The sequence below is a fragment of the Exophiala mesophila genome, assembly GCF_000836275.1.
Source record: "Exophiala mesophila strain CBS 40295 unplaced genomic scaffold supercont1.1, whole genome shotgun sequence".
Taxonomy (NCBI): domain Eukaryota; kingdom Fungi; phylum Ascomycota; class Eurotiomycetes; order Chaetothyriales; family Herpotrichiellaceae; genus Exophiala; species Exophiala mesophila.
In genome coordinates, this window is record NW_015622504.1 from 1,792,001 (window position 1) to 1,918,005 (window position 126,005).

Sequence of the window (126,005 nt, forward strand, 5' to 3'; positions counted from 1 at the left end):
CGCGTGGAATTGTACAGATGCAAGATCGGTGGAGCGGTGGATATTGGACCCCATTTTCTCCAAGCAAAGACTATGGACGATCGAACGACGGGATGATATACGGGTCCCCAAGCGACGTGCCGACCCTTTTTTACTTTTCTTATTCACGAGATACACGACTTTTCGAAGATACCCATTTTGTCAGATTTACTCATTCTGTCGGGGCATTGAGGGATCTCTGGTTTTGGAGGATCCCATCATCGAGTTGGCACTGTATCGACTACCTCGCTAATACTGATTACACGAATGACCGTTCTCCTTGGGACATACCATGGACGGGCTGAGATGGGTACGTCGAGTGGCCGAGTTCATTCCTCATTTTTCGTCATCGATTTGTCGCGCCTTAGGTTGGCTCGACGGCGATCTCAGTTTGGAAGGCTTACGGAGCGTTTACTTGATCCAGACTGGCCTGGGCAGGGCAATAGGTGGCCGCGTGGTATCAGGAACCTGATCGCACCATGCATGCAGGAACGCGCTTGACCAGATTTGAGGTGTTTCGGTCCAAACCAATTGAAGGTACTTGTGCCTGGTCGACCTAGACCCGGATGGACTGGACACGAGTACTGCGCCGTTGGCCTGCAGTCTACTGCACGAGGCTGGGCTGTTCTTGGGGCAGTGTCTCAAGGGAGAACGTCATCTGACCATAGCAATGTAGTGACATGAAATCTGATATGATTGGCTGCCAGAGACTTTCGGCGTATACCGTAGGTGTTAGAGGTGCATGGCGCTAGTACCTCGCATGGCACAGCATTTCGGCACAGTATGCGGTGGGAAAGAAAGTTCTTTTCGTGGCTCTAGAATAGGATGCGATCGACCAGGTGATATGGAAATAGAACACAGGTCAGGTACGCTGATCAAGACGAGGGGCCACGTCAGCGAGAATGAAAATCGAGACCCCTGGCAGCCCTGGGTTGACTCGGCGGCGGTACCTGGATCAGGACCATTCAGAGACTGAGGGCAGCATTTGGGGGACGGGGGTCCAACGGTAAATTGGTAATCGATGGGACGATCGTGAAGTCGACGACGGTCATGGCAGCATAAGGCTTGGTATCATGGTACGTAGGCGTACACGCGTGGTAGTAGGTAAGGTATCTATCTCCCTATTGGTAGTGAAAGCTGGCTCTTTTTCCCGGCTCTGGCACCCGAGGAACCCTGGGATGGATAGTCTTGGCTGCAGATGGGCCCCCAATTGTCCCCAATATGTTTCTCGCCAGTCGCGAGTGATGCTGTAGTAGCCACAGTAGCGTCACGGTCTGGGTTATGTAGGTACCAATGGTGGAATCAAGACAAGAAATGCACCAAGGTCGGAATACGGCAAGTCACCAGACGAGTGCCCAGCATATCTTCGCCTCCTGAAAAGAGAGCTCCAATCACGGGGTCGCCGCTGCGTCGTGTCTACAATATCCTCGATTGCGTGGCACAATTGGACTACTCACTAGCGCTTGTACACTTCGATTCGGTTTACCAAACAGTAATTGATTACAGTAGCAAAAGCAAAAAGGAAGGTAGTGTAAATGTCAGCCACAGGAAGTCTCGACCATCGCCTGCCGCCACATCGATGCGGTCAAGTGTGGGAACTGTAAGGAAGTATGGGATTTGCGATCAGAGGAGAGTTGAAACCATGCGCAGCTACCTACCCACGCTATCAGACCTTTTTTCTTCGTATGGTGAAAACCACGCAAACCAAAGCACGACGAAGAAACCCACGTACCCACGAGAATCCCTTACCACCACGAGGCAGCCACCGCACATCACCGCCTGGATAAGCTCCAAGACACGTTGTCCACGCCGCGTCTTGGGACAATGTCGATTCTCAAGGGTCCTGATCCTGGCGCCGTCGATCATTTTCTCACCTAGCGTTTATTGCCAGCTTCCAATTGTCGCCTCGGCCAAATCTCATCTTAGGCAGAAATCTCCTTTTCTTTTCTCCGATAAACAGCCACGTACGACAATACGATCATTCTAACCACATAGGAACTCCGATGTCGAACTACAGGACACTACTTTCAGTGCCGATCTTATGGGATTGGTGCTGCCAACTTTCGAGCCAAGGTTACAGTCCAGTAGATCTGACACGCGAGGTATGAGGTGCATCTGCCATGACGTCACGGGACGATCATCTTTTTTTTCCCTCCACATCTTTTGTCCGCCGAGCATTTCAGCCACAGTTGTCTACGCCATACTCCACTGTCCATGAGCCATGCGCCACAGCGCCACAGTTCAGGGTCAAACGCCACCCCCGTCCTCCTTCATTCATCCTTTCTCTCGAGAGAGACCTCAGGGTTCATCTCGAGGACAATGGAATGCACATAGTATGCCTATTCTTTGTATTGTGTGTCAAACAGACCATCTTTGAGATATGGAGGGGCTTCATGAACGTATCTCTCCAGTAGAGTCAGTCCATTCGATAGACATATCATATGCCCTTGCCAAAGATCTACCATTGTTTTTTCCAGGATTACAGTCTTTCTGAAGAAAGAGCCATCTATCATGGTTTTGTGAGACTTTGTTTGAATTCTCACTACCTGCCTGCTTTCAGTGACCTGGCGTGCCTGGACAAGTACTCAAGGAGACTTTTTGTGCCTTGTCCCAACCCTTCTCACAACAATGCATCAATCACTATTCACAACAATGAGAAGCCCGCTCGTCTTGACAAAGACACATGAATCAGTCATTATTAACAGCGAGCTCATTCATCCAGTCCCATGCTCTATAATACACGATGAAAGCCCAAGGATTCCTCCTTTCCTCTACCATTCATCTCCCTCATTCACACGGCAACTGTTGTGGTAAGTATCACCAGTAAAAGTCCACTACATACAACCTACGCAGGTAACAAATACAATCCAACAACATGCCGTGCCACTACACTGTCTTGGGCGTGTCCAAGACATCCAGCAACGATGAGATCAAAGCCGCATATCGAGCCTTGATTTTGACCGCGCATCCTGATAAAGGTGGGGACCAGGCCAAATTCCAGGAGATCCAAGCTGCTTGGGAAACCCTGCGAGATCCAACTAAGCGTCAAGAATATGATCGAGCGCAGGAGAGACAGGCACAACAGGATACAGAGGGAGGCCAGGCCAGTCGTCATCGTCCCCACACCCACACTTATACTCGTACTTACCGCCACGATCGCAAGCACCACGACCATCCATCGCGGGGGAGACGAGAACACCCTGACGCCGGCGGCGAGAAGCCGCGATCCAAGGAGGACGACGTCCATGTCAAGACTAAGACCAAAACTCAGACCTCGCCGAGGACTCATCAGAGACAAGCCAAAGATGACTTTTGGGCAAAAGATGACTTCTGGCGACCAGAATCATCCACTCAGCCAGGTGTGCGCGTCTCTCGACATGAATTCTACTATGAGTTTGGCTCTTCCAAGGACAAGGCTCATGGCACCCGCGGCGGACAAGACCAGCCTCAGGCCACCAGACAAGGCGAAGCCCGATGCAGCCCAGTTGTAACAGAAGAGCGAAACAAGCAACCCGACCGTGTTCCCGAAGCCGATAAATCTCCATCTTCAAATCCCTACAAAGTTCTCATCGATGAACTCGAGAATATCCGTTCCGAAGCCAACACTCGACTTGAGGGATTCGACAAAGGAATGGAGAAGATGAAGGAGGCAGTGCCAAAGCGCACATTCCACGATCGTGATCTACAGCTTCTAAACCATGTCCACAACCATCTCGAGAAGACAGTGTCGTCTCTGACGGAAGCAATTGCAGCTTTCTACAGTCCTGAAGCCCAGCCGGGGAGGAGCACCAATCAAATCCGCAACTACGAGAAGGTAAAATATCGTGCTAAGTGCGACAAGGCTTTCGTTTACGATTGTGGTCAACTCTGCGTGAAAGTCCATAAGGCGGGCATGGAGCTGGCAGATCGGGCCGCGAAACTTGCTATTTTGCAGTTGAAGCCTGAGGAGGAGATCGTACTTCTCGATATCGCCGTTGCAAAGTTGCACTCGTTCCTCATGGCTAACCTGGGCCCACTCACTTACAGCAAGTATCGCTAGTACCACTATCAGCAGCAGGAAAGCAGGATTCAGCTGAGATTGCAATCCCTCTCTGCGATCAGAGATATTCCACATGGCTCGGCGAAAGGTTTGGAATGGTTAGTTAAGCGCCCCCCTCCTGTCCCCTCTCCCTCAAGCCCCTAAAAAAGGTAAGTAACACACCAAAAAAAAGAGATGAATCCCCCAACCTTGGTCTATTCCCATGTCCTAGTAAGAGACACGAGTTTGTGATCGTAGTTCCTCGAAGATGCATAAATCAGTAAGTATACAGCGACACAGGGATTGCCCTGCTAAGGAGCTGAAAGACTAGCGAGGTACCTACAGCTGATCCCTTATCCTGGTGAAGCACACCACTGTGCTACCTTCAATGTAACCACTTTTGTTCGTCTCCATGGGTATGTACGTACAACCATCCCTATCACCATGATCATTACTCACCAAGGAATCCCTTCTGGCCTTCAACTCGAAATCACTCTGTGACCAGGCTACTTAGGTCATCGTGACCTGACCACTTCATATCTATTTAGAATCAAGAGTTGTTGCTGGTCTGATGTGCCCATACAAGTGTCCGTCGAGACGAAAGTACCTAATTTCTAATTTATCAATCATTACGCCCTACGCAAAATGCTCCTTGTAGCACATCATAGCAACACCATGTAATAAAGTATGTACTGTCTCACACAGTGGAATACAAAGTCGCAAAACAGATGAGCCATGGAGGGCACATTTAGATACTATCCATATTGCAACTGCTAGGTACCTAAACTATCAAAACAGAACGACTTTCAAGCCAAACAAAAATTTGATGCTTGCTCGCCCGAGGAGCTCAACATAAGATGTTATACATTTTCAGAGTATTGATTGTTTTCGGTGCGCAAACGTTGAAATCGAGTTTCCGAAATACAGAACAAATGACGGTGATAGTGAGAAGCACAAAGGTAGGGAAAAACAGTAATACTTAACAATGTAGACGCTCCACACAGACATCACACCCGCCCACACCAGCGCCTAATCACCCCACACTAAACGCATGGATCATATCCCCTTGCAAACAGGGGAAAAGGGGTATTATTTCAGAAAGCCTCCTCATCAATACTATTACACGTCAGATGGAACAGATCCGGACAGGCCCCCCCCCCCCCCCCCCCCCCCGGATCTCATCTGTAGTCTCGCTTATGACACGAAGAAAAAGTCTGTTAAGCATCAGGTCTGTGACTCCGATTGCTGGGAATAAGACATAAGACAAAGGAAAATGTATGATTGTCGAGCAATGGAATCCCTAAGGTCAGGGAATTCAAGAGGATGATGATCCGTCCGACTCGGACTCGGCGAGCAGAGCGTTATACGCCTCTTCCCAACCGGCTTCGACCATGATCTCAGCGGCAGTTCTGCCGTTGTCGTCCTTGACTTGAAGATTGATACCACCTCCCTGCTCGTCAAGAAGGCGAAGGATTTTGGCATTGCCGCTTTCGACAGCCTGCAGGACCGAATTCCACCCGCGGTACATCTTGTTAATGTCGACGCCTCGGGACAGCAGGAATTCAATGGTGTCGGTATCGCCGCCTTTGTATCTTCGGATGGACTTGACGATGGGAAGATGTTCTCCCGGAGCGTTGATGTCGGCCCCGGCTTCGTCGATCAAATATCGAACAATCTCTTTACGATCCTCACGAATGGCCGTGGTCAGTGGGGAGAAGACGCCTCCATTCTTGTCCTCGACGCTAATGCCCGCCTTTAAGAGCATCTTGATGCTGTCGAGTTGGTTGGCAACGACGGCCATTTCCATCACACCCTTGACGGAACGAGGGTTATGCAGGGCAGGAAGAAGCTTCTTCAGTATTTCGGGTTGTCTCACTGCCATGCAGATGGGCCAATCTTTGCCTCGAATGGAGGGGTCGGCGCCGTTTGCGAGAAGCAGGTCGATCATTTCTATACGCTCTTCTTGAATAGCAGTTGTCAGAGCAGTGTGGCCATCCGAGGTCCGATCGTTGGGGTTTGCACCCTTCTCTAGGAGGTACACTAGGGCGTCACGGTTGTTGTGCGCGACAGCTTTCTCGAGAATACCCTTGGGTTTGTGAATGTCTGCGCCAGCAGCAATGATCTGAGGGAGCAAGTGCGTCCGATTGTGAGTTACACACTTCCAGGCTGGATGCTCGGAGGCCATGAAGTTAGGGTCGGCTCCTCTTGACAATAGCAGCGTTACCAGCTCACTACGGTCGTCTCGAATCGCAGAACAGAGTGGGGTGTAGATCCCATCTTTGCGCGTGTTTGGATCCACACCGGCATCAAGCAAGATGCGGATAGACTCTATATTATTGACGCTGGTGGCGAGTTCCAAACAGCCGGGTGCCCTTTTCGTCTTGGCCCCATGGCTCAACAACAGTTGCAGTATTTTGGCGTTATATGTCGATGGCCAGATGGGGTGTTTTGGTCCAGGGAGATTGGGGTCGGCTTTGTTTGCGAGGAGAAGCTCAATCAGGTCCAATCGCTTAGCCTGAATAGCCTCGAATAGAGGACTGACGCCCTCTGTACTTTTACCGTTTGGATCGCTCCCATAGTTGAGAAGCAACTCCACCATCTGCTTAGACGATGTCTTGCTGATAGTCTTCAGGAGAAGAGTGGAGCCATCGGCGGTCACAAGATTGGCATCTCCACCGTAGGTGAGGAACAACTTCACTAATTCAAGCTTGTTGTCCGTGACGGCGGAGGCCAATGGAGACTCTGCGTCAGGGCCGGCAGGAAGATTGGGATCTGCACCATACTTGATGAGGAATCGAGCGCTGTCGACAAAAGAGAGCTCAGTTGCTGAATACAGAGGTGTGAGGCGATTTTTGTCCAAGCCATTTGCATCAGCGCCGAACAACAGGAGCAGACGAACACTTTCGAGATCCCTGTTGACCACAGCCTCTCGAAGCAAGTTGATCTCCGGGTTCTCGGGTGGCACACCGCAGTCGAGAAGCTGTTCAATCATCTTGTGTTTTCGTTGTTGTACAGCGCTGACCAAGGATGAGCGCAATGCCGTCGAGTTTGCACCAGATGTTTGCTTTGGAGTCCACCTTTCAGCCGACGTAGAGTCTGCCTTGATGGTTGTGCCTTGACTGGAATGTTTATCATCGAGTTGAATCTCGTGAATCATCTCTTCAATTTGCGAGAACGAGTCCATATCTTGGACTGTCACTTGGTCCTCGGGAATCACCTCTTCATTGGCATGCACCCCTCCCTTGGAGAGAGAGTGTTCTCTTGCCGTTGACTGCGAGAGTTTACTGGATCGAGTGCTCGGCGCCGGCCTCAAGCTATGACGGTCAGACTGCGAGGTGAGAGTAGCAGTCGTAGGGACGGTTGATGGAGCGACTGAACTTTCTTCGGGCCTGTCGGGATCCTGTTTGGGGAAGAGGCTGTACGTTGTGATTCTTTCGGTCGCAGGAAGTGACGGAAGTGGTGGCAGCCGATCCGGGATTTCAGACACCTGGGCCTCTCGAGTTTGTGCATGATCCGGCAACGAATCCTGGGCTGTGGACAGCGAATGGATTCTGGTGTTATTCATGCGATCAAGAGCCGCAGCCAGGCCGGTGTAGCCAATGCCTGCAGAAGCATCGACCCTGTCATCTCCTAAAGACCACCGGAAGACAAGGGCACTCATGCGAAGAGCTTCGCGACTCTTCTCGAGCGAGTCTCTCATTTTATGGATGTCGGTGTCGACAAACATCATGTGCCAGCTTTTTGAGAGCTTGCCAAAGCCCTTCTTTCTCTCGTAGTCGAGGAATTTGGCTAAAAGCTGATTCAAGACCAAAAACTCGTCATTGGTTTGGCGGAACTTTTTGTCGAGCTCTTGGACCATGTCGGCGGGCAGTCGATTCTGGGTGCGGGTGGACTCCAAGAGGCCCGCCTCAATAGACCACAAGATTCGAGAGACCTCCAGAAACTCGGTAGCGAGCTCACGAAAGCCATGAGGTTGATGTTTCGCTGTGCTCATGTACTCGAGCATACGTACAGAGATGCCATTGCCCGAGACTGTCGCTCGAGAGCAAAGGTCAAGAAGGCTTTCTTTGCCTCGTTTAGGAGCCATGGCAGTGATCGTGTTAGACAGAGACCGCGAGCAGGGGATCAGTTATGTTTGGCGAGCTTCGCGAGCGCCAGGCAGGAATCTGGACTTTAAGAAGGAGAACAAGAAGCACTCCCAGAGGTGACACAGGCCTTTCGACCCCTCGAGCCGCGGCCTAAGCACTTCGAGTTCATCCCAATCCCGACAGAGGTTGAAGTCCAAGGATAATCCCCATCGCATCCCGTGTGTTAAGGCAATTCCTAGTGGCGGGACGTTGCATGGGGCTTCTGGGTCCATGCAAGCACTGCCGGGGGCGGCTGGTGGCTAGAACTAAGATGTACGTACTCAGCCTGGGTCTCGATGTTGGTTGCTGACTGTTGATCATGGTAGCTATCCCGGGATGGCATATCGGGTTGTGCGTTCGGTGCAATACAAGGCCGAAAGAAAACCCTGGTAGACACTTAAGTTGCCCAGAACCCCCTTGACCGTTACGTTGACCGAGTGCTGTGGCATTGGCGGTAGCGGGGACAGAGGCTGGTTGGACCTGAAATAGATGAAATTGTACATATGTAACAACGACACTGTGTGGTACAATGGCTCTGAACGGGGGAAGTAGAGAGGTGGAGTCGTTTCCACTAAGGACCCGACTACCTCCATATCTGGGAGCAACAGTATCCAGACCAAAAGTATTCGTCAAATCGGGGTTCAAGCCGAGATGCCCGCTGGGCTTGTTGTGCTTGCCAAGTACTCCGTAGTTTGGCCAGCTGTGTTAAAACATCAGACTAAAGAAGTGTGGTCGTGCCCTTGTCTCCTATGAAAACTGGTCGCTAGCGAGGACTTACAAGGCAGAACAAGTTGGAATAGCGTGCATGACAGCCACAGTCGGACTGTCGATGGCCAAATGTCTTCAGATGTTCCCCGTATCAAGACCCACATGGGGCGCGGTGGCATGGTGCTGCATGGAAACGATGTGTTGATTCTGAAAGTTGGGACTGAGGGTGTGAGAGTTACCACAGGCAACGTTAATCGTGAAGATCTTCGCTTCGCACGAATGAAGCGAGCGCCAGCCATCCGAGGCTTGAGTGACGAGCTGTCGCCACGAAGTTCCTATGCGGAGTCTCCTGTTCTATGCACGTGTAGCAATGGCCCAATTCGTCACAAGCGAGGGGTTGTGTCAAGCAACGAGGGTAAACCTTGTCAGTCTGTTTGGGCAAGTGGACAACGACATGCACCGTCCTACAGGCCGGGAGTGCTCGAGCGAAACTCCAGGAAGGAGAGGTTATTTGGTATGGCGAGGCCCACCTCTCGTTTCATTTTGATAGCAGACTGTAAGTCTGGGTAAGAAGCAGCTGGAACAAAAATAGCCCCATACGCCCAAGGATCATGATCCTGCGGGAGAGCTGTGCAAGGCAATCCAATAATGGCCAGATTCGTACATCGTGCCAACCTTGCATGATCCAAGGAGCTCTAAGTACAGTCAAAGCCGAGGGTAGCCAGGTGGAGATCCTCCACTCAGGAGCCGTGACGAGGAGCTTCACTATTTTCAGCGACAATGAGATAACGGCCTTCAATACAGTCTGTTAGTCTCGCCTGAAGTATCACCTAGTGTTTCGGAGAGGGGCAAAAACACGGTGCCGGTCGAAAATCCACGGCAACGAGATCGTGCAAGGTGGTACAGGAGCGACGTCTACCAGAACGTGGTTGATGAATCGCAAGGCGGCAAGTTCCCAATATGACCTTGGTCGGTTTGACTTATATTTTGCTGGAGACCCTAGTCTCACGTTCTCGACCAAAGACGGCAAGGATCGAAAGTCAGAATGACCAAAACTTCTTCAACAAGTCTCGCCAAGGTTGAGTTTGACAGCGGCACGTATCGTTGGTTGACAAGGCACGCACCAGGACCCAAGGTTAATGGTCATAGCAACTCCATGGACACCCACGACACCTCTACCACAAAGTGATTTGACTAATTTGACGATCACGATCGAGATCGAATCGACCAGATCCAGACACCTGGTATGCTTCGAGTGGAACAAGTGGGAATTGACTCAAACAGGCATGGATGCCCAATGGTCGTGAGAAAGCCACAAAGCGACTCCGGTCGTGGGAAAGCAGGCAGATTCGCCGTTGAAGGGTCCACTAGCGAGTCGGGGGATACCTACGTAAAAGGGAAACTCTATTGCTGGAGGAAGGCGAAATGACGGGTGGCTGCAAACTATTGACCACACAGTGGGAACGACTTGCTTTCTCGCTGATCTGGCTTGAGAAGGTGCTGAATGGATGGGAATACTGGTCGTATTGGGAGAAGTGTGGTCCAGGTGAATCAACCTAGATGAATGGAATTGATGGCTGTCATATGGCTGTGAATGTGAATGTGATTGTGCACGTGTTGTCGTACAAGGCTTCAAAACCTGCCACGCTACTGCAGACCTGTTCAGTTAGAGGACCTAGGGATCTGCAGGCTGAGGCCGGGGAAGTGAACAGGGAGTCGATGCAGCGGCGCCAGGAACCCCTAGTTTAGATGGGCCTAAGATGCCCATGAGGGACCCAGACGTCTGGGTGCCCCACCTTAGAAGAGAAACTTCGTACGCGTCCGCCGTACTTGGTGCCCCTTGGACTCGGGCTGAAGAATTCCAGAACCAGATACCGAAGCGAGACGCCACATGGGTTGCAGAGTTTAGTGCTGAGATCGAGGTATGATGGGCCATCGTTATTATGGGAGGACAGCACAGTCTTGACGGGCTTGCAGCCACTACAGACAGAGTGCAGAAGATTCATGCAAGGGCGACGATCGCAAAAGTGTATTTGTCCCGGGCAAACAGGACCCTTGCGGGACCAAGGCGAGCGAGAAGGCCAAAATGCGTGGCCCTGGGATTTGCTTGATATGTCCCCAGGGTCCATCGGTGAAGAGTTGACTTGAAAAGGCCTGGCCAGAATTGAAATGTACTCCGTAGTCTGTACTCCGTGTGTCTGTAGAGAGATCTTCGTCATGATTGGAAGCCAAGAGGATTGGAGTCGGAAATTACTCCGTAAAGGGGGTTTAATGGTTTGGTGGAGGGGTAGAAGACTGGCCAAGTCATGCTGCTATTAATCCCTTTAGACGATGTGGTGAATGATTGCACACTGCTGGGCGTCTCTCACTCACGTCCACTCCGTGTTCGCAGTTTTCTCGAGCAAAAGATGCCGACAGGGGTGTGGGGAGTGCCTATACGGGTGCTGTACTCGTGGTGTGGGAACACACGAAATTCTAGGCTAAAAGTAGAATGGCAGCAGCCCAGCCGCGTGGTTGGCAGCCAGTCTGAAGCGGAACCCAAGCCAGGAGTGGATGGGCCGAGCGGACTACTGTGATACTAAAATGGGGCCTTGGGCATCCAAACTCGAGATTGACGGCGAAATTGTCTGATTCGAGGCCTGAGAGGAAATTCTTGTCATCGAGAATGACAGGATCATGCTTGTAGTTGTGAGTAGAAGATCAGGGATTCTTTGTTTCCCGCAAAGGGGGCTGCGTGTAGGTCCGGGGCCGATCCAGGATTTACGTAGATAGCTGAAGCTTCCAGAGGAAACAGAGTGCAGCTCCGTGGAGACACCGATTGAGGGAGATGGTTGTGCCCGGAATCTATTGCGTGCGAGTTGATTAGTAGTGACTTGCAAACGGGCAGGGGCAGAGAGGCCAACTTAAGACGCGGCTTCGGGCTTCTCTGTGATAGGGTCGCTTGCCTACTTTGTGAAAAGGATGCATGATGATCGGTCCAAAGGGATGATCGAAGTGACAGTCTGAGAGAAGAAAGTCTGAGAGAACTGCGTGGTCCGTTGGCCACCAAGATGAGAACTTGGACAGCAGGCAGTTACCATCAATTACAAGGGGCAACTGCCTTCCCACTTTCCTCACTGCACTTCCCCAGTGTTCAGATGGCAGGTGCGAAGGATGGAAGCGAATGCCTGCCATACTATTTAAGTAGTACATGCTTGCATCTCAACCCACGTGACTTATTTGCCGACATCATAGTCCATGTGGTACACCAGACCTCAAATGCTTCCTTCTGCCCTGTGACTGGCTTGGATGAGAATGCGACCTCGAATGGGTTGTCCATGATGCCCCTCGACCCTTCGATGGCTGTTGAAGATGACGAGGGAGGTCGCCTGTGCCCCTAACTGGACTGATATCATCGATTCTCCATCATCATGGAGCCAAGGATAGGGCACGCTGCTGGGACCATGATGTTCCTTTTCATGTACAACGTTGGTGAAAAGTCTCTCCAGGAATTACAGCATTCCTGTTATCTTAGTACCGTGTCACATCACATCAAGCATCTCTGACCATGCCTCCCAATTTCATGAAGGAGCAGACAGATACTTCCGAGAAATCCAAGTAAACGGCATAGGGATGGTGTATTTCAAGCAATTCAAATTGATGCATATGCTGCTGTGACTTGTTGCCAAGATCTATTCAAACATTTATACACTCCGGATCGTGTCGAATGAGCTTTGTCCTTATCTCATACATGAATCATACATAGGTAACATTCATCAACCATGGGGCATATCATAAGCAAAAATCGTCATCGAGGTGTGAATGACCTCGATCGTAGCGAGCCAGCATCGCCGGGTTCGCTTCAAATCCAGCCTCCTTCGCTCTTGCCGGGGTAAAGAGGACTTTGTGTTCTTACTGTTGCATGCAATGGACTTTGCGTTCTTACTGTTGGATGCAACGGACTTTGCGTCCGCGAAATCGAGTAGACGGAACTCTGCATCCTTGGCACAGAGTACACCGAGCTCTGTACGCGGGAGTAAAACGAGCTGTTCTGGCTTTTCAGCTCGTCAATCATGTGTTGCAACACCATCTCCGTTCGACCGGGGTCGTGCGGAGGCACGTTGTTCATCATGTAGTAGCTGTCAATGTCGATTGACGACATGTCGGCTTCGTGATATGTGTCGGCGACCTGAGGTAGCGTTGGCTCCCGTACGGGTGCACTATGCGTATACACCGGCAGTGGCTCTTCCAGCCGACCTGGCGGGAGAGATGCGGCAAGCGGTGATGGTTTGTTTGAAGATGGGTGGGGTGGAAAAGGAAACTGTCTGCGTGAGTTGACTTCCTCCTCGTATTTGTGCCGTTGGATCATGACAGTAGGTGAGGGCATGTCGAGGGCAGAAAATTCCATTGCTGGAAGAAAGCGCTTATCGCGTGAGAGTGATGCAGGACGTCGATAATGATGGTCCTGTTTCCGGACAGGACGGAACCGAGACGTCGTTCGTCGTGGAAGGGCTGGCAAGGTCTTTTGGGTCTTTTGTTCCTCATCCACTGTGCTTGTCGAGTCAAAACTCCGGACCTCTCGAATGGTCACAGAAGCTTCTTTCTTCTCTGCAAACCAAGATTGGCCTTGTGGCAGCCCAAGTTCGTGTCCAAAGTCTTTACTCTCCGACGTCTTGTCCACAGCCGACGTCCTCAGTCCTGATCCGAATGCCCATAATTCCCACATCATTCGGCCCAGTGAGGGCAGACAAGCAGTGATGAGACTCAGGTTCATAATGACCTGGACCCATGTTTGGTAGGGAACAATGTCCCAAGTCAAGTCTTCTGAGCCCAATACTGAGTGCAGATGCAGGGTTTGAAAAACAGTGACCACAGGTACACTAATCCGAGCGCCAAACAATATGCACACAAAGATCTTTTTGTCTCGAGATGTTTTCAATTTGCAAACCATGAGAATGGGGAGAATGAGTGTGAGGATGTCGACCAGAATATTTGCTGAGATAAAGCCGGTGAAGAAGGCCTGCTACGATGTCGCCACGTTAGCTTGACTGGTCTCACGATGGCATCAGCTGCATAGGGCATGGTACACTCACGCGATTGATGCATCGGTCAGCAGTCACATTCCATGGCTCTGGAAGAGCACACTGAAAGCCTTGGATGGCTAATGCGGCAATCGAATATAAGACAATGAAACCAAATAGGACATTGCATCCTATCCGGACGGGGAGTTGCGGTTCGACGCTCTTTATGAGGAGGAGGATGACGACTTGATCAAGAGAGAGGACTAATTGGAAGGCGAGATTGCTGCCATAGATGAGCTGCAGACATGATTAGCCTACAAGCAGAGCTTTCCTCGAAGCAAGCAGTACCTTTTGGAAGAGGGAAATTTGGTCATCGGTCAAGTCCTCGGTGTGTCTTCCGAGGCCGTCCAATAATGCAATACGAACGAGGGCACTCTGAGCGAGTAGAAAGACCTGCGAAAGAATCAGCTTTGGACTATGCAGCTTTTGCAACGATTCGACTTACCAGAGAAATCGGCAGGAGGATATCGGTGGCTTCGAAGACTTGGGCAATCCGATGTCTTGCAACGGCTCGAAGGGCAACGATAACGAGCGAGACCCCCGCAAAAGCAACGGTCAGGACCTCAAGGGCAGAGCCGCGATAGTTAGACATTCCTGCATCTGACCCTCACCATCACCTCACTCGAAACGGCGTGTGTATATTCCAAACATCAACGACGACGACCACAAACAAGCTGCATTCGCAAAGGACATGAGGTAGACGTGAACAGGCCACCCACCGACGTATATGAAAAATCGGGATTCCCATTCCCGCCGTGAGGTATGGGGCCAACGCGAGAAGCAGAGGAGTCGTCGCGTGCCTTGCCCAAGGCGTCATGTCACTGGTTGCCAAAGCGCTCGGTGGCATGCGCACTGACGAAAAGTCGCGATTAAAGCCGTGTAGCAGTGCAGCGGACAACGGCGATGAGTGGCGGAGCTGGTCGAGAATTGGGTCACATCCAGGAGGAGAATCTTCATGAGAAGGTCTGGCAGCCTTGAACCTGTCACAAAGACTTGATCCAGTGCTGACAGCTGGAGGATCAGAGACAGGGGCATCCGATATGGATTGACTTGAAGCACAGAGGCATGAACAAGTGCATCGCCTCAAGGAATTGGCCAACCGTGATAACGAAATAGCTCTACATATCAGCGGCGCATCATTGTGCTCTTCAAGACACACAGGACAGTTAAAGAACAGTATTGATGAGGCTTACCACGCGTGCCACGATATCTTGGACCTACCTCTGTGGAGGTTCGCGTGCCCCGAAGACCTTCTGAAGCCACGGGCAGGACTCTTCTATGGGCCTGGAAATGCCGAATGAGGCGAGTTGAAACGCCGACAACTCTGGCAGAGTCGTCATCGCGGGCTAAGAGCACTCCAGACTTGCCCTTGAGAGCTTCTCAGGAGCCGGTTGACGTGTTGACAGGTGGAATGTCATCGATGATTTTGGGTTTTCCAGCCTGCGAGTTCTTGGTGGACAAACTGGCGGCGATGGAGGTCTTGGCGTCTCTACAGGGGCCGAGGGAAGGAGCCTGAGGGGCAGACTTTGACGGTTCTAGAAGGCAAGAGGGCCGAGAGACCACCTAGAACTGGAAACCAGAGGCAGGCACAAGTACCTTTTTTCTCCTTCTTCGCGCGTGAAGCACCCGCAGTCCCACCTGGACCTGGCTCTTGGGTACCCGAGACACGGTACCAGAAACCCCTCGGCCGTGCCTGGGAGGTCAAAGGGTCTATAAGTACGGAGTACCTAGGCTAGGGGCTCGAGGCGGCTTGGCCTGGGGGGCCGAGGGGCCGAGGGGGCTACACGCGCTGCCCCGTGATCTCGGCCATGGCCTTCGAGAAATTCAACCCAACTGAAAATCAATACCTTACATGCTCCAAGTAACGTTCTACCTTTGCTGAAAACAAGACGATGACCAAGGGATGAGGTTCAGCTCACTATTCTCAATCCTCGTCGCTTTCAGCGTGTGTCACCGACTTTAGTCTGTCCAGGGTGACCGATATGGCAGCTCCATCGTCGTCATTTTCCAATCCGGAGGGCTGGGGGTGCCCAATGCGCCTGGTCTTCCGCCGCTGACAGCCTGATCAAATCTCGAGCCGTGCACTTGTCGCGACGACACGCCCCTCGCCCTTCTAAGCAAGATCCCAACCTCTCCAGCGTAATGTAGTGCGATGGCGACCCCTTACGAAAGTGACGTCGTCAAGCATGATGGCGAGTGTTACAAAACACCAAAATCACAGCATAAACAAGATAAGAACACTGGTGCACATCGAGCCGTAGGTATATCATTTCTGATATCTATGAAATAGCCACTACTCTTCCGTGATCAATCCATGACTGGAGAGGCATAGGAGACGCATAGCAGACGCTCGATAGAGATTGAATCGGCAAGTTAAGACTAACAGATCGGATGAGATTTGCCGTGCTTCCCTTGTAATGAATGTTTTTCCTTCTTGTAGTGTTCACTGTGTCTGGGGGCGTTGTTGCGGGCGGCCACCCTGCCCTGTTTCGTGTGCTTCATCACATGCCTGCTCGTCGTAGTTAGCCTATGTGTCAATGGAATAGTCAAGGAATGACACTTACTCTTGATACTTTTCCATCGATTTGCGATCCATCTCTCCTAGTGTCTGAACCGCCAACTTGATATCTGTCACCAGGGCATCACACCGTTGTTTGCTAAAGTCCTCACGGACGACCACACGCATCATCTTCAACTTCTCACTGTGTGGGGCCATAGTGTAGGCTGGCACGACCCAACCGCGCTCTCTCAGTTGATGGGCAATGGCAAATTCATCATAGAAGTGGCCAGCGTCTGGGTTCAGGCGGAAGGCGACCACGGGCAGCGAGCGACCACCACCTGGAGACATGATGACGAAACCAAGGGCTTTCAGTTGTGCCGCCAGGTAGTCAGACGTGCGGGTGAGGTTGAGCATGATGCTGCGATAACCACGCTTCCCTAGTCGGATCATCTGGTAATATTGCCCAATGACGTGACTGGCACCTTTGGAGAAATTCAGGGTAAATGAGGCTTGGTCGGCTCCCAGGTAATTGATGTTGAAGACCAACTCTTTGGGTAGGTATTCGGGAGATCTCCAGATGGTCCAGCCAACACCGGGATAAACCAATCCGTACTTATGACCTGAAACATTGATACTGACGACCTTTTCCAGTCTGAAGTCCCACAAGAGGTTAGGATTCACAAAAGGGGCTACAAAGCCACCCGAGGCTGCATCGACGTGAATGGGGCAGTCGATATTTTTCTCCACAAGAAGATTATTGATGGCCTCTGTGTCTTCATATTCGCCGGTGTAGGTCAAGCCAAGGATGGTGCAGATACCGATAGTATTCTCGTCGATCAAGGAAATTGCTTCCTCCGGATCAATGACGTAGCGGTCATCGGTGCAGTAGACATACTTCTCCTCGACATCGAAATATCGAGCCGCCTTTTCCCAGCAGACCTGGACCGCGCTGTTCATGATGATATTGGGTCGTGAAAAATCTTTGCCTTCAGCCTTGCGCTTGTTGGCCCACCTCTTTTTCATCGCCAAAACGGACAGCATAATGGCTTCACTGGAACCTATGGTTGATGTACCCATGGCATTTTCTCCGTCTTCCGAAATCGGTGCGTTGAACAAACGGGCAATCATGTTGACACACCGGTTCTGGATTTCAGCTGTCTGGGGGTACTCTTCGTAATCAATAAAGTTCTTGGAGAAGGCATCGGTCATAAGTTTTTCGGCTTCATCTTCCTAGAAATAAAGTCAGCATTTTCAGTGGCTTCACCAACAGGTCCAACTGGCGAACGTACCATGAATGTAGTCACAAAACTTGCTAGGCTAAGAACTAATTGTCAGAATGAGCCTTTTGAAAGGTGTGGAGGTACTGACTTGAGCATGGGATTCCCATCCAGACTCAGTTCATCCTTGATCATACGGTAAGCAATCTCCTTTGGCATCTCTTTTTCCGGCATTTCCTTAGACGGTAGGTCTTGTGCGGCGAATCGAGATCCGTAGACGGATGTGGAGAACTCATCCTCACCGGGGGCTTCTAGAGAAATGTGTTCGAGGCCAGGAACCACAGACTGACGACGCAGTGGATGGTCAAATGGCTTACCAGGATAAGCATCCTGCTCAACGCTTGCCAAGTGGACCATGTTTACTGGTGAAGGCCTCGCGGAAATGGCACACTGAAGTTGTGGGAGCGAGGGCTTAGGGAGTGGGAAGAGGAGAAGAGAGGAGTGGATAAGTAGAGCTCCAGCACGACGTGGGACGTGGATCGAAGCTTTATACCGCTCGGAAGACCCTGCACGATGCGTTCATTAGAAAATCACAAGATAAACACGAGCTTCTGGCAAAACAGTGTGGCAGTGACAGAACGATGCCGTGGAGGGCTGGTCCACCGACCACAAGGGATTGGCTGACACATCGGTCCGGATCGAAAAGGTGACGAGGCCTGCAGGATACATGAATGGGCTCTGGTGGAAGGCGAATGGCAATCCAGATCGGGCATGCAACAGGGAAAGCAAAAAGTGAGCTGATGATGTTAGCAAAAGTCTAGGACAACGTGAGTGTGTTGCAGAGCGTTGCTGGACTGCGGGAGCGGCGAACGTTGCATTGCGGGGGAAATGGTAGGCCGAGGGGCTAGCTCCCATGCCACGGCCCGCGTGGGCTTGACCATTCAAGGGACTATTGAGACGCACGGTTATTCCACACAAGCATGGCAGCCTTGGTACCATTGGGCCTCTACCTGGATCTCACAGGTGGAACACGCGTGGACATGGCATGCTGTTGTCTCAAATTAAGTTGCGCAGGGATGGGTGCTGGGCAGGTACAGCATACCAAACCCTCCTTGTTTCCTCGTTTGGGATATCGCTTTAGTGTCAGGCACATGCGACTTACCTGATCGTCTGTAAAACGATCAAGATATCATGGACGTTCTCTGTAGCTAGCTATGCCTTGCGTCTCTATGTCTCAGGTATCTCTCCCTGAAAGCCAACAGGGCGCTTGGCAGTGGCGCTATGGGCGTCCTGGGGGCGAGATAGGTGTGGATAGCACCTAAGGTTCGATATAATTAGGCATGAAGGCACCTGCTATGGCGCTGTAAAAAGCTCGGTAGTGGCAATAGTGCCCCTGCCCTATCGAAGCCCTTGGCCATTGACTATTGATTCACTCACATTACTAAAAGTGGGTAATAAGACTTCATCAACCACCAACACCAAGCTCCAGTGCATGTGGTGTGGCATCCTCATTGACTAAAACAGGCTCTTCGGTTCTCTTCAATAATGATTCACGAGAACTATCTGACTTTCTGTACAACCACAGGTAGGTAGGTAAGATACTCAAACTGTTGGATGTACTACATGTCGATAGCAACTTCCTTTTTGTCAGGGAAAGAAGCTCCTTCCACGCTGGGAAATGTCATTGAGACTAGGCTCCAGTGCCAGTTTTTCCTTGTCCCCAGATGTTTCCTCTCCAGCTTTTGTCAACTGGTGATTCCCAACATCCACGGGTAAGCCAATTCTGAAGAATTCAAAACTTTTCTGGTGAAAGGGGCTCTTTGATGCTTTCCGTCCCAAAATTTCATTCATTGCAGCTCTCACTTCATATTCCAAGTTCAATTCCACAGTCTCCACAAATACTGTGACGTGATCATGTCTTTTCGCCATCCTCACGACATTACAATTGTCAGGCATGCTTTATTCCAACATCTCCCTTTTCTGACAAAGAAGACTACAAGATGACGCCAGCTAACTACTCAATTGAAGGTCGTTGATCAGGCACATGTCTTGACCTGTCAAGATCGTCCTCGTGCTCTTCCCAAGACCCGTCCCCTCGGGCGTCAGAGGTCACAAGGTATTAAAGATGATGTTTTCTAGCCAACGCTTGAGATACTCAGTCATCAAATATGGCCTCATGATCAACTCTAAACCAGCACGTCAAATCTTCAGAATTCGGAACCCAGAGTCTCTTGGTTATTCTCCTTCTTCCTAGACGATGGGGCAACCTTTCACGAAAGACGTGACAAGTCGACTTAACCCAACCTTGTTCACTGTACACTATCAACTCGAAATCATGACGCGGTGATTCGAGTATCAAATACATCTGCCTTTGTTTCTATGCAAATGATGGCCTCCAGTACTCAAAGTATGCTACGGTTCTTTGTCTTTTGGACATGCCTATTTCGCTGTGCGATGTTGGTTCGTTTAGTCCTCGCCCAGCCTGCGTCTTAATCGTTATGATTTTGGTGGCAATTGCGACTCATTTTCTACATCGTTTGACATCCGCTCATGCCCCATTTATCGCCCCTACACAAAGATTCAAAGCTTTGATTTGGCCGTGACTTCTCCTTAGGAATTGACAAATACTTTTGTCATCTGGCGATTCATCTTGATATGTCAACACACGTGTTGCTGCTTATGACCTTTCCAAGTCATGCCCGCCAACATGTGTATCCAGGAATCTAGGTGCACCATCAAGGTATATCAATACCTGTTCCATCGATGCTCTGACATGAAACCAAACTCAGCCTATTTCGCCTGTTCTCACTTGTGGCTATCAACTCTCACAGGCTGCGCACATCTCTAGGCCAGCGTCCCAGTTCGAACAGATTATCATGACACCCCAACTTGAAAACCCGAATGCGCTAGCATTTCCAGGAACTGTGGTGGTATTATCTCTCGGTATGCCAACACGAAGCTTGCTATAAATCAAGAAAGTGAGAACTGACTATAGTCCACAGACGGTGGTGGAGTCCGAGGTTATTCGTCCCTTTTGATTCTCAAACACCTTTTACGCAAGGTCACTGAAGAAGTCCTACGAAGAAATGTCATATCCATGCATGAGGATGTGCTTGAGCCACAAGAAATATTTGACTTTGCTGCAGGCACAAGCACTGGAGGGTCAGTCTGAGCATCCGTTTTGTAATGCCATTACCTGATGAGAAACAGTCTAATAGCACTGATGCTTTCCAAGCTTGGAATGAGTCTCGATGACTGTCTGGATCAATATCAGATGCTCTCTCGGCAGATCTTTGTCAAGAAGCGTTCTTTGTGTGAGCGACTCTTTGGCTCGGATATTTCCAAGTACTCTGGGAACCGACTTCAGACAAGCATCGAGGCATTACTGCGGCTTCGAGGCTATCCCCACAATATGAAACTACAAGACAATCAGCATCAGATCAAGATGCATGGGTACGTTTGTCCGGTCCTTCTTCTTGGCTTCAGTCTATGGATTTCATCGCTGAGGATTTGTTGCAAGATCTGTCCTATGTCATGAGCGACCTAGTCTCGGGCTTAGGTTCTTTTGCACCCAGGAGTGCCGTCGACCAGACTTTGAGGATAACCTAGACAGTGACATTGAGCTCCGCCATGCAGCGTGTGCCACATCTGCGGCACCATCGTACTTCAAGCCAGTGGTGGTGCAGAATCGACGATTTGTGGATGGGGGTTATGGGCAAACCAACAATCCTTCGTGGGAAGCATGGCGACATTATCGACATAAACACCATCTAGCACAGAACCAACCCATGATCATCATCAACCTTGGAACAGGCACCCCTGGCCCAGAGTCTTCCACAACCAATACCAAAAGACCACTCTGGACCCATTTCTTGCCCAACGCCCTAGTCCAGGCCTTTGGACTGGTGGCGGACCTAACCAAGCTAGCAACCGAATCGGAAAGCTGTGCTGAGCGACTGGCTTATATCGCAGAGTCTGACGCGGCCCAGCTTTTCTTCTGCAGGTTGAGTGCAGACACAGGAATCGACAAGGTCAAGCTGGATGACTGGAGAGCCGTCACAAGAAGCACCTCACAGCCAAGTCTTGTGGAATCTCGGACCAGGGTGTACCTCGAGGACCCTGGAGTTGTGGAAAAACTTAGGCTGGCCGCAAGCAGACTCGCAGACGTGTACGAGATGCGCCATGCACAGGCCAACACGGTCAACCCGGCGACTGCGGCTCTCTCGGAAGAGAAACGGGCATTAGATCCTGCCAGCATGGCATGGGGGCAGTTCGACTTGTTTGATGGAAGTTCTGGTCAGACATCTAAGCCCGAGAGATGTCATGAGCCCTGGACTCCCATTTGAAGGACAGACTGGTTCAAGTGTCAAGAATAGAGGTATGATTTGATGTTGGCCAGATGTTCGGCACTCATAAAGCGAGAAAATCTGGTGGCCACAGTAGCTATAATCTATCCCAGGGAGCGAGGCGGAGTAGGTTCTACATTAGGTTTAGTGTCCTATTATAGGAAAATCTAGCATCCAGATGTGCGCTGGAGAGGGTACCCTAGGAAGAGTGACATGGAGAGGAGTGCCCTGGAGAGATTGCATAGCAGTGATTTTCAGAGCTCTGTAGGCGACTTAGCTTTAGTTGCAGCTGCTCCTCGCTACATATATTTTATTACATTGATAGGTAGGTCTACGCGGCATAATCATGATCAACGGAAGTGGTCAAAGTCGAGATCTGAAAGATTGTTCAAGTGTTGATTCTTGATTTTTTATGTTTGGCTAAGTATTTTTGTAGATTTTGTTTCAATTCATAGCATCGTCGGAAGGGAGAGACATTCTTGGGCTATCACTACCACCAATGTTGCCATGATGGTGTAGCGCAGCCAGCAATGCTGTCAATCCTTTCATATGCACCTAAACCCCTTGAGCACCAGGCGCCATGCATACTAGGTAGCTACCATCCTGAAATGGCTCTTCGTGACAAAACTCCGGGGCGGTCTGTCTAGCCACGAGACTTTCTCAAGGACAGGAAACTGGCAAAGGCATCTCTCCAAGCAGCGACAATGTTGGTTGCCCATCCAGCTCCGACTTCTTTGATCTCCTTAGCTGGCTTCTCCTGGAAAGACTTGAGAATCTCATCGGTGAAGACGTCAAGTTCCATGGGAGTTGCAACTTTGTCGAAACGGTTGGCGGCGTCGAGATCGGTACGGACATAGGGGGCGACAATCTCGATGACACTGACATTGGTGTCGATCAGAGAGTCACGGAGGCCGATGAGGAAGGAATGGATGGCGGCTTTGGTGGAGCAGTAGACGGGGAAGACGGCCATGGGAACATAGGCCAGAGCCGAGGAAGTGATGAGGAAATGAGTCTCTCGCTTGACGGTTTGGAGGTGGTCGGCGAAGTAACGGGCGAGGATGAGGGGACCGACGTAGTTGGTGTTGATCTCGTGGATCAGCTTCTCATCGCTGAAGTTTTGGAGAGACTGGAAGTTGCCCTGGTATTGGATACCGGCGTTGACCCAGACGGTGTCGACATTGGGATATTTGGCAATCAATGCCTGAGCATTCTGGGCGAGGTTGGGAATGTCAGAGTTGTCGAGGGCGAAGGTTTCAAGGCCTGGGAGTTCTTGAGCGAGAGCATCAAGACGATTTTGACGACGGCCGGTGATGATGACCTTCTTTCCCATGCCATGGAAGCGACGGGCAAAGGACTCACCAATGCCACCGGTGCCGCCGAGGATGAGGATTGTGGAGAAGGAGTCGAGGGCCGACATGGTGACACAGCGAGATTTGAGATTGACTAGCTTTTTGAAGAACGAGCGCAGAGGCATACAAAGAGTGAGTTTGATTTCAAATTCTTTGAAACCCAGGATGGCGAGAAGTTGGTGTGGATGAAGAAAAGGTTGGGAGAGAGACAGAGGAATGCGAGAACGCAGTTAAATAAGTTAGAGAGAGAGAATGGGAATTGGGATGGGAAGCTGCCTCCCAGGGTGAAGTCTTAACAATCGCGCTCCTCTTTCCCTGATTGATGGTATTTCCATTAATTCCACATTAATTCCAGACTGTTAAGTCCATGGTAGACCCGAGTGTCTGTGTCACTGAATATAGGCATCATTTGAAGCGTTGGCTCACCTTTGAAGCGTTGGCTCACCTTTGTCCCATCATGCTTTGTGTTACAATGGGCGACTCCATTGACGACACAGTCATTGGAACGTGAAACATGGATCAAGGAACGACATCATGTCTGCATAACTGAGAGGGGTAAGTCTCTGTGACACACAGGCACTGAGAGCTCATCATGTTGGCAACCTGGTAGAGTAGGTAGAGACACATGTTCTCGTTCAAAGCATGACCAAAAGTCTGGTTCAGCAGGTTAAATGAAGACAAAGAATAGAAACCTTTTGATGTCATTCAGTACTTCTGTAGTCGATTGGTGGATCTGATGACCCCGGCCTGTCCCTGGGCGGGAACTCCGGGCTCCGGCAGTACGTCGTAATCATTTCCAGCGAGAAAACCATTCTCCGGGCAGCACGTGACTTCGAGAGACTGCATGTGATATCACGTGATATCAACAGGCCCCTCCATGCCCTCTCTCAATGTGCAATGCTCTATGTACTAGGTTCCTCTTCTTACAGCAAATTGAGGCCAACTTATCCATCACCTCATCAAATCTGCGTAGCCACTGTTCGAATGCTGTCTCAATCGCTAATCGTTCCATATTAATATTATGCTCCCAATTCTGGCCTCCTCAGTATCTCCTGTTAGATGTCACTCTCTTGACACGTCCCCTCTATGAAAGTCTTTGGCTGTCTGCTGAAATTCACTTGACGTCATTTCCTGCTCTCTGTCTTTCTCAAAGGAACATTCGGATCGCTTGCAGGTGAGGCGTCTGGGTCGTGCGGAGGAGTGGCGTTTGGAGGAGGGTCCGGAGTGTCTTTCTTATCTCCATTGCCGGAAGCAGTGCCCGATTGTTCAGACTCCGCTGTTGGATTGGACGCATCTCCTCGAGGATCGGCCTTGTCAGTTGTAGGGGGTGTTTCAACAGGAGTGGCAGGTTTGGCGTCTTCCTCGTCCTTGTCCTTTGGCTTGGGTTTGGGTGGTGCACTGGCGGGGCTCTCATCAGGGTCATGTGCTGGCTGGACAGGCACAGCGCCTGCAGCGGCGGGGACCTGGGGGGCATCGGCACCAGGCGAAGGGCCACTGGCCACAGGCAGAGTAATGGGAACAGGTCCGCCAATAACAACGGGGTGGGAGTTAGCAGGACGAGATCGTAAGGCCTGTCCACCTGACCCATCAAATCCGTTAGAACCAGCCAGGTACAGATCGGGGTTGTTGAGAGTATTGTTCCTGACAGCACGATCGTAGAGACGGGTCAACCTCGCGACCTCGCTTCTAACGGTGACACGATGGTCGTCCGTGTCAATCTCGTCGTAGCCGTGGACATTTTTGGCAATGCCGAGCCACATGACCTCGGAGTTTTCGATCTCATCGACAACGCGGTCCAAGTCGTCTCGATACATGCGAGCACGCATGGGCTGACCCTGTGACTTCAGATAGGCAACGATGCCAGCGATGATGGTGTTCATGGCGCCGAAGACGGTGATTAGAATATGGCTGCTTTCGCTCGCACCGAGGCCGGTCAAGGCGGCACCAAGAATGACCTGGGATAGCAACAAGGCGTTGGAGAGGGCAGCGGTGCTGTAGTATTTGAGTTTTTGGGCTCGCAGTTGGCGGGTGGCCCGCCCATAGAGCGATTTTGGAGGAGGCGTGAAGTCGGGTATGCGCACCTTGGGGTTTTTTGGTTTTATATCTGGGGAGGATGAAGGACAGCCGACAAGCATACAGAACTGGGAGTGCAGACTGGGACTGAACGAGTCTGCGGTGTCGGCGTATCCCCAGAGAAGGGGAGTTTGCTCGTTGGATGGCATGATGAATAGAACGCAGATTCTGCTGTTCCTGCGTCGTCAAAGCTTGCACCCCAACAGTCCAGCAGACGGAAAAGGGAAGGTGCCTCCACCCGGTGCGTGAGGATGGAAGGACCGATCGAGCAGCAACCAAAGCTGCCTCTGCCAGCACTCGCAGTAGAGCTCAATATCTGTCAACAGGCGCACTGAGAGAAAAAGAGCCCGAAGCCCCCTATATTAACGATCCCAGCGATGGGCCTCACGTCTCTGGTGGGAGACTTGCGGCTTATGCACCCCAGCTTACCGAGACGGCGTGGTTGTTGTGTCCAGCGTCGATTGAGCTGTTGAGGAGGGATAGAATTGATTTGGGGGTACGCCTAGAAAGTACGGTAAGCCAGGCCCAGCCCCGATAAGACCAAAATGTTGTTCCTTGCCAAACTAAGATTAGGTAGGGGTTAATCACGGATCGGCCCGTTGTTGGATTGCAATCGCTCAGTCCACGGACAGTGACATGCACCTCTGATTAGCATCTGGAGAACGAAAGACAGTGCAAAAATATGAAGGAATGGTGGAATTAGAAAGAAAGAGGAGAAGCTGAGATTGTTAGCTGCTAGCTCGTCGGTGTCGTCGTCAGCTTGGTGTGGTGGGAGGTGAGCGTTGGCTGCAGCCGACAACCCCTACCCCAGGACGATTCTCTCTTCGCCATTTGCGCTTCTGAAGCGAGCCATTCGCTGACGAGACGAAAGCGCCCTAAGAAGCGAACACAGCACCGTCAATCGCCCAGAAGAGACCGTCGATACTTAGCCGGACGGGTTTGCCGAGAGTTGCATAATAAGTGCCGAGACCCTCGCAGGGGCCGAGTGTTGAATATCAATATCAATATCATAAAGTCTCTGTATGTGTCTACCTATTTATCTGTCTGTCTAGACGCTCGATAGACACTACGTGAAAGCCAATCAATTCAAGTGAAAAATGAACTTGGCCTGAAACATAATCCTCGAAACGCCCTGTGTGATCGTATCAATCATGTCGAGACCAAACATTGAACATGGCAACACAGTATCTAAACAAACCAACTTGAAAGTTTCAGGACGACAAAGCCCTTGTTGAATTCCGTTGCGCCGTTCGCTGACTAGAGATTGAAAGACCGTAGGATCTGGAATGGAATGGCGGTAGGTGTGGACTACAGCATCAAGGTGATGGTTTTGTTCCTACCAGCCAACACCAGGGTGCCAGACCCCTCCCAGTGAAGCGCCAGGCCACCCTTGACCAGGTCTGACGGTGTGACCGTGCAATCCAGCCGCGGAGCCTGCTGACATTCCCAATCCTCCTAGGCCAGAATGCCGGGTCTGTTTGGCGGCCACAGCGGCCTGCTTCGCATGGCATGCCGTGGTCGAATGAACATGATAACAACATCGGTCGGGCATGACGATGGCCGGGTCTTTCCAGTTCTCGGTCTGATACTGCCAAATTTTCCTCATGATATAGCAGACCAGATCGGGAATCTTGAAAAGATCCTCGACAGCGTTTTTGGCGGCCTCGTTCCTCCGAAGATCCTGGTAGAATTTGGGATGCTTCATCATGTGGAAGACCATGTGTTCGACGAGGAAGCGCTTCAATGGACTCTTAGGAGGCCCACTAGAATGGGTGAGAGCGAGAGCAGCGAAATGGGGCGTCTTGCACATTTCTCCTTCTCTCCTCCCAAGACTCATGCGCACATGATCCATGATAGTGTTCTGCAATTCCTCCATGCCGAATTTGTCGGCCATGCCATAGGCAGCGGACATGTCGCACACATCAAAGGCCGGGTCGGTGCGTTGTGGGATTTTGCTCCGGTAAATCCAGTCCACAATGATAGAGAAGGCTTTTGGGTCGTCCTCGGAGAGATAGACTTCATTCTTGTAGCCCTCATCGAAGCGGTCTTTCTTGAGGCATTTTTCCATAAATGGAGACCGATCGCAGATCAGGCCGCGATGGAGGAAAAATCGCTTGCGCTTATGTCCGACAAAAACAGTCACGATCTCGGATGTGGTGAAACTATACAGGAAGAGCATTAGAGATGAGTCGAAGGGTGAGAATCCCCAAGAGCCGGGCTGGTAGAGTGAGTCAACTTACTTGTCAATATCGTCGTCCTCGTCATCTTCTTCGTCTTCCTCATCCTCCTCCTCTTCGAGACCCTCTTCATCACCTTCTTCGCCCTCTAGACTGTCGTCACCGTCTGGATCACCATCCTCTTCATCCTCCTCGGCTTCTTCAACCTTTTTCTTTACTTCAATGACACCGCCCTGTAGCGTCGGCGTGGCTTCTTTACTACTGGCTGCTGCTGCTGCGGCAACTGTAGATCTTAAGGTCCGAGTCTGAGCGAGAGGTGGGGTAGGATTCTGGTTTTGATTTTGTGTCGGGGTCTGTGTTTGGGACTGCGGCTGGCTCTGAGTCTGGGTCTGGGTCAGAGAATGGGTCTGTGCCTGGGACGTCGAGGACGCCGAGGACGCCGACTGTAATTGAGGTCGAGAGTTTGACTGGGTTTGTGACTGTGGTGGCGCCGGTGACCGTGGTGGCTGTTGCTGTTGCGATTGGACCTGCGAATGGGATCGAAGTTGGGGTTGAGGGTGTGCTTGAGGTCGAGATTGGGAATGAGGCTGCAACATGGGGCGCTGCTGTGATTGAGGTTGTGACTGCGGTCGTTGTTGGGGTTGAGGTTGAGCTTGTGTTTGAGGCTGCGATTGCGTCTGCGATTGCGTCTGCGGTCGCGACGCCGGCAGCGAGGTTGATGAGACTGGCTCACTGGGTGCCATGATGGCAGCCAGAGAGCTCATTGCGTGTCCGGACTGTTACCGGACGGAAAAGTCTGGTCCACTGAGGCCGAGCGCCGGGCGTCACGTCATGCGGAAGTGCCGAAGGCAAGGACAGGGCAGGAAAGTCTAGCGATTGACTTGATGAAATTGGACCAGGAGAGGGATGGAAGATGAGTCCAGGCGGACCTTGTTCGAGGTGAGATGAGGTTGGGATGCGGTGTGTGTAGAGTGACGGCAAAGGAGTGAACGAGTCAGTCAGTCTCCGTGGATGTGGGATAAGAGCCACACGGAGGTTGAAAGCGCAAGACTCGAGACAGCCGGACCGGCAATCTGTTCGGGATGGGGTCGTGAGCCGATGGAGATGGAGGTGGGAAATTGACCAACGGTGTGGTTCGGTGTAGTATGATGTGAGTGAAGTAAGTGGTGTGTGCTCTGGTGTGGTGCGGAAAATCCGGTCAATGGATTCCGTGGGTTTCGGAGTAATAAATTCCAGGGTCGGACATCTTTCGAGAGAGGGGAAGGAGGGACTGGGACAGATAAATTGGTCCGGAATGTGGAAGGTGCGGCTGATAATGCTGCAGTGCCGCTTAGATGCCGCAGAAGGAGCCGCTGGGGGTGCCTATAGGTAAGCATGCCGTGGGTGCGTAACTGCGTACCTGCCCTGTGGTGGGAGCAAAAGGCAAGACAGGCAAGCGCAACTACCGGTGAAGGGTGGGGTTTATTTCTAGAGAAGGGCGTGGAATGTGGGAAGGTACAGTAAGTAAAGCATTCGTGTGCGTCTTTCGGCAGGAACAACTCTCCCGTCGGCGTCGCCTTATCAGCCTGTACTCCGTGGTCTTTAAAGTATCAGGGGGCGCGCCACGCACATGCATCACCCACCTCTACCCTCTGCCGAACGGCGAGAGCTCTGTGGCCGACCCTGACACCGAAGTCTGAGTCTTGAGAGTCTCTGAAGCCAAGTCGGAAGTCTGGTGTCGGGCTTGGACTTAGCCCTGACTAAGACCTGACCAGACACTATTTGTACGCATATAGGCGTAAGCATTGCACGGGCACTAGCGATGGGGGGCACTCGGGGATCGGTCGGGGGTTACTTTGCCTATTCCCACCACCTATTACACTTCGCCGAGCAGCTTGGCGGCCCAACAACTCCATCAGGCCTGGTCACGGCCGAGGGGCATAGGCTACCACCGTCCCTCTTATCTTTCGGAAGCAATTAAAATATGTCTACTCTGTCACCGGTCGCAAGAACTAGAAGCACTCACATCTATCCTGTCCTCTCTGCTATGGTGACGCACAATTCGTTGATTGATCTGTGCTGACAGAGCCGCTCTTCTGTACGTACATTTAACATCTGATAATCGCTAGAGACATGAATCGGCATTTTATTGCATTTAACGACGGCCCGTGTTCCGGCTCCGGAATCAAAATTCCAGTACTTGGCGCCTCGACGGCTTCTGCTTGCCCTGAGTTGTACGGCAGACCAAAAATACCATTTCTGCAGAGAAAATGTCCCATGGCGTCTATGGAGAACAGATCTTCTCACCACACGACATCAACACCGACAATCGTCATCATGGCTACTTCTCTTCTATAACCTGCTCTCCCTCCCATCTTGCCATATTTGCACAACCAGTTTACCAAACTGTGAGCCTTTCGCAAGAATTCTGAAAAGCTCCTCGAGTTCGTCTGCCTTTTCCACCGTCAATCCTTGCACAACTGTAGACACATTTGAGTGGATCTTGTGTGTGCGGATGAACTGCATCATATCGTGGAATTCCTTTCTTGACCCCATAGTTGTGCCCACCAGCTGAATGTTGCGCACCAGTGCCTTCATCGTGTATGGCATGGTCGGGCTAACAGTCATCCCATATGAAACAATCACCCCATTGTTCCTGAGAAGCTTCACACCCGATTTCACAATCTCTCCTCCAGCTCCATCGATGATGGCATCGAAGGTCTTCCTCTCTGCTGGGAGAAGCGCAAGGAGCTTCGACTCCCAATCTGGTTCGGTGTAAAGCACGCCTCCTGCAGCTCCCAACTCTTTTGCACGCCTCAGCTTCTCACTGCTGCTTGATGTGACATAGACTCTGCATCCCAAAGCCACGGCAAAGCGCAACACGTACAGTGCTACGCCTCCCCCAATCCCAGGGACCAAGATGTTTCGACCTGGCACGGCATTCTGTGACCGCGCCATGAGTCCTCTCCACGCCGTCAGTCCTGCTGCTGGGATTGCTGCCGCCTCAGCGTCGCTCAAGTGTTCCGGAGCCATAACCACATCGGCCTCGTCCACAAGCATGTATTGTTGCAATGTACCAGTCCCTGCAGGGCTAGCTCCCAGCGTCAAGTAGCCTTCAGGCGACTCGGGCGCTTCAGGATGGCTCACCCAACCCTGTCCGGGGTTGATTATTACCCTTTGTCTCATCCAAAGGCCGGACGCTTGTGGACCCATGTCGACCACAACACCTACACCGTCTGATCCCATTGCCATGCCGAATTGAGGTTTGGGATAGAGGTCGTGCCGCAGGAATAAATCGCGATGGTTTAACGCCGCAGCAGATATTCTCACAAGCAGCTGCGTGCCCTGTGGCTTCGGAACCTTCAAAGTGGCTACCTCGATCCTATGATGCAACATGACCTGCTAAGTACACTGCCGACTGCAGTTGCATACAAGACTCACGGGTAATACACCTCTCCCTTCTTTCCTGGGATATGCCTCATGACAAGTGCTTTGGACTCCATGATGTCTCTTTCTGTTTGAAGGGACCCTAAAACAGTTTCCTTGTCGGTGCCGTGCTAGCGATAGAAATAAAGTGCTTCTACTCTAGGTGATGCGAGCCGCGAGGATACAATATATGTAATATTATTGCCACAATTTACATGAGCTTGGTGGCGGTCAGGATCCAATGCAATACCTCGGCATACTGCACTATTATTTACTTTGTACCAAAATGAACCTGGCGTGGCATACCATAGCTAACACTGGGGAAATCAACGGTCTGGTGTCACTGTAGGTTAGAAGTTCATCTCAAGTTCAATTATGCGTAGTCACTCCTCGGCCGCCGCGGTTGACGGTTCGGCAGGTAAGGGAAGTGGGTCTCTGGTGTCTTCTGAGTAGATTTGGGCGCCATTATGCATAAGCCAACACCACTTCTCCTAGCTATGGCTTACCGTTACCCCAGCCTCGGCGGCCCATCTTAGGCAAATCATCTCCTATCAGCTTTGAAGGACAATTGACAGACTTCTACAATTTACTTTGCTCTGGGAGCTGGATCAGTTCAGCACGACCGCCAGAGATACACAGTTTGCCAGTCTCCAGCACCCTGGTCTGGAATAACACCACATTGTCAGAATCACTCTTCCAAGCCTCGGTCCTCAAAGTCTGCCCGGGATAGACCGTCCCAGCAAAGCGCACGCGAATGCTCCGGTAAGGCCCATACTGTTGATAGATGTGCTTGCCCGAAAATCCGAAGAAAGCCAGACCGTGAAGAATCGGGCGCTCGAATCCGACACGATGGGCGACTTCAGGATCGATGTGTAGATCATTAGTGTCGCCATTCAGACGATAGATTGCCGCTTGTTCGTCGCTGGTTTTCTCAACGCGTTGGAAATCCGGTGTCCGCGACGGTGGTTTGCCAACTGGCTTTGCCAAAACACCCTCGATTGCTTCAGGAGGTCCACCAAATCCACCCGCGTCACGTACATAAAGAGACGATTCGTTGTAGAAGATGTCTTTGCCTGACCTCGCATCTTGAGTCGTGTATGCTGTCGTGACAACCGCCGCCTTCTTCTTGTCCAGCACTTCAAGCAACCGTGGATGTGTCACGAGCTTCGTACTCGTGGGGATGGGGTATTTACGGACTTCGAGGTAAATCTCGCCATGCAGGAACTTCTCTGGATGCCAACCGGGGACAACTTCGTCGTAGCTGAAGGGTAAGGCGGCGCCAAACCAGGGGATCGCCCCAAAGGTTGGAATGACTTGCAAATTCTTGACTCTTTCATAAATCAAGGGAATCTCCGTCCACTTTGCTCCCAGAGAAAGATCTACAAGAAGCATTAGTTTCCACCACCCAGAAGTCTCATCTACTATAGGATCCAACTCACTGTATAAGATGACATCTCTTTGAGTGTATTCAAAGATTGACCCTTCGGTGCGAGCTTGCTTTGCATTTTCGATTCTTGTCAATGCACCATGCTGGCGTGCCTGGGTTGTAAGAGCTCTCAGGGAACCGTCATCTTCTCCAGGGTAAGACAATGCAGACTTTTGAAATTCACCCAACACACCCAGATCTTGACTAGCCGAGTCCAGGCTTTGACATTCAGTTCCTTCGTTGGCTTCAAGTCTCGTGCGAGCGTGCCATCCAGCGCCAATTTCAAACACTCCGCCGGTTGCCGGGTATGGGACCACATCTGAGCACAGGAGGACGACAAACGGAGCTGAATATTCAGCCAAGATTGCTGGATTACTTCCTTCTACGGCCACGGCCAAAGCAGGAGTCGAGGCCACCGGTGCCACGGCGTTGACTATGATGTTTTCCCGAGCACCTTCTCGTGCGAGCGCTTGCGAGAAGCCCACAATGGCACATTTCTATCTTTCTTGTTAGGACATAGTCCTTTGGACAAACTTTAGAGGGATGGGTTTATCTCACAGCAAGAGAATAGTTCGACTGTCCGAAATTTCCATATATGCCACTGGTGCTGGAAATGTTGACCACTCGTCCATATGACTGCCGCACAAAGTGTGGCCAGGCCGCTTTGGTAACCTTGTACAGCCCATCGAGATGGACTTCCATAATCGAATTCCACAGATCGTCTGTCATGTTAGCAATAGACTTATCTCGCACGAATCCCGCATTGTTGACAAGCACATCGATTCGCCCACACAACCGGATCGTCTCAGCTACAATCTTCTCCCCTTCATTGACCGAGTACACCACCGTGTGGGCTTTTCCACCCTGTGTGCGGATTTCCTCTGCCACGGATGACGGATCTTTCAAGTCATTGACAATCACAGTTGCTCCTAGACGGCCGAAATGCAAGGCATATTGCCGACCGAGACTATATAGAGTCACAACAGGTCAGTATGTTCGTCTTGTTGCGAAGAAAACAGATACGAAGCAGACAAGCTCTTACCCTGACCCAGCTCCCGTCACTAGAACCACCTTTCCATCAAAGCGGATATTTCTCCCTGGGGCATTCTGGCCCAATTTTGTCGTCTTTGCCAGGATAGCGCTGAAATCTGCTGCTGAGTTGGGATACGTCGGGTTCGAATAGTCATTGATGTCGGTCCATTTATTGAGGATGGAGCCTGTAGTCAATCCGACGTCTGGGTTCTGCCATGCTCCAAAGGATCGTTGCCATCGTAACTTGCGGCATCGAGTACCTTGGACATGGTATAGATGTCCCGATTCGGTCTGATTGTTTCCGTGAGTGAGAGCGGCTAGGGCTTGAAGAGAGCTTTGCAGCTTGTTGTTGCTCGAGCCTCTTTCATTGTCGTTGCCTGTCACGGAGCCCGAGAGCGTGGCAGCTATGATATTGTATTTCGCGCCTTCTTTGGCAAGCGTTTGGATGAATCCTAGTTGTCCTAGTCTGGCGGCCGCAAGTAACGGCGAATCCGCAGATCCAGAACTATCGAACACCGAGCTTGTGCTAACAATTCGTCCAAACTTCTGTTTCTTAAAGTGCGGCCAAGCAGCATGTACACACTATACATCACTATTAGTTTGACCTTGCTTGTGATTTCTGATTTGAGATGGCGGTCTAACCTTATAAGACAATTTGAAATCGCTTTCGAGCAGTGAATCCCAATCCCCTTGCCTAGTATCATTCCAAGTACGGTTTTGAGCGACGGCGGCATTGTTGATGATCACATGAATCGTGCCAAAGGTCTTGACGGCATTCTGGATGATGTTACCGCCATTCTGCGGAGAACTATAGTCTGCGACGGCTTTCCCACCAGATTTGCTTATCTCGTTGACGATCTGATCGACAAGTGGCTGTAGCCATGTCAGTCAATAGATGTTGGACCGCAATGATCTTCAGTAATACCTTGTTAGAATGGTCATGGACAACAATGTTAGCGCCTCGAGATGCAAAGGATGTTGCATACAGCCGGCCGAGTCCATGACTGACCCCCGTCACGACTATAGTCTGGTTATCGAAGCGGAGCGACATGGTTGGAAGAACTCGTTGTGGGTAGTAATTGACCACTTTTCATAGGGAAAATTGTACAATTCGTGAACTACATAATTGAATAAATGGATTTCCATTGCTTTGACTATGTACTCATATGCTATGTGACTATGCATTGCGTGCTATCAACTGCCATGCATGGCCGGAAATTCTGCTATTGGGAAGGAGAAGGTTGAGAAACCGAGCCTCGTACCACGGCAGGAACTAGAAGACGAATCAGCTCCTTAAACGGCTTGAACAATGTGAAGTGGAGTCCCGAAACTAATTAATAGGCTTATTAGCTATTGTTGTGGAAATGCCGCGGGCCTTCGCTTAGGAGGTCCTGTCAGACCGTCCTTCACTCGGCCCAAACCCAGAGTGTCTTCGTCCAGTTTTGACTACGACACTTACTGATCTCCATGAGGCAAGCATTGCTGGCTTTTAAGACAAGTGACACCTAAGCTAGAAGTGTACTGTGGGGAGCTATGGAAACTGGTCGATTTGATGTATTTTGTCTACTAGCATTCTCCTCTTTTCTACTTAGAACATTGAGCATAAAATGATGATATGGAATGTTTAGCTAGATGATGCTAATAGTGTTATGGCTCGCCCATAGTGGCACGATATGCGACAAATCTTGAATCTCTTAGTCGGATCTCATCTATAGTCTAGCACTGTTCGACGACGCCTGAGACTCTGCTCTCTTTGAATCTGCATCAGCTTGTTCTCGAAGTAACCGTCGTAGAATCTTGCCAGACTGCCATCACGTTAATCTCGGGCTCAGGGCTCTATCAATGACCAGCACTAACCGGGTTCTTGGGAATCATATTGCAGAAGACAATTCCTCCTGTAATATGCTTGATTCTTGCAGTTCTCTCGGCCATATGCTTCAATACCTCCTGTGCAGATACGCTGCACCCAGGCTTTCTGACGATGTATGCCATAGGTTGCTCATCCTCGCCACTGGAACTGTGTCAGTATATATCTAATAGAGTCGTCTGTTTGGGTTGATACATACTGTTTAATGCCAATTACAGCAGCATCCTGCACCTGAGGATGTTCTAGCAATACACCTTCCAGTTCAGCTGGGGCAACTTGATTGCCCTTGACCTTGATCAACTCCTTCACGATGTGTCAGTGTTGCTCCGTGCAGGATCACGATCAAGGCATACCTTTTTTCGATCTATGATGACGTATTTACCATTGCCGTCGGCGAAAGCGATATCACCAGTTTTGAACCAACCATCTGATGTGACAACTTTGGCCGTTTCTTCTGGTTTGCCCCAGTAGCCTTTCATCATGGTTGGTGTTTTGCACCATAGTTCTCCAGATTGGCCCAAGGGCATTTCGCTGGTGCCTTCATCGTTCATTATTTTCACTTCACAATTCGCAACTGGCTCGCCAACAGCTTGAGTTTTTGAGATTTCTTTTTCATCCCAGTTCAACGAAGAGATAGGTAATCTGTTCGCGCGTTAGCACCACGAGCTTGAACGCCTCTTGAGTCCAGGATTTCATACTCAGTCATACCCCAGCCTTGCTTAACGTTTACTTGTCCATTAGGCCACAACTTTTCTAGCTCTTCACACATCTCCCGTGATAGGGGCGCAGCGCCGACGCCAACTTTGCGGACACTTGAGAGGTCATACTTACCTTGCTTTGCTTCTGGATTCTTGGCCATAGCAATCAGGATGGGTGGGACAAGCATCAGCTCGGTGATTTTGAATTGTTCAATGTTTTTAAACAAGGGCACCAAGCTGAATTTCTTCATAATGTAGGTTGGGATGCGACGATATGGTGACATTGTGGCAAAAGTCAATAGTCCAAGTCCATGGTACATTGGCAGCATTGCCAGAAGGCGATGAGGGTGTTGGACTGGATTCAGTGTGTAGAGATGGTTCAGCTGGACACAATTGGCCACAAGGCCATAGTGTGTGAGTTCCACCCCTTTGGGGACACCGGTGGTACCCGACGAGTACAGTAAAGCCACAGTCTGCCTCGCTTCTTCGATCGTCGAGATCTCTTTCCATCGAAAATCCTTGCCATTGTCTACTGACGCAATCAGTTGGCCCCAGTGTCGTATCCCTCCAGCATCTTTGCCATGACCTTCCAGTGGAGCATCATCGAAAATAAAGATCTTCCTAGAGTCATAGTTGGCAAGCCGAGCAGCCTCAACTGCGCTATTGATACTTGCTTCAGCAATCAGCAGAAACCTTGGTTGGGAATCCGTGAGCTGATATGCCAGCTCGCGAGGCACAAAAGCAGGATTTGCGGTGGTGATGATACCACCAGCCATGACTACTGCCATGAAAACCACGGGGAAGAAAATATTGTTTCCCGAATAGACCAATACACGATCATTTGGGCGGAGGCCGGCGGCTCGTAGACCGGCAGCAATCCTTTTGCACCACAGGGCATATTCTCGCCATGTTAAGTGCAGAGTCTCCGGTCTATCGGTATCGAAATAAGCTGGAGTGTCTGGTAATGTGTCGTGAGGATTGCCGAGAATGAGTGACGGGATAGATGTGATGGGAATGTCCACACTCCATCTTGACTTTTGTGGCATTGTGAAGGATGCTGGTGTGATATTGGCTGGAACAGAGGATAGTCAGTATGCGAAGCACTGGTCGGCTTTGGCTAGCTCCAGAAGACGACAGGGCGTGTTCATATTCATATTGCTTTGCAGATCAGGCATTTGTAGATTCAGAGGTAGGGCCCCGTCAGTATGGTCAGCGAGCCTCGCCAGGCGGGCGACGGTTGACGGAAAAGCGTCCGGGCCATAACCAGCCTCGGCACGTGGGGGACTGTCAATAGGAGCACCTCATATGAACAAACTCTTGGGAACAAATTGTGGCACTTCCAACTGAGTGCTTGTACTGCCAGGGGTCCGCTTCGATACAGGTCTGTTGCTGGTCTGCTGACCTTACTTGATATCGTGCACCTGGCTGTAGCGTGGGCTAGGATTAACAACACGCCCTCCCACAATGGCCGTGACAAACGCGACACGATGACAATAGAGCCGTTCCCTGAACCCCAGAAAAACCCTGGGACCGTATTTGCGTCATATTTAGAAGACACTGGATGCTGTATTGGCCATTGAACAGACAATACCAGACCCATACTACCATTTACCTACCTACCTACCTATGCGAAGGACGTCTCGGCAAGAGGTCACCTTTGTCCCTGGGGGCGAAGGACGAGCCTATGTACTGTCCCTGAACATGTGAAGTTAGTCCAGACTCGATTGCCAGATGCTTTGCCAGCATATAGTATAGAGAATGGCGAAAGTACGCTTCTCAGAGGGATCCAATTCCAGAGTTTAGCAATGACATGAAGAGCCAAGTCAGATGAGGCCCCCAGGCATACTCCAGAGGTTCTGGAGCTCATGGACTGGTAGACTTGGGGGGCCTGGCAGGCCAAGGACCCCCGCCGGCCCCTATAGGTCCCTCGGTCTCTCGAAACCCCCTTGGCGCCTCGGGCCCCTCCCCCCGCACTGGGGTACCAACGGATGGCGATAGTCAGACTTACATGAAATTCCTCGAGGGCACGATTCCTCCAATGAATTTCACTTGTGAATTACTACGATTACATTTTAGAGAGCAACATGGTTCGTATGGACTCTAATGGTCCTCTCTAAGCCTTTATCCATAATTCCCTTCAGCTTGGAACCATAGTGTGGCGGGATGAGACCCCTCCCGTCCTCGAACCTCCGTCTACTCCATTCATCGATCGACTCGACCGCCTCCCATCCTCGGCTTTGGCCTTTGCCAATTGACCATTTTGAGATCGTCAATTCATGCTTAGTCTTTCCCACAAATCCTACTCATCTTTCCCGTCTTCCACGGCCGTCGGCTGTTTCTCATTATCCTCAACATGTCTCACCCTGCCACAGGCAACCCAGCACCGATGGGCCGTGAAACCGTTCCCACTGGCGGCACATCCATAGCGGTTGCCCACAAGACCTTCAAGAGGCGTGCCAGCAAAGCCTGCTCGTTTTGCCAATGGCGCAAAATTCGCTGTAATGTTGAGGACCGCCACCCCTGCAGCAATTGTGTCTTAGAGAGCATCGAATGTGCCATCACAAAGACGAGACAGTCCAAGTATGCCTGTCCTGCTTTCCCACCTGCTGTAATCCTAAGTTGACATGGTATCACAGGAAATCAAAGCTCGACCACTCCGTACAAGCCTCAAACCCTGTACAAGCATCGGAAAGTGCAAATGCTGTCGCAATCACCGCAGACCAGGCCAGAAGTGTCGCCAATGGCAATGGCAGCCATGTGCAGCAAGTTGAGCCACGTTCACCAGAGAACGTAATTCCCATCCACCGTGTGCCTTCTCCTCATGATCCAGACGAAGTGGCAGCCTCTTTCCCCATTCACTACCCAGATGAGATCGTTCAAGGTATGTAAAAGGACCTTATGGCCAGATACCTAGTGACCTTGTTCATCAGCTCCTTCTCTCAATCTGACTCCAAGCGTCAATTCCGGCACATCGCCTCAAGGTACTAGCGATGCCATGATCAAGACTTCTTCCTCGTTAGGAACAGTCTGCCTACCGGAGTTTTTGGAGCCTGTTCCCAGCCATCTACCCGCAGAAGATATTGAGTATCTTCATAAGAAGGGCTGCTTTGACATTCCAGCCCCAAAATTTCGCGATGCCATTCTTCGCTGTTATTCTGAGTTCTCCCACCCGTACATGCCCCTTCTCGACCTCGGTCGATTCCTCTATGCCATCACAGATCCATCACCCAACACCAGTCGCATCAGTCTTCTCTTATTTCAAGCTGTCATGTTTGCGGGAAGTGCGCATGTTGATATCAAACCACTCCGCATGCTGGGTTTTCTAACCCGTAAAGCAGCTAGAAAGGCATTATTCATCAAAACAAAAGTGCGCCAATTCACGTTTAACAGCACTTTAAGTCCCTTCAACTGACAAATCACAGGCTCTCTATGATATGGAGTACGAGAAGAACAGGATGGCAGTCATTCAAGCCCTAGGCCTTATGTCATATTGGTATGAGACTCCAGATGACCAAAAGAATGCTTGCCATTGGCTTCGAGTTGCACTATATTTGTGCGAGCGTGAAGGTTTGAACCGTAATCCAGCAACCATGGACATTCCAGAATATGAAAGGCGGATACGAAGACGAATTTGGTGGTCCTTTATCACGCGCGATCCATTGTGCGCTCTTGGTCTGAAAGCACCCCTCAGCCATTATCCACGGGATCATGACGTCCCTGAATTGACCATTGAGGATTACGATCTCGGCGATGTACCCCTACCTGGCTTCAACAAGGTAGGAGTTCGCTGGCCACCTGGAAAGAGACGCCTTTTGTGCCTGTCGACAATTTCGCAAGCGCAACTCAATAAGCACCTCTACTCGGTATTGTCCCAGCAGTACAAATTGGGAGACTATCGCCGCAGAGCCGGAAAGTCTGATGGCAAATCGTCGAAGATGGTTCTTCTACCCCTGACTACCGAAGCTGCCAGATCTCGAATCGACCAGCTCGAGAGTTCCCTCGAGTCATGGCGAGCGTCTTTGCCATCTGAACTTCGAACCACGACGGTAGGATCCGAGATCTCTGACTCGGGGTTCGAGCCATTTATCGTCATTCGCACAGTGTTACATCTTGTTTATCACACCGGCCTCATCACCTTGTACCGGCCGTGGCTACGACCGTCTCAACCAGAAGACGCCTTCCAGAGCAAGGTACGCTCAACAGTCAGGCACTCAGCACAGTCAATTACAGAGCTGTCCGTAGAGCTCCATCGGCTTGACCTCGCCCGCCATCTTCCTCAGACCGGAATCAGTGCGCTTGTTGCTGCAGTGGTCAGTCACATCTCCGATATGCTGTCCAGTGAGGAGTCCATTCAGAAGGCTGGTGTGCGCGGGTTCGAACAATGCTCACATTTGCTGAATGAGCTGCGCGAAAACTACTATGCGGCTGATTTCTCGGCGGATTTTATCCGTCTACTGGCTCAGGCAAGAAAGCTATCACAAAAATCCTTGACGGGTCAGACAACGCTGGCCATGCCGGAGAACGACCTCGAAGATCAAGTCTCGGCGCAATCCCGCTTCAACTCTGTTCTTGACAATCCGGATGACGGCAAACGAGTAGCTGAGGTTACTCGGCCCTTGCCTGAAGCTCTGTTTCCAGAGGGCACTAGCTTGTCATACGATTCAGTCGCGCTCCAAGAAAGTATTGGGTGGGATGTGCCATTGGAGCAACGAGGTGCCGTCGAAGGTGCCCAGCACATGTTTTCCTTTCAGCAAGACAATCTAGAGTGGGAACTACCGCTCGACTTTGGAAGTGCCTTACAAGATGCCCAAGTATCGATACCTGGACAGCACGCTGACGAATGGGATTATTACCGCAACTTCCGAGACGAAACAGTCCGGCTTCTCGGTGATTTCTACCACGATTTTCAACCTGTTTTACCGATTGAAGTGGGCGAGGAAGCAATCTCGATGCAATAATGTTTGAGAGGGAGGTCGACACTCATAACATGGGAAGTTTTGCAGGAGCTTGCATATACCATCGATGGATTTTTCTGACTGGTTTCGATTGACGAGATAAATAATGCTACTTTTAAGGTCATGCCAAGTTGACTCTCCTCGATCAAGAATGTTTGAATCATATGGTCTTCCAAACTCATCCGGAAAGTTATATTCATTTCTGGATCTAGCTAGTGTGAAGCTCTTATCAAAATTTTGCTTCAACCTGTGTGTGCGTGTCTCCTAGTGCCCAATCACTTCGGAACCTGTTTGACCGAACCTTTTCAGCCTGGGCCTTCGTGAATCCTTTTGCTTGAGTAGCTGGGTTATAGCCTAGCCCGGTCAATTTGGCCACCTCGTCGTTTGAGACCTTCTTGCTAGGCTTTCCGCTGGCATTCTTGTAAATGGTCACGACACCTGCGCCTCCCAGACCAAGGTTGTGCGCAAGAGCCGCGGAGGTACCTTCGACTAAACGATTGTTAGCCCATCCGCGAAGATGCCATACGAGCTCAGCGCACTGAGCCAGGCCAGTAGCACCTAGTGGATGGCCCTTTGAGAGCAGGCCTCCCGATGGATTGATCAAGGTTTTGCCACCATAGGTGATATTGCCAGCCCGGACATATTCGTGGGCCTTTCCAGGTTCACACAGTCCGAGGGCATCGATGAAGACCATTTCCGCGGGCGAGAAACAGTCGTGAAGTTCCACCAGTTTGATATCATCGATTGATTTCACATTTGCTTCCTTAAGGACGTCTTGGATGATAGACTTAGTGATGCCATGTCCAACGAGATTAAACGACGATCCATTAAACGTAGAGATGGGGTCTGTCGCTATGCGTTGTCCTGCTATAAGAATTGCCTGTGATTTCAACTCGGGGCGAGCGTCGAGAAATGCTTGCGACACGACAACGGCGGCTGCGCCACCATCGCTCGTAGGACAACATTGTGTCTTAGTAAGGACACCTTCGATCTTAGGCGCACTGAGTATTTGATCTAATGTGTAGACGTCCTGGAATTGCGAGTACGGATTCCGCTGAGAGTGTTCATGGTTGACTCGCGCAATTTCCGCAAAATCGCGTGGTTCTGCCCCATATCTAGTAGAGGAGATCAAGGTTTAGCATAATATTCTCCAAAGCAATACCTGAATTCTTACTTGTCAATATACTCTTGCGCCGCATTGGCAAACAGTTGAGCAGCAAACGGAGCTTTGGATGCCGGCCGGATGCTGTCGCTGATGGCCTTACTTCTTTCCAAGGGGTCTGTCCTGTCCTTCCAGAATGAGGCCAGACTCCCGGGGTTCATCTTTTCGAAGCCTACAACCAGGACACAATCAGCAGCCCCATATGCGACAGAGTTCCTGGCCATCGCCAGGCCAGTTGAGGCGGTGGCGCAATTGTTGTTCTGGTTGTAGATAGGAATTCCAGTCATGCCAAATTGGTAGAAGACTCGCTGTCCGCAGGTACTATCGCCATAGCAGTAGCATGCGACACCCATATCCACGTCGTCGTAGTTAATATGAGCATCCAGCATGGCTTTGATGCCGGCCTCATACCCAAGCTCATTGTAATCAACTTTGCCTCGTGGCTTGACAAATTTGGTCAAGCCAACACCCAGCACATAAGCCGGCATTTGAGATCTCTTAGAATACATGGCTTTGGCTAGTGTCGTTGCAGTTGGAACTATTACAGATTGATTTGAGAATCAGATGTTTGTATCCCTAAGAATAGGCGTTGTCGACCTGAGACTTGAAGTTGGGGTGTCACTATAGGCATGTGTCCCATATACTGTTATTTGCCATGCACCACCTGTAGTGAGGGCACCTAGGCTTCTGCCAATTCGTCTCGGCCCATGGCAGTAAGCCCATGGTCATCTCGTGAGGAGCCAAGGTTGAAGTGGTTTTGATGCTTGATACCCCGTAGCCGTCTGCCAGCTTCTCCGCAATTGTCTGCTGCAAAGTGGGGTCGACAAACCAACCGTTATGCGCCAGCCGTTAACCGTCTGCCAGGCCGTCAGCCGTTGATGCACGTGATAAGGCTGTATCCCGTGTGCCGTCCTCGGCCCCTTTTCCCCACACAGCAGGACTCCCCTATCGCCCGCCCACCTGTTCTACCTGCAAGTCAGTAGAGTTGTCACGACATACTCAACAGTCAGATCATGGCATCAAGTGAGATTGAATGGCTTAGGTCTTTGCTTTGCTCAAATGGTCTTGTTTCGAGTACCCACACATTCTTCGGGCATCTGACTAGAGCTTATGCCGCTTTTGCCCGCTCCGTATTCTAGCCATCTCGCGATCCACCACTCCAGAAGCAAGGCGCTTTACACCAGCAAATACCTCTCTCACGTTTTGTGCTTCAATGACATCTCTCTCCGGCCGTTGAATCAGATATTTAATTCCCAGGAGACTTGAGGGGTTCAGATGATCCCCAAGCCATTCGTCCAATTCCTTAAATACCGACGGTAAGAATGAGATCTTGCTCTCATTCTTAGGTGTTGGATCAATGCCAAACGACAAAAATGAGATTTCATCTCGATCATCAGTGGCTGGATTGATGATTTTGTTGACGAATCCACATTTGAGCAGTTCTTCAGCTTGGAGTCGTCGGCCTGTGAGTAAGGCTTCATTTGCGAGTGAAATCCCCAGCTTCTGCACAACTGTCCGTGACGTGCCAGCTTCAGCCACCAACCCCAGAGATGCAAAGGGAAACAGCAAGTATGCCTTTGGATCTGCGTATACGAAATCACCAAAGGCAACAATCGCGGCGCCGCCACCGACCGCTGGGCCATTGAGGGCAATCACCAGAATCTTGGAATGCGTGGAGAGTGCCCGAGTCAGGTAGAAGTTAGCTGCAACCAATTCCTGTAGGTGGTGCTGTCTAACATCTCCGTCTGTCTTCCAGGAAGACTTATTGATGTCTGCACCTCTATAATATGTCAGATCATGTAACAACAGGCCCCCCTTAGTCAAGACCCTGATCATAGAGACCTCGAATCAAACTCACGCGCAGAAGAATCGTCCTGTTCCAGTGACAACGGTCACAACAACATCTTTCAGCTGATCGATTTCATCCAAAGTTCTTGCAAAATCGTGAAATTCTCGTAATGAGAGTGCATTGAGTCGATTCGGTTTGTTAAGTGTCAAAATCGCAAATTTGCCCCTTGTCGTATAGGAGATCATTGGCGGTGATGTAGCCATCTCAATTGTCTCAGATTTGGCTAAACACAAATAAATGGTCTGAAATCACTCATTAAAATGCGAATTGTAAACAAGTCTGAACCCTGATATGCGTGAGAGTGAACAAACTCTCAGTGCTGGCACCGGATATCCACCCCGCGGACCGAGGGCGTACCCTGTGCACTCCATCTCACTGTAGCGATTGACCGTCCGACTTTTCTCCGGGCTTCGATATGTAATCCATTTATAGAGATATGAGGAATGACCATTCCTACATGATGCAGATCTCAGATCTGAATTATATATCTTGATACGCTGTGCACCACTCAACCCGCCACCTATTTGCAATTCTCCTCAAAACTTTCTACAATGGCAGCTTCGCGTCCAGACTACCTCAGTTCAAGCTGGAGGGAGGGGATTTTCAGTAAGAATGTCATCACTGCGAGTTCAGCAAAACTGGAACTTCAGCATCCCTAACCTACCGTCACAGACAATAAAGTGGTCTTCTGTACAGGAGGAGCAGGCGACATCTGCAGTGTCCAAGTTCGGGCATTGGTGTACCTGGGAGCAAATGCTTGCATTGTGGGACGAAATGTCGAAAAGACCACGAAGATGGCCAAGTCATTGGCCAACGTCCGCAAGGGAGCACGAGTTCTTGGTTACGGTGCAGTAGATGTCAGAGATTTCGATAGTCTCCAGAAGGCGGTCCAGGATTGTGTAAAAGAACTCGGTGGAATCGACTTTGTCATGTCAGTCATGCATGATTCATCCATCTCCCGACTACCACCCCAACTCTTTGTTTGTTTTGCTGACGATGAAATCCAGAGCTGGTGCTGCTGGAACGTTTCTCGCACGCATCGCAGATATGTCACCACGTGCTTTCAAATCAGTTATCGACATCGACCTGATCGGTTCGTTCAATACTCTCAAAGCCGTCCTGCCGTATCTTGAGGAATCGGCGGCAAAGTATCCTGCCACTGGAGCGGCAAGTACGTAGTTTTTTTTACCAACGCAATGACTTTTATGAATACTGATGTTGCCCCCCCACAGCACCTGCAAGTGGAACCGGAGGACGAATCGTGTTCATCAGTGCCACTTTACAGTATCAAGGCACGGCACTTCTGGCACATGGATGTGCGGCAAAAGCAGGTGTCGACACCTTATCTTCGGTGGTTGCCATCGAGTATGGCCCTCGAGGAATCACGTCAAATATCATTGCTCCCGGCCCGATCGGCGGAACCGAGGGTGTGAGAAGACTTGAATCTGCAGAAGGATACAATAAACCCGTGGCTACGATTCCGAGCCAGAGATTCGGCACTGTCAAGGAAATTGCAGATGCAACGATTTTCCTCTTTGGAGACACTGGCAGCTACGTGAATGGAGACACTCTTGTCGGTACGTTGGATGCTTTTTCTAATTCTACACACTATACCTATACTGGTGACTGACTTACTCTTACTCCCAAAGTCGATGGTGGTGCTTGGAGAGCTCAGGGTGGCGCCAACAAGAACGGAGAGTATCCTTACCCGGAGTACTACTTGTCGACTTGGGGCCCGGGCAAAACGACTGCGAAACTATGAAGAAAATCTACCTCGGTATCAAAGCACCGTAATCGAAGGGACTACATGGATTGAGAAGATCACATGCAAAAATGCGTGCAGAGCTATCATTGTACATTATGTTACTTGGTCAGAAATGGCAATGTTCAGTCCCACCGAATACACGTGTAAAATCTACACCATGGTACGCAGCCCTCGAGAGTTCATCGCAGACTGATGCAACTGATCTGTTCTAATCGTTGTGAGGCTGACGGTTGACGCGCCGGCCATGGGCAACGGCTAAGGCAACCCAAGGCCAAGAACTACTTGCTCGTAGCTAAGAGTTTTTCAAGTCGTGACGCTTGTAGCATGTGGCCAGACCTCAGTCCCGTCAGCCGTAACCCAGCCGCTAGTATAGTATGTGTAGTGTGGGGAAATCCGGGGCAGCCTTTCATATCCCACAAAGCAAGAGTGTGGGCAGACCTTGATCACGAGCCGGCCGTGGCCCAAGGTTAAGGCAGAGCTCAGCTGTTCTATAATGTGCGAAGGCAAACGGACAACATTCATGATGCTTCAGTACTCCAGTACATATATCAAGGGGTCTTCGAACATGTAGACAATGATTAGTATTCCTCGACCCCGTATCAAGGATCCAATACCAACACCAGCAGTCCAAACCATTCGAGACTCGTGAATTGTTGCTTCTCAGGATGTCTCCTAAGGATCAACCAACCGACGTCGACGAGAAGGTACTGTCGCAGTCTTCTCAGCAGTCCATCCACAAAGAAGACATCGCACAGTCGGTGCAGATAGACCAAGAAGAGCCTGTTGTCCAAGACTGGTCGGAGAAAGAAGAGAAGAAGCTCGTGTAAGTACATACCTAGTGGCAACTCTCGAAGAGGATCTATCGTTCGCAGTCTGACATAGGGTAGGAGGAGGATTGACAATCATGTCTTCCCCATGCTTTGCATCATTTTCGGCTTCTCTCTTCTTGACCGAACCAACATCTCGGCCGCGTATATTGCGGGCATGTCAGAGGATTTGGAACTGCACATTGGGTAAGTTCCCTTTCTCCCATGGGATTGGAAAATACTTCTGCAAAATCTGGATACACTGACGAATTCATTCATCGACACATACAGAGCACGATATTCAATCGCATTGCTGGTCTTTTTCATCGGTTATGCTCTTTTCGAGATTCCCTCCAACATGGTGATTCGTCGTGTCGGTGCTCGCGTGTGGCTCCCGTTTCTCATCATCGTCTGGGGATCATCAGTTCTGGCAATGGGGTTCGTGCATAGCTGGGTCTCATTGACTGTCCTGAGAGTGATCTTAGGTATCTTTGAGGCTGGATGTGAGTGTTCGCTGTACTGTTCTCCAATGCTGTGGCGCTCATCCTATGACAGTGTATCCTGGAGCTGTTTTCATCATTGCCTCCTGGTATAAAAAGTACGAGATGGCGGCTAGAATCTCTCTCTTCTATATGGCTGCCCTCTTCGCCTCTGGATTCGGGCCTATCGTAAGTCGACCAACAAGAATCTTGTTTTCCTAGGCTGAGAATGTCCTAGTTTGCATATGTTCTCTCTTTGATTCGTGTCGGAGACGGTATGTACCGACAGGGCTGGAGATGGAGTAAGTCTTGTTGCTTCTCGCACTCACATGCGCACGTTATTGACCGGTATTGATAGTTTTCATTATCGAGGGTATCTGCACCATCATCGTTGGCTTCATAAGCCCGTGGTTTTTAATAGACTGCAAGTTGGCCAAGATGGCTCTGAGCCTCTCGATCTCCGCATAGCAAGCTAACGACGTTGTATAGTCCCTGAAAAGGCCAAATTTCTCAATGAACGAGACAAACATATTGCGCTGGCGCGCCTACAAGAGAATAGAGTGAAAACATCTTCAGTCGAAGGACACGCGACCGTCAAGGAGGTGCTCCGCATGCTCCTGGATTGGAAACTGATCGTCTTGTAAGCGAACCTTGAAGCAAACCCCTGAGAAAGAAAAATGAGCAAGTCTGTACTAAAAGTCGATCGCCCGTTAGTTCATTCCAATACTTCACAGCAGCTGCGACCGTGTATGCGCTCGCATATTTCCAACCCATCATTCTACGCCAGGGCATGGGATACAGCTATGCACTGGCGCAACTTCTATCCAGCCCACCGTACGTATTCGCGGTGATCATGAGTCTCACGAGCGCATGGGTTTCGGATCGACTCCGGATTCGATGGCCCATTATCTGTGCACAGTGTGCGATCGCCGTGGTGGGTTTGATCATCGTTCTGTACGGACGCCTCCCTGGGGTGCGATACTTTGGTCTTTTCCTGGCTGTGTATGGATCACAGGCAAACGGACCTCAGTTTTTGGCGTATGGACAGAACCAAACGGCTACTTTGAATAAAAAGGGCATCGTTGCTGCTGTCATGATCAGTGTTGGTGCTGCTGGCGGTGTGACGGGAAGTACTATCTTTCGAGCTCAGGATGCGCCGGTATGTTTGATTTTATCTATTCCTGTTGACGGCATGATGATTCCGAAGGCGCTTTGACTAATACCTGTCTGTGACTGTTCTGCAGCAATACATCCCCGGCATGTGGACAACCATCAGTCTGCAAATCATGACTGGTATTATTACTTTCATCACCTCCATGTGGCTCAAGAGGCAGAACAGATTGGCCGACGAAGGAAAGAGACCTGCTTTGGAAGGCGTTGAAGGTTTCAGATACGCTCCATGATCACGTCTGATGTAAAAGTCGAAGAGATTGTCATCGAGGCCACAATAGCAAAGACGCGGGTATCTAAATGACTAGCACAAATGTTACCAAGCTGATGCCACAGCTACAATAATGATACAAATCTTTTCAGCATAATAATTCACCTCCAAATTTCCAAATCCCTTCGTACTGCTGTTCCAATGCTCATGCTTGGGTTACTGGTACACTTTCCCTCGATCCAGTCCCATACGGCTTTCCATATACCTCGCCCAAACAAATCCGGTGATTGAACGAACCTAGCGCTTCCTTGTCCCGTCCCCGCTTCCGTCTCGCACTCTTCCATCAGCTTCCATAGAAGCCTCAGTCATTGGGTATCCCTGCGATCCCAACTCTCCGGTCTCGGTATTCTTCCTTACTCTTTCTCTTTCTAACTCTCGCCTCAGTTCTTCATTGACAGCATCTCGTTCCTCCAGTCTTTTTCGTGCTCCACTTCGGTCGAGAAGTCGTGCCTCTCGTTCAGCCTTCAGTCTCCGCTCCAATTCTCGTAGTCGATGGATCCACTTCTCTTGCCCTTGCCCTTGACCTTGTGCAGCCCCCGTGGTCGTGATACTGGCAATGTCAGATCCTGATGCTGTACTGGGTGGGGCTGGTGGAGCCTCTCGTGGCGGCGGTGGCAGAGCGAAACTTCCGTTGGCCGGAGCGTTGAATGGCCCTGCAGGAATCATCAATCCCGTCGGCCGCTCCCTCTCCCTCTCCCCTGGGGAGAGTCCTGAATTGCGGCTTGAAATCGAGTTCGATCGTCTTGGCCGCACCTCGCCGTTGAAGTTTGCCAAGTGCTCCACGATTCCGGTCGAGTGGTGACGTTGAAGTTCCATATTTCGATTCCGCCTCATGCTGGACGATCGAGCTGGAACTCCAACAACGCCGCTGCCAGACCCATCTGTTTGCTGATTTCCTCCATCACCTGACATAACACTCGAGTACCCTGACGCGCGGCTTTCATTTCGATCGCGTCGAGCGTGCGAATTATGATGATGGGCTTGCTGCTGTTGGAGCAGTTGCAACTCGGCCTTCAGCAGCCGGTTCTCACCTTTGAGTTTACTGATCTCCGGCGTCCGTGCCGATTTTGGCGTCCGATTCCCAGGGTCATGGGTATGAAGTTCCATCTCATTCATCTTGAGTTTCATCTTCTCCCAACTTTCTTCTATCCGTTCGAGCTTGCGAGTCCGCACATCCAGCGTTTGCTCCAATGCCTGGTACTCCTTGTACAACTCCCGCTCAACCCGCTTGATCTTGTCTCGGAATGTCGAAAGCTGTGCTTCAACTTGTTTGGCTGCCACTAACAAATTACGGCTGAAACCAGGCCAGAAGAGCATGTTCCCAATCACCTCCTGAGACGGAAGGTTGCCATTGATCAGACTGTTATTGTGTGCCCAGTCCGGCCCGCACATCGCTGATAGCTTCTTCCAGAGATTGAGGAGAACCTGGTTCCGTTCAGTGAGTTGGTCCTTCAATTGCGTCTCAACCTGGGCCAGCCGTTTCCGGTCGGTTTGTCGAAGACCTTCCAGCTCTGCGATTCTAGCGGATGAATTTGTCAATGCTCTCGTGGTTGAGTTGTGTCCTTTGTTGGCACGGTCAAAGTCAATCTTATCTTGTCGTCGACCTTGCTTTTCACGTTCGTAGGCATCGGCAAATCTCCGGGCTTCATGACTAGTAGACTCGAGGAGGGCATCCCGATCCGCCAGTAAGCCTTCAGTCTCTTCCAGCTTCTTGCGCACTGAAGCCAAATCAAACGTAGTCTGATCCAGGTCCCGACTCATTTTACTCACGGCACTCAGAATGCTACTCCTTGATCCGTTGGGGTCGCCGACAATATTCCGCAGCCCGTCGTCGAGTTCTTGAAGACGATCTCGGAAAGCATCGGCCTCAATATTCCTCGAAGAAAGGGCTCTGCGAAGCTTTCTCACTTCGTCCTTGGCCCCTGTCGCCTCACGGTTGAGATCGTTGATGACTCGTTGAACGTCTTGTTTCTCTTGGCTGGCCACGGCTTCTCGCTGAGCCCTTTCATCCGCAATGCGACGTTCCAGATCTCGACTCTTGTCCCTCTCAGACTCCAGGTTAAGGTGAACCTTCTTGAGGAGGGATTCCAAGTCACCAATCTTAATTTTGTCCGCATCTTGCTCCTCGCGCAAGAATGCAATCTCATTATGACTGCTCTCTTGCTGAACCGTCAACCTTTGCATCTTGCTTTCCACTTCGGCTAGATTTTTTTCCAGGCTCTCAATCTCTCGGTTGGAATCGTCCAGCTCTCCTTTGACGGCCTGGTAGCGTGCGAGATTCTGTTGGGCGTCTTCTTCCAAACGCATCAGCCCTTCTGCCGCCGATCGCATTTCCGCTTGAAGTGCTTTGACATTCTCAATCTGGGCATTCAACTCTTGCTCCAGCCGGGTCACCTCTTCGACTTTCGCATCCAGCTCATCTCCTAGACCATCGATTTCCTCTTGGGCTTCGGCCTTTAGCTGTTGGAAGGCTTGGTCTTGCTCGTCGGCGTCCCGAAGCGCATTATCGCGCTCTTGTGTCAGGAGGTGCAACTCCTCGTTGAATTGATCTGCATCCGCTTGTGCTTGCGCGTCAACGGCGTCGAGCTCGGCCAGTGCCTCGTCAAATTGACCTTGGAGGTTCTGGTTCTCAAGCTTGAGCTGCGAAACCTCATCCCGCAACTCGTTGACTCGAGTTTCGAGGTTCTCACGCTCTTGGTCACTGAGTCGAGACAATCGAGTTCCGTTACTGGCGCGAGAATGGGATCGGGCTCTTGAAGCTGACCGATCGAGGATGCTGTCTCCGGCGACGGATCGTAGACCGCCCATGCGGCCAATCTTCAGATCTTCAATCTCTTGGTATAACCTTTCCTTTTCTTTGTTCCGGGAAGTGAGGGTGGATGCTTGTGCTCCGATCATCTTTTGAAGCTCGGAATTCTCATGTCGCAGTCTTTCTAGGTCTGCCATCTGGGCACGAGCGGCGGCCTCAACACTGCTTGACCGTGAAACGATCGAGCCTCCGATTCGAGATTTACGCGACATTGATCTGCCTTGGGCCATTGACTCGTTCTTCAGCCTTTGGATTTCGTCACGCAGTCTCTTGTTGTCCTCTTCCGACTGCTCACGGGCAATGGTCTCAGCTTCAAGCATGTCTTTCCACATATCCCTTTCCTCGCGCGAGCCAACGTCTGACGCAGCGCCTCGCGTGTCACCAAGCGACTTGACCATCTCGGCCAATCGCCTTTTCTCCGACTCTTTGGCCAGGCTCTCTGATCGGAGCTTTTCAATCTCGATTTCGTTGATCTCGACTCTTTCACGAAGATATATGACTTCCTCTTCTGCGGTTGGGCTTCTCTCTTCGTCGGTGGCATACCCCTGATCCGCAGTCGGCGATTCACGGGTTCCAGATTCCTCGAGTTTCTTCTGCAAATCTCTCACTTGTTTTCGCAAGTTGTGATTATCTTTCTCCAACCTCAGTCGGTCAGATTTCAACTGTACATTTTCTGTAATCATCTCCTTGATGCCATCTTCTGACCGTTTCTGCAGCGCTTGGTCGAGGAAATGAATCTTCATCTTCAAGTCAAAGTTCTCTTTACCAAGCTTCTCGACGGTACTTCTGTGTTCCTTCAAGGTCAGGCCTCTCTTAGGACCTGGGGTCATGCCTAGGGTGCCGATGGTTTTCTCTGGTGATAAACTGCGCTCTTGGCGGTATTGTCGCGCGAATGTACCAGGAACCTCAAGGTCGCGAACATTATTCGCAATTACGGTATCCGTCGGCATGTTGAAGCTGAACTTGGAAGCCTTGGGGGTAATGATGCCACCAGCCTTGCTTGATTTTGGGCTTTCTTCTTGTAGGGTACTCAGGTCGGAAGGTCCAACTTGGCGCTGGGCGCGAAAATCCTCATCACTCATACCCGAAATACCAGACATCATGCTACCGAGGCTTGCCTGGCGCGAGATTGTGTTTCTTGATTTCCGCATGGTACTGGAATCAGGCACCGCGCCGCCCGACTGCAGGGCAAAGTCAGCGCCGAGAGTTGCATCGCTAGCGTCGGTATTGGAGCTAGCCATGGAGTCGTATGACAATCGTGCTTGAGATGATCGCTTGTGAAGATATTTGGGCCTTCTCGAGGGTTTGACGACGGGTTGTTCCCATTCTTGTTGTCCATCCTCCATGCCGGGGACCGAGAGAAATCCAGATTGTGAAATGGAGGCAGTCGAGGGATCCTTCTTAGGGGTGGCCTCGGAATCCTCCTGGCTCGGGTATGACTGCGTCTGTGGCGTCTCAAGCTGATCCTCCTCGTGGGCAGTCTCGTAACCACCGACAGTGGCCATGGATTGAACCCTAGACAACGTGCGTGCGGCAGCAGCTGCGGTGGGGGAGGATGACATATTCTCTAAAGCCGAAGTGTTTGGCATCTGAGGGGTACTATTTTCTATTTCGTCCATATCGGAGAAATGTTGCTGATCGGGCGCCGGGGTCTTGTAGCCCCCGGGGGGAGTCATGGGAGAACGAAGGGGGTTGGATTTGAGAGGTTGGTCGGGGTTGGAAGGGGAATAGGAGCGTGAAACTTGTATGGGCTGTGGCTTCCTTCGGACGGCGATATTGTTGTTGACTATGCCAAACAAATGGGTATCGTCGGCGCCCTGAATTTGCGAGTCTTTACTAGCGGCAAGCTGGGAGGGTTGATCTGGGAGGAAGCTCGACTCGACATCTTGTAACCTTTTGTCCATAGTACTCTCATCGAAAGTGGAGTTCGCTGGTAGGTCCAGGTTTGTGTTTTCGTTGTCAGGTTCATTATGGGCTTGTGGCTGCAGGAGGCTGGAGGGATCGTGGGGCCCGGGCAGTAAGGAGGATGTGTTTTGATGGGAGTCGAACGAGTCGCTGAACAAATCACCATTAAGGCTTGCAGGGGGCGACACATCTTCTTCTTCCTCCTCTGGGTCAAAACCACCGGGGACCCTGGATGAGCGGCGAGCAGTGGATGGACGGTTGGAGAGGACTGAGGACGACATTGTGGAGGCGGACAAGGGGAGCCGCAAGGGCTACTGGGAATCAAGACTGCAGCAGGTATGCAGGGCGAGGGCGATAGAATGCCAGGATTGCATATCTTATCGACTTCGGCGCAGAATCGAGGTCTAAGGGAGGTGGTGGTGAGGGCATGAGTGAGTGACTGTTGTTGATTGTTGGCTGAAGTGATGAATAGAAACGGACTCAAGATGCAAGTGGAGATGGGAAGGTGGACTTTTGACACGCGAGGAAGGAGCAACCTGCGTCCATACACGACGTGGCAACCACCGCAGTTGCAGTAACGCGTCTTGTTTATTAAATGTTAGTGCCCTATCAGCCTACTAATCATAGCCACTAGAGCCTAGACAGGGGCTATTCTACGCTGCTTTTAACTCCATATTCTCTATCTCAACTCTATCTATTCACCGTACAACGTGAGTACTCCGTATGAGTCTTGTGTTCAACAAACTTTGACATTGGCATCTGAAGTTATAGAGTTTCCGCTTTGTTTACTGTTGCATCTGAGACGAAACATGGTAGAGACGCGGAGGTCCTCGGTCTCTCACAATGACTCCCAGCCCCCTATCCCTCGCCCCCTCGAGGCTCTTGGGTTGCCAAATAAACAAACTTCCGCGGAGTTTGTCTAGACAGCCCTAGCATCCTCGCTTATTACTGGCACCTTAGCCCCTCGGCCCCTGGCTAGGCATCATTTTGGGCAGCAAGCAATTGCCCCTATAAAGATCGGAATGTCGATAATCCAGAGAGCATCGATATTTCCACAGCCTCGACTTGGAACAGTAAAGATGGTGCTTGCTTGTCATGTGGAAGGCCATGACGATCAGCATGACTGGTTTTCAAGTGAATCGTCTGCAGCAGCTATATAATACACTCTCCACCCCAATGCTCATCGACCAACCGTTGCCTACACGACAAATCCATCATAAGTCATAATTCGTTGGATATAAATACAGTAGAGTGGCAACAGGAGCAGTCTCTCTATTCGACCTCAATACTGCGTGAGTCGATCTCCCCCCGTTGCGCATCCCCTTCCTCTTTTCGCGTCTGGTAGATCTTTCCCTTTGTGGCTTGTGCATTCTGGAGAGTGTCGATATATGTCCGGAATTTGACAATCTCTCTCAGAAGATAGCTGCTTTTCTTCTCCCAATTGTTCATGGCTTTGGTCGAGTTAGGATGCTTAGTCGTGAATGCGACCAACATCATCCCTCGCAGCTCGTTGTGCTTTTGAAGTTCATCTTCCACATTGTTCACATATGTTTGCAACGCTTTGAGTTGATCCACTTCCAACAACTGTGATGCAAACATGGACTGCTGAGGAGGGCTCCATTCATTAATGTGAGCCCTATCACCCGCCAGCCTTGCTCGCACACCCCCAACGTGCTCCAAAGAGCTCCGCATCGACATTTGAGTGCTAGGTCGAGGAGTGGTGACTGCGTTGTTGGTCACGGGAGGACCATCGGACCCGGGTAGTGGTCGATTTACCACCGAGTCGCTCCAGCCATACTCCATATTGCTGATGCCGCCCATCATTGGTTCTTTCGACAGTCGGGCACTCCAGTAGTTGGCCGTGTGGACAAACTCCTTGACAATTTCGGGTGTCCCTACCGAAAACAGGTGCACCGCTCCGGTTGGCAGACTCAAAGCCCACACATACGGCCGTGCTTTCGAGTATCCAGGGGGCGGAAGCGAACTGGCAATCGTGTGACGAAGCATGAACTTCCAAACTTCTTCGGCATTGTCTTGCCAGTTGCCACCCCCCACCACTGCTCCGGCCTTGGGGGTCCGAGCCTTATGCCGCAATGATTTGGCACTCGCGGAGAAAGAGAAGAGTCTCATCCACCCTTTCTCGATCACAGCGAAGCAGTCGTTCCAATTCCGGTCCTTGGATCGCTTGTCAACACCCTCGAGGTGACACTTATGCTTCACAATTCCTTCCTTGGCCCACGGTGCCCCACAGAGCTCAAGAGACTCATCTTCAAGTAGTGTTCCTGCTTTTGGTCCTTCCTCAACGGGGAACTCGAGCTGATCCTCCCGAATAATGGCTTGACTAAGAGCGTTGGCAAACCCGATCGAAGATTGGTAGTCATTATGTCCATACTCGGTTCCCAATGAGTCCACTGACATCGATGTCAGAGTCTTGCCCAGTGACGCTCGACTCCATGTACTTGACATGGATGGACTCCAAGCCGAAGATTGATCATCGATGCTGGTTCTACTAGATCCAAACCCGGGTGCTGAGGGCAGCCGGGGGCGTGACCGCGTCTTGCTGATCCATCGCGCCCCAAGTGATTTGCTCTCGCCTGTGATTCGTCCACGGTGAGTGTCTGAATGAGCCTTGCTCAGAACGCTAGGTGTGCGTCGAAGCATGTTTGAGCCGATGGTGAGGAAGCTGTTGGGCGGGTATGAAGTGGTGTTTGGTTCCAGTGGCACTCCCGATAATGGCAGCGGCTCCTGGGATATGGACACATAGAAGGCCCTCAAAACATTTTCAATGTGTGATTCCCAAGCTCGGCCAGGCCCACCTTCACAGGTCGAGTTCTGTCTCGATTCCCGGCAGGGAAGGCCCTTTTCCTGTGCTCGTTCATCGGCATCTCCCACGGATGACCCGTTGAAGTTGGACCCAATCGCGGGAGTTCGCAAGGTTTTGTCTGCATCCTTTCCTTGGGCTACCTCGACGATTGTCGGCAAAGCGTTTCGCACAAACTGTACTCGGGTCATCTTTTGCCCGATATCAGCCAAATGCAAATCGGTATTGAGCAGCAATATTGAGTAGCAGATTGTGTGTACAACATCTAAACTTGTTAGCATACAACCCAGAGAGAAGAGACTGTTGGAGCATTACCACTTGATTTAAAGGCATGAGCCTCGTTGCACGCACACCATCGCTTAGCAAATGCATCCACGATTCGGTCCATCTGTTGCGTTTCGCCTTTCAACGCTACGTGGTCGCAGAGGCTTCTAAGCGAATCAAGAATGTCTTGGTTCGACCAATCAAAGAGTTCCATGTATGCCTTGCGCACCTGCTCCCTCTCGGGTCCGGCCTCACCTAACCAGGCTCCGACGGTGGAAGAGTCCACCTCATCATCAACATTGTCAAAAATGCGTCGCGCCTTGGAAACATAGCTCTCATCGGCAGATATTTGGGAAACAAGAGGCACGGCAGCATCTGATGGGGTCAAATCCACCTTCACGTTGACTGGCGTCTCGATGATCAAAGGGGTGCTGGGAGCTGACTTGTACTCGCTCAAATCAGATGTTGAGTCAAGGGCGACAACAGGTATGGAATTTTTGCGAGCTGATTCCAGATGGGTGGCCACTCGGAGTGGAGCCGATGACTTGGTCCTGTCGCTTGGGTCAGGACTCGAAGACGTTCCTGCTTGAGAGGCAGTCGTGACGGTTGCAGGGAGCGACACACGGTCAGATCTCCAGGATCTCTGCCTTGGGATAGTCTTCTTAGATTCCGTGTCAGGCTTGGGGTTGGGACTGTGTGAAGAAGAACGGCCCTTGTTAAGCTCAGAAACGGATTGACGAGCTCGCAGACCAGAGCGGTCGTTGTCGGAATGAATACTGGAATCATGTGGTGATTTCTTGACAGGATCTTCCAGACTGCCCGAGCTGCTGTTGTCGGCGAGAAAAGAGTCCTGATGCGGAATGAGTAGATTGGACGTAGGTTTCTGGTTGGATCTCAATGTTCTGTTGCTTCCATGGGATTCAGTACGGCGGTGGCTAGAGCGATTAGTGGCCTCTTTGCTCAAATTGAATGAGGGTGGAGGAAGATTGGGGGTGTAGAAGCCCTGCATTGAATTTGTTCGAACGTGACCAGAGCCCCTTTCAGCCTGGCTCTCGTTCAGATACGGGTCCATGAACGCTCTTAGGCTGCTGACGGGGCTGGCATCACCCACAACTTCAGGCTCAGGTTTGAATTGAGAAGCCAAGGCCAAGGGCAATGGAGGTGGAACGGCTGTGGAGATTGACTTCTTGCGTCGTCGGAAGAAGGCTGAAGATTTCTTGGTCAGAACCGGGTGATTTTCCTTGTTTGCCGACACATCTGTTGACGGCAATCCGGGGGTTTTGAGGCCACGGCTAGTTGGGGTACTTGGTACCGGAGTCTCGTCGTGCACTGGTGTTGATCGACCATTGGTTTTCACCTGAAGGTCTGAGTGTACTGCAGGCGTTTTAGACGAACCAAAGACGCGCCGGAAAAAGCCAGGTCTGGAGACAGGTGTGATTTCGGCTGGAGATGGGGCGGCGTTGTGCTTTTGATCATGTGCAGCACCAGGATGAGTTAAGGAATTCTTCATGCTATGAATCTGAACTGCTGGCTCATTGTTGTTCTTCACGGTCGCCGTACCTAGGGCATTTGAGCGGCCCTTCCTGCCATGGGCACTCTTTGAGGATCTATTGCTTGGTTTCCGAATGAGGGGTAGGGCGGTGATGGAGGCATTTGGAGCAGGGTGAGACTCGGAGCCAGAGAAGATGCCTGAGGTTGAAGCACCCTCGACTTCACCCGTCATCTTAGCAGTCCGAAGAACCCTCTGCCTGGAGCCGTAGTCGAAGCTGCGCGATCGCCTCTTGCCCACGGCCCCTAGTCTCTCTGACAGACCTGCGAGGTGGCCCAGATCTATACTTGAGGAATTGCTACTGGTGGTACTTTTACCACTTGTGGATGTGTTTTTCTTTCTCCTTGCTCCGGCCGGGGGAGGTGCTCTTTGGGCATCGTAGACCTTTGAACGTACCGAGTCCTCATCTTCACCAAAGATGCTAGGCAATTTGGGAACGTTCTGAGCGCTCTTCGGATGACGGGTAGCCGGACGTGGATGGTTTCGGGGAACGAATTCGGGAATCTTGGGCATGCTTCTCAGGTCGTATGCGTCGCCTTCAGAAGAGACGGAGGAGGAGAGGGTATGTCCTCTGGTCCGCGGACGGGTTGGGGTTGTAGTGTCGTATGTGACATTTCTAGAGTTGTAGGGAGAGTCATCGAAATTGGCGGAGAACTGGTCCAGGGACATGACCAGATTGTCCACCATCGAAGCCCTCAGGATATGATTTGAAGAGAAAGACAGGTCATGGGGATCCTCGACGTCTTCGTTGGCATCAAGGACATGTTCCACGGCTGGGGTTTCTGAGAAGAAAGAACCGGACGCAGCCATGTTGGAGGACGTCTGGGGTCCATGTGCACTTTGAATAGTAGGGGTCGCTGGAGGGTGCCTCGTGGGCCCAGGTGATGATATTGGGAGGTGGTCGTCACGAGAATTAGGGTGACGTATAGATGGGCTGTTGGGAGGGATAGAGAGGGTCGGAGAGGGAAGAGGTTGAGTAGAAGTCATGTCCAACGTGTGGAGTCAAAGTGGCTCTAGCAGACGAGTACCCTGAATGGTCAGTAGGGTTGGGACAGAGGATGTTTGAGACAGCTACCAGTGTGTATGACGGTTGGGTGTCGCACGAGTCAAGGCCGTTGGTCTGACGTTATATGCATGTTCCAGAGATGTGGACTGTGGCATGTGTCTCTTGATAGTGTCAACAGGACTACTCGATCGTCGCACTGGAGGTCGATGAGGACAGCAATTGCGCGTCGTGAGGTCTCGATATAGGGGCGGACACCCGAAGATATGTGAACGGAGTGGTGGTGCGATAAGATCGTCGGGCCGGTAGACTTCTTGACAAATGTCCTGGGGTATTGCAGACGATCTGTCTGGAGTGGATGGGCAGAGGATATGGCCCTGGGTGCGTCGAGAGAACGACTTGTGTTACTTGGTGGGTTTCATCAATGGACAAAACTCAGGAGGTGATGGATGTGGAGAAACGAGTGGAGGCGTTGGGTGCGGGTGCAGCCAAGTGCTAGTGGAGGTTCCTTCCGCACTCAGTTTCGTCCCTTTTCGGAGGTCACTGGAGTGTAGTTGCCCGCTAAGGATGCAGGTGCTGTCCTAGTTCGTGTCCCATGAGGACTAGTACTTCTCTAGCTACATACTGGGCTGAACCCCTATCAAGTGGTTTACGAGAATTGACGAAAGGTCTTCGGTTGACTTAGTGCTGCTTTGTCGATCCTGGTCAATGAGCTACCGAACCGTTCATTCAACTGAAAGTCTGTCCGGGACGTGCACTTTTCTTCCAGCTACATATCCATGATATCTAATTGCTACTATGGACCTTGAGTATCGAATGGTGAGCAACTTGTTGAATATTTGACCCTTGGTCAGCCACCATGCCCAGCCACTTGCCCCGCAAAGACGTTAGACTATCAGCCACAGATGCTTGTGCCTGGCACGTGATTTAGGAGTCGATGAAGTGTACGGAGTACGTTGCTTCCTAAATTCTAATTCCATCTCACCAGCCAGACCGGGGATGTTTGCCAACGAGACAAACTTCCAATACCGATGAATCACCGGTGAGATTGCGATGCAGACATAGTGATCTATTGAGATCAATAACGCGACAGTCGGCGAGTGCTGACCTCTCGCTATCAACTCTGTTCATGCAGGTTTTCGTGCATCAAAGGGCTCGAAATTTGGATTCGTCAAGGCCCAACAGGGCACGAAAATGGCGAACAAGATGCATTCAAGCATCCTCATAACATGCTTCAACAAACCGGCGCTCTCTTGAAATATTTGACTGCCTCTCTATATACTTCCAGCTCGCCCCGTTTTGCCCTTGAATTCCTCGGCCCGAACTCTAGCCCATGGCTTGCACACATATAAATTGTTCTATACGAGGAATTCCCAGAGACGAGATCCTACTCATAGGTACATAGAGAGCATTATTTCACCACCATCTATGAATTGAGGTCTTTTGGTGTTCAAACTGGCCCCTGATACTATGTCTTACACAATCGCCGAAGTAACGTGGCCAACAACCGTAAAGATCGGTCCAAGTGTCAAGCAACTTATCCAACGAGCATTGTCATTACTTGATGACACCACCAGCGAAGCAGGCCAGTGCATGGTTGACGAGGTCTATACAGACAATGCCACCGTGGTGTTTTCATCCGGGGAACATAGAGGCCGTGAAGGTTGGTACAACCCCCGACCCTACAGGCCAAACCATTGGCACCAGTGCCCACTCTTGGTTGATCTTCCTGTCCAGAAATAATACATTGCAGAGACAATGTTTGGAGAGCCGTCCATTCAAGGCGGCACATATTCGAGAAAGTCTATGCTCACAATGATATCGATCGCGATTTGATGGCGTTTGGCCGGGTCGAAGTTGGATTGAGGAACGGCAAAGATATCATCGCACCGTTCTCGGCTCGCATCCTTGTTGATCCAGACTCAGTTACTGCTGGCGCGCCTCGGCTTTGTGAGTTTCGGGGCTATGTTGTAAGTTTGAACTCATTGACATAAGAACGATTCCGCAGTGACAGGCTAATTGTCCAAAAGGATACATCTCCAATTCTTTTAGCACTTCAATCTGCTGCCTAGACTGGTATCGGCCGATCTGCAAGGACCTTTCCTGAGCTGGGTATTGGATGCTCTGAATCGGTGACGATTAGATGGCTCTAATACTGTCAGGAAACCACTCTGATCCCTGTGGGATCGCCACAAAAAGACTAGAATCTCGTGACTATTCACGAGTAGACTTGAGTGGTTTAATAGATATACTGTCATCACAGCCGTGCATGACAAATACGTATTGCAGTAGTCTCCATTTGAATCCAACCCTGCTTCAAAGGGCATAAAATCTATCCAGGACCCACGCGTGTAACCCAGCTGCAAAGATAGACGAAATGCAAATCCAAAATGAATATCCTTCATCAGTCATATTGGCGACCCTGCGTCTCGTCAATTCACCTTTGACATTGCAATTTCGGGTCGCCTTGAGGCACCGATGAACAATCCTTTTCAACGGCTACATCTCTCGCCAAGCTTAATCCATCAACAGTTCGTTCATCAACATCTCGATCAAATCACTCTTCCGGCATTAAAGGCAAGATAGTGCGGAGTAACTCAAATAACATCGAACAGGACAATGGTTAATGGCATACCTGACTTTCGAGTCGCAATATCTCTCTCACCCGCGGGCCGCGGCCCTTAGCCCACCCTATACCGATTTTGGACCACTGGTTTTAATGGGAGGCCTCAAGGCCGTTTATGCCTTGCTCCACCCAGCACATCCAGTTTTTAAACATTTTCATTATTCCCTCTCATGATTAGGAAGCAAGTCCCTCATCAGCCCGACATAACATACTACGTAGACAGCCGGGAGGATCAATACTCTAACACCGTGGCGGAGCATAAAGGATCTCCGGCTTAATAAATTAAAAATCATCGTAGGCAAGGCTGCAGATGTTCATCGACACCACGGAACAACCGAGGGGTATCCATCCAAGCAATTCGCTCACTGGACCATGGTCTGCTCACGGCCGTAACCAATCTGCGCGATTATCTCTCTTCTGTCAAGAAGATATGATGCCAATATCAGGATTGACATGTGTACGGGGTATACCTTCAGGTGCTTGTCCTACCATTGACCCCGCCTACCATTGTTTTCATTCGCAGATTCTATCCTCCATACCGACAAACACATCCAACAAAAGTAAATTGGAGTCAGTCACATTTTCGCAATGGCTTCTAGTGGTCTTTTCAAAGCAGCTGCCGTGCTCAATGCGGTAAACAAATCTCCTGATGACTGAGTCACGGCTTGATTCTGACTGATCTATAGTTATCTATACCCGGCCACATGGTAAGCTTCAGCATTTCTTCTTGGTCAATCGACAACTAAGCAGTCCCCAAGAAATACGGGTTCGATTATATATATCCTAGCGTGGCACTTGTACCTGGCGGACCCAAACATGCGTTCGGCAAACAGGGTGCGGTCGATGGGTGGGATTACATGAATGGGAGCCTTGCTATCGCTGGTACGATGTTTCTGCGAGTTCTTCCTCTGCGGTCGACTGACTATTTTCAGCCCTATTGAATTGGCAGTGGAGTACCACAGGGGGCCCAACTACAAAGTTTGAGAATCTTATGTTCTGGACTTTGTTTGCCTCGGGGGGGTTGTGTGGTATTCGATATTTCAAGGTTGGCTCTTATAAGCCTCTCCTGTGTCATTGGGTTGCGCCGGTTTTGGCAGTTGCTGCGCTATGGCTCAAGTAAAGAGTGTTTCTAAACGCCAACGTCAAGGGCTTTGTTTATAGATAGACCAATTCAATCTCCCATCATCGTATTTGAATGAACGTGAGGCTCTCGCAATTTCACCTGTCAAGGAGCCAGCACCATACGTGAACGATGATTCAGAGCCAGAAACGCACTTGAAATCACAATCACCTCTCAACGCTTAGTGGACAAGATTTCGTAACTATGCTGCGCTGCTAGGTACCTAGTACTACTTAACACTAACTTGTTCCGCGGCATATGTCAAATCTTTCAAGAAACCCCAGCGTGCCTTTCTAGCCAAGTCATTTGCTTTCCAGTCTCGCAAAGTCCCATTCGGAAACCAGGTCATGCCAACTCTCTCGTCAAGAAGACTTCCATCATGTGCAATAATAACAAAGATGTTATCAACAGCATCGAATTCCTGCATGATCCCACAAGATTCATGCGCTTGTTGTGTGTTGAATGGAACCCCGTCGTGGATATGGTAGTAGGGATCTGTTCCCTTCTTCAAAGGATGAATTGCTTCAAATATATGACCGGGACAGAAAGATGGGTACTTGACTACATTCGGGTTTGGGACGACGGACTTTGGCAGTGGTAGATACTCCGTTGGGCGGTATTCTGCCCCATGATGAGCTGTATCGGCGCCCATGAAAATGAACGTGTCTTCGGCGTCTCCTTCCTGGGTGGAAGTAACTCGCGCTAGGCCACACATATGCCCTACTGCATGACCTGGTGCATCGAGAAGGTAGAACGATCCGTCCTGGAAGAAATCGACTCCTCGGAATCGTCCAATTTGAACGGTGGGTTGGTTGTCAAAGTCAATAGTCTTCACTAGTCTTCCGGCATAATCACTTTCGAGCAAGACAGATTCCTGGTTGGCAGGATACCCAGGGAGGAAGGCCTCCTTAGTCCCTGGGCCCATGATCAAATCGGTGCTTCCAGGGAAAGTGCTAGGATCGCCAATGTGATCATAATGCCAGTGGCTCCAGATGATAGCCTCAATGGCCCCACCGGCAGCGTCGACACCGTTTTCTTGAAGGATGTCTGCAACCGATTTTTCAACCTCAATTTTCCAATCTGGTTGGGTGACAAGCTTTAATACAGCAGGAGGAAACTTCTGCCAGTCCTTTCGGCACCCGAGATCGAAAAGGAGTTTTCGTCCAGAGGAGACTTGTTCCACGAGGAAGCTGAAAGCAGGTCCTTTCAAGATCTCATGCCCTGGTTGTAGGGGCGACATGAACGTCCCAAGCGGGACTTCCAACGCTGAAGTCGAATTGATTATCTGGACCTTGACAGAAGCACCAGTGGGTATATTGAGGGCTGGTGCCGGCTTCGGCGGGTGAAGGTATTCCTCTGATGACATGATGGGCAATTTTGTTATTCGGATTACTTGATCAGCTAGTTCTCGACTTGACTTGATGTCCTGAACACGAAGAGGTGACCTTGATCATCTCTAATAAAGGCTGCGACGTCTCCTTCAGCTTCATCCCATGTAACCAGCTTTGTCATAATGCGGAGGCTCGCCCCATGGTGTGGTAGCGGTAGACTCTACAATTCGGTCATTAAACATACCTCAAGGGGCAAATGCCGAGCTCGGACCGTGGAGGACTGGATATTTAAACACAACGCAACGGGACCATTCAGCTTACGCACCAGCAGCATGAAAGAATCCACCTCATAATAAGCATGCAAGACTATTTCGCAGAAGGAGATATCTCGGGATCTGCAAGCTGATGGGCCTGGACCTCTAGAGCCTGTCTAAATTGCAAAGCCTTTTAGTAGCTCGATTCCCCAGTCCTTCGTTTCTGGAGCGGCAGCACGATTTTAAGCTTAAAGCTATACATCTGCAGAAATACCCCGTGTGGAGATGACTTGTCGAGAACAACAAGACTTCATAAACATCTTTAGATATGTAGGTCGACGCAAGGCGTAATTTCTGCTGTATGTATATCCAATGTCAATGTCCATGACAGTACCTGATCTGGATATGCATCTGTTGATATCCTCGCGCTCATGAACAAAGAGGTGCCGCCCTCCTGACCCTGTGTGAATGCTAATCAATAGCACAATGTTAAGTGTGTGGGCGCGGACATGGGGGCCTTCAGATGACAAGATCCCTAACCATGAGGAGAGAAGGCGTGCCATGGTGGCCACCTCAAGAAGTTTTAGGGAATGCATTGGAATACACTCGCGACATTGGAAGATCGTCTGATCATCTTTCGTCAATCCCATATGATGCTTGCTGTTGGTTGGTCAAGGGTGATGCACAGCTGACAATACCAGATCCACTACAACCGAGACCCGAACACCAAGACCGAAAGTCAGTCGGCTGTCCCCCGCGAATACGATAGCTTTTGCGTGAGACAAGGGTCGTTAATGTCAACGATCAGGGTTCAGATACGACCCACTTCAACCGAACATTCTGCATCTGCTTTGGCCCTTCATCCATGTCCAACAATCCAAGTTATAACATGGACCTGAGCAGCATGAAAAACCTGAGCGGTGGGTTACAAGCGTGCCAGCTCACAGGAGGGTGAAGAGTGCAGTGTAGCCATATCAAAACATAGTTTTCCCGCGTAGATTCCATATTTCTAAGCAACGATTACAGACGGCTCAAGGTGGTCACACCCCTCATGAGGCTCGAACTCGTGTGTGTATCATCTCCTTGATCATTTGACAATTCGACCAATTAATGCAGCGCATGACGAGCGATAAAGGCCCGTTCTCGGCCTTGGGATCCATGCCACGCTGACTGGTGTGATGCCCCGCCGCCAACCCTGGGCTATCCGAGAGAGCAGCCATTTTGTGGGGTTTGAGCGGAGGTCCAGAATTCTTGTAAAAGTAGCCTTGCCCCAGGTTATGCCCGCATTTTCGCCTCCATGTAGCATTCGAATGCTTGCGGAATACCAGAGTCCAGCAACAGAAACACCGACATTCAAAGATGACAGACACAGCAATGAACCAGACGCCAGGGCTGATGCTTCCTATGAAGGGCGATGGCCCATTGAGGTTTCTTGGTCCACGACGTGCACGAGCGGCTTGCAACCTATGTCGAGTACGCAAGGTGCGATGCGATGCGCGTGATGGCCGACCCTGCTTCAACTGCACTTTTGAAAACGTTGAATGTATCTTGATGCCTAAGAGGAGCAGACGCAAGACTCCACATGGCACGATCAAAAAACAAAACACCTTGAAACCAGTAATTCCCGCCAAAGGCGTTGTCGTTGTCCCTGAACCGCCAGCTGTCAAGGAGACAGCTCCACACGAAGTATACAGCAATGTCTCACCACCAAGCAATACGATCCCAGAAATTGACCCCTCCAATACGGATCCTGCACCCATCACATTAGATAGCCTTCTCGATGGATTTGGAACTGGTCCATTTGCGACAAACGTCGACAAGATGAATTGGCAAACCATCGACACTGGCAGCATAAGTTCATCCCTGTCTCCAAACCAGTCGAGTAGCTGGACCGCAGCCGTTGACGTCTGTGCCAAAGAGTCATGGGAAACACCAGCGTTACCTCGATTCGTCAAACCTATTCCAGACCACATGCCCAAGGAGGATATAGAGTATCTTCAGCGGAAAGGGGCTCTGTCAGTACCAGAGCCTGATCTGAGGGCTGCGCTTCTCCGAAGCTTTATCGAATATGTGCATCCCACTCTACCAATCTTGCAGCTACAAGATCTTCTTGACATCTTGCAAGACAACAGTCTGACCAACGAACGGATCAGCTTGCCACTGTTCCAAGCCATCATGTTCGCTGGAGCCCCCTGGGTCGACATCAAATTGTTCCGGAGACTGGGATATTTGACGAGGAAGGCTGCTCGGAGAGCGCTTTACCTCAAAGCCAGAGTAAGCAATGACCCATAAGTCGCATACGGTTTGAAACCTGCTGACCAAGAACCTCAAGCTTCTGTACGACAGTGACTATGAAGAAGATCGTTTGGCCGTTGTTCAAACAGTTGTGCTTCTGACTCTGTGGTGGGAAGGGCCCAATGAGCAGAAGGACGGCTGGTACTGGTCTGGGGTGGCGATATCTGTTGCACGGTCCATTGGCCTCAATCGTGATTCTCACATTGACCAACAACCCGCACACCAGCGACGATTGAGGCGAAGATTATGGTGGTGTTGTGTCATGAGAGATGTGATAGCATCCCTTGGACTCAATCGACCTCTGCGGCTCAAGGAAAGCGATTTCGACGTGGCTCCACTGACCCTGGACGACTTCGAGATCGTTGACTATTGCGGAAGCCAGGCATTATGGCTTTGCACGCACGATGCAAGCATGCAGGAACGGCTTGCGAAGGTATGCATTGAGATGATCGCAGTGTGCAGATTGTTACGTCGCGTGGTCGAGGTCGCATATATTGAGACGCCCAGTGGACATATCAGCATCATGTATGATGTCCAAACCAGTCAAAGCCCAGAAAAAGTCTCGACATCCAACATACGACAACCGGACCTCCAGACGCTCGAGTCTGTGGAGGGAGAGATCTCGGCTTGGAGATGTTATGTTAGTCATGAGGTTTTGCATGCGAGCCCAACGCCAGATGACATTGATCAAGTCCCATACTTGCACCGAGCCATTGTGACGATCATGTACCAGACGTGTCGATTCCTGCTACATCGATCGAAAGCCCAACTCCTGGACCAATTCAACCTTAGACCTACAGACCCCAAAGGAATTTCCACCAGCTCGAGCCGTGCAGCCACTCGAGCGGCAGCCGCAGAAGTGAATAAGATCGCCATGGATCTATACAAGGCAGATCTGGTCAAGTACCTGCACGCCACTGGGATCAGCTGCTTAGTTGCGGTCGGAGTGAGCCATGTCCTGGATCTGAGGCTGGAGGATCCGGTCGTTCGGCACAAAGCACGACAACGACTAGAAGAATCAAAACAAGTCCTTCGAGAACTTTCTGACGCTCACATCGCTGCGGACTGGGCGATCAATTTTCTCACCTTCATGGAGTCTGAAGTTCAGCCTCAAGACCGGCCCCGAAGACGTCAGTCAGGGATGATCGTTGGCAAAATCCAATGGGCTGACAAGAATGGCGCGATCCCCATACAACGAGCACAGAAAGGTATTCGTGGAGCAGAAGCCTTGCCAGAGGAGCAGAGCCGGATAACGACTTCTTCAGAAACACGGGACCTCGTCGCCGGTACTGAAACCCTCGACAGCAGCGTTTCCCAAACAACTCCAGTACATTCAACCACGACTCCGGCTGAGATGACGGCGTCTATGACGCAGTGGTTGCACCAGTCCCCAATGCATTTCCCCGACCTGATAAATTTCCCAGAATCGTGGCTCGATCTCACGGACAACCAGGGAGCCATGGCTGGCGTCGACTGGATTGGTGACTGCTCGTTAAATATGGATCTTGTGTGATTGAAATGGTTCTTCATGGGGTCCCAAACGTGACTAAGGGTCGCCACGGAACTTTTCACGTTTCTGGGGTGAATATGCGAAAAGTTTTTATCATTTGCTGAGATCAAAGCATCCAGAACTGCTCTTTTGGACGGAGAATTCTGTGTCAGCGAGAGACAGCATTCATATGGTTTCCTGCCTATATTTGGCAGGAATTTTTCAATTCAAAAAAGTCACTGGCTGCGTAGGGTGGAGGAAATAGTTTTAGCGACTAAGATCAAGACTGGACTTGAAGAGGCCGAGGAACGTGCTTTGATCGGTGGGCGGGCACACACAGACCTGTCGCAGCAAATTGTTCAGAGCAAGGGTGATCATCACCAACCAGAATGTTCCCGGCCAGTCTCATAGTATGCCTCAAATCCCAAAGGCCAGAATCGGACCAAAAGTCTCGAAAATCAAAATTACACCAAGTCATGTTGCAATCTCATCCCATGTCCGACGTCTACATCTTGTGTTCTGCTTAATTACAGAGCAAAGATGCTCAGCCAACGTCGTCGGTCTTCACTAGGATTTCGTCTGAATCGCTTCAACCCATCTTCGCCGCAGTTTCCTTTGTGATTGTGGGTGAGCGTTTATCGTTTATCGTGGTGACGACTATTCGAGTCAAAATGAGTGCATCAAGAGACTAGCTGGCAGTTGCATAGCATGCTACTAGCGTTTTCGATAAGCTCAAGTCATGTCGTTCCCGGTGCGATAGTTCGGAAGGGCCTGGTCATGTGTGATTGACCTTGTTAGCCATCCTTCAATGCCAACAGTTCCAGCTCTTGAGATTCAGTCACCATTATGCCTGTAAAGTTCTGGCGGTTTTGCTCGTAAATTGCAAGCCGTATATCTTCGTGGAATTCCCGGCCAGTAGAATAGCTGACCAATCTCCCAATTCAGGTGCAGCACCAACTTTAACGCTTGACGCCCAAAAACAACCATGGGATGCCCCAGAAAGTAAGGTTGACGCCGAGAATGGTACAGACGAGCCAGACCACGACCCATGCCACCATTGGTGACAGAAGCAGTTGTGTGTGGTGTAAGAAATGCAAGGCATTATAGCCGAGGAAAACAATCAGACTCCAATAAATGCCAGCTGCCAGGTAGAGCAGATTCGCCAGAAAGGCTGATGTGCGGTTTTGGTGATTGATGACTGGCAGGAGGATGAATTGTATGATGTACAAGAGGACGTAGGGAGGAAAGAAGGCTCGGATGGAAACGTCAAAACAGTAGCCAAACTCCAAGGCCTCAGCCCCGCGAGTTCCGCCAGGAGGCCCAAAGAGACCCTGCTGTCGTCGACGACCAGGAAGACCTGCAACGCCAGGGCCGAGGAGACGGCCAACAAAGTAGTAGGCCAGGGTTGAGACGAGAAGAGAGCCAGCGAGGAAGTGGACGACAATGAACATCAAGGCCAGCTTGATGACAGAGCCAAAGGCCGGGGTGTATGCTATTGACCATGCAAGCGAGGTGAGAAGGAGGAAAAACGACATGAGGTAGGTGAAAGACGGGTCTGGGCGATGCCATGTGTTTCTCGTTTCTGTTGTACGGTTAGAGCAAGGCTCACAAGGATTCATTTGTTTGGTTTCACCAACGTTTATGGTAGTAAATGGACTTGAAGACCTTCTTAGGCGCTACCAAGAGGTGTGTCATCTCCCAGACAGCCATCTCGAAGTCCATCTGAGGGAACTTGAAGAGTCTAGAGGCAAAGTCAGCCAGTGAATGGAAAGGATGACTGTTTGTTCTGATGAGACATACCTTTTGAAGAAGCGTGGCATGCGCATGTCCGATGGGCGCCGGTCACCGGTGGCCCCAAAGTGACTACCGCCATACTGACGAGGAGTCGCTATGCGAGGACTACTCATCGAGATCAAAGTAGCGACGGTCTATTGAAGAGAAATGATCCCAAGGATGCCAGGTTGACAAAGAACCAGAGAGTTGGAGTCGGCGCAGGCAGTAAGAGGCGGGAGCATATGTCTGAATGATCCACCGAATATTTGTGTACGGCGACACAAAGGCCTTTCTATTCCTGCAGTGTCAACGACCACGACATGAACAATCACGACAATATGCAACATGCCATATCCCATACTTATAGCTACTGAAGCAAAGGGTGTGTTGTCGAACAATTAATGTGTGAAGTGTCTCATCAAGATGCGTTAAGGCATGCGCATGCCACCCCAACGTGGTCTTCTCTGTTATACAATCTAGACTTCACAGTTGACACACCATTCCACTATGTGTCGAATCAGGTGCCAGAACTTTGCCCAAAACTATATAAAACTACAAGTATATTCAGGTCCTGCGTCTGGATTGTGCATTTGGACGTAAGCCTCCTTTTTTGTTAACCTGTTTAGTGGCAACATTGTTAGATTTGGAGGGGTCTGCCAGGTCAGGTGTAGAGTTATCATCCTGTCGGTGTTTGTTTGCCCCATCACGGTGAAACATGTCGCCTAGCATTTCATCCCATTGAGCGACCAGAGTATCAGAAATCTTCGGACCGGAATCTCCGGAGCCAGCTGTTTCTGCCGTTGGGGTAGGATGTTCGCCAACCAAGCCCCCAGGGTTCAAGACAGTCCGGAATTCTTCAAGGTCGAGTGTTGCAACTGGGTTGCCAATTGATGAGGTCTTGCGAAATGCTTTGGTCAAGGCGCGGCGTTTATGTTCATAGATGCGATAGTCTGCTTCTAGGAGCACCTTGAGCAGGCTTGCATCTCTGCCAAGGGATTTTGCTTCATGCCTGAAGTCCTGGAAATCGCCGTAATAGTTCCTCGATGCGTCCCATACACGGATACTGAGCTGTAATTGATGGCGCAGCCGAATCAAGGTTTCTTGCACATCTCTCATTCGGGTGGCTTTCCGGCCGATGTTGTTGACGGGATCGAGTGGGTCTTGAAATGCCAAAATGTGGTTAAATCGTTTTGCTCTCCGCCGAATCACGGCCTGGCCTTCCAGCTCCTCCCAGTACAAGTCAGCTGTATGAGGGTCCAGGGCAGCAATTGAGTTTTCCTCGGCAAATTCTTGCTTTGGGAAGTAGCCTAGGGGACGAATGGAGACACCACTTTTATTGAGGTCGATTTCGCAATACATGTTGAGAAAGTCCATGAGCTGCATTCCGGCGTTGTCCGCCGGAGTCTTGTGTTCAGACATGCTAAGGGATGCGACAATCATGTTGAGGAGAGGATAAGAGGTCAGACCACCACGAGCGCCATCGTTCAGTCCACGAATGAGGAGGGTTTGGCGGAGGACTTTGAACAAGGCTGGTAGTGTGGGAAACTCGTTTATGACGGATGTGACCCACGGGGTGCTATCAACGGTCCTCGGGGTAGACTGGATCTGAATGGAAAGGCCGGTGGGAGGATGACGGCATGAGAGGATAGGGACCACGGCCTTTCGAACGTGAAATATGAGCTCGATGGGACATGGTAGACCTTGATGGGTGGACTGCCAATTGTCAATTTTGGCTTGGAGGGCGTCAATGATGTGATCGGAGGTCATGTGAGGTTTGGAAGAGGAGAAGTCTTCGGGCAGCCAGACATTGGCATCGAGGTCGGAGAGAGGGTCAGCAATGTCAGTGGCGCGGGAGCCGATGACATCAACTTCTAAGTGTTGGTCAAAATCTTTCACAACGGTTTTGAGGTCTTGGAGGGCCATCTCAGCAGCACTCTGTTCATCAGAGTTCAACGTGGTGTACCGGTCAAAGGCATGGATTTCTTCGGTCACATAGTCAATTGCCGTTGCGTAAGCGTCCTTGCGAGGTTCCTGATGACTGAGCCAAGGGAGAAGCATGGTGAGGGGGCAGTTCCTGTCGACCATAGGCTTCCACTGAAATGTATGATCGGCAAATCTTCCTGCATTGGCTTGTAACCGTCTAGCACGCTGTGCGGCTGCCTTGTCTTTGTGACTAGATCTAAGCTGGCTAGGGGTGTCATGCTCAGGCGACGGCTCAGGCGACGGCTCGGGCGACGAATCTTTTAAACCTCGCGGACGGTAGACATAGGTCTCTTTGGGAGTGTGGCGAGGTGATGAAGGTCCAGAAGGCCCCGAAGGATCATATCTGCACGTTCGGCTGCGATTATGTTCTCGGTGTGCGTCGAGAGTCTTGTCAAGACTCTCGACATGGACACGAGGATCTGAGTAGAATCTGGCTATCTGACGGACAGGGCAGCATTGAGTCGAGGTAATGGCATGGCGCAGAAGGGGTCTGCATGAGCGATTGCATGCAACATTGTGAGAGCAACGGCAAAGCCAGGTCAACGACGACGATGGGACTCGGGGCATACAGCGACCGGTTGGGGGTGACAATGGGGCCGAGGAGAGCTTAAGGAGGACGCAGAGACGAAGAGACTATAGCGACAGAGTATTGGAGGGCCGATGTTCAAGTATGGCGTGGATGAGAGATAAGATTGTATAGTCGGCGTATATGATGATGGTTCCAAAAAATTTATCTCGTTTAGCACAATTGGAGCAATCACGATGGAGACGCAGACATTGCACATGGGTAGGCTCGATGGCGAGGCTCGAGTTGGAGACCAGCAGGTGGTGTGGTTTTAGAGTGTCTTGGCAAATGTCCAGGCGGGCTTTGGGTCTTTTAGGGTCAAAAGCCTGAAGGACATGCCCCTCGGCCTTGCCTACAAGTTCTATTAGCCCCGGGCATGCCACGGGAACATCATATGCTTACCTCGACCTCGACCTCTAACCTTGGCTCGCGGATCAAAGGAGTAAGCAGCTACAGTAGTCCGATTGCCCGATCACTCCTCTGCTTATTCACGACTAGAAGAGACGGTCATACTCTGACAGATATTACGCACAGGCATACAGTTTCCGTAGATATGGCCGAGGACACATCTGAGAACACAGTCAGTGACGCCGCAAGTTAGCAAGTTGTTCAAATTAGGCGAGAGGCGGGAATACATCGGACCACCAACGCAAAACTTGTGCCCAACCTTTCTCCGGCGCATCTACGGTATTACCTGAGTTGAGCAGGGGACTTTTTCTATTGGGAGGCCCAAGGTACCTACAGTAGGTAGGTACCTCAGGTAAACATTAGTGCCCAGGTACCGATGTTGAGTACCTACGAGTCCTACCCTTCGCTTGTTTGATACAACCTGCATCTAGGTATTCTTTTGTTCCTGCACCACTGCAACTTGCAACTTGCAACTTGCAACCTTTTATTTCCTCCACCACAAACGCCGTTCATTTATTCTCAGAGCTGATGTAAACGGACAATTCAGACAAAAGTAATGTCACGCTCATTATGATCCACATCTACCTCTCTTACTATTAGTTCTTCTCCTTCTTAGACGGACTCACATGTCGACTCGCTTCGAATCCCATTTGTTCGGATTGATTGTGGCCCAACAATTGTAGCACATGTCATTATTACCTCGACATATTGCACGATTCTAAGGTATTCTTCCTTATTGTCAGCTCCATCTCCCTCTTCGTCATTGCCCTTATCCTCACCCTCACTATCCACTCTTACAAACGCACCTATCTCAACTCCAAACTCTTTTCTTTCCTCCTCCTCCTCCTCCTCCTCCTCCTCCTCCTCCTCCTGCTCTTCTTTAACCAGGCATGGCTCCTCGCCTCTGGTGACTTCATCCCCTCCACAAGAATGTCCGGCTGCCTCTTCGCCTTCTTTCCCACACTCTCTTCGGGGTCGAACCTATTCCGTCTCCAAAGGCTTTGCTGATGCACCCTTGCAACCATTCGCCTGCAGCTCAAATCCCATCCTAAATTTCCTTCTTTGTCCGCCACAACTTCCGACCCTCGCTACAACCACCATTCACTTCCCTCTCATCACCACCTAACCGTCCCGCTCCTTCTACTTAGCTTCATTCTTCGCATAGGCAAACCCTTCGAGTCCCGGTCCGGTCTTTTCAGGTACTTGTGCCTTTTATATCTTCTCTGTATCTCCATCCTACCTCACGCCTTCCTTCCTGCCCCATTATCATTCTCCCAACATACTTTCATTCCAACTGTTGGCACTCGCCATGCTACAACACAGTGCTGACCTGCATTAGCGTATTTAGTGTTTGGTCTTCTTGTTCGAACGTCTGTCAATTCCTGTGAAGCACCTTGTCCAAATATGGCCAGCAACCCATCAGAACCCAAGAGCCCCTCACGTGACTTTTCTGGACCAATCGACGTCAGCTCAAGTATGAGCCCGACCGAGGAGAAGGGGGTTCCCTCAACCACCCCTAGTCCAGGAACTTCGTACTTTTCGATCCCAAAGGAGAGTGATCCTAAGGCTTCGGCGGCGGTATCGTCCCCGGTAGAAGTCGCGAAAGGCGCTCGTTCCGGTAAAGACTTGCTCCGTCGGCTGAGCCTAGTCGATTCCTCTGGCCTCGACACCCTCGACCTCGATCCTCGCACCTCCCATCCTGGCCTTCGTCTCAGTGGCAATATCATCAGCGCCACCTTCTGCATCCCCTACCAGCTTTGCTACGGCGCAAAAGGGCAATGGAGCTTGTCCCAACGACATGGCACATCCGCCCTTTTTGACTCTTTCGCCTACCTAGCTTCCGATAAAAGTCCTTGGAACCACACCTTGGTAGGCTGGACCGGCGAAATTCAAACCGCTCCTTATGCGCGCTCCGCTAGCATCATCACCTCTGATGCGGTCGCTAGCAATCCGGCCACTTCCCCTCCCACCAATGGCTCCTCCGTGCCAGTCAACAAGTCAACCGCTCCTTACCCCGTTAATGGGAGCTACCACGCCCAGCGAGAACCACACTCAGACCATCTCCGCATCTCCCACGCCGACAGAGATCGGGTAGAGAAACTTTTGTCCGTTCAGTCGACGGGCAAGATCCTACCCATCTTCCTTGGCGATGCTCCAGATGGCGAAGACGGTGACATGCTGTTCAAGAACCAAAGTCGCTGGCGTCGCTACGCTGAGCATGAACTCTACACGCTCTTCCACTATCGTCAACACGGCCCTGACGATGGAAGGGCCGAAAAGGTCTCATGGGCCGACTATGTGCACATGAATCAAACCTTTGCCGATCGCATCTTGCACGTCTATCAACCGGGCGATGTTGTTTGGATCCATGATTACCATCTAATGCTACTGCCAAGCATGCTTCGTCAGCGCATCCCCAACATTTACGTTGGTTTCTTCCTCCATATCCCCTTTCCCAGCAGCGAGTACATGCGATGTCTTCCCAGGAGAAAAGAGGTTCTGACCGGCGCGCTGGGATCCACCATGATCGGGTTCCAAGCGTTTAGCTTCTCCAGACATTTCAATTCTTGCTGTAAACGCATCCTTTCCTTCGAGTCCAGTTCTGCGGGAGTGGATGCATATGGCGCCCACGTCGCAGTTGACGTCTTCCCCATCGGCATCGACGTTGCTGCTGTCCAGAGGCAGGCTTTCCAGGATCCCGTCATCGAACAAAATATGGCCGCTCTGAGGAAACTCTATGCCGGCAAGAAGATTATTGTTGGCCGTGATCGACTCGATACCGTTCGTGGCGTCTCTCAGAAGCTCATGGCTTTTGAGATCTTCCTGGAGCGCTATCCTGAGTGGCGGGAAAAGGTAGTTCTTATCCAAGTCACCAGCCCTACCAGCGTCTTAGAGGATAAGGTCGACGGTGCCCATAAGGTGGAGCTCAAGATTTCCAACCTCATTTCTAGGATCAACGGCGAGTATGGCCACCTCAACTATTCACCTGTTCAACATTATCCTCAATACCTTTCGTCCCAAGAATATTTCGCCCTTCTTCGGGTGGCCGATGTCGGATTGATAACCAGCGTTCGCGATGGCATGAACACTACCAGTTTGGAATATATCATTTGCCAAAAAGAGAACTGCGGCCCATTGATCTTGTCCGAATTTTCTGGAACCGCAGCGAGCTTGGGAAATGCCATCCACATTAATCCCTGGGACCTAGGCGGCGTCGCTGAGGCTCTCAAACAAGCCCTCGAAATGCCCGAGGCCGCGAGAAAAAGCGACCATGAAAAAATGTATAACTATGTGACTACTCACACTGTGTCTTTCTGGGCCAACCAATTCCTCAAACGGCTGTTGACCAACCTAACTTCCTTTACACAAAGCGACCTGACCCCAGCGCTGGATCGAACAAGGATGATTCAGCGATACAATACGGCACGGAAACGACTGTTCATGTTTGATTACGATGGCACATTGACGCCGATCGTCAAGGACCCCAATGCTGCGATTCCGGCCGATCGCGTGTTGCGCACTCTGAAAGCGCTAGCGGCCGATCCACGAAATAATGTGTGGATCATCTCAGGCCGCGACGCAGCATTCTTAGAAGAGTGGATGGGACATATCTCGGAGCTGGGATTGTCTGCTGAGCATGGTTGCTTCCTTCGACGTCCTGGGGCCGACACGTGGGAGAATCTCGCCGAAAGCATGGACATGGGCTGGCAAAAGGATGTCATGGACGTGTTTTCCTATTACACCGAACGCACGCAGGGTTCCTGGATCGAAAGGAAGAGGGTGGCCCTCACGTGGCATTATCGACAGGCCGATCCCGACTTTGGTGAATTCCAAGCTCGTGAATGTCGCAAGGCCCTTGAGGAGAATGTCGTGAAAAAATGGGACGTTGAAGTCATGTCAGGAAAGGCCAATCTCGAAATCCGACCACAGTTTGTCAACAAGGGATTCATTGCTACAAGATTGATCAACGAGTATGGCTACGGAGGTGGCGAGGCACCCGAGTTTGTGCTATGTCTGGGCGACGACCAAACTGATGAAGGTAAGCATGTTTTTGCACTGATTTCCACCAACATCAACACCTCCGTGCTCCGCGAGGACCAGGTCCCATCATCTAGTGATGTAGTAACTGACTGGTCCAATAGACATGTTTCGAGCCCTCCTCAAGACAGATCTTCCCAAGGAGTCGATATTTGCATGCACAGTCGGAGCAAGCAGCAAGAGAACCCTAGCGACATGGCATCTTCTCGAGCCGAGTGATGTCATCGCCAGCATCGCAGCGTTGAACAAGCAAGAGAATCTGTAGGCAGCCTTCCCAACCAGGGGGTGGGCTTTGTCGACACAACGTCTACCTACGTAAGAGCTTTGTGACGAATTGCATGAATGACGACGATTAGACAAGTCAGGATCAATTTGGATGGACCGGGATAAATGGTTGGATAGAAACAAAAGACATATCTTGACACGCAAAAGATGTTTTGGATGTGGTTCCTTCGGGACTTCATTCATTCCATTTCTTGATCATGTGACGACCGCCTATCAAGCGGATGACCATGCCTCACCTCGTCCCAACTCGTTCCACCTCCAGATATCTGCGATCCCTCGAGAGCTATAGAGGCATGAAGACTCTACAGATCTGATTATGTAGCCCTCCCTTTGTTGAGTTTAATACTGTATATGATATGATAGGAGTGGAGGTTGTGATGGTCCAACCACCCTCTCGTGCGTCTCTTATCAATGTCAGCCTTCTCCGCACGTGTCACCCCTCTCCACCCTCTCCTCCTCCCGTCGTTCTCGCCGAACAAATCAAGAGTTTGGCGTCTCTGTGACCAGCACTACTTACTTACGGAGTACGAAGGACGGATAACTCGGCCTACGATGGGGCCAAGGGGGTTCTGTTTGCCTCCAACAGCCCAGCCCTATCTCCTTCAAAGATAACATGCAATAATACTTGCCCATGACTTGGACTCGTTGGGCGTGCAAGAGGGCGTGCGGGGATTCACTTACACTGAGAAAAATCCCCCCCCCCCCCGGGACGAACAAGAACCATTCAATGATATTATTGGACCCCGGAGCTTTTCCCGACTTGATAAATGGATTTTGGGTGTCTAAGTAGTTTGATGACTCCGTTTGTTAGCAGGTGGTTAAATTTGCGGTAAAGACATAACCATAGTCTGAACCCCTCTCTGAGAGAAAAACTCAACCTCATCAATCATCTACACATTCCTGACCTTGATAATCTTGTGTATCTTGATTGCATCGTGGAGTGAAGTTAGAAGAAGACCATCTTAAACACAACCTGACACTTTCACAGGGGTCTAGATACAACAAAAGGATCGTTCGTGTTTGGTTTCCCGGCATGTATACACACCCATACAATTCTTTCCAATTTCCCACGTATTGCAGCAACAGGTGTGCCACATCCAGGCAATCATGTCGGCACCGAAGGATATAGAGAAGAATGGTGGCCATCAACCTGGTACTGATAGCTATGACGCCACGAATACCATGACTACCACCAACACTATTCCAGAACCAGTCCCCGGCGAACCACTCGAGTTGAGTCCTTCGAAACATGCCGCTGGAAACTCATTTCTCTCAAGAACAATCTCGCGAGTACGCACCAAGGACAGTATCGATCCCGGTCCACCTCCAGACGGCGGTACCCATGCATGGTTCATGGCGTGTCTCGCCCATCTCGTCATTTTCAACATCTGGGGCCTGGTCAACAGTTTCGGCATTTTCCAAGTCTACTACGTCCAGGTAATGCAGATTGGAGATGAGAGTTCAGTGGCATGGATCGGCACGGTGCAGACGTTTGTGCTCTATCTTATAGGCACATTCTCAGGACGTGGTTTGGATGCCGGTTTCTTCAGCGTGCAGATGTGGGTTGGAAGTCTGCTTTATGTGCTAGGCATGTTTTTGTTGAGTCTGTGTACCACCTACTGGCAGGTTTTTCTCGCACAGGCCATTTGCATGGGAATTGGGTATGGCATGGTGTTTGTTCCGACTTTGGCGTTGACAAGTACATATTTCTTGAAAAGAAGGAGTATTGCATTGGCTATTGCGGTCACGGGGTCTTGTTCGGGTGGTTTAGTTTTCCCGGCCATCGCGGAAAGAATGTTGCCTAGAGCTGGATTTGGTTGGACAGTTCGTACAATGGCTTTTGTGATGCTGGTTTTAGCTATCATATCTGCGAGTTTTCTCAAGGTGAGTGACTGGCTGGCTGGTAGAAAGCAATATGGAGACCAACTGACCTTGCTCCTAGCCACGATTGCCACCTCGAAAGAGCGGCCCAATTGTCGAGTGGGCGGCGTTCAAGGAAGGCCCTTATGCTATTTACGTGTTGGGCGGGTTCTTGTACTTCTGGAGTGTGTACATTGGCTTTTACTTTGTGGGCAGTTTCGGCAGAGATGCGCTTGGGACAAGCCAGTCAACGAGTCTCAGTCTGATCATGGTGCTCAACGGAGTGGGTTTGGTTGGACGAGTGTTGCCCAACTATGCCGCACAGCAATGGTTCGGACCGCTCAACACCGTCATTCCCATCACCTTTGCGGCGTCCATTGTCTTGTTCAGTTGGATTGCCGTCAACACGGTGACAGGTCTTTGGATTTTCGCCACGTTTTATGGCTTGACGGCTGCAGGCATTCAGGGATTGTTTCCTGTCGTGCTGACCAGTCTGACGACTGATCAAAAGAAGGCGGGAGTGAGGGCTGGCATGGCTTTCAGCGTGGTGGTGAGTTTGTCAGATGCCTGGCCTCGACCGAAATCATATGCTTACTATCTTGTCCTAGGGATTTGCCGTACTCACCGGGGCCCCCATTGCAGGCGCGTTGATCGCCCATGGAGAAGGCTCATATTTTGGACTTCAGCTCTTCTCGGCGATAGTCATGTTGGCGGCTGCATGTGTACTGCTCTGGACACGATATGCGGTGGTGGGTTGGCATAAGGGGATGTTGTGATGCATTAAATAGCGATCGAGCGAGCGGTCTATTGGTTTGTCGGTTTGTCGGTCTGTTGTATATATGGGTGTTTGTGTTTATTATCAAATCTCTCAATCACATCAATTGTGATATCTTTCCAAAATGGTAATCTGTCACGTGATATACAAGGCTGTCACACATTTCCCACAGCCTTGTCATCGACCCTTTCTACTTCTTCTGATTGGCTGTGGAGGCGACCAGTGACAATCTCTCAAATTCCAGACACATGCAAACCTGCAACGAAGGCAACGCAACCCACGCATGAATCACTCTTCGCTCCCTCCAATCCTCGAATAGTCGCTGGGAATCCTTCTCTCTGACTCCTCCATACTCTGCCATAATCCCCTTCACCTCTTCTGCAACAATCTCTTCACTAAAGCGACCTGTATCCTCAAGTCGGTGAGTCCGGAATCTGCTCCGTCTACGTCATTCTTCCTCTCTTCTTTTGGGGTCGGTGCGCCAACAAAGAAATCCTTTCCCGCACCCACCAGAGGCAGAAGCAGAGCCAACCGCACCACTTCTGCTTGAGTCCTTAGCGACATCTTCTGCCACCGCTCTTTGTTCCACTGACGCACTCTGTCTTTTGTGATAAAATATACTGATTCCTGTCGCTCAGACCATTGCTATCCTCTCTATCAACTCACATAGACTGCGGCGCCTAGAATCTGTCACAGAGAACTGGTTGGCTCGATCGACACTGCATAGTACCCCACCAAGCAAGACCAGCAACAACCATCCCACCACAGGCACACTCGCCCCTCGAGCACACCTCCGCTCCTCTATCTTTGTCCTAAACAACACTCCAATTCTCTCCACACCTCTCATTCCCACCTATCGAACCCAGCATGGCACCTCGAGGCCGAGGAGGCAAATTCTCCAAGCCCTCACGAGGAGGTAAGTCGGACACCCCACGCCGTCTTCTTCTCCTCGACAGAGCCCTTTTAGTATTAAATAACTAAACTAACTCTCCTTCTTCTAGGCGGCAAGAAATTCTCACGAGACCTCCAACCGCTGGACAAAGATGGCAACCCGCTCGGAATGTGGCGGGACCCGAAAGACAAGATTGAGTCCTCGTCAGAGGAAGAAGAAGAATCCTCATCTGAAGAAGAAAGTTCAGAAGAGAGCGACAGACCCGCCGGCGGACCATCAGCTGTAGGTCCATCCAGCGGAGAATTGACACGAGAGCAACGCAAGGAACAAGCACGACTGCGCAAACAAGCGGCCATTGCCAAGAAGAACCAGAAAGCCGCGGCTGTGGGAGACATGCCGACAAGTTCAGAGGAGTCAGAGGACGACGACGACGATATGCCCGCGAACCCAAACCATACGCAAAAAGCCCGAAGCCAAGCACGTGTGGTTGCTGGTGCGGCAGACGAGCCGGCTAAGAAGAAGGGTGATGGCGAGAATCTTAGTCGTCGTGAGAGGGAGGCTATCGCCGCACAACAGGCTAAAGAGCGATATCAGAAACTGCATGCTGAGGGCAAGACTGATGAAGCGAAAGCAGATCTGGCTCGTCTGAAATTGATTCGCGAGCAGAGAGAACAGGCTGCCGCAAGGAAACTGGCCGAGAAGGAGGAGCGAGAGGCTGCGGAGAAGGAGAAGATGCAGAAAGAGGAGAAGAAGAGGCTCGCTGCGGCGGGAGATGCTGCTTCCTCCAAGAAGAAAGGTTCCAAGAGATAGACCTGTCACGAGCTGGAACGGGTGTATAGGGCATGCACAGAGTCTTGGGGCGAGTTGGAGATGCAGGTCATGATGTGAAGAGTCTTGTTGGACAAAGGATGCTTCACTGTGCTTTGACACCTGACTGTAGACATCTGCATAACGACCTGAACATGAACACTAACATTCCCCTGTCCCACCCCGTCAATCAATTCAACATATCTCGACTGTTGTACATGCTCGGCTTCAACTTGAATTCATTCCCACCGTCAATGTCGAGGTACGTGTAGGCATCGCATTTGTAGTAGATGGTTTTTGTGCCCATAAACCCCCCATTGCTGCCTTCGTCCCTCAACAATCCCAGAGTCTTCATGTTCTGCACCACCCGTCGCACATCGTCCTGATCACTAAAATCATGTGTGTAGATGCAAATCAGTCTCCGCATCTGGAGTTCATTTCTTGCGTTGCCACCATCTTCTATTGCCACCTTAGCTGACACACCTAACTTTCCATCCCACGTCGCATGTGCAACAATTGCCCACACCCGACCAACATCAGACGTTTCTGGGAACAGCATCCATTTGCCATGCAACACATGGTGTTCTTTGGCCACGCGAATGAGGTCCTGTTCAAGTTGGAGCCGATGTGGGCGTAACATGCGTGTAATAGCGCCGGCCGCTCTACTTGAATTGGAAGTTTGTACCTCTTCTACCCGTTGCCGGTAAGCATCGAGAATGTCGAATCCAGCTTGCTTGAACGCGGCCACATCGCCTGTATCAGTCTGATTGTGACTTGGTGACGGGGCTGGGTAGGGATTGGCGATCCAGATCCAAGACCCGTTCGTGCGCTGTGTTGTGACCGGGTCAAGACGTTTCAGGAAGGCCGCCACTGTCTCTGACAGTTGTTTGGCTGTGGGAATACCTTCATAATAGTTCTGTTGTTTTTTAGGCTCGGCCTGGCTGGCAACTGGAGATGTGGTGGGGGTGTCAAGGCACATAGGGCTGGTTTCCCGACCAGATGAATATTTGATGGCCATATCTCTTGTTTGACGAGTGTTGATTGTATTCGGTATCCCTTGGGAGTTTAACTTCGCGAACTTTGCTGGCGGGCTTGCGACAAGCATTCCCTGATCGTCTGGCTCTCTCCCACGTTTCCTCGGCACAATTCCTTGATCTTCTTTTGAATACGCTGCTAGCACTTGGATATTCCATTGATTTATGTCCCAGTGTCTCTTGGGGTCGTAAGCAGCGGCATATGTGGTATACCTTGATTTGACATTGGCATTGCCTTGATAAAGGTGAGTCACGCCCCATGAACAAAGGCAATTGGAGAAGCTTACCAACAAAGTCCGACTCATCACTGAAGAGATCATCGGGAATTGCAACAAGGCTATCATCTTCATTCATGGCGAGTGATAGTCTCTCCTGTGTTGGCCTGATTGTGCTTGTCCGCTATCCTGACACTATCGTAACCGACATTGAACAGATTGAAAGGATGTTGTAGAGGGGATGAAGACATTGCAGTTGTGAATCTCGCAGTTGATAAAGTGATCAGGTGATCAGGTGAGTGAGTGAATGAATGAATGGAAAGAACTGCTGCCTTGGCTTGTAGAACAGGGAAGGTGCGAGGCAGACGCGGTGAGGTAGGATCTAACCAGGAAAGAGCGACCAGGATCTGAAGCCAGGCTGAAACATGGAAGTTGAATTTCTACCACACACCAGACGGCCACATATGATGGATGTTGGCTAGAAGAACAACTCTCTGGCTATGGTACAATGTGAAGTATATATTGGTATATCCTATCTTGTAGTAATCCCCAATCCCTAGTCCCTAATAATAATAAGTGAGGCTTTACGATCCTCTGATATTGCCTTCCCATCACCGATAACTCCGCCTAATGCTAACTAGATAATCCGTTCGTTCTTTCTTTTGCACTGGCATATTAGCCTGTAGTGGTCTCAATTCCTTTCCCGTATTCTCCTTCTTCACATCTCCTCATGCATGGTGTACCCTTCACCAAAATAAGTGCAGCTCAACTCTGACACCAGCACTTTACCTCCGGATCCACAGGCCCAAAAGTCAATCTCATAAGACTTGTCTTTCTGGGTGTACAGCAACATACTTGATTGTCGATACTTCTTCTCTGGTCGTCGACCAAACTGTCGGCTGGCTGACATGGAGAACGAATTGCCGGAGCTGAAGTTGAATCCAGTAGTACTGTCCACCACCATTGGATCAAATTCCGGCGCCCGTGTCCTGGCGATGCATTCGTAATACACATTTGAATATCTCGGGGTCCATGTTCCCTTCATCCGTAGACACGAGCTTGCCGTTTCTTTGGGAAGTTGGAAGCTGACGTAGGGTGAGCAGTTTTCTGCGTCGACGTCTTGGGGATCTGACACAGTCGTCGCTGTAATGACCGTGGATGGATCGAGTAGAGCGAGGTCGATCAATGGTTCAAACACATGATAGTCAGCGGCCGGTGGGTGTGCCGTTGGGATACAACGTCCTGTTCTTGCGGGCGTCGGTGAGGTGAACAATGGCATGAGCGATGAAACGGGTGTTGTTGCAGATAGTGTTGAGGACGCAATTTTGCTGGCAAGCACACTCGTCATCAATGAGGACGGATTGGGCTTGGTTGCGGTGAGGCTGCTGAGAGCTGGAAGGGCTTGTTGCTGAGGGATATTCTCATTGAAGAGACGATATCTAGGATTTCCTGGTGTGTTCGGACCCGGTGTCAAGTAGAAATTCGGGGGCGCAGACGCAGCCTCCTTCTGTGATTTGACATGGTGGCGAGTGCAGTTGTGGCCCTTAGGAGAGGCAATCGAGGTCGCAGCCGGCTCAGTCACGGTGACAGTGACTGTTGCCTGAGTCGATTGAAATAGTTGAGATGCTGCTTGGAACAGAGAACAACCAAAGGTCAAGTCATCCTGGCGTAGGTCGCACTCGGTGCCGAATTCGGCCTCCAACTTCCGGCTCAACGACTCCGATGCCAGATATTGTGTACAGAATGTATTGGCCAAGTTAACATCGGCCAACAGTCGCGAATGCAGTAACTGAACATCACTAGATATGCTGATTAGCAATGTCAATCTCAAGTCTAGCAGTGCACTCACCAGGCAGGTTGTGCCAGACAACTGTGTAAAAGACTGGACAGCAACAGTAAAAGGGATATCGTATACATCGTCAATACCTCCTCCGTAGTATGTCAACGTCGTATAAAGAATGAGTAGAGTTGGACGAGGGCACGTTCCTCCTAGACAACTGGGAAAGTCGGTACTATTATACGGGATAGGGTTTTCTCCTGCCTTTGAGTTTACCTTCTGTCGGCTTGACTGGCGCACGTCTCATTGAATGTGAGGGACGTGCGTCTAGACAGAGGTCTGTGGATGAAAGCGCCGGGCTGGTTACTGTCGTTGCCATATCAGTGCTACGGTTTTGCGCGTGGTAGCTCTTTGACAGCGGTGACAGCTCGAGCCAGACGCGTCAGGACTAAGTGGTCCAAGCATAAGTACCCGAAGCCCGGATCACAGTGTCGCGTGCACATGTACTTCGTGGGCTTGTAGTTGAAGATTTCATTGTTGCTGTGCTCTGGCTTGATCATCGTCAACTGTAAGTATTTACCAGGTGGTTTGTGTTTAGCTTCATCACATTGTAGAGAAAAAGTCCTGCGCCCAAAGAGGATGTCCCTGTCCTCCTGATGTCAGAGAGCGTTCCATTGAAGGTCGGAGATTAAGGAGTGGTTTGACAGAGGCCCTGACAGCTGTTCCCAAGAGGAGCCACGTCTGTTGTTCCACCTCAGGCAGCCCCTTCCAGCCCCCTGACACGTGATAAGGCTGGGTTGAAATCACGGGCCTTAAACGCATTCAATGTCAAACAGTCAATGCACAACGTCTAAGGTCCCCACAAGGTTCACGTGCGAGAGACTTTTACTGGAGAGAGATTGTAATCTTTATCTCTGAAACATATGGCAACGCTGTTGATTGGAAAATTAGGGCTATTTAGTGCCCGTTCGAGCTTTGTGATACACTTGATGGCCAATGAATAAGTCCCTACGGTGTAGATGAAAGAAGAACGCCATTCGAACTACCAAGACATAATTGTCCATCACAGACCAGCTACATGAGTTCGACATCGCACTTCTGGGCCAATCAATTCTTGTACTGGATCGCCACCATCATCACAGGCTGACCACTCGACACGAGGACACCAGTCGTAGCTGGTTCAAGGATTGACGGAGAAGCTCGATCTGTATGATCAGAATCACACCAGAGCAAGCTCTGATAAACCTGGAACGTCAAATGAGCATCCGGATCAACTGTTCAAAATGTCTGGCATCATTCTAAATTGCTTAGTCGTGCTGTATCCGGCCACGTCGCTATTTGTCTGTATCCAGCTGCACTTGCCGGAATCATCCTCATAAACCTATGAGCATATCGAAAGCGAGGGTCGTTCTCATGCCCTGCCGGTCGTCGGCAGTACATGCAATCCGTGCTACTCTCGGCATACTGGCTGAACGGCAGGTCCCAATCAAAGTCGTTACACCCACACTTGGTGTGTTCGGATCGCTGGGATGAAGTACGATCGGTGGCTTCCATGAAGATGGCATTATAGTGTTCACATCGGGAAAAATAAACAAGTACCTCGAAGAGATCTGGCACCTCCAGGCCGAATCGAAAGTTCGGATTCTCCGTTTCCGAGTATTCGATAGTTTGGCGTTGATCCCATCTAAAGGCCGCGGAGTAGGTGACCACAGCCCTATCAAGCCGTCTCTCGGGTTCTTGACACATGACTGCGTGGTCAAACTCGTCCTGACGAACAACGAGGCAAGCCCCATGCGCGATACCACCAGGTTGGTCATTGTGGATGGTGTGCGTGTTCTGGGGACACCATGTATCCCTGTCCATGGAGAGTTCGTAAGAGCTCTTGAGTCCGGTGGAAACCACTTCTCGAGCTCGAATATTGGATTCAAGTGCATCATTCACATATTCGGCAAAATCGTCCTCATAGACTTCCGATTGCACATATTCTTCATAATTATCGCGGTTATACCCGTTTGTCTTAATCAGGATGAATGCAACTGCGTGTGTAAGGCAACTTGGACAGAGCCTGCGCATGGAATGGCCAATGGCATTAGGCTGCATATGCTCGGCATCGAGATCCTCTGTGCCGAGACATACTCGAAATGCCACATTGGTATGTCTGCAATGAGTGAAGTGGATTGTCTCGATGTAACACATAGTGAATCACGTCCGAACAGTTGATTTTGATTTAGAGGTGGAAGGATATCAATATATCATGCGTGATTTCAAGACCCCAACTCTGCATTGCCAGAGTTGAAGCCAACTTTATATAGATATGGTTCTACGCGTTTGTCAGCCTTTTCAGTGCGATGACCGCTCATTGGGGGAATCATCCAAACAGGACTCATCTAACGGTATGATGAACGTGGATTCATGCTTGTTGAACGAGAGCATAGTCAGCCACATCTCGGGAAGATTCTGCTTCGTTGGCAGATTGCCATGCTCGTGTTATAATACATGGTTTCAGAGTCGGAGACCACCCCAAGGACGAAGAGGCACAGATACAATAATGCCTCGTTCACAGTCATTGACGGTTATGAAGACTGAGTTTGAGTTGTGAGTTGTGAGTTTTGACGCTCGCATCAATGACCAAACCGACCAGCAGTTGACCCCGGGAGGACGTTTGACACAAACAGAGGAGAAAAATGACAAAGTTGTGTCGCAAAAGTAGTCGAACAAGAGACTTGTGTCATCAAATCTGGTGTTGATAAAGTCTCCTTTGCAGGAAGAAATGAGAGACGAGAACTGCGCGTTGGAAAAGAACGCCCACAGTAGTTGATATCTACGGTGGTGCATCAAGCACTTGACTGTCTTTGAGACTAGCTCAGCCTCGTCATGATGTTCCCATCAGTTCAGCCAGCCTTGCCTGGCAATGTCTCTCTAGATATTTGAAATCCTCTCCCTGATATTATGGGCATGTAGCTCAGCTGAATGAGTCTAATGCATTAGATCTAGCTCGGACAGTTTTGTGGAACGATTTCCTCAAGGTAGAGCTGATCCTTTGCCCTTCAGGAAAATCCAAGGTGAGGCAGAGACTTCAACCGCTACGAAATGCAAAGAACGAGTATTCTTTCATATGTGGACTTCACCTCGAATGACTCTTCAACTACTTCAATCTACGCTCGGATAAAAGAAATTCCAGGGTTCAACTTTTGAGACCCGTGAGGTGAAGGACACGAGGTGTCGAGTACTACCAGACCATAAAACATACCAATTCTACGGCTTCGTCCTATCCCACTATATCGAGTAAGTCTTTGTTCATATACTACAATACATGTCATCCCTCCACAATGGCCATCTCCAAACCCTCACTTACGGATCTGATAAAGAACCTGAAACTCATACTCCAAAGCCGCTATTCTGCGACAAAACAGAATTCACGCGATCGGCATCCTCTGTCGAAGATGGAACCTTCTGAGCCCCAAGACTATGTGACACGCACAGCCTTACAAGAGATCGACACTGTGGAAATCTCGCCCCTCCACCCCGAATACATGGTCATTGGCACATACTCGTTGGTCAAGACCTCAGAACCACGCGACTATGAAGCTCAAACCCGCAAAGGGACACTGCAAATCCTTCCCGTGTCATCGATCTTCAAACCCAAATATGCAGGCATGCTCCCCCCTTCTCTCGACAAGCTCGACTTTTCTTGCGCCATAGTCGACATCCACTTCCACCCTTCCGACCCCTCTCTCCTTGGTGCGGCCACCAGTATCGGCGAGATCCATTTCTTCCGCTTCATCAAACACGGCGATGTCCTTGGGCGCCGTGTCTTGGTTAGACTCATCCCTTTAGGAATCGCCAAGGTGGCCGAGGACGACCAGCATGGCCTGTCAGCGCTGGTCACACAATTCACCTGGTTACCCGACCTCAGCACTCACGGCATCAGAGATCTGAATGATTTCCAAAGGGTGGGTTTGGCATTCACAACATCCTTCGGCGACACCAAAATAGCCAGCCTCGAGATTCCAGCCATTAGAGACCTCAACGACCACCGTGTCAGCTCGACTAAACCTCCAGATGTACATTTCAAACGTGAGCAAGTCTCGCACCACGAACTCGAAGCTTGGACCGTATCCACCTTCCCTCTGGCTTCCACACACGACAACACCACATGTCTGGTCCTTAGCGGCGGCGACGACAGCGCGTTGCTTGCCGCTCAAGTGACACTACCTAACCTATCGTCTTCTCAATTCGACGAAGACCAGACCATCACAAGCAGCCCGCTCTGGAAAGAACGACGGACTCATACCGCAGGCGTGGTAGCCATCCTCCCCTTACCTCGAATCAGAACCACAACCTCATCACGAGGTGGACCAGAAACTGTCAAAGAAATCGTCCCACTAGTGACGGGCAGCTACGATGAAATATTGCGAGTCTTCGAGCTGGATCTCGTTACATTCCGCCCAACTCTCAAGACTGAGATATCCCTTTCAGGTGGCGTCTGGCGTCTCAAGGTGCTTGATCAATACTCAACACTGAGCCTGCACGGGGCCTCGAACGACGAGCATCTCATCGACAAGGATCAAAAAATTGGAATCGTCCATGATTCAGGGCGGCAAGATTCAGACCTGGGCAACGTCAAGCAGCACACTCTGATCCTAGCATCGCTGATGCACACAGGCGCTATGCTTCTACGCCTGACATACTCGCATCGCCCCTTGCCGGGAGAGGACGCGTGGACAGTGACTCCATTGACCAAGTTTCGCGCGGGCCATGAAAGTATGGTGTATTGCTGCGACGCGAGTCTTGAAGTAGACGACCAAGAACTGGGCGGCATGGGTTCGAATCCCAGTGAACCTCTGCGAGGGCAAGAGTCAGAAACTAGAGACAGCAACGGCAAAGGAAAGGACAAAGCCAGTCCAACGCTAGATGCGAACACACAACATCACAAAGGATCTCCCCCCATGTATACTGTGGTCAGCACGAGTTTCTACGACATGAAGATCTGTACTTGGAAATTCGTTGATGAGTATAAAGCAACCGTGAAACATAATGCGGCTGCTTCTGGTGTGAGAATAGGGAAATGAAGGGTTGGAATGGTTGCAGTGACGAACGGAGTTGCAATATTTGCCTACAGTGCATGGAAACTGACCTTCTTGGTCTTGTCTAGAGGCGAGAGTATGTTTAGAATTGTGGATGCATGACATCTGGGTGGACTCAAGAGCTGCAGTTCGCCTAATAGAAAATCAAAGAATAGATCGCTTTCTCAAAGATGTCGATCTGTAAGCTCGTGATCCTGAGCAAACTGGATGTCGAGCCCCTGGGGACTCAGAACATCATCTCAATTGCATCTATTCTAGGAGTACAGGTCTATGCATGGCGCAGCTTTCAATAGGAAGAGATGACGGTTACACAATCATCTCAAGGTCTCTCGCATACTCCACCATGTGATTGATAACCTCCTTTTGATCCCCTTGCTCGGCCTTCTTTGCGTCTTCCAATCCGGGGAAATATATCCGACCTTCCTCAATACTCCAACCTTGCTCGCTTGCAAACTCCAAAACGGCGCCTTCCGAGTCGAGGAACAGGAGATTTTTCGCCGAGGCAATAGGGAGAGACGCATAAGAGCGTGCAGCACAGCTGGCAATCTCTAGACGGATTGTGTTGATGAGGATCTGTGTGCGCCAGGCATTAGTAACAAGCATTGAAGAGACCTGCAGCAAACTTACAGTCGAGAACAAGGCAAACTCTTCTCCAGGCACGTCTCGTCCATTGGTTTTGCGCCACACCTGGTCATAACTACCTTCCATAAGACTTCGCTCCAACTCGATAGGATACTTGATGAATTGATCCTCCTCCACGGAACTAGAGCCATTTGCGCCTTCCGCCACAATCAGCGATTCCAGCAAGGTGTGGAACCCAGCATAGTCACTCTGGCTCAGCAGGAGCAGAAGATATAAGCCTGTGATCTTGGACCGATCTCGTGGCGGTGATTGCTGCAACCCCGGGAAGTCGTAGAAGGGTTGAAGTTGAGAATAATAGCGGACAAAGGATTCAGGGTCTTTGGAGCGGATGGAGAGCAAGGCGCCGGCTTCTAACACCGAGCGGGCGGTGGCAAGGGTCTGTATAGGTGTCTGGGAAGAAGGGATCAGGGCGTTCTGTTGCAACAGTGCCAGTTTGGCCTTTTGTAGTTGTGACTGGGCATGGCTCGAATCGCCGTGATTGAGGGACTGTTGAAGGCTGTTGAGAATGGCATCCAGTGAAGATGACTGGCCGCTAGTTGCTGAAGGCATCTTTGGGTCTAAGGAAGAAGGAAGGGGTGGGAGTCGCACTTGACGAGATGAAAGAGGCGTTGATGAGCCTCCCAGGTACTACCGCAGTCGTGGGCAGGTGGCCGCGAACCTAAGTCGAGCAGATGGTGATGAGATTTGGAAGAGGATTAGAAGTGATGGCAATCTCGCCGCAGTGTTCGAAGGCAAAAGACCGTCCAAACGACGAAGTTTGTACAGGAGTGGGTCAATCGTTTTCAAGAGGTTCTCTCAAGAGGTTGTAGGTCGAAGAAGTTGTTGGCTTGTCGTCAGGAAGTGATTGCGAGGCACAGAAGCGCCTGGCCTGCGCGTTCCTGCCCCGAGATGCCGCCATTGATGCAGACATGAGCTTAACCCTTTTGGGAACGATCGATCTCTCATCCACCACATACTCATATACAGTCATGATTGTCTAGTATTATCATTTAAATTCCCATTTGGTTGTAGATCCTGCACACGTCTACGATGGCATTACATTCAAGGTAGATTGTCAAATTTTAGACCTGGAGTGCTGTCAGTCGATATGGAGAGAGGCAGTAGCTAACTCATTTCACTTAATTGAGGGCCAGTCTCGAAATGCTGGTAGCCAAGTCCTAAAGTACGAGGTGCACACATTGTATAACTTGACTACCTTACCTAGAGAAAGGAAAAGTCCAACACGTAGCCAGGCTCGGAGCGGCTTATCAAGCAATTCTCATAGTTAGCATTCTGTGGACCAGAAATGCGAATCGGACGATATTGCTATTCTGATTTCTTTATCTAAGAGTAGAATCTGATATCGACCGCGACAGCGTAGCAGACATCGTCTTTTATTGCCGGCAGAGAGTTTGTCGGGGATACTATGGGCAGGAAAAGATCGTCGGATGCATGGATGTGCCCCAGCTGTTCAAAAAAAGACACTGCACCACCTCCATGTTACGCAGCCAGGGATATCATGAATAAGCCTTCAAAGATACTCCCCAAACTTTACTCGGCCTTCTCAGTCGTGGACTCTGGTGCCGCGCCACCTTCGGTCTCCTTGGGTTGTTCGCTTGATTGTCCCGCAGACTCTTGGGGTTCGGCCTCGGATGAAGTCCATAGGGTCTGCTCAATGTCAGTACGCGGGCTTGAACATCAGTACAAGTATCACTTACCAAGTTGTCTCTCAACAATTGCATGATCAATGTCGAGTCCTTGTAGCTTTCTTCACTGAGAGTGTCGAGCTCAGCAATGGCATCATCGAAAGCCTGCTTGGCCAGGTGGCACGCTTGGTCGGGAGAGTTGAGGATCTCGTAGTAGAAGACAGAGAAGTTCAGGGCGAGACCAAGGCGGATGGGGTGAGTGGGTGCGAGGTCAGTCTGAGCAACTTCAGTCGCGGCCTTATAGGCTTCCAACGACTTGTCGGCCGACTCCTTGCGCTTGTCGGCAGTAGCGAACTCAGCAAGGTATCGGTGATAGTCGCCTTTCCTGGAAGAAAGAATCAGTTTGTGTGGAAGGACCGTGGACAGTGAAACTCTTACATCTTGTGGTAGAAAACCTTGGATTCGCCGGTTTCAGCAGAGGCAATCAGGTGCTTGTCGAGAACCTCGAGGATGTCTTCGCAGATCTTGCCGAGCTCCTTCTCGATGGTGATACGGTAATCTTTGATGAGCTTGACCTGGGCCTCATTGCCTTTGGACTCTTCCTTTTGCTCGATGGATGTCACAATTCTCCAACTGGCACGGCGAGCACCAATGACGTTCTTGTAGGCAACCGAGAGGAGATTTCGTTCCTCCACCGAAAGTTCCTTGTCTGCCGAAGCAACAACCTTCATGTTCTCAACCATTTCTGTGTATAATGATCAGCACACAACCTTGTGGCAGGGGTTGCTGCGCTATTCACCTTCATACCGCTCAGCTTGCTCGGCAAGCTTTGCCAGGTAGACAGACTCTTCGACACCCATTTTGTGATTTGTTTTTGGCTAGGAAATGGAAAGGAGGGAAATCTAGTTGATGAATGGTTAGCCAGGGGTCCATCAAATTTGATAAACATTTGTGACGTCGGCGTGGAATTGAGAGCAGCAACGCATTTCAGATCATCACCGTCCGTGTCTATTATTCGTGATTGAACATAAGATCAATCGTTTTGCTTGATGAAACGTGCAATGAGTCCAACTTGAGCAAGAGTGATTTGATAGATCGCAGGTGGGATTGACGGAAACCTTGAGTTATTGTGTTGGGAACGATAGAATGAGAGCTGGTGATTGAGGATTACTGGAGACAACGAGACAGCTCACGCGATCAATCGATCCAAAACCCCAGGTCAACTTGTGACTGTTGCCATATGGATTGTGTGCGTGCGCTGCGCGGTGTGATGCTGAGGGATCGCAGCTGAGGACGTGGGGTTGATGTGGCCCCTTGTGTTGAAGGACGGGTTTTGAGGGGACAAGGAGCTTACCGTTGGGATCGGTGCGAGTGTTGAGGAAACTCGCAAAGGGTAGAGGATCTCTGATTGAGAGAGGCTGGATGTTGATGAAGGAGAGTTTGGTGTGGTGACCAAAGTGATTGGATTGAGGATTGAGGGAAAAGGAAGAGATTCAAGTTGCCAGTGTAAAAAGAACGCGGCAAGAGGCAGTGTGAATGGTGGAGTGGGCACTTGGGAAGGTACGCAACAAGGTGCAGGTGGGAGAGCCGAGTGAGTGGGAGTGTGGGAGAAAGGGACTTTAGAGGGGGAAGAGCAGGAATGACCATGGGCCATGCGGTAGCCCAGGGCTTCCTGTCTTCACGCCTGGGCTGAGTTGGTGGCTGCCAACCAACGGGGCAGTCACAACCCGCTGTGAGTGCAACCTTGGCTACGTCGTCCCGATAAGGTCAAGCGTCATCTCCTTCCGTCAATCCACAACAAGCAATGACAATCTGCCATCCAGTGCCAGTTGATACCAGAATGATGACTCTGAAACTTGAGACGGGTATTCGATAGCTAGGGCTAGATTACTGACTCAGCCTCATTTGTTTCACATTTGCATCTACATACATATTCCATCTACTCCGTAGACTTGCGTAAATTTCGACTCAACGTATAATCCTTTGAGTCACGTTACTCTCTTTAATTCCCTAGGACAAGACATGTAGGGTACTTCCCGGGTAATCAATTGAGTAATGCCACAGCGAATGAGATTTATCACGGCGTGACAAACAGTACACATGCCACGGATGCACTTTGACCAGATGAAGGACAGATAGACACTCACGACACTGAAGCCCAGCCAGACTTCCCCACCTTCTCTCCCAGAAGATAATGCCCCTCTAGTCACGTGCTATCACGTGATTTTGGTCAATTCGAGGGCAAGCTTCCCAAAGTTGTTTGTCTCCAACATCACATCATTAACCTCACTCAACCTCCACTTGTTCATCTCATTTCCTACACTACAGATCGATCACTCCTACTACCCAATCCACAGCCATGCTACGAACACAAGTTGTCAAGCTCGCCAGAGCTACTCCTTCGACACGGAGAGCATTTTCTGCCTCAGTATACCGTGCTGCTGAAGGCGATACTGGTGCTCCGAGATCCGGGGGTGTTGCCTCTAGGTCCGTACAGCTTCCGTGACGATACATACCCTAATGACTCCTTCGCTGACTGTCCTCCCTTCAGCGATGCCTTCACCCGCCGCGAGCAGGCCAGCGAAGCCAAATACATCCGAGAGAAAGAGATGGAAAGGTACAAAACACCTCCGTCCCACTATGTCTTGTTGTTTCTAGGCTGACATTTTCCCTCCAACAGCATCAAGAAGATCCGAGAAAAGCTCAAGGCACAACATAAGCACCTGAAGGACCTCGAGGCGCATTTGGATGAGCTGGAGTCGTCCAAAGGCGGTGAACAGTAGGCCAGGATGATCAACATTTGAGTCGACGTACTTGTTTCGATGGTGGCAACCATTGTCCACTGGCTGCCTCCGAATCAACGTCATGAGATTGCTTTACACAGGTCTATGAGGAATGGGGCTGAGTGCGTAGCAGCCTACCGCCCACAAATATAACGCTTGTACAAATCAGGATCAACCTGCAATGCCAATTGCGTTCTCCGCTCATCATGCTTGGGTACATCGACTAGTCTTAGCTAGTCGCTTGATCTTTATACAAAATGTCTTGAAACACACCATTGACTGATATCTGCTGGTCAACCATGGCCGCCCGTTTACTTTTACAAACTCATTATCCCGTTGCTTCTGGTGATCTCACCCTGATTCGCAAAAGATCACCTCCTTCCCATGTAGCTGCGGTAAAAGTCCTGAACGGTCGATCCACCAGCTCCATTGGCTGATCCATTGAGATAGCCCAGACCGTTCGCTGACTTCTGTGCCGCGGCAATTTTCTCCTGTAGAGCAACGCTACCTTGGTCAATCGCTTGTAATTGAAGCAAGTGTGAGTTCAAAATCTTGACGATTTGGGTAATCTGTGAACGATTAGCAATGAATGTAAAGGGAGACGCGCAAAATCTTACGGGTTCATCGGCTTTCCCGTTCTTGCTCAAACTAGCATTGGCCGCGTTGACGTCTTCGACCATGCTGCCCAAATCGCGTTCCATCTCTTCGAGGCGTTCGCTCAAGCGTTCCGCAAGTTTGTAGGTCCTTTCTCTCTCCTGATCCGGACCACCCATCTCGCTGGAGTTGACGTTGTCTTTTGCAAGCATCTCGTCAACCTCGCCTTCGTATTTCGAAAGCCAGCTTTCGAGTTCCGTTTGCTGGTTCTCCACAGCAGCAAGCTGCATATCAACGCTCATAGTTTGTCTCTCACAGGTTCGTGTCTTGACATATAATTTGTCAATCTTTGATGAATTGTCCACGATCAATTGATCCCAGCGTGCGATAGTCTCGGCGTGCTCCTTGAACTCTTTGGAATATCTCGTCATATCTGTTGCCCATCGAGTCAGGATCTCGTCCATGGTCTTGTTCCGTAGGCGGGATTGGGCAGGTGGTGGTGGTCCTGCAGTCGATGTTTGAGCCCCTCCTACACCTGACACCGCAAATGGCGAGGTGGTATTTGCAGTCGGAGCAGCGGAAGCCGGCTGGGAGCTCGGAGTTGTAGTTTTTGGCGCAAATAAGCCCCCCAAATTCGACGCCGACGTTGTTGTAGTCTGTTGGGCAGGAGTTGCAGATGGTCCGAAGGAGAAACCGCTTGTAGTTGTGGCGGTCGATGTCGCAGGCTGCGTGGCAGGCGTAGTCGCCGTTGGCTGAGACGGAAAACTGAATCCGCCAGACGATGCGGGAGCTGCTGATGTCGTTGGTTTGAGGAAGTTGAAGGGAGCGGCAGAAGTCGTTGCTGGAGCAGCAGCTGAAGCAGCAGAGGTGGTGGCTGTCGATGAAGGCGTTGCACCGCCTAGATTGAAGCCTGAACCCGAGGGTTTTGGTTTGTCGTTTTGAGCAGGATTTGGAGTAGAGGATGATGGCTGAGATGATCCACCTAGTGTGAAAGGAGAGCTGGCAGTATTTGCCGCCGGAGGTGCGGGTGCCGCAGGCTTCGCGAACAGACCGCCGGCACTTTGTGTGGGCTGAGGCGCACCGAAAAGCGAAGGTGCTGACGAAGTTGATGGCTGAGAAGGGGCAGCCGACGTCGCAGTGCCAGTTGTTGCAGTACTCGAAGCGGGTTGACCAAAGCTGAAGGGCGATTGGGCAGGGGCCGTGTTAGAAGGCTTGTCGGCAGCTTTATCTGCTGGTTTTGTAGAAGCAAAGCTGAAACCACCACTTGCCGGAGCTGGAGCCTGTGAACCGAACAGACTTGGTTGGGACGAAGTCGACGCCGGAGCAGTTGACTCTGCGGGCTTGCCAAAGCTAATGGTTGGTTTCTGAGCAGCCTCGGATGCCGGCTTCGCACCAAAAAGACCTCCGCCTCCGCCTCCGCCAGTACTTGCTCCAAAAGATGTAGCAGCAGGTGGAGGGCCTGCCGGTGTTGTGGAAGGGTTCTGTAGACCACCGAAGAGGCCACCACCAGTAGTAGATGCAGGGGTGGTTGAGCCAAATAAAGAGGGACCAGAGCTTGCTGGCGCTGAGGATTTGTCGGGAGTGCCTACATTTCCGAAGAGTGATTTTGGTGCCTCATTGGACTGCTTCTCATCGGCCTTGGGCCCGAACGAAAAGGTAGGCGTACTTGTCGAGGCCGGCGCAGGAGCGCCAAACAAGCTTTGCGCAGGTTTGTTCTCAGTTCCAGTTGCGGCAGGTTTACCAAAGCCGGAGAAGGAGAAACCAGTGCTTCCTGTGGTACCCGGGGCAGGCGTGCCCGCATTGCTTCCAAAAAGGCCACCTCCAGGGTTTGTGTTCTTGCTTGTGGACCCGAACAGACTCTGACCAGCAGCGCCGCTCGTTGATGGGGTGCCGAAGTTGAAACCAGACATATTGGCAGGTTCAGAGAGCGGCTGCGAGCTACGCAGAAGAAAAGGTTTCCGTAAGTGAGATTATGGAAATGGCATTAGAGGAGATGGAAAGGATGAGAGCAATGAGCAAGCGAATACTCGGAGTCTCAAGGAAGGGTGATGTTCCAATTGTGAGGACAGGGCGCAAGATGGCGGCACTGGCAAGAGGACAATGACCGTAAAGGCTCGGATAGGTGAGGTACAGACGTAGGAAAGTGAGCGATCTTGATGAAGGGCCGAAATGTCAGTTGTAAGTTTCAAGAGACTCTGTATGTAGTGATTGTCAATTAGCAAAACCAGACGCGCTCCAATATTTCACATAACGAGGCAGGCGCGGTCCAAGGAGCCAATGTGGCCCAAAATGGTAGGCAAGCCGACGAGGAAGGAGGAAGGGCGGACGGTCTGGAAGGAGCGAGGCGTAACAATACGGTACACATACAAAAGGGTAACACTGCATGAGTCTATACGAACCACCTCTCTTGATCCAATTGCCTTGTCCTACGATTGGTGCCACCATGCCTGGCATTCTTTCACACTGACTGCGCCTCCCTATGTTACTGACAATAGTCCGTCTTGACTTTTGTCCTTCTGATGGTTTCTCACCATCCCGAACTTTCATGACTGGACCCTGTCTGTATCCCTCGTTGAGCCAACATGTCCAGATCTCGCTCTCCTCATCTAGAAATTCCCAGGAAAAGCGTTGAGCTTGAAGACCCCGGTGCCCATGAACGTAAGGCTAGGTCCTACACTGACACCTTCAGTCTTGGCTGACCTTGGTAACAGTCTCCTCTGATGGCGAGGAATATTTCTCAGACGCCTCGGAAGGCCGAAGAAGATCGAGACCTGCAACACCAGCCTCTCCTATCCCAAGAACCCGAATAGAAAAGCTTGATGATGAACCCAGCTATGGCGAGGTCCCAGGAACTCCAGCCTACGACAAAAGAGCTCAAGATGCTGTACCCGATGAGGTTGAAATTGTCTCACCCCATCACCTGAGCAAGCGGTCATCCCAATACCTTGAACCTCCTACCACCCCCGGTGGCAGTGTCATTCCCCTCACTGTGGTGGAAAAGATCGACCCCGAAGAGACCAGCTACGGTGAAGAGCCAGGTACCGCGGCATACATTCAAAGACAAATGGATGCTGCGCCAGATGTTGTCTTGAAAAGCCCTCAGCCTGGAAAACGCCTGCTCTATGGGGATGGCAACGATGCACACGTGCATCACCGCTCATCTTCCAACTTTTCCATCCCAGAGACCATCATCACTCCAGTAGACGGTGCGCCCACTCATGGGGATGTCTTCGGCACGGCACCTCATCAGAAAAGAGCGTTGGACGCCTCACCAGACATTCGAGAGCCTCCAATTGAACCAGGTAAACCATCTGCGTAAAGAAGCACTAGGCGGATCATTGACGTGATCCAGCGACATCTACATCCACCTCATCACCTAAACATACAAGACGGAAATCTTCAGTCCACAATTCTCATGATACAAGTCAAGACAGACAAGACGATGACGACGACAACGATGGAAATGACTTTGGCGACGATTTTGATGACTTTGAAGAAGGTGCACAAGCGGGGGCTGATGATGACTTTGGCGACTTCGGTCAAGAGTTCCAGAAACCTGATACTGAAGCTGAAACTGCTGATGATGATCTCCACATCTCACCGCCTGTATCTACTTCACACTCCAATTCAATACCGACTAAAACATTTGTAAGTCTTGATGTCGTTCGTGTTCTCCCCCGTCGTGCTGATGGTCTCGTGTCAGCCCCTGATAGATGTCGAGACTTTATCCTCAGCTCCAGATCTTCCCGCCGCCACCCAGACACACTTCGACGCCATGTTTCCGTCGTCAACAACTCATCATTTGTCTTCTCTCTCACCTCCAGAACCAATCCCTGATTCTTCCCCAATATTTCCGTCAGACAGATCACGTTCCCTATGGAAACAACTCATAACACCACCACCTCTGCAACCACCAAACTGGACTCAATCTCGTATTCGACGACTGTTCCTGGTCAGTCTAGGTGTCCCTGTTGACCTGGACGAAATCCTTCCTCCTTCGAAACAGAAGAAGTTAGTCCTTCCTGACATCAACCTCGAACCTTCTCGGAAGTCTGAGTCAGACAAAGCTTTGGGATCTGTAGCCAGATTGAAGGCTGAGGCTGCAAATGATTCAACAGGCTCTGTGGATAGTACACAATCCGCCACCAAGGACCGTGCCGGAAGATCGAAGCGACCCAAGGGCCCCCCGGCACCTCCAGATCTAGACCTTGTAGCAGTCAAAAGGTTATGTGCCACAACCGATGAGAAGCTAGAAGGTTTTACAGAGGAGGAACTACAAGCCCATGTGAAGGAATTGCAAGCGACTTCCGAAAAGACTTCGGACACACTTGAATATTGGCTCAAGAAGAGAGACGGCCTGCGAAAAGAGAAAGAGGCATTTGAAGGAGTGATTGAAAATCTAGTCAGGCACGCGAGGAGAGTGAGAAAATAAAGTCCGGTTCCCTCGCGTGCTTTGACATCAACAATGTGATGACACGAGATTAACGATTGGGTTGGAAAACGATTGCCAGGAATTGTGTCAGATCGTCCTTGCAGAAGGCCGCCTGACATGCATCAGCTGCAAACCCCTCCTGGGGCGACAAGCCAGCGTTGTTGCCAGAGAGCAACATTCCATTCTGAGGATGAGGACATCTCAATAAGTTGGCAGTTGGAGGAGGTGGAGGTTTACAAGAAGTCAGCTTTTCTGCATGGCGCTGTACAGTGTCGATCAGTCTACGGCTATTGATGAAAGGCCATACGGAACATGGGCTAAGAACATTGAATTCAAGCAGAGGTTGGGCCTGATAGTCAACCTCACTTATGATTGCTAACAGGAGGGGGTATTAAACCTGTAGAATACCATTGTGTAACAAAATAGTTGGGCAACACGATCCACCAAAGATCTTGGTCTCAAGGCCTATGGCGGTGAACTATGAGCGATGAATGTAAGCTGTAAGCTGTAACGTGTTCTCCCTTCTATGGATGGACATGAATCCCCCAGTGAAGCGTTGAACATCCGATTCTGGAAAACGAGGCTAAACAACTCCGCTGAGGCCAAGAAATGAGCGCCTCTGTTGGCCGTGTTGGTCACATCATCCGAAGTCGATCAGAAGGGCAAGTAGTCGTAGTACATACATACATAGGTACTCGTAATGGCAGAGGTAGGAAACACCACCGCCAATACCAACGAGTTTTCCTTTGCTGGTTGGTATGTATGCACAACCCCACCAGGAAAATCCAAGAGACTAGGTATTATCTATTTGAGAAACCATCGACAAACCCCCCCTCTCATTCCCGGAAAAAGGCTTCCCAGGCGTGTCACGAAGTCAACACAATATTTCCGTATTTGGACAGGTATACAACCAAAGATGGGCATTTCAAGTCACTGAACCAGGTGATTGGAGCGGGAAAAGGTGGACTGAGGTGGTGGAAAGGAAGACTGATACATCTGCTAACACCACATCAAGGTCGATTTAGTGATTTCGATCTAGTGTGTCAGGTCCAATAAAATGGATGGACACATGGACGGAAATGTAGATGGTAGACGCTGTGACGCTTGAGGTCGATTCCTGACAGCCTGACTGGTTGACTGGGCGGATCCTGGATACTGTGTTTCGTCTTTGCCACCACCTGATCAAATTCATGGCCATTTTGTTTTTCCGGACAGTTGGCTGGGAATGATTGGTTGAATGGGGTTGACGGAACTCTGCTGCGGTCTAATGAACTGGATTGTAAGTGGCTGGCATGAATTCTCCTACTGACTGTGGCCTGTCGATCATACGATTAAATTACCTGTAATTGCCATGTGTATCCAAACTAGTATGCGGAAATGGAAACTGGAAAATGGAAATGGCATCGGTTCACGGTACAGATCTACGGTATGAAGGGGGCAAGAAGATTACCATGGACGAGATAAGGCCTGGTTGATCACTTGTGATTTGATTTTCATAGGAAGATTGGTATGAACGAGTGGGATTACATCAGATCACCCGAAATGTCCCCCTCTTGTCAGTTGAAGTCCAAACTCTCCAGCTCCTACTTATCTAGAAATACATCCTAAGGCCGTACAGACATAGAAGAGTATACACATGGGCCTAGATGCTGGATATCATTAAGTAGTAGATATGATCAAGTAGGCTCTGGCTTATAAAACCCATCTTCTATCTCCAAATTTGACGTCATGGATTTGTCATCTGTTGATCTATTCAAATATTGTCGCGCGCCTTATACCTTCACGGTCAAAAGAAGCGCTTCCCAACCAGAGTAAACCCATTAGTGACCGTTCAGAAGGATCCTGTAACTCAGTGCTCGGATGATACTGCCATGTCGTCAGGAAAATCAGTCTTGATCATTGGGCCAGGTTTTATTGGCTGGAATGTCCTGGACCGTCTGATATCCGAGAATTACAAGGTAACAGGCTTGGTTCGACGAGTGGCCCATGGTCAACAGATCCAACTCTCTGGCGCAACCTTTGTTGTTTCGAACCTTGATGACCGAACAACCATCAAGAACCAGACTCTCCAACATGACATCATCTTCCATACCGCAACAGCCGACCATCTCCCCAGTGTCGAAGCTGTTCTCGATGGAATTCGCGAACGAGCTGGCCAAGGCAAGTCGACAATATTCATTCACACTTCAGGCACTGGCGTGTTGAACGATGACTCCAATGGCGCTTTCGAGTCCGACAAGATCTACCACGACGATAATCGCGCCGAGGTCGATTCCGTTGCAGATGACGCGCCGCATCGTCCTATCGATTTGACCATTGTGCGAGCCCAGAGGGAAATAGGTGACAAAGCGAAGATCGCTATCATGATCCCACCACTCATATATGGATTCAATCCAGTCCATCGCCGACTGTCCATTCAGATCCCCACGTTGACCCGGTTTGCCCTGAAGCACGGCTATGCTGGCCATGTAGGCCCAGGCTTGAGTGTTGAATCACAAATCCATGTGTTGGATCTGGCCAGAGCATACATTGTATTATTGCACCATATGGAGGCCAGTGCACCCGACGAGTTTCTCGACAACCCTTATTATTTTTGTGAAAACGGATGTGATACCTCATGGAAGGCCATTGCAACAATGATCGGACAAGGTCTCGCGAAAGCTGGAAAAGTTGAGAGTTCGGAGCCAAAGACCATTCCGGAGAGTGACTATGATGATCTTTTCGGAAGAGAGTATACTGGAGCGACCATTGGGTTGAACAGCAGAAGTCGTGCAGTCAGGCTGAGACAGCTGGGCTGGGAACCAAAAGAGCGGAGTGTGCAGGATAGTTATGAGATGTTCGAACTGCCACAGATTTTATCCGAGGTTGAGAGCACCTGAAATGGTGACCAAGAGTCATAAAAAGTAACCTTTCTGCTCTTCTGGGCACCTGTGCTAGTATCCTGAGCCGTCATTCTTTGTTTGCGCCGCAAATGCGAGACTGTTTTCCTTTTCAGATTCATCTTCTCTGCCTGGAATTGCTCCGCGTGATGGGGCTGGGAGGCCCCGTGTACTGGTAACAGATGTGGCCCCATTGATCCGGGATCTCTCACATCGCTGATAATGAAGACAGGCCGAAATGTAGTATCACAATGACTGTAGGGGCAATTTTAGGGACTTCGCTTGCATGAGGTTCATACGTTGTCGTCACCCCTGGTAACATTGACCATTTCATAACTCGGCCCAGAATCCAGATTTCTTCCAGATCCCTGACCGCCACGGACGTAACCTTCTGGGTCCGCGGACCCATTTGGTGTGTCCGTGGCCTTTGCTGTCTTCGGTCCAGGAGCACCAAATGATATGGGCTGCATCTCACGATATCGACAAGCCCAGACGCCCAAGCTAACCATGAGAAATGCGCTGAGTGCCTCGAGACCCCACCAGAGAAGATTCGAGGGAATGGAGTGAGTGTAGAGGGAGGTAATGAGTAAATGAAGAAAGTGGATGGTCAAGGCGAAATCGGGAACGAGTTTGGATCGGGAGACGAGGAGTAGGATTGGGATAACACTGCAATTTAGATATATTGTCAGTCCATATACTTTGCAAGTGCCAGCTCATGGCATCAGTCTATCAAACAGCATAGATGGGTCTCTTACGTGATGAAACCGACCAAAACCCAGAGAACACCAACGGTCCAGCCGATGGTATTGTCGCCGCGGACACTTCTCCAGTCAAAGATCAGACCAATGGAGAACTTTTGGCCCAGGACCAGGGTTGTGAAGAGTATTAATATTAAGGCGAGTAAGTAGTAGAACGCCTGGAGTAACACAATGGAGCGGACGATCTTCAAAGGAGGTAGTTCGGTAAGTGCGCCTGCGCGAGGTGGTTTGCGTCGACGGGGTGGCATTCGCCGTACGGGAGGGAGGTGATCTCGGGGAAAGTCAGGCTTTTTAGAACGTCCTCGTCGTACCTTTGACTTTGTTGAGAGACGGATAGCGAGGGGGACGGCAAATTATATGAGGGATGAAAGAAAGAGAGGAGATGACACCCTGGTGACAATAATCGACATGAGGATGTCGAGGCTGGCGGAAGTCATATCACGTGTTTCAGAGGCGCCGCCACTTCCGCATTGGGAAAAATTACGGGCATGACGGCAGCACATCTTCACATTGGATGTCAATGATTCCGAGTTCATGGAAGAATGAATGATCATTTTTGAGCCCACCAAAACACGGATAGGCACCAGGTGAACCTGCTTTGACTGGTACTTGTGATTTAACAGCACACTCGGGTTGATCAAAAAGCCTTGTACACGTCGAGGGCTCTGAACTCCGCAACCCACCGTTGAAGCGACATTCTCGCATTCCCTCCGAACCTACCCCTCCTCCTCTCTATAAAAGAAATATGGGCTGGCTACCGACATGGCTAGGTGGTTCAGCGCCTGCACAACCAGAACCAGTGCGGAAGAAGTCTTCCGACGGTGGCTATGTAGCCCCCGACCGCAACGCTCGAGATCTTTGCTACGAATCAAGAGATCTCTTCTTTGAGTGTCTGGACAAGAATGATATCCTGAGTGCCGTCAAGGAAGACGAAAAGGCGCGCAAAGTATGCCCGACAGAGTACGCCGAATTCGAGCGAGACTGTGCAAAGACATGGGTGAGTGGAAACTGGCTACCATCCTAGCCTTGGAGAAAAGGACGCATTGGAGTCTAACAGTGACTGTACTAGATCAAATACTTCAAGGAGAAAAGAGTCATGGAATATAATCGCGATATGACGATAGCGAAGATCAAGGCAGAAGATGATGCGGTGGTGGCCAAGTTGAAGGCGGAGAGAAAAGCTCGAGGAGCGTGGTTTTAATGGTCGTTCGATGGACGATAGAGGTGTTATCGACCAATATACTGTGCCAAAAGACCAATCAGCATTCCACAAGATCCCCAGGGAAAGACACTCGCCAGTTTTATATCGGCCGGTCATCCGGACTCACAACCAGATGGAAAGTTCGCCGACGCAGTTCAATGGCTTTGTATAGTAGTAAACAGTTGGAAATGTACGACTGGACAAGAATGGTTGCATAGCGAGGGATTCCGAGATTTCAATTGTCAGGCTTCATCAAAGCTATTGACAACTACCAATAATATCATCTTCGCTCACATGTCTTGCATCTGCATTACCTTCCGAGCAAACCGACAACACTGCCGGCCATAACAGCGGCCTCTCGTTCCCAATTCCCTAGTACCTGTTCCTCGGCTTTTCTACCATCCACCAGAACGACACTTTTGGGTAGTCTAGAGCCTCGCAGGACGCAATCTCGAATCTCTGCCCGGACAGTGTCCTTCTGACTCTTGAGGGTGCGAGCTGCCAGCCCACCACGAGTGAGAATCTCCGACACCCTGGTCGAGAGTGACGATGCGAGAGAGCGCCAGAAATAAGACGGCAGAGATGAGGTGTCGAGTGCCGTGAGAAGGATCGACAACAACGACTCTGGCGGTGGCTTTTCAGCTACGTCGCTAGAGTCGTCTTCGTCCTCCTCATCACCAATCTTTAAACGGTCGATGTTAACCTCGGTCGGCTCTGATTTCAATAACGGGTGGACAGGAGCAGGGATCCCTCCCAATAGCACTTCCAATGCAACAATGTTTTGACATCTGGCGCTAGCTTCCAAAAGAGCACGATCGAGTGATGGTGTTGGTAGTTGTCCTAATGCCCGACCAATCGCAGCCGAGCTCGAAGTGATGGCACTTTGTAGATAACCTTGCGACGCCCTCAGAAAATAGTCAGGCTCGAAGTCCTTTTTGTTCATCTTGTCACCCTCGATCCTTGGAGCAGGTGAGAGATAGTAGAGCATCTGCACTGCAGCCGTGAACCGGGCACGACTATCTTCTGCTTCGCGGTATGTCGGACCGTGACCAGATGTGGTGTTGGTCGTTGAAGATGACAACGTGGTCATGGAGAATTCGCGAACCACCCTCCTCGCATAGTCGAGGATCCGAGCTTCACCATCTTCGAAGCCACGACCCCGTAAGGTCTTGACCATTGTGATGCGTCCAAGATCATTACCCTCGGGCGCATTCATGGTGTCTCGGAACGCGAGGACAGAGAGAGAAGCTGTCAAAAGAGCATTATAGTCTTCCTTGCCATACCTCGGACCGCCCAGACCTGATTCTGCCAGTAGAGTTTCCAGCTGTCGTGCGAGACCAAGGATCCTCTGAACCCCACGGCCCAGGCGTAGTACCTCCCAGCTCCGTTGAGCACTCGTCTTGGCTTCGAGAGCACGTTGATGGCGCAAGAAGATTTCCTTTTCCAGGCGTTCGTAACTCACGACGAGTCGTTTCCTTTCATCTTCGACTCGAGATAGAATTCTTTGGGCCGCCTCGTTCTGGGTCGAGGTATACTTTAAGATGTCAAGGGCTGATCGGGAGGTCAGAGTATGGATGTGTGAGTCGATCTCTTGTAAATCAAAGAGAACACGTGAAAGGGGTGTGGTCAGGTCAATGTTGGGGTCTGATGGGTTGTTTGAGGCCAAGACAAGAGAGTTGGCGTGTGTATATGGTGAAAAGTCGTCAGACGTCAGGGTTTCGAAGTTGATGTAAGAAGAGGTGGCAGGGCCAGATGCCGCAGCTGCCATGACTGCTTTATAATACGATCTCCTTCACAGATGAAAAACAATGATTGAGTACCTATCTTTCGTTTTGCGAAAGAGTCGTGGTCTAGGGTGTGATCATCGCAGCGAGGCTGGGAAAACGCTGTGTGACAGAATTTTGCTCTGCCTCTTTTGCAAACACAAGGATAGGAGATGTTGAGGAAACTGAGGAGAAAACCACTCCATGTGGTGCACTCCCAGAATCTCTCCGTTCAATTGGCGACACGAGGGTTGAGGAATATCTTGCTTCACGAGGCTGTGGTGACCATGAGTTATGCCAAGGCGTGCAAGGCCCCTTGAGCGACTCCCGGCTGATCCTCGGGCATTCGATAAGGGAGGCAAGGCTGAAACCTGGGCATCCAGGCGTTCCAGGGCGGCTTAAAGTTAGGCACTTTAGGCTAGGACACGACCCCTCTTAGGACCCTGAGTACCCCTCGTGCCCCTCTACGGTCTGAGGTCAAGTGATTTCGCACTACTGTAACTCTCCGGTAGGTACCTAACGTGTCCGATACTTCACTAAAGAGTAATAAGGTAACGGTTGACAGGTGCGAACTTCCAGGCGGCTACAGCTTCAGGGTTACACGAGGCCTGGGCCTCGGCCCTCCCTTTGATCCACGAGGGTATTGCCCCTTCTGCCTATCAATCTTGACCAGATTGTGTTCTATTTGCAGGTAAAAGACTTCATTGTTATCTCACCGCGTCATGTAGGTTATGTTGAAATACCAGCCATTGCCCCGAGGCTGTTGCTTGCCTACCTTGACAATTTGTCACCATCAGAGGGAGTGGCGGGATGAGCGTGTAGGGCACATGTGAGAAATATAATAGCGAATTGCTAGTTGCATGATAATGAGAACCGACCTTGCGTTATTGTCGTCGATCTCCCTGGGAGGGGAAAGCAGAAAAAGGCGAAAAGAGTAGGGGTAACGATCGCTTCGGAGGCCTTCGGTTGGTCGTGGATCATGCAGGTGAGGATGACCAAGGTGGGAAGTGTCATCAGGTCATCTGATGTGTCTGGTCAACTAAAATCCAAGCTGATGGTCATTGGTGAGATGATGGAAAAGTACCTGACATGACATGTGTTCCTTGTGCCTGGGATGGGATGGATCGGGAAGGTCAAGGGATCGTGCGTGCGCGTCTTAGGCCGCAGTGGGCGCGCTGACGAGCACATCAGGCCCATTGCGTACTCCACGACGGGTGTGCCTGAGACTTCGCAACCAGATCATGCAACAGATTGGGTGTGTTAACGGTTTTGAGCCGATAGTCCGAACAGTAGATCAGTCGCTGGCTGGTGGTGCCTGTGCGCGACCCACGGTCAGCAAATGAATTTGATGCCCGCGAGGGGGATTTCTTCTAGGCACCAGAACCCACGGGCAATGGCGAATACGAACCAGTGGTGGGGCATCCCGCATGCGCTGGCTGCCAGATGCCACTGGCCAATTGTTCAATGTTCGATATGCCGGATCCGTGAGTCACGACATTTAGCTCGAACTCGTCCGAGAGTCTAATAATGGTGGATGTCTTGTGATGAAGGCCACGAAACTCTGGACAGCCTTGTCATGGGGGAAACTGCGGCAGAGATGGTTTAAGACGTGGCATCATACAGGCGCGGGTCCCAGCAGAGGGTTCAGTGAGGGGACGAGGGGACGAGCGACACCTAAGCACAGGCACCCGGACAAGGGTAATACTAATAATGGACTAGAGTTGCCCACAGACCAAGGACAAATTGGGTTTCGAGGGCATCATGACACCATGGAACCATGGACAACACATAAGCTGGCAACGGGTGGGAGCACAACACATAAGAGACAAACTGCACACTGCACAATCAAAAGACCAGCACAACCAGATGGTGGTGGGTGGCTCCAAGGCAAGTTTCTACACCAAAGATCCCGTGTCCTTCGTGCCTTCACAAGGATGCCCCGAGTCGACTGCGTCAACCAAGGGTCTGGGTGCGGCTTGACGGTTGGCGGAGGCTCTTAGCCTTTGGTTGTTCAGCCTCTGGAATCCGAGAAGGTCAGATGGTGGATGCCCCCGGCTGCCCTGGTGCCCATCACTCGCCTATTGACAGTCGAGCTTGCGGTACGACTTCGTCCCTTGAGTGTCGTATTAGCCTCTTGCAGCACTTGGACCACGCTCCATCCCGCAGCATGGCGCCGCCAATCATTCCCTTAGGCAATGCCTGGAGCCAACCACAGCGCCTAAGGCCTCGCTGGGTTTCCGCTTCCAGGCGTTCCAAGCACTTTGGTCCCCATCTACACACGTAAATTGTAACTAGCGCACATCCGAGGTGGCAAGGAACAGGAAGGATCTAAACCCTCCTGGCCCTTTACACACCCACACCTTAGAATCCTGCCCCTCAATTGAGGCTGGTTTGTCCACTCCTAGAGTGCACAAAAGCATAATGCATTCGATGGTGACGGCAATGACGGCGTGTCTTGACGCTTGACACTTCATCTGGGTCAGTTCGCATGTTGGTTGAAGGTCTTGACCGATGGGAATCAGAAGAGACTCAAGATCGTGCAAGAGAAGAGATATTTGATGATTGTCGTTGCGATGCAGCCTGTGTCATTCGACTGGAGAAACACTGATGAAGATACGATCGCATCGTTGTATTATTCTTGGACGATGATGAAGGGCTGATGCTGATGCTGATGATCATCAGCACCACTCCCACTCACACACTCCAACCACTATTGCCAACAACCAACACCAACGCCACCTCCACTTCCACTAAGATCAACTTTTTATTCTTAGACTGAGTACCGTGACCACAGTTTCCCTCACATCTCGCATCGAACTCATCATCCTCCTAGGTGGTGTATTCGACTTAAAAGAGCCTTGGACTAATAATCTTCAAGCACTGACCTGCCACAAGCACCAACTGGGGACTGGGTTTTTACCTTTGGCTGGTGCACACCGCTCGGCGCGGGAACACCTTTTTGTTCGTCATTGCTGTGCATTCTCCACACTCCAGGCACTTGCATGGGTTTACAGGGGTTATGATTAGGCTTGCCTCGCATCCATGCCTCATCGCCATCTCCAGCCCTGGGCGCTAAATCCAGCGCCAACCCTTCTGTGACTTCAGCGTCTGGATGTCCCAAGATCTACACAGGCACAACATCTTTCCACCATCCGTCATCCCATCCGTCATCCCATCCGCCATCCACCATCCACCATCTTAACTCTTCTAAACATACCTTTACTCTACTCTGTAAGGGTAATTTGATACTCATCCTTCGCCTCCCTATCATTTGTCACCATTGATGGTTTGATCAAGACTTGATTCACTACCATCATTAAGTCTCCTCTGTCGCCCCTCCTCTCGCCTCCATCCCCTCCGAGTATCCCAGCCAGCCTGCGCTGTACCCATCAACCCACTACAGCCGAAATCCCTGTCCTTATCGCCGGCGTCCAACCCCTCCGACGCTGCCCGTTGCCACCTTGCGCCCGCTTCACCAGAGTCTTTCCTTGGTTTTCATCCTCCTGCCATCTCCCTTTGAATGACCTGAGGGAATTCAACAAACCATCTCAATCGTCTGATCTCGCTTCCTTCTCCGGATGCTAAACCCCTCCGTGGCGTTGAGCCGCATCACTTCGGCTTCTCACCTCTTGTAAGCCTCCAACTACCTGCGCCATGGCTGCCATCTCAACCCTGGTGTTGAGCGACAATCTATCACCAAAAGAACACGCTGAAGATCTGGATACCCCAACAACGCCACGACCTGGTCGCTTCAGTTCATCTCATCTTGACTCGATCAACGACACTGCGATCCAACACCCCCGACCATCTCCAACTTCCTCCCAGCCGCCACAGCCATCGACCCTGCCTGTTCAGCGAGATGGTCCTGGTCCTGCTATACAACATGGCAGAGGACCTAGCTCTGGCGGTGGTGACCGAAACTCAGCCGCCGACATGGATTTGGACGACGAGGACTTAGATGATTCAGACAATGAGGAGGAGGATGGGGCCGAGGACTCGGCCTCTCGCAAGAAAAAGGGGCAACGATTCTTTTGCTCAGGCTATCCACCCTGCAATCTGAGCTTCACACGTAGCGAGCATCTTGCTCGTCACATCAGAAAACATACTGGGGAACGGCCGTTTCAGTGTCACTGTAACCGCAGGTTTTCGCGTCTCGACAACCTACGCCAGCATGCTCAGACGGTTCACGTTAATGAGGAAATCCCCACAGATTCCCTTGCCGCAACTGGAACACGTTTCCAGCGACAGATCAGAACTGATCGAGTGCGTCCAACAGGTCGGCCGCGCACAGGGACCGCTGGAAGTACCGGCGGCCACAGTCGAGGCCACAGTCGAAACCTCTCGACCTCCAGCATTGGGTCTACTTCTTCCAACTATAGTGTCGTTACCGAAGCGAAACGAAGGCCACCACCGCTTCTCATGGCCAGTGAATCCAACAGGAACAGCCTCGTTCTCGAACCCCCACAGACCCCTCCAGCACAGTATCGTGGGTACGAAGCCAGTAATGGCAGTGGCTTCAGTACCCCTACTTCTGCCAATTTCTCTACCACGCCGGGAAGCCCTGGGTTTCTGTCCTCCATAGGATCCCCTCCATCGTCTCACTCCCGGCGTGGTAGTTTCTACTCTTCCAGACCACCAGCTCGTCGACTTTCTGTGCCCTCAGGACCCAACCCATTTCAAAGCCCCTATCCACCAGCATATCCCATGACATACATGAACCCGGGTGGCTCATCCGACCCTCACACGCCTCCAAATGCACCCTCGTTTGCCAGCCAACCATCCAGCTCAATTACGTTTCAACATGGACACAGCGTATCCTCAACTGACGACTGGAGAAGACGAACTTGGCACCCATCAACCCACCCTGCCACCAACCTCAACTACGGCAGACCGGCTACCAGCGGCTTGACTTACTCGCAAACTCCCGATGCCCCTCAACCCGCCCACGCACATCATGCCATTGCAGCTGCAGCGCAGGCTCCGCGACTTCCTGGAATCGAAAGTTTCGACCACGTCCAGCATCGGCCGTATACTCCCCCACGACGACAACCAAGCCCGATGCAACTGGACGGGCACCCAGCGGACACAGCACCGCCCACTACGGCAAGGTATTCTGACTACAACCACCGACCAGGACACGTGGCATGGGATATTCCACGCCCAAGTCAGTATCCCGAATTAGACGACCACGTTGACCGAAACCCACCAACGGCCAGTTGGGGCCAGCAGACCCTTCACGAACTCCAAAATGTCGGTGCACGACACACTGAGGGGCAACAACGGCCGAATGAAACGCTTGGCCCAATACCGTTTCACGGCCCACCCCGTTCAAGGGATGGGCATGACGCGCAGGGCTCGGGGCGCTATGCGAAGCGGTCGGCGTGGTACAATGGCCCCGTGATGGCCGCTCGCACATCGCCTGAGGATTCCAGCAGTAGCGATGGAGTTCCTACTCCCGGCATGACTGCAGTCGAGGTGCACCCTATGATCATGAATAGCCATGGGTACATGGAACCACCGCATTCCGCAATGCAAACGGATGCGCAACAAACCGTAAGTTAGGTTATGAAGCCATACAATGACGGATGAGGATTGACTTTTGATCAGGCATGCCTTGCTCCACCGGCCTACATGGACTCGGCACGCCACCAGCGCAATTCTTCCTTTGGTAGTCGTGGCGCCCACGGTGGTGAGATGAATCGTCTCGACGCGCTCGTCGCTGTTGCCACGAGCGGTGAAATGACCAGATGACACGTCGGCTACCGACAATCCACAGGCTCTTGATGAACGCCTTTGGTCTCATATTGATGATCTGTGATGCCCAAGAGAATATGACGACGATTACGAGAAATATGGAGGTACACTATTCTACCGGGCAGCCCTTTTGAGGTTTGACACTTGACGGCCCACATTTGAGAGATACCCATGACGACTCTTTTTACCAATTTCGATTCGGCTGTGTGTTTTTGGCTCTGAAGTTTCATGGCTTCGTATTTTTGGCAGCAACAACAGGTATTCTGGATTTGTGCAAGCGGGAGTTTGAGAGAACCTCACTTTGGGTATGGCATTGCGCGGAATCTCCAACTTATCGATCAATCTTGTTTCGACTGTTCGCTCCGCACAGTGAAGAGTAAAGGGTTGGCGGAGTGGCGATGACCTCGCCTGGCTTCTTGACATCACTCGTTAACTATTTTGCGATTTGCTACCGGATCGGAAGACTCTCTCTTGTGTACGGATTTGCAGCAAGTCCTTTTGCCTCTCGACGTGGTGTGAGGACGGTCGTATGGGGATATGTTCCAGCTGACTCAATTATACCCAGCTAGCCTAATATGACCACCATGAATCTTGCACGCATATCCATCTGGTTTTTGTCTGGATCTTCAACATTAGCCTTTGGCTTAGCACAATTACCCTTTCTGCTTGTTACCTTTCGACACCAGCTCGGCCCCACGCAGCATACAAGCGAAAGGTCCGCCACAAGCGACCCGGACTATCCACATAATAACCAATCCTAACAGTCCAGGCGAGAGTCGATCTTGAAGCAGCAGTAAGAGCTTCAACCACCTAGTCCTATAATATGAAAGTGGCTGGTCCGGATATCGGTGATTTGACGAATTCAGACTGTGAGTAGCCGAATCTCAATCAGATTATGCTTAGGTCTTGAATCTGTCCGCGTGTGCTTCCACATCAAACAACACTCCACCCAGTCCCGTGGTCTTGTTCGTGGTTATGTGTCGCGCCACCGATGCTGGAACTTTTCACCTTTCGAGGCCGCGACACATGTCTCGAGTCAAGTTGGAAAGCTTGCGGTACCTGTCTGGGATTGTCTCTCCAGGTTTTTTCTCTGTATCGTTATGCTGACAATAGACCAGTATCGACTGTAGTGTGAATCACTCACGTGACTGGAGGCTGCCCATGTACATCTCCAGATCTCTATTTAGCCCACAATCTGTCTTGTTGTTGACTGCTGATGTTTGTGGGAGAACATCTTCCAGCCTCGAACGCAACTATTATTTCAAACATGATTCTATCCGATGGAAAGTCGCGTCACAACCGGCAACTTGGCCTTGATTGGGCTATAAGTGACACGAGATGCGCAGCTGGGCTCTTCTGTGCTACAGCATCTCTAGCAGCAACAAGCCTTGTTACAGAAAGATTCCAGATCGCATTTGAGGGCTGAGCTAGATATGAAAAGAAACCCTCATACATTTGATACTATGGTCCACCAGTCACAGAGATAACCTGCAAACATTCTCATGTCGACCGGAACCTCTGACGGCCAATTTCATATGAGTTGTTCGACTTCTAGGAAGTTCTTCTAGCGAAAGGCATGCTGGAATAGCTCGTTCAGTCTACTCGGAGGATCTTGTGAGATCGAGTTTGACAGCCATGACTTACTTGGTCATCTTGAACCATGTTGCACGCAACTTCTTAGACGGAGAGTATACCACATGTAAGTAGCCTTGAGTCAGCACTGCCAGATGATGATCCAGATCTAGTTCCAACAGAGATGTGAATGATGAAGGTGGACGCGAGACGCGCAATTCAAGTGCCTTCCCTTCCAGACCGCGTTCTGCCTCACCTCAGGATTTTTGTTCACGCGACAGGCGCGATTCTGCTATTCTTCGCCTTCTGCTGGGGCTCCTTCCTTCCTCACTTGTTCCTCAACCATTTCTTTCTCTTTGCTTGCGGAGTCGTCTTTGACGGTCTTCCTCTCAAAGACACACCGCTTCTTTTCCTTCTTTCAAGAGGCTCCCTTCCCACGTTCATTTCAGTTCACTCACTCATTCAGGAGTCTCATCTCCTTCCTACCTACCTTCCCTTTCTTACTGTGTTCTCTCGTTCTTTCCACGCTGCTGGGGTCTAGGACACTTCTTTGTCTGCTCCGTTCCTTGCCTCCTGGGCCACGCGGTGTCATAACTCTCTCTGCTATTGCTTGACAGCGTCAGGGCCAGAACATCAAGCTTCTGAGCTGACAGAGATCAGATATTCTCTTCAGCCATGAAGCCAAACAACTACGCTCTCCTGCTTGGGGCAATCTTCAGCTTGGCTCAGGCTGGAATTTTACCCTTCAGAAGACAAGGCGTCCCGCCGTAAGTCTCCCTGAACCCATTCCCTACACCTCAAAACACATTCGACTGCGGAATTATTCCAAGGAGACTGACACTGAATCAGGCCTGAGACAACATGTGAAGCCTTTACCATCTACAGCACCATCACTGTCACTGTCACCGATACACCTGGCACTGTGACCATCCTTCAGCAAGACCCCTCCTCTGTTGCTGCATCCATGGCATCCATCGACACTCTCCAGGTTAGACAGTCGAGTGAATTGGCCCCTACCGGAAACATTCCAAACACCGCGAACCCTGTCTTCACCCATTCTGTCCGTGTTTCTGGCTTTGAGGCTACAGAACTCCCCAATGATGGTACATCTGTCTTCTACCGACCCAAAAGTGATGATCCATCTCATATCACTCGTGCTACCATTGTTGCTGGTATAACCACTGTGACGGTCGGCCCTCCTCCTCCTCTCAGCACAGTCGCCAGGGGCCTTATGAATGACTCTACTAGTGAGATCCACATCACTACCATTACTCTTTCGCCCCTTCCTGCGGTCACGGCTTCCTCCACCTATCAGGATCCCCATCAACCGGCGAATGTCACTAGCCATGTCCCCTTTACAAGCCATACAGAGGGGTGGAATCTGACATGCACCCATACTACAACGTTGGATCCTGTTGATGCACAAAATGGCACCATCAGCTCTAGCGGACCCTTCATCACCACAGTGACAGCGACCAGCATCCAGGTTGTCACTGTCACTCAGCCTGCGATCTCAACCATTACCGAGAGTAGTACCATTCCCGGTGGATACTTCCAAGAATCAGAATATGGCTACAATATCCCAGCACGTCCAGTTGAGAATGGTGATATTGCCAAGAGACAGACCTGTATCTGGATTTCTGCCACGATCAGTGGCCATGTTGCTCATTGGTGCAACAACTGGGATGGACAATCAGTCTTGACTTTCACCTCTTGGGAAACCACAAGTAGGTCAAATCTTCTCTGTATATTTGGAACTTCCTGACAGATTATAGTCACTCCACCTTCCGTCCCTGATGCTACAACCACTCCCCCGGGATCTTTACCAACTAGCCATGTATACCCCAGCCCAACTGCTAATTGTGGCGAAGTTGGCACATTCCGAATCGAGGTAGGAACAAGGACTTGTTGGGACCAACAGATCTAACCCAGTATCTAGTTCGATGATCTTGCTGTCTTCTCTACCTTCAACAATGACACCACAGATTTACCTCCAATCAATAATGTGGGATGGTATCATCACTTCCAGTGGGGTAACGGATGGTCGGTTGTTCCACCCCCTAGGGAACCATTCCCAGCACATTCCGGGTCCCGCCTCGCTCAGTACAACGAAAGTCGGATTTCTTCAACCTTTGGACTTCCTAGGGGTCAGTATGTTCCTCCGAATGCTTTCGGTGCTGCTGTTCGAGAGTCGAATTCGGCGTACTGGTTCAATGCCCGGACTGCATGGGTTGGCTGCGACAACATTGCACAAAATGCAAGCACTACCTGTGACTTTGTCGCAGAAGGCTGGAAATGGGACCAGGACACCGCAAACCAGCGATTGGCCGTGACCCAGCACTTCAGACTCCCGCCATGTCCGGATTTCGCGTCGTGTCAATTGAGGCCCATCAACTTCGACTACCAATTTTATCGCTTGGCCACATTGAGCTTCTACGCCAATGTCCAGGGTCAGAGAAAGACATTGTACTTGGACAGCCTCGATCTGTCCTGGTATAACAATACGTGTGAGGCGGGACTTGCACGTTCCAGCCAGGGGTTCGCGTCACCTTAACGCCCATCAAGTAAGTGGTCGAGGCCATTTCGAGGTGGCGGTATCACTGTCCACAACTGTTACATGAATGGGCGGATGAAGCATTTATGGCACACAGTGCTTGATTATTGCTGTGTAAGGGTGGTTTTCAACGAAGGCTATGGCTTGCTAGTAATGCCGGGGATCCAGTGGTGCTAACTTGAGGTTGAGGTGTGTTGCAAATGGATGGAGAGATTGTGAGACTCAAGCTGCATAGGAACGAGACCCGGTGAAGCAAGATGAATTGAGGGGTACACTCGTTTTCGCAAGGGCTAGCCAGTCGGCACCGAGAGTCGAGTTCCGAAGGCACCGTCTCGCCCAAGGTTGTCGTGACTTTTAATCAGACATGTCCTGTGTGGCATCTACCAGTACAAATAATTTCATGATGGTGCTGGGAGCACTTGCAGTGTAAAACCGCAACGAGAACGACGGGATCGAGCTTGAAGATCGTGGCAGTCAGATGCGAAGATGCGAAGATGCGAAGCACAAGTATTTGCAACTCAAGTTCTCGCGTCAACAGAAAACTGTAGGCTGCAAGACTGGGGAGCAACGACAGAGAAAGGTTCTAGGAAATCGATGGAAGAACGGGTATGGAAAACAGATCAGTCCAGTCGGTGGACGGTCTCATTAATCATACGTGTATCATCTACTCTATCCATGGCAACTGGCGATTGCCAACGTAAAGCCCGACACCTTTCGATCTGGATACGCCGCGGCGGCAGTTCTAAGCAAAACTTCACATCTTTGATGATTCAACCACTAAAGCAGGTGACCAGGTAAGTGAAGATCCTCGCAGCATTCAAACCGCGCTGGTTGTGTGCTCAGATGTGTTGAACATGTCAACTGGGCACAGCTGTCCTCTGGTGCAAGTCTCGTCGTCAAGGATTTTGACAAAGGGGCCCATGGGGCGGAGCATGGTGCAGATTTTCTCGTAGCTGATACCAGTGATAGTCAATTGACAGGACTGGCAAGGAGGAGGAAAGGTCTCGAACCGCTGCCTGCGCGAGGAAGGTCGCGTCTTGAACAAAGTCTCCGTGTGGACTTGGTATCTGTCAAGTTTCGAGGCCAGGACAGAGGTATCCTCATGACCTTCTCTCAATGGACTGAGTCGGTCGATCCTATGACGACATGGTCCCCTCGGAATTGGCAGTACTTTGTCATCTCATAAGACCACTGATAGGGTATTTCGCCTGAAAACATCACACCAAACTCGAAGGCATTCAAGGTAATAAGTTGGATCTGTGGAACGCCTACTTCTTCCAAGATGTCCAAGAATGGTACTGAGTCTTCTGCTCTTGAGGCATTCCTATCCAAATCCGGGAAAACCTGCAAAGCCTCCCGAGAACTTGAAAGCTCGTCCTCCACCTTGTTGAAACACAAATTGTTGGCCACCTCCAAAGTTACTACCTTGGAAATGGTTGCCGCCTTGCTGAGACATGGGATCGTTGGGGTCTTCACCTTGATCGAATCGTGCTTTGAGCTCGGGGTCACTCAGAACTTCATAGGCCTCGTTGATGGATGCCATCTTTTTCTCGGCATCTTCCTTAGGAATGCCTTTTGCCCTTGATTTATCAGGATGATGAGCTTTCACGGCATCACGATAAGCCTTCTTGATTGTCCGCTCGTCTGCGTCGCGCGGCACGCCGAGAACTTTGTAATAGTCCTTCGTCTTGGAACGTTTCAACGCAATTTGAGCCTGGTTTAGCTTTTCTTCGATCACACCTTGCTGGTCGGGATGCTTGTCTCGTGCGGCTGTCAGGGTCTGGATGGCGGCCTCAAAATTTTCTGCATCGCTATGTGTTTGGGCTTTATGAAGCAGGCCGTAGAGGGAGTCGGGGTTGAGAGTGAGAGCTTCCGAGCAATATTTTTGGGCCTTGGACGATGACTTCATCGAGGAATAGCATTGGCATGCTTTCTCGACCAGGTCGAGGTAGAGCCCTGACGGCGCTCGAGGGTGTATAGCTCCAGATTCGAGGAGGGATCCGACGTTGGTCTTGACGTCGGAAAGAAGCCCTGGCTCATCTTCCGTTGCGGCGCCTACCAGGAGTTTGCTGGCAGCACTATATTGAGCTTTTGAGATGTGGGCATTGAGCTTGTCCACCTGCTTGGCGACGATCTTTTCCTCTCGGAAGAGAGACTTGCAGGGCTTGGAGTCCGGGTCGGAGTGGAGGCATTTTTTAATCTGAGCCAAACCGCGATCTGTATCACCGAGGCCGTAGAACAACATGGCTGATATCTGGATGTGAGGTTCGATGGAGCCGGGGTGGATTTGAAGAACATGAGCAAGGTCACTGACACCTTCTTGGATCTCCCCGCGTTCGAAACGACACCTGGCGCGCAGCTGACGAAGAGACAGGGCCGCGCCGGCGGTCATGATTGCAATTCCAGCTTGGTTGATACACGCTTCGAAATCACCATGCTTCTCTGCCTCCATTGCAATGTAGTAAGCACCTTCTGCCTCGTTGAGCCGGGCCAGATCTTCCTCTGCTTTGGCACCTACAGCGAGAAAGTCTTCTCTTGCCGAGGCCCATTCGCCATTGCGCGCTCTCAATTTGGCGCGTTGTGTTAAAGCCGGCTCAAAATCAGGTTTGAGTGACAAGACCTTGTTGAAGTCGGCAGCGGCCTGAAGGCTGCGACCAAGAGACAAGTAGGTGATGCCTCGTTGGTAGAAAGAGGAAGAATCGGAGGGATCTCGAGAGACTGCGGCGTCGAAATATGTCAGGGCTTCGGCGTTGGCATGGCGAGCAAGAGCATCCTTTGCAGCCGCCTTGATTAGGTTAAGAGGGGTGTCAGGCTCGATCTTCAATGAATCGGCGCTGCATAGAGGGATCAGAGAGAGGCTCAGTAGAGAGAGCAGTAGGGTACAGTAGCGCACTGTGGCGGAGATCATGGTTGCATGCCGTGTCAGGTTGTTTAATGAATGAACAAAGACAACGCCTAAAATGCGAGATGAGGAAGAGGGACAACAGAGCGAGTGTAGAAGACGAATCGAAAGAGGGTGCAGGATGGTACAGAAAAGAGGAAGAAGGCGTGGAAGGTAATGAATGAATGAATGAATGAATGAATGTTGGATGCAATTGCACCAATCTGTCCTTTTGTGAGGCCGTAGTCGAAGCGTGAAGTTGAGTCACTTTCTGCCAATCATATTGGTTCTGCCCCTGCCTGTCTTGCATTCCGCAGCAGAGTTTATTAGCCGAATCAAGTTAGTCTATTCCTCGAGTATGCACGCAGTGACATTCTAATCCTCGAGAATCGAGTACCACTCAGATGTTTCTATTGTTTACTGTTTGTCTACATGTTTATCCGAGGCATTCTCGAAAGAAGCAAGAGGTGGCAAATTTACGGCGAGCATCTTGTGCACCATAGTATGTCGAGACAATGAGATTTATCACGTGTCAATCGAGGTGAGATATATATCTCACGTGAAAATGTCTGGAAACGGCTAGTGTAGCACGTGATCATAATTGTGATGTTTCCATGGCGCTTCGTTGGTCGCTTGTGTTTGTCTTTGTGAATGACGGGAAGGTCGAAAAAGATGTCACAAGTCTGGCATAAGAAATCGACTGCTAGATGACGCAACAGACATTCTGACGAGGTCCCATCAAGTGACCACTGCTGAAAACCCCAAATATCAATGAGCACACGATGACTGAAGGGACTACGCGGTATTGACACCACAATCAACAACAATGCCCTCCGCCACCGAGGGCATTCCTTCCTTACTAGCGGAAGGCTCACCGCACAGAGTGCGGCGTGAATCTCTCCGAATATTAAATCGAAACATCGGACAGGTGGTCCTGGGAAATCTCCTGTTCGATACATGGTACTACTCGCCCTATCCTGATAGCATCATCCAAGGCGTTAGCAACCTACCCTCGACCAGACATGTGACGGGAGCAGCAGACCTGAGGAATGGCATCACACATAGCATGACGAAGGAGGGGCCGCTGTGTGCCAAATTGTACGTGTGTTCCACGTGTTTTCGCTACTGTCCAGAGGAGAGAGACTACGTTCAACATCTCATACACCATCGTGCGCGACGCGAACAAGGGCTTGAGACGCAACCGGTTCCGGAAAGCGCAGTGCAAGTATACGATTGGGATGGCTACGCTGTGTGGGAAGTGGATGGCGAAAAGGAAAAATTGTATTGCCAGAACCTGTCCTTGTTTGGCAAACTCTTTCTCGAGCAGAAGAGTGTCTTCTTCGATACGGCGGGTTTCAAGTACTACACATTGACATATACTCCACCGCTTGCGGCGACGCCACCTGGAGCCAAGGGTCGAGGGCGAAAGAGGAGTTTCTCGGCCCTCGACGACGATCTGACGCCGAAGGCCCAGGTGCTGGGGTTCTTTTCCAAGGAGAATCTTTCCTGGGACTCGAACAACCTCGCGTGCATCCTCATTTTTCCTCCGTTCCAGCACCGACAATTGGGGCAGCTGTTGATGGCGGTCTCGTATAAACTCAGTGGATGGGAGTGGGAAGGGGGCGTAATTGGTGGGCCGGAGAAACCGCTGAGCGCAATGGGACGCAAAAGTTACCTGCGCTTCTGGTCGGAGCGCATTGCGCGGTTCATGATGGGGCAAACTGCAGACGCCGATGCCCAACGGGTTTTCGCGCCAAAGCGAGGCAGTAAGAGAAGGACGGTCAAGCCAAGGAAGGAAGAGATGACAGTCAAGGAACTTGGGGATCGCACAGGCATGCTGGGGGAAGATGTGGTTGCGGCGCTCAACGAGATGGGCATCTGCAAGGTGACGGTTCCTCGACGCAAGAAGAAAAATTCCCTAGAAACACAGGGTGGCGGTAATGGGCCCAGCAGTCATACCGACCAGGAGCAGGCTGAGGACCTGGCGACGGTGGTTGTCCATCGTTCCAAGATTTTGGAGTGGGCCGAAAGTCGAGGCGTCGACCTGACCAGTGCGGTGCGAGAGGAGGGATTTCTGGGAGAATGGGCACTGAGCGACACGGATGAATCAGGCACTGATGCCTCGGGCACCGGGGACCACTCCAGTGATGATAATGAGGACAATGGTAGCTCGCCATAATGGGGAAGGGATTTCCCACAGAGAGCGTGTACGCGTAGTCCCCGATGCCCGAAGATCGGTCGGTGGGGTTACTAAGTACACTGGACGAAGAAACAAGGAGGATGGGCACTTGCAAGCAAGCAGATAGGCAATCATGGCAAGTTTCACTAAAGGGTACTTATGGATAGTCGTAAGGAGATGGTAGGATCGACTCGATCGACAGTTTTTGAGCGGAGCACGAATATCGCCTGGGACGAGAATGTACTCCGTATTCCTTACCACCATGCCCCAGTGTTAAACGTTCGCCACTTTTCATGAGTAGTACAGTGCTACATTGGTTACCAGGGACTTCTTTATTAGTGCGACGGGAGGGGTTTCCAAGGCTGTTTGGGCAGAGTGAGATTCCGGTTTGAGAATTCTTCTACTATGTACTCCGTATGTATTACTGAACTAGAGTAGCAATGGACCATTACCACTTGTAATTCAATCAACTAGCTTGATGATGGACTGACTAGCCAAGTAGTTGTGGGGTTTGCCCGGAAGGTTCTGGGCCCTCCCAAATGATAAGTACGGAGTAGATGATCACGAACAATGTACTATGTAGTAATGAGTACTCGGGTTTTGAGGCTAGGGTGTGTGTTCCCCGGAGTAGGAATGTTGATCAGTAGAGTCGCTTGGAATTTGCGAGACGAGGTTGTTTACAAAAGTGATAGTCTTGTTTTCTCCCTTGAGGTCTGTTTACAAACTACTGGGCAACCAAGTGTGCACAGTCACCATCACGCATATGTATGTACAGGTATGATAAAAGCACACTGGTCGATCGTTGCACATGCTCTTCACAGCACGGTGGTACAGCATGGTGATGGTGATGTGATCTTTAGACCAGGGTACCGCATTTGGCCATGGCATGAGGAGCTAAATCATCATGGGTCCAGGATTGAAGAAGCCATGATCAACTATGAACTGGTCTTGCATCTGCCAAGTAGAACTTACCGTATGCATGTTGATTCAATCTGCCAGTCGGGGGGTTTTGTCTCTCGTCAAACTGCCAGCCGATCCTTGTTCTACTAGTCTACACATACTTCGCATACTGGAACGTGATCGCCTCGAGTCCTCGAACTCTGGGCTCTACGCCGCTTAGAGAAGGTCACTGAGCAGGTCAGAAAGGCAAGGCTTCGTTTTCGACCCAGACTGACACGCCCGACCCCACCGTTCTCAGGCGCAGGGAGTCTGGCAGCTGTCACAGGCTATGCTTAATTGTACCAGGAGTCCTGGACAGAGCTGGGAGTTTCCTCCCCCACCCTCCCCATCTATGGACGTCACTATTGAGTCTTGTAGGATTCATCTTCAGTATGGCAGGGTTTCGAGGCCGGTCTATAGTACTCCGTACATGAAGTTTATTAATTGTAATGGTACTGGCCTATCGAGAGATCGAGTCCCCAAATTCGCGGAATGGCCTTGTCTCCCACAAGTACCGGGACCATGGCTGAGCATAGGTAAGGACTGCAAGAACTACATGCTATCATTATTCATCCTAGACATGTTGCAGGGGATATGCATCGCAGCATATTATCATCACGTCAAACTTCAAAAGATAGTTCATTATCTTGTTGCGGACTAGACATCTGGAGCTTCGATGTGATTCTTCTTTGGCGACTTGGACCGACGAGTCTGGAGGCAGGCAGGCAGTCAGAATGCATGCAGTAGTGGTGGTGAGACGGGGGGTTGGTTGGTCTCAGTCTCGCCTAGGAGCTCGTCGTTTCGAATATCAGCATTGTAGGTAACTATTGTTGTACGTACATACGATCTTCGAGATGGAGCTCAGGGAACAAGACGCCGATGCCCATCGCCCCGCCGTCATTTCTGTCTTTCGACGCTTCTTCCAAAAGAATATCTAACTTCACCAGATATAGAATCCCGAGTGCCTATGCCGCATTTCAAACTTCAATGTAGTCAACGGTCTTGACGCATGACTAGATGACATCTGTACAGAGACATGAACAGCGTCGATGAATCGACACAGAATGACACTCAAGCTTTCATGTGCATTCACTAAGTATGCGCACCAAGGTTCCCCTCGTCGGAGGATTTCTTGGTAAAGGCGGGTGCGTTCTACCCACCAACCAGACAAGGTACGGTACTTCCAGTACATGCAGAGGTCGCAGGTGATTTTCCCAAGCGGCAGGTACCTCTGGGCTTTCGAGTCTGGCCAGACCTGCTAGACTAACGGTCGGCAGTGAACACCCTCAAGTCTAAACGCCACTCGAAGACCAGGGTTTACCTAGGAGGGGTAAGGACTCAAACCTTGTGAAGAGCACATTGCACTTGACACTGTATAGCCGAGCAGTCGGCGCCGAAGAGCTGCCAAAGCTGCCAGAGCTGACAAGGCCTCTGAAGGCTCACAGCAACGGCAGCACTAGACAGTAGGACCTCGTGGGAGAGTGGCACAAATGGCCAACGTCGAGGTCCTTGGTTCGCAAGCCTCTCCCGTTCCCGTTGCACCAAGCTTTCCTCTCGTGTTCTCTTCAAACGAACCTGTTGAGCAAAGAGTCTCACCAAGGACGGCCAGTCACCAGCCACCGGCCGATGTAGGACCGAGGGCTAAGAGGTCGAGACTGAGGACTGAGACCTGAGGAGACTCAGACTCAAAGACGGCACCAGTATTATTGTACGTGAGGACGCCTAAGTTACTGTAGTACAGTAGCTGCGGGCGGCATGAGGATCTTCGAGTTTCAGTACTTCCAGAGCTTCGCCTCGAGGGTTAGTTTGTGGACGGTGGTAACAGAAGGTCGGCTCTCGAATAACCGAGCAAATGTGAAGCCACCCCAAGGCTGGCCCTCCGCCATCCGCGACTAAGGAGTAGTCTATCTCAACGGATCAACGGCCAAATGGTTACGCGAATCCTGGCGATTTGTCCGTTTCCCCTGCATAACGCCTCCATCCCAACCTCATGCGGCGTGAAAAATGCCCAGATGCCCATTCACCAGGCAATCATGTCCCGCACGGCCTAGACTTTAATACGATAGCGTTGTTATCGATTCTGATTGTCTGCTGGGGCAGTTGCTCTCGATGAGACAGGTTGTCGAGTACGGGTATACGAACAGTAGGGATGAAAAGCTCGTTGATGTCCAGTGTCCAGTATCGGCAGAACACCGCCATGGACCGGGTACCCCACCAAGTCTCCCGTCTCCATGATTGTCCAGACTTGTGACTTGTTGCTCCGTATGTACGGAGTACTCGTACCCGTACTCACCCACTGTGGCTCTGTCCCTGCCGCTGTAGGTCCCCACAAAAGTTTTTGAACTATCGGCAAAGTCAATCTGACGCGTGAACGATAATTCAAGGACGAAAATAACAGGAGAGGGAGGGGTAAGACTACAGGTGCGGGTTGACCCGTGTGCCTGTGGCCGTGTCTGTCCATCTACGTGGTGTTCGTAGTGGCAGAGACTACGCGCGACAGGTTCATTTTAATATGCAGTCATGACAAGATGAATAATAACTCGACAACAATACCCGCACACGCCACAATAACAATCAACAAATAATAACTACAGCGTGACCGCGTCTTGCAGAATTTTATCAGAGACTTAATTAGCTATTCAGAGGCCCACGTCGAGTTACACAGGCACCAGGCTTGGACCAGACGCGTGGCAGGAGTTGTGGCAGACCCCTCCAGATACGAAATTTCCTACTCCGTAAGTCAACAATCGATGCACGAGGATAAACCTAGCATATGGACAAGGTCCTGTGTTGTGAGTTTCAAGGCGCTGCACCATATACGTAAAGGTGCCAAAAGATGGTGATAGACGGTGAATGGGAAAAAGGCGTCTGTCAATTCAGCCGGCGGTGGTGATAGAGATGGTTCACATGCAGTAGTCCCACGAGACGTCATTCCAAGTCTCAGTACCTATACGACAGTATCATCCTCGAACCTGTTACCTACCCATAAGCCAGACTGAAGACCGAAGGCGCACCTGGGAGTAGTACTCGGCTACCTGGGTTGAAGGCCGTTGTGACAGGGCCGTTGTCTGACATTGACAGCCAAGACGCGAACAAGCGCTGCATGGTCATTATGGCATGGTGGCGGTATACCTAGGCTAAAAGTTTTGATTAATGTTCACATGTCTTCAGCCAGACGATACACAACCGTCTTCGTACTCTCTGCATCTTCAAGGGTCAAGACAAGTGAGTTCTGGTTCTCGAGAGCGAGACAAGAAAGTGAAATCGCGTCTTGCACAGCAGGATACTGGAGAAAGGCGTATTTTAGGTTAGGTATTTCGGAAACCTTTCGGCTATGATCCATCCTTTTGAGACATTCCCTACCCGCAGCATTGCTGCCGACTGGGCGGGCTGATACAAACTCTTTGGATTGGTCCCTCGCGGTAATGGAAATTGGCTCTACTCCGTATGTTCCCATGTCTCTGATGCAACTTTGATATTGCACTTGACAATCTCTGGGGAACAGTGTTTTTGTCCGAAGGTAGGAATCCTCCATAACCACTTTGAGACGATCAACGACGAAGCTATTCCGAATATTTTGCCCCGGCAAGACTCGATTGACCAAGTGGGACATGCCAATGTTTGACTCTGCGGGCCTCCAGGCCCGGAAACTCTGTTGTCTCTGAATCAATCCTCCTTCTGGTTAGATTCCATGCCAGGGTTCTGGGAGGTCCTAGGGGCCGAGGGGCCCTTGTCTTTGTGTTAGGAAATTTGGGCCCGAGGGGCCCTACGAGTACTCCGTATGCCCAAGGTTCAGGAGTCCTTGTGGCCCATACTCTTGGGTGCACATCCGAGGATACGCATATGCGCGGTGATGTTCTATGTCGATCTATGAGGAATTAGCCCAGGCATACGGGAGAAGCATCCGGACGCAGAAGACAGACAGGTGGGGATTTGATTAACAATGAAGCCGTACTTACATGGGAGGCCTCTGCAGGATAAGGATACTGAGGGGGCAGGATAGAAT

General features: G+C 50.7%; 38 protein-coding genes across 42 annotated transcripts in view; 17 read left to right on the plus strand and 21 right to left on the minus strand.

Moving 5' to 3' along the window:
- The window catches only part of PV10_00580 (uncharacterized protein), a 3,799-nt gene extending 3,080 nt beyond the window's left edge, over positions 1-719 (plus strand). The window contains exon 5 of the mRNA XM_016364684.1: positions 1-719. This exon is cut by the window's left edge and continues 576 nt beyond it. The gene's annotated coding sequence lies outside the window, so the exon portion shown is untranslated.
- A 4,480-nt stretch (positions 720-5,199) lies between these two features.
- Positions 5,200-8,337, minus strand: PV10_00581 (uncharacterized protein). Its single transcript, XM_016364685.1, has one exon. It carries the CDS (start codon positions 8,121-8,123, stop codon positions 5,352-5,354), a length of 2,772 nt encoding a protein of 923 aa, XP_016228334.1. The 5' UTR covers positions 8,124-8,337; the 3' UTR covers positions 5,200-5,351.
- A 4,185-nt stretch (positions 8,338-12,522) lies between these two features.
- Positions 12,523-14,523, minus strand: PV10_00582 (uncharacterized protein; the record flags this gene model as incomplete). Its single annotated transcript, XM_016364686.1, has 4 exons — positions 12,523-13,873; positions 13,944-14,168; positions 14,220-14,324; positions 14,377-14,523. The coding sequence occupies 4 exons, from the start codon at positions 14,521-14,523 to the stop codon at positions 12,713-12,715; spliced, it is 1,638 nt and encodes a 545-aa protein (XP_016228335.1). The 3' UTR covers positions 12,523-12,712.
- Positions 14,524-15,798: 1,275 nt separating this feature from the next.
- Positions 15,799-18,257, minus strand: PV10_00583 (glutamate decarboxylase). The gene is made up of 4 exons (XM_016364687.1): positions 17,800-18,257; positions 17,721-17,748; positions 16,496-17,661; positions 15,799-16,440 (listed from the first exon to the last, which is right to left on the minus strand). Exons 1-4 carry the CDS (start codon positions 18,063-18,065, stop codon positions 16,311-16,313), a joined length of 1,590 nt encoding a protein of 529 aa, XP_016228336.1. The 5' UTR covers positions 18,066-18,257; the 3' UTR covers positions 15,799-16,310.
- Positions 18,258-24,114: 5,857 nt separating this feature from the next.
- Positions 24,115-25,872, minus strand: PV10_00584 (uncharacterized protein). The gene has a single exon (XM_016364688.1). The coding sequence runs from the start codon at positions 25,563-25,565 to the stop codon at positions 24,468-24,470; it is 1,098 nt and encodes a 365-aa protein (XP_016228337.1). The 5' UTR covers positions 25,566-25,872; the 3' UTR covers positions 24,115-24,467.
- Positions 25,873-26,415: 543 nt separating this feature from the next.
- Positions 26,416-29,124, minus strand: PV10_00585 (uncharacterized protein). Its single transcript, XM_016364689.1, has 2 exons — positions 27,657-29,124; positions 26,416-27,578 (listed from the first exon to the last, which is right to left on the minus strand). The coding sequence occupies exons 1-2, from the start codon at positions 28,355-28,357 to the stop codon at positions 26,753-26,755; spliced, it is 1,527 nt and encodes a 508-aa protein (XP_016228338.1). The 5' UTR covers positions 28,358-29,124; the 3' UTR covers positions 26,416-26,752.
- An 800-nt stretch (positions 29,125-29,924) lies between these two features.
- On the minus strand, positions 29,925-31,075 carry PV10_00586 (uncharacterized protein; the record flags this gene model as incomplete). The annotated part of the gene is made up of 2 exons (XM_016364690.1): positions 29,925-30,954; positions 31,014-31,075. 2 exons carry the CDS (start codon positions 31,073-31,075, stop codon positions 29,925-29,927), a joined length of 1,092 nt encoding a protein of 363 aa, XP_016228339.1.
- Positions 31,076-35,165: 4,090 nt separating this feature from the next.
- PV10_00587 (uncharacterized protein) lies at positions 35,166-37,067 on the minus strand (the record flags this gene model as incomplete). Its single annotated transcript, XM_016364691.1, has 5 exons — positions 35,166-35,261; positions 35,314-35,467; positions 35,523-35,626; positions 35,677-35,965; positions 36,022-37,067. 5 exons carry the CDS (start codon positions 37,065-37,067, stop codon positions 35,166-35,168), a joined length of 1,689 nt encoding a protein of 562 aa, XP_016228340.1.
- A 1,307-nt stretch (positions 37,068-38,374) lies between these two features.
- Positions 38,375-41,057, plus strand: PV10_00588 (uncharacterized protein; the record flags this gene model as incomplete). Its single annotated transcript, XM_016364692.1, has 5 exons — positions 38,375-38,601; positions 38,658-38,902; positions 38,952-39,388; positions 39,444-40,949; positions 41,025-41,057. 5 exons carry the CDS (start codon positions 38,375-38,377, stop codon positions 41,055-41,057), a joined length of 2,448 nt encoding a protein of 815 aa, XP_016228341.1.
- Positions 41,058-41,205: 148 nt separating this feature from the next.
- On the minus strand, positions 41,206-42,647 carry PV10_00589 (uncharacterized protein; the record flags this gene model as incomplete). The annotated part of the gene is made up of 2 exons (XM_016364693.1): positions 41,206-42,091; positions 42,151-42,647. The coding sequence occupies 2 exons, from the start codon at positions 42,645-42,647 to the stop codon at positions 41,206-41,208; spliced, it is 1,383 nt and encodes a 460-aa protein (XP_016228342.1).
- Positions 42,648-46,417: 3,770 nt separating this feature from the next.
- Positions 46,418-48,440, plus strand: PV10_00590 (uncharacterized protein; the record flags this gene model as incomplete). Its single annotated transcript, XM_016364694.1, has 8 exons — positions 46,418-46,575; positions 46,640-46,765; positions 46,850-47,061; positions 47,114-47,226; positions 47,276-47,339; positions 47,527-47,677; positions 47,752-48,196; positions 48,282-48,440. The coding sequence occupies 8 exons, from the start codon at positions 46,418-46,420 to the stop codon at positions 48,438-48,440; spliced, it is 1,428 nt and encodes a 475-aa protein (XP_016228343.1).
- A 32-nt stretch (positions 48,441-48,472) lies between these two features.
- On the minus strand, positions 48,473-53,659 carry PV10_00591 (uncharacterized protein). Its single transcript, XM_016364695.1, has one exon. The coding sequence runs from the start codon at positions 53,471-53,473 to the stop codon at positions 48,716-48,718; it is 4,758 nt and encodes a 1,585-aa protein (XP_016228344.1). The 5' UTR covers positions 53,474-53,659; the 3' UTR covers positions 48,473-48,715.
- Positions 53,660-54,368: 709 nt separating this feature from the next.
- PV10_00592 (uncharacterized protein) lies at positions 54,369-59,198 on the minus strand. The gene is made up of 3 exons (XM_016364696.1): positions 58,902-59,198; positions 56,329-58,855; positions 54,369-56,278 (listed from the first exon to the last, which is right to left on the minus strand). Exons 2-3 carry the CDS (start codon positions 58,811-58,813, stop codon positions 54,465-54,467), a joined length of 4,299 nt encoding a protein of 1,432 aa, XP_016228345.1. The 5' UTR covers positions 58,814-58,855; positions 58,902-59,198; the 3' UTR covers positions 54,369-54,464.
- Positions 59,199-61,765: 2,567 nt separating this feature from the next.
- Positions 61,766-62,092, plus strand: PV10_00593 (uncharacterized protein; the record flags this gene model as incomplete). Its single annotated transcript, XM_016364697.1, has 1 exon — positions 61,766-62,092. One exon carries the CDS (start codon positions 61,766-61,768, stop codon positions 62,090-62,092), a length of 327 nt encoding a protein of 108 aa, XP_016228346.1.
- On the plus strand, positions 62,044-62,575 carry PV10_00594 (uncharacterized protein; the record flags this gene model as incomplete). Its single annotated transcript, XM_016364698.1, has 4 exons — positions 62,044-62,088; positions 62,142-62,162; positions 62,214-62,337; positions 62,388-62,575. 4 exons carry the CDS (start codon positions 62,044-62,046, stop codon positions 62,573-62,575), a joined length of 378 nt encoding a protein of 125 aa, XP_016228347.1.
- Positions 62,576-65,519: 2,944 nt separating this feature from the next.
- On the plus strand, positions 65,520-67,968 carry PV10_00595 (uncharacterized protein; the record flags this gene model as incomplete). The annotated part of the gene is made up of 2 exons (XM_016364699.1): positions 65,520-66,434; positions 66,493-67,968. The coding sequence occupies 2 exons, from the start codon at positions 65,520-65,522 to the stop codon at positions 67,966-67,968; spliced, it is 2,391 nt and encodes a 796-aa protein (XP_016228348.1).
- Positions 67,312-69,896, minus strand: PV10_00596 (uncharacterized protein). The gene is made up of 3 exons (XM_016364700.1): positions 69,745-69,896; positions 69,582-69,685; positions 67,312-69,526 (listed from the first exon to the last, which is right to left on the minus strand). The coding sequence occupies exons 1-3, from the start codon at positions 69,849-69,851 to the stop codon at positions 68,904-68,906; spliced, it is 834 nt and encodes a 277-aa protein (XP_016228349.1). The 5' UTR covers positions 69,852-69,896; the 3' UTR covers positions 67,312-68,903.
- A 228-nt stretch (positions 69,897-70,124) lies between these two features.
- PV10_00597 (uncharacterized protein) lies at positions 70,125-72,488 on the minus strand. The gene has a single exon (XM_016364701.1). The coding sequence runs from the start codon at positions 72,265-72,267 to the stop codon at positions 70,282-70,284; it is 1,986 nt and encodes a 661-aa protein (XP_016228350.1). The 5' UTR covers positions 72,268-72,488; the 3' UTR covers positions 70,125-70,281.
- Positions 72,489-73,525: 1,037 nt separating this feature from the next.
- On the plus strand, positions 73,526-77,144 carry PV10_00598. 2 transcript variants are annotated; one of them, XM_016364703.1, is made up of 3 exons: positions 73,526-73,872; positions 74,013-76,712; positions 76,816-77,144. In XM_016364703.1, exons 2-3 carry the CDS (start codon positions 74,078-74,080, stop codon positions 76,974-76,976), a joined length of 2,796 nt encoding a protein of 931 aa, XP_016228352.1. In that variant the 5' UTR covers positions 73,526-73,872; positions 74,013-74,077; the 3' UTR covers positions 76,977-77,144. The 2 variants fall into 2 exon arrangements, with proteins under 2 accessions (XP_016228352.1, XP_016228351.1); XM_016364702.1 differs by having other exon boundaries at positions 73,526-76,712.
- A 653-nt stretch (positions 77,145-77,797) lies between these two features.
- Positions 77,798-79,779, plus strand: PV10_00599. 2 transcript variants are annotated; one of them, XM_016364705.1, is made up of 3 exons: positions 77,798-78,880; positions 78,939-79,406; positions 79,465-79,779. In XM_016364705.1, exons 1-3 carry the CDS (start codon positions 78,104-78,106, stop codon positions 79,630-79,632), a joined length of 1,413 nt encoding a protein of 470 aa, XP_016228354.1. In that variant the 5' UTR covers positions 77,798-78,103; the 3' UTR covers positions 79,633-79,779. The 2 variants fall into 2 exon arrangements, with proteins under 2 accessions (XP_016228354.1, XP_016228353.1); XM_016364704.1 differs by having other exon boundaries at positions 78,939-79,779.
- A 138-nt stretch (positions 79,780-79,917) lies between these two features.
- Positions 79,918-81,545, plus strand: PV10_00600. 2 transcript variants are annotated; one of them, XM_016364707.1, is made up of 3 exons: positions 79,918-80,052; positions 80,270-80,547; positions 80,633-81,545. In XM_016364707.1, the coding sequence occupies exons 2-3, from the start codon at positions 80,499-80,501 to the stop codon at positions 81,331-81,333; spliced, it is 750 nt and encodes a 249-aa protein (XP_016228356.1). In that variant the 5' UTR covers positions 79,918-80,052; positions 80,270-80,498; the 3' UTR covers positions 81,334-81,545. The 2 variants fall into 2 exon arrangements, with proteins under 2 accessions (XP_016228356.1, XP_016228355.1); XM_016364706.1 differs by having other exon boundaries at positions 79,918-80,547.
- PV10_00601 (uncharacterized protein) lies at positions 81,521-82,718 on the minus strand (the record flags this gene model as incomplete). The annotated part of the gene is made up of 2 exons (XM_016364708.1): positions 81,521-82,599; positions 82,652-82,718. The coding sequence occupies 2 exons, from the start codon at positions 82,716-82,718 to the stop codon at positions 81,521-81,523; spliced, it is 1,146 nt and encodes a 381-aa protein (XP_016228357.1).
- Positions 82,719-83,060: 342 nt separating this feature from the next.
- PV10_00602 (uncharacterized protein) lies at positions 83,061-84,990 on the minus strand. The gene is made up of 2 exons (XM_016364709.1): positions 84,429-84,990; positions 83,061-84,378 (listed from the first exon to the last, which is right to left on the minus strand). Exons 1-2 carry the CDS (start codon positions 84,494-84,496, stop codon positions 83,298-83,300), a joined length of 1,149 nt encoding a protein of 382 aa, XP_016228358.1. The 5' UTR covers positions 84,497-84,990; the 3' UTR covers positions 83,061-83,297.
- Positions 84,991-85,649: 659 nt separating this feature from the next.
- On the minus strand, positions 85,650-87,108 carry PV10_00603 (uncharacterized protein; the record flags this gene model as incomplete). The annotated part of the gene is made up of 2 exons (XM_016364710.1): positions 86,735-87,108; positions 85,650-86,676 (listed from the first exon to the last, which is right to left on the minus strand). The coding sequence occupies exon 2, from the start codon at positions 86,550-86,552 to the stop codon at positions 85,650-85,652; it is 903 nt and encodes a 300-aa protein (XP_016228359.1). The 5' UTR covers positions 86,553-86,676; positions 86,735-87,108.
- A 577-nt stretch (positions 87,109-87,685) lies between these two features.
- On the plus strand, positions 87,686-89,473 carry PV10_00604 (uncharacterized protein; the record flags this gene model as incomplete). The annotated part of the gene is made up of 1 exon (XM_016364711.1): positions 87,686-89,473. The coding sequence occupies one exon, from the start codon at positions 87,686-87,688 to the stop codon at positions 89,426-89,428; it is 1,743 nt and encodes a 580-aa protein (XP_016228360.1). The 3' UTR covers positions 89,429-89,473.
- A 60-nt stretch (positions 89,474-89,533) lies between these two features.
- Positions 89,534-90,926, minus strand: PV10_00605 (uncharacterized protein). The gene is made up of 2 exons (XM_016364712.1): positions 90,071-90,926; positions 89,534-90,016 (listed from the first exon to the last, which is right to left on the minus strand). Exons 1-2 carry the CDS (start codon positions 90,632-90,634, stop codon positions 89,750-89,752), a joined length of 831 nt encoding a protein of 276 aa, XP_016228361.1. The 5' UTR covers positions 90,635-90,926; the 3' UTR covers positions 89,534-89,749.
- Positions 90,927-91,294: 368 nt separating this feature from the next.
- On the minus strand, positions 91,295-93,346 carry PV10_00606. 2 transcript variants are annotated; one of them, XM_016364714.1, is made up of 5 exons: positions 93,065-93,346; positions 92,510-92,612; positions 92,149-92,455; positions 91,783-92,095; positions 91,295-91,732 (listed from the first exon to the last, which is right to left on the minus strand). In XM_016364714.1, the coding sequence occupies exons 2-5, from the start codon at positions 92,568-92,570 to the stop codon at positions 91,616-91,618; spliced, it is 798 nt and encodes a 265-aa protein (XP_016228363.1). In that variant the 5' UTR covers positions 92,571-92,612; positions 93,065-93,346; the 3' UTR covers positions 91,295-91,615. The 2 variants fall into 2 exon arrangements, with proteins under 2 accessions (XP_016228363.1, XP_016228362.1); XM_016364713.1 differs by having other exon boundaries at positions 92,510-93,346.
- Positions 93,347-93,701: 355 nt separating this feature from the next.
- Positions 93,702-94,801, plus strand: PV10_00607 (uncharacterized protein). Its single transcript, XM_016364715.1, has 3 exons — positions 93,702-94,197; positions 94,262-94,327; positions 94,391-94,801. The coding sequence occupies exons 1-3, from the start codon at positions 94,070-94,072 to the stop codon at positions 94,491-94,493; spliced, it is 297 nt and encodes a 98-aa protein (XP_016228364.1). The 5' UTR covers positions 93,702-94,069; the 3' UTR covers positions 94,494-94,801.
- PV10_00608 (uncharacterized protein) lies at positions 94,566-97,292 on the minus strand. The gene is made up of 2 exons (XM_016364716.1): positions 95,111-97,292; positions 94,566-95,062 (listed from the first exon to the last, which is right to left on the minus strand). Exons 1-2 carry the CDS (start codon positions 96,995-96,997, stop codon positions 94,865-94,867), a joined length of 2,085 nt encoding a protein of 694 aa, XP_016228365.1. The 5' UTR covers positions 96,998-97,292; the 3' UTR covers positions 94,566-94,864.
- A 208-nt stretch (positions 97,293-97,500) lies between these two features.
- On the plus strand, positions 97,501-99,519 carry PV10_00609 (uncharacterized protein; the record flags this gene model as incomplete). The annotated part of the gene is made up of 4 exons (XM_016364717.1): positions 97,501-97,745; positions 97,799-98,389; positions 98,440-98,735; positions 98,791-99,519. Exons 1-4 carry the CDS (start codon positions 97,670-97,672, stop codon positions 99,517-99,519), a joined length of 1,692 nt encoding a protein of 563 aa, XP_016228366.1. The 5' UTR covers positions 97,501-97,669.
- Positions 99,520-101,041: 1,522 nt separating this feature from the next.
- Positions 101,042-103,525, minus strand: PV10_00610 (uncharacterized protein). The gene is made up of 2 exons (XM_016364718.1): positions 103,154-103,525; positions 101,042-103,064 (listed from the first exon to the last, which is right to left on the minus strand). Exons 1-2 carry the CDS (start codon positions 103,402-103,404, stop codon positions 102,692-102,694), a joined length of 624 nt encoding a protein of 207 aa, XP_016228367.1. The 5' UTR covers positions 103,405-103,525; the 3' UTR covers positions 101,042-102,691.
- PV10_00611 (uncharacterized protein) lies at positions 101,338-102,434 on the plus strand. The gene has a single exon (XM_016364719.1). It carries the CDS (start codon positions 101,391-101,393, stop codon positions 102,396-102,398), a length of 1,008 nt encoding a protein of 335 aa, XP_016228368.1. The 5' UTR covers positions 101,338-101,390; the 3' UTR covers positions 102,399-102,434.
- Positions 103,526-103,686: 161 nt separating the features above from the next.
- Positions 103,687-104,652, plus strand: PV10_00612 (uncharacterized protein). Its single transcript, XM_016364720.1, has 2 exons — positions 103,687-104,153; positions 104,226-104,652. The coding sequence occupies exons 1-2, from the start codon at positions 103,902-103,904 to the stop codon at positions 104,355-104,357; spliced, it is 384 nt and encodes a 127-aa protein (XP_016228369.1). The 5' UTR covers positions 103,687-103,901; the 3' UTR covers positions 104,358-104,652.
- On the minus strand, positions 104,586-106,361 carry PV10_00613 (uncharacterized protein). The gene has a single exon (XM_016364721.1). It carries the CDS (start codon positions 106,123-106,125, stop codon positions 104,668-104,670), a length of 1,458 nt encoding a protein of 485 aa, XP_016228370.1. The 5' UTR covers positions 106,126-106,361; the 3' UTR covers positions 104,586-104,667.
- Positions 106,362-109,272: 2,911 nt separating this feature from the next.
- On the plus strand, positions 109,273-112,723 carry PV10_00614 (biofilm and cell wall regulator 1). The gene is made up of 2 exons (XM_016364722.1): positions 109,273-111,673; positions 111,728-112,723. Exons 1-2 carry the CDS (start codon positions 109,775-109,777, stop codon positions 111,869-111,871), a joined length of 2,043 nt encoding a protein of 680 aa, XP_016228371.1. The 5' UTR covers positions 109,273-109,774; the 3' UTR covers positions 111,872-112,723.
- A 1,419-nt stretch (positions 112,724-114,142) lies between these two features.
- PV10_00615 (uncharacterized protein) lies at positions 114,143-119,077 on the minus strand. Its single transcript, XM_016364723.1, has one exon. It carries the CDS (start codon positions 118,906-118,908, stop codon positions 117,325-117,327), a length of 1,584 nt encoding a protein of 527 aa, XP_016228372.1. The 5' UTR covers positions 118,909-119,077; the 3' UTR covers positions 114,143-117,324.
- PV10_00616 (uncharacterized protein) lies at positions 114,411-116,000 on the plus strand (the record flags this gene model as incomplete). The annotated part of the gene is made up of 3 exons (XM_016364724.1): positions 114,411-115,173; positions 115,222-115,337; positions 115,386-116,000. 3 exons carry the CDS (start codon positions 114,411-114,413, stop codon positions 115,998-116,000), a joined length of 1,494 nt encoding a protein of 497 aa, XP_016228373.1.
- A 386-nt stretch (positions 119,078-119,463) lies between the features above and the next one.
- On the plus strand, positions 119,464-121,356 carry PV10_00617 (uncharacterized protein). The gene has a single exon (XM_016364725.1). It carries the CDS (start codon positions 119,708-119,710, stop codon positions 121,058-121,060), a length of 1,353 nt encoding a protein of 450 aa, XP_016228374.1. The 5' UTR covers positions 119,464-119,707; the 3' UTR covers positions 121,061-121,356.
- Positions 121,357-126,005: the final 4,649 nt, after the last annotated feature.

Coding starts and splice junctions, on each gene's coding strand:
- PV10_00581 (XM_016364685.1), bottom strand. CDS start 8,123: ATGGCTCCTAAACGAGGCAAAGAAAGCCTTCTTGACCTTTGCTCTCGA.
- PV10_00583 (XM_016364687.1), bottom strand. CDS start 18,065: ATGGTCCACTTGGCAAGCGTTGAGCAGGATGCTTATCCTGGTAAGCCA. Junction 17,749..17,799: donor GATGGGAATCCCATGCTCAA/GTCAGTACCTCC, acceptor ATTAGTTCTTAG/CCTAGCAAGTTTTGTGACTA. Junction 16,441..16,495: donor TCGATGGAAAAGTATCAAGA/GTAAGTGTCATT, acceptor TACGACGAGCAG/GCATGTGATGAAGCACACGA.
- PV10_00584 (XM_016364688.1), bottom strand. CDS start 25,565: ATGCCATCCAACGAGCAAACTCCCCTTCTCTGGGGATACGCCGACACC.
- PV10_00585 (XM_016364689.1), bottom strand. CDS start 28,357: ATGAGCTCTCTGGCTGCCATCATGGCACCCAGTGAGCCAGTCTCATCA. Junction 27,579..27,656: donor GAGGACGACGATATTGACAA/GTAAGTTGACTC, acceptor CTTCCTGTATAG/TTTCACCACATCCGAGATCG.
- PV10_00591 (XM_016364695.1), bottom strand. CDS start 53,473: ATGTCGTCCTCAGTCCTCTCCAACCGTCCATCCACTGCTCGCCGCTCA.
- PV10_00592 (XM_016364696.1), bottom strand. CDS start 58,813: ATGACTTCTACTCAACCTCTTCCCTCTCCGACCCTCTCTATCCCTCCC. Junction 56,279..56,328: donor TCATGCCTTTAAATCAAGTG/GTAATGCTCCAA, acceptor TAACAAGTTTAG/ATGTTGTACACACAATCTGC.
- PV10_00596 (XM_016364700.1), bottom strand. CDS start 69,851: ATGAGTAGTCCTCGCATAGCGACTCCTCGTCAGTATGGCGGTAGTCAC. Junction 69,686..69,744: donor ATGCCACGCTTCTTCAAAAG/GTATGTCTCATC, acceptor CTTTGCCTCTAG/ACTCTTCAAGTTCCCTCAGA. Junction 69,527..69,581: donor GTCCATTTACTACCATAAAC/GTTGGTGAAACC, acceptor ACCGTACAACAG/AAACGAGAAACACATGGCAT.
- PV10_00597 (XM_016364701.1), bottom strand. CDS start 72,267: ATGCCCCGAGTCCCATCGTCGTCGTTGACCTGGCTTTGCCGTTGCTCT.
- PV10_00598 (XM_016364702.1), top strand. CDS start 74,078: ATGGCCAGCAACCCATCAGAACCCAAGAGCCCCTCACGTGACTTTTCT. Junction 76,713..76,815: donor CGACGACCAAACTGATGAAG/GTAAGCATGTTT, acceptor CTGGTCCAATAG/ACATGTTTCGAGCCCTCCTC.
- PV10_00599 (XM_016364704.1), top strand. CDS start 78,104: ATGTCGGCACCGAAGGATATAGAGAAGAATGGTGGCCATCAACCTGGT. Junction 78,881..78,938: donor TATCTGCGAGTTTTCTCAAG/GTGAGTGACTGG, acceptor CCTTGCTCCTAG/CCACGATTGCCACCTCGAAA.
- PV10_00600 (XM_016364706.1), top strand. CDS start 80,499: ATGGCACCTCGAGGCCGAGGAGGCAAATTCTCCAAGCCCTCACGAGGA. Junction 80,548..80,632: donor CTCCAAGCCCTCACGAGGAG/GTAAGTCGGACA, acceptor TCCTTCTTCTAG/GCGGCAAGAAATTCTCACGA.
- PV10_00602 (XM_016364709.1), bottom strand. CDS start 84,496: ATGTATACGATATCCCTTTTACTGTTGCTGTCCAGTCTTTTACACAGT. Junction 84,379..84,428: donor TGTCTGGCACAACCTGCCTG/GTGAGTGCACTG, acceptor CAGCATATCTAG/TGATGTTCAGTTACTGCATT.
- PV10_00605 (XM_016364712.1), bottom strand. CDS start 90,634: ATGCCTTCAGCAACTAGCGGCCAGTCATCTTCACTGGATGCCATTCTC. Junction 90,017..90,070: donor AGTTTGCCTTGTTCTCGACT/GTAAGTTTGCTG, acceptor TGGCGCACACAG/ATCCTCATCAACACAATCCG.
- PV10_00606 (XM_016364714.1), bottom strand. CDS start 92,570: ATGGGTGTCGAAGAGTCTGTCTACCTGGCAAAGCTTGCCGAGCAAGCT. Junction 92,456..92,509: donor GCAAGCTGAGCGGTATGAAG/GTGAATAGCGCA, acceptor CATTATACACAG/AAATGGTTGAGAACATGAAG. Junction 91,733..91,782: donor AATTGTTGAGAGACAACTTG/GTAAGTGATACT, acceptor GACATTGAGCAG/ACCCTATGGACTTCATCCGA.
- PV10_00607 (XM_016364715.1), top strand. CDS start 94,070: ATGCTACGAACACAAGTTGTCAAGCTCGCCAGAGCTACTCCTTCGACA. Junction 94,198..94,261: donor TCCGGGGGTGTTGCCTCTAG/GTCCGTACAGCT, acceptor TCCTCCCTTCAG/CGATGCCTTCACCCGCCGCG. Junction 94,328..94,390: donor CGAGAGAAAGAGATGGAAAG/GTACAAAACACC, acceptor TCCCTCCAACAG/CATCAAGAAGATCCGAGAAA.
- PV10_00608 (XM_016364716.1), bottom strand. CDS start 96,997: ATGTCTGGTTTCAACTTCGGCACCCCATCAACGAGCGGCGCTGCTGGT. Junction 95,063..95,110: donor ACGGGAAAGCCGATGAACCC/GTAAGATTTTGC, acceptor AATCGTTCACAG/ATTACCCAAATCGTCAAGAT.
- PV10_00611 (XM_016364719.1), top strand. CDS start 101,391: ATGTCGTCAGGAAAATCAGTCTTGATCATTGGGCCAGGTTTTATTGGC.
- PV10_00610 (XM_016364718.1), bottom strand. CDS start 103,404: ATGCCACCCCGTCGACGCAAACCACCTCGCGCAGGCGCACTTACCGAA. Junction 103,065..103,153: donor GTTTTGGTCGGTTTCATCAC/GTAAGAGACCCA, acceptor TCTAAATTGCAG/TGTTATCCCAATCCTACTCC.
- PV10_00612 (XM_016364720.1), top strand. CDS start 103,902: ATGGGCTGGCTACCGACATGGCTAGGTGGTTCAGCGCCTGCACAACCA. Junction 104,154..104,225: donor GAGACTGTGCAAAGACATGG/GTGAGTGGAAAC, acceptor TGACTGTACTAG/ATCAAATACTTCAAGGAGAA.
- PV10_00613 (XM_016364721.1), bottom strand. CDS start 106,125: ATGGCAGCTGCGGCATCTGGCCCTGCCACCTCTTCTTACATCAACTTC.
- PV10_00614 (XM_016364722.1), top strand. CDS start 109,775: ATGGCTGCCATCTCAACCCTGGTGTTGAGCGACAATCTATCACCAAAA. Junction 111,674..111,727: donor AAACGGATGCGCAACAAACC/GTAAGTTAGGTT, acceptor ACTTTTGATCAG/GCATGCCTTGCTCCACCGGC.
- PV10_00615 (XM_016364723.1), bottom strand. CDS start 118,908: ATGATCTCCGCCACAGTGCGCTACTGTACCCTACTGCTCTCTCTACTG.
- PV10_00617 (XM_016364725.1), top strand. CDS start 119,708: ATGCCCTCCGCCACCGAGGGCATTCCTTCCTTACTAGCGGAAGGCTCA.